Genomic DNA, 144,179 nt, shown 5'->3' with positions numbered 1-144,179 from the left:
ATTGATTTGGACGAAACACGAACATAATTTTAACTAGAATCGAAATAATTAGATAAGCCGAAATCCCACGAATATCACTATCCCATCCCAATAGTACGTATAAAGAGTTTATATGCATGTGAGTGACGCAGGTAGTGGCTCGTTGGAGCTGAGCGCAGCGCGTGGCAGATCGCTGACGCGCTCGTTATCAGCATTCATTAGGGGCAAATGTTCCGTAACTGGCAACACTGCAGTTGTATGCGCTACGTCAAACTACACTAATGGAGAATGTTTGCCTCGATTGCAGATTCATGCGCGTATGTTACGTAAAATTCATGGACGAGCATTTTATTATTGCTTTATTTGCATGCCATTTTAATATGAAAAACGTTTATTTGTATGGTGTTAGCACTACGTCAATCGAACGTTGTCTCTGATCACGTATTAATTACATTGTTTCCAGTTTTTTTGAGTTTGGCACGTAACGTACGACGCATGATGCTTATAGCGTGACCGCTGAAACATGTTATTTGTCGCGTCTTGTATGACGTGCTCGCTGCATAGTTTTTATAGCTCCTTAGTACATAGCTTTAATATTGCACACAAAGGAAATATTGCAAATCAGACCATCCCGCTACGTTGCGCCTTGCCGGTAGAAACTATGTTACGGAACATTTTACAATCAAGAGATACTCTGCGTTCACATTGCAATTTGTAGTAAGCTATTAAATTTAAAATATCAGATACCGTCTTTGTAAATATATACATCACCTCAATAGATATGTTCCATAAAAATACACCTTTCTCTGTTATCACAGCCCTTAATTTAGCAAGTTATCTTTTAGTACCATTAAATAACAAAATTTAAACTATAAATCAGATACAACTATAGACTTCGTAAGTACTTACTAAGTGCAGAACCGTGACTGTGACACGCGGCCATGCGCGCATCTGTCCACGGTCCCAAATATTAACAAAACAAAATATCTAATCAAATTAAGAAAATATCAAAGGTAACATCGCATATTTGAGCTTGGCTCTCTTCATCTACTTTTGCTACAATTTTGTTCATATATGTAAATTTAAAAAAACCTTTCCAAAACTCTTACTGTACTATGTATCAAATTGTGGATATAAACTGCCTAAAGTCTTCATGATTTGGTTACCGTTTTGATTACGAATGTGTGTTATTGAGCAATATCTTGTACAACAAATTCATATGAATGATTACAAAGTGGGCAAGTACAGTATACACAGGTTGGATTCACACATGTCAAACATTAATGCTGAGGCTCTCTGGGGGGCGAACTTGACCTTTTTACTTACAACTAGTTTTACCGTCTAAGCAGCCAGTCATCATGACAGCTGACACATAAAGTGATAGAACTGATCGAAGTTCACGGGCTCCAAGCCGCACTCATGCTCCGACTTGTCCAGGAGCTCTGGATTCCTCTTCAGGAAGTTCCTGACCCAGTCTTCGCCTGCCATCCTGGTGTTCACATCGAACGGATGATTCAGATGGTTGTCTTCTGCGTACTGGAAGGCTAGCTCCCGAATATCTCGCCTGGAAACTCCCATGAAATACTTCTCCATGCTTTTGATGTATCCAACCAAGTCTTTCTCTTGACTGTCCGTGAAGACCCTTCGGTAGTGGCCCATTAAAGGTTTGGGGTCATCAGGTTGCTGATACCTTATCTTGCTAGCACGTCTTTGGAGAGTTGAGCGAGGAATGTGGAAGGTCCTGGCGGCCAGCTTGTACCCCATCTTACCTGACACGACTGCTGCGACTGCCTTAGCCATGTCATCTTCGTTCCAGGACTGGCGTCCACTCATTCTTTCGTATCTTCTGACCATTGCACTCTGAAAAATAAATAAAAATACTATTACGAACGCTATATGATAACGCCGCTTATATCTTTATTATCAATAACTATTATGTTTTGACGCAAATTGTAGTCAAAATAAATTAATTATAACTTGGGCATTAGTATTAAGTTTAATTTTTGAGATAAAAACTAAGCCACAGGGTTGGGAATATGATTTTAATGTGTCATTATCATTACGATTAACGTGAGAATCTAAAAACAATTTAGGTAACCGTAAACAAACGAATGAGGTTGTATTTGAATATAAGGTAGTCGATGGTCGGGTGTTTAAACATTCGGCGAAGGGTAACCGCAGTGTTACCGGTTTTGTGGACCACGATCAATGCCAACTCGAGGTGAAAAAAATATAAAGACGTTCTAGAAGGTAATGTTGAATAAACATTATCATAGAAATCTCATGGTAACGCGAGAGTTGTTACGATGTTGCAAGTTGCAAGTTGATTTAGCCAATTATGATGAAGTACCTACATCATACGCGCATTTTGAGTATGCATAACAAATTGACAAAGGAGTACCATTTGTTTTGGTTAATGCATGTTATATTTTTTTTGAGATTTTTATTTTTAATCGTGTTTATATGCAAAGACGTTTATCTGATGGTAATTGAGCGTGGCCCCGGAAATCGGACAGGACGAGTTTTTAAGAAAAGTGGTTCACAAAACCTGTGCACTTTCAATTTCGTGATCACCTTTACTTTTAGTGTACAGTTACAACGCTTTATTTTTATATGGAGCAGTATGTTAAATGCAATATTACAAAGTCGTTAGTGATTTAATAGTTCTATAAGAGTAGAGCTAGTGAAACACGTGATGTTTATAAGCACTGAACCCCTTGAAGAGTATCGACTGTGTATTACAATACAGTTCGTAACTCCGCCGAGCTGATAGCGAACAGCACACGATAAAGTATGGCGTGTTTTTCCGAGGCGATAACTCGGGAACATTGAGGCCCCTCGCGAACGTGTGTTCCAACCGTAATATCACTAATAACCCATTTAATTTGTAGGTACCACTACGTTGGAATTACCTCATTTCTTTTACTTTTAATACTTTTATTTTTATTTATTTATTGCACTGCTACGTGTGACATTGACGGTTCAAAAACGGGAAATACCTCTCGTCAGTGGTCGACCGTCCTTGAATGACCGCGTCATATTTTTTATCTGTCAAAAAAAGAAACACGTCGTCAGCAGTCAGCTGTTTGTGTTAGTTCCATAGCGCGTCTATCAACATGTTGCGGCATCACGATAGTAAACACAATACGGTCTCAGAGCTTTGTTCCGTATCCATTGCTGGTTTCGTATGAGAATACCCATTGCTGCGTAAGTACGGCACAGTGCGCAATGGACGACGCTCCGCGCCGCGCGACAAGGTATTGCGATAGCGCCGAATCGGATCGTAGTAGTTGTGTGAGTACGGCGTGAGTCGAGGTTACTCTGACGCGTGACTTGCAAGGTCCCCGCTGCATTGCACGATGCGCCAAGGTTGACTCGCTTCTCTGTACCGATATAACCTAGGCCCCATTAATTAGTTAATTCAATAAAATAAAATTTAAATATTAAATAATACTGCTGTCAAAATACTAGTAAACACCCTAGCGCAGTAGGCCGAAGTGAAATCTGCATCGGATGTTATCGCGTTGCATCGGTGCAGTTAGACAATAGCTTTCAACACGTATGTAAGATAAATATAATAGGGTCGGCAGTAAGTACTTACAAGTGAGCGTGTGGTTCAGGATCGCGTAGGCAGCCGGGAGGGGGCCGGTGGAGGCGAGCAGGCGGCAGGGCAGCGCGCGGCGGGTGCTGGCTCAGGCTCGGCAGGTGGCGTGCGAGCGGGCTGACGGCGCGCGCGACACTGGCGCGGGGCCCGTCTTGCCCCGCCGCCGGCCCTGGCGCGCTGACGTCACCTGGACCAGGGCCCGACACCGACGACTATTTTTGTCCGCAACTAATTATCTAGATCCTGCCTTTGTCCGGCCGTGTAACACTGACGAGGAAACCTGGTTTTATCTTTAAAACCTGTTATGTACATAGCTTGTAGTTAATTATTGAATACGTCAGTCGAGTCAATCGGACATTTATTTATTTGTCAACGTGCCGACGTAGTGTACTGTGAGTCATTGTACTCGAAATTAATAAAAATGTTTTACTTCACATTATAATATACGTATTGACAAAAAAAACAAAACGTTCTATATAATTACGCGGTAAGTGCAGCTTTGACAGTTTATCGTTGAATTTATTACTAATATTTATTAGACAAGCAGCTAATGACAGTAGAAGCTAGAGAAGACCAATACATTGTCTAATTTATGTCACTAGCTCAAGATGCGGATAACTACTGTGAATAGTGTAGATAACTATCATTATAAATAGCAACAATACTCAATCACAGTATGCTATAAACTTTATTGTGTTTTGATTGTTGCAATTTACATAGACACTTATACATTTCACAAAACTTGGTTTCACTTTTCATACTAATTCAGTCGAGAGTGAATTTAGTAACATTCTTAGTTATATCCCAATCTTTTCCTTTTAAAGCACATACGGAGCACTTATTGTTTTTCGCCGGATAGTTGAATAGCAGCCAAAACGTTAGCGTGTGTAACAAAGGAGAAATTCCCCGGAGATAAAACTGCGGCCAACATTTTAATGAGTCATCCCGGTTTGTACCGCGTTGGAAGTCTCCCGGGTGTGGCTAAATAGGACAGACTGTGCACGACACCGTCATAACTGAATATACCAACTTTACGTTCACGTTTATGATACTGCTATACGTGTACGCTATTGTCTATAGTTTTGGCTTCACGTTACGTGCCCAGTTTCAGCCTAGATCTTTTTATAGTACTAAATGCAAGGCTGCATTATGAACACGTTTCATCTGGTCTAATAACCAGATGTTTATTGCGGCTGTCTCTTATAAAAACATCTATGAGATAGATTGTTAACAGTGCCCCTAAAGATGTCTATGATATGTAGCTTCAGATGTAAAAACTGTGAATGTTCACGCGAGAGAGAGTCATTCAGTTTGATGGATCATGCGAGGCAGCCATCTAAATTATATCAATGAGGTATCATGCTTGAAATGCTTACACCAGACAGACAGACTTTTACTTTGGCGTATCATACGTCCCAATGTCAACTCCATACATGTATATTATGTGTAGAACAGCTGTATCGTTACTTCTATTTATTGATAAAGGTTTCTGAAAATCATTATTCTTAAAAGAAAACAGACATTTTTTTGTAATCTTCTGAACTTGTAATTGATAATTACATACATCAATATCAATTATGATAGTTCATATTGATACCAAAAGATACTCCATTTTGTAGCATGATTCTTTTATTTTCTTGTAATTGTTGAACCGTTGGATTCGGCCTTAAATTACCATAATCTGTTCGAACGTCAAACCACCGATAAATCCAGTAATTTATTCGCAGAATGTCACTGTAACCATTTAACGTATATTTTTTATAGACTGAAACGGTTTCACTCAATACAATAGACCTTTTATATAGATATACCTACGATAGAGTTTGAAACAATGAGTATATCGAATCTAGGTGTATCGATAATTTTATACCAGTTACAAATATAGGCAAATCACGTACTTAAGCACCCGATTAGTTAATAGTATCATTACAATTAATTTAACATTACCTACCCATTTTTGGTCAACTGACATTTAAACTTTTAAGTAAGGAGACAGGATCGCCCTTGTTTCCGCTATATCGACAAAATCGCCTTGATCAGCCTTCACAAGGATTTCCACTTTACCGTAAAAGTATCTTCGGAATCGGTTAAACACTTTCGAATATTATATATCTCATAAGCAAGAAATCGAAGCAAATTCTTAATTGACATTACCATGGAGAAATGTGTGTTAGTAGCAGTCATCAGCCGTTTGCTTCAAGGAATCAATTTATCCATTTCTCTTGGAGCATTATTTTGTCATCAACACTGTATGACACATATAATTAGGTTTGTGTACCAGGATCCTGCTGTTGAGGTAGGTAATATGTATGTATATGGCCGATGGTGCAGTGTGCCGTGACGTCACCAGCCGGTTTTCCTTGTGCCAGGAATCAAATATGAAATGAATGTTTATATACTTTGAATTAGGTATAAATTGTATCCAATTTCATATACTAGAGATTAATGCCAGTAATTAAGGATACATATTTATTAAATATAACAATAATCTAATATAGAAAAATGTATGGTTTGGTATATACCCCACGTTTCATAATTCAACTCGTTCGAAAAGTATTGCCAATAAGAATTAAGCGGCAATTAAAAGCCTCAAACTAATTGCTTTATTAATTAATTCACTTACTAAATATGTTGTAATTTGCCTATAATTAAGACAGTAAATATTTGTGCCTACACATACCTACTAATGTGAAATAAATAATAATTGATCGAATCAAGAACTGGAACCATTGCTGTTATTCTCACCCAATGTTATAAAATCGAAAGTGATTCAGCATCTATTCTGCTGCTGTTATTGAACATCATTGGCAGTCATTACCAGTAGTCAGAAGCCAGTAAGTCTGACAGCCAGCCTTACTTAGGGATTGGGTTGCCCGGGTAACTGGGTTGAGGAGGTCAGATAGGCTGCATCCGGTGAGACGAGAAGCCGACCCCAACGTAGTTGGGAAAAGACTAGGCAGATGATGATTACAGCTAAGTAGAAGCTTAACCAATTTTGATGAAAGCTGAAGAATGACACCCATATTTTGAGTGAGGTTTTAGGGAGATCATTAAGTCTCACCCATTTCGTACCTAATAAGCACCCGTACTCGTGTAAAGCAGCGGGTCTACTTCATTGTTAGTGTAACTGGCAATTGGTAACCATGGAAAACAACTGTTCTTAATAAAATATAGCTAAATAACGCTCATCACGTCGCTAGTGCAGCATTTATATAGCGTTGTCTTCTTAATTAATTGTTTGATTGCATCTGTTGCGAGCGTCAACTGGTCACCAGTTCAGTCTGCTATTTATACCACTCAAATATATTTACTTCGTGAAACTCCAAGAATAGACCTTTGCTTATTGGTGTCAGTAGACCTGGCCAGTGACTTTTTAATCGATATCGGTCACTGGTGATCTCCCAGCGATGGGTTAAATTTTAAAAGTCTACGAATAATATAATTCGCTTCATCGTTTTCTCTATAAATCGGTTCTGAAAATCTTAAGTGTTTGAAAGTATAGCTATTCGCTTAACATCACCTCAAGTTAAAATGTGGCTTGAATAAATAATTCTTAAAAGCTGCCAAAACCTGAAACTATTGTCATAAATTGATCGCAATTTTGGGCAGTCCCAGATAACTTATCCAGGGTCTTTAAGAATATTTTTACTTATTGCAGTCTGATCTAACAGTGTTAACATCATTCTAGATATTCCTTTAGATAGATCTATAGATATTTAACGAAATCATCGATATTTACGTCTGCCATATTTGCATAAATATCCATCAAAACAATTAATACGTCTAGATAAACGGATATAACAGAGCTTTACCTTTATGTTTTTTCCCTAATCGTAATATTTGAATAAGTAATCAAAATCATCCTTCGTACAACAATCACACCGATACCTTTGTGCGCGATATAACTGGCTATATAAATAGGTGTAGATAGTGAGTCTACGTACGGACACGTTTTGGCGAGTGTGTTCAGATAAGATAAATATATCAGTCGCATTTCTTTATAGCGCTGTTATTGTCTCACTTGATAATATGAGTTGAGTGCCACAGGTGATAAATGGTAGGTAAAACAGACATCTTTTATACCTATCGGATAATGTTTACTTGTAGACGTTTGAGGTCACTTAATGATAAAGCGGTTTACTTGTACCTTACGGATCGCTGAGCTCTCGTTCAGGGGTCATTTTTTATTGGCAGTTTATTTTCGCTAAGAGACTGCCGATTGGCTTAAATTACTGAGAAATAAACTTTGTACAATTATGTAGAACTTTGAGATTCGGTAAAACCTTGAGCAGTGTTGAAGTTTTTTCAAGGTGGTATTAAGGGCTAGTAGTAACGTGTTGCTCGTGAAGACAGCAACAAGTCCGTGGTAACAGGTTGGCGGCCTTCCCTCGGCGTCCACTTTCATAGCGTGGGAAGATTAACGGCTGCTGCTCGCTGAGAAAAACAACCACTTTCGTTTCACAGACCATCGCCATTGTGGAAAATTATGCGATTCTATGTAGAAAATGTTGAAGATCATGCTCAAATAAACATTTAGGTACATTTTACTTACCCAAAAACATACCATAAAATATATTCTTAAAACTATTCCATTAAGACACCATTCCATTGCTGCGTAATTTAAAGAACACGACGTAACACGGGATCTGCGAATATAAAAAAATATTCTCTTTGCAAGTTCACTCCACTCTTGCGCGTGCGCGTTTTAGTTAGGAATCTGTAAATCTGCGCAGATGCACTGCGTGGGCTGAACATTCAAGTACATGCAAATAAGTTACGCGTGTTCTATTTACGTCATAGATTACACTTCCTGAATAACGGGATCGTGTATGTCACATTGGTATATTTGATACATACTAGCTGTTTCAATGGTGCCACCCACGTGCTGAAGAACTACAAGAATAACAATCAGAATTATTGATTTGTTAAACATCGGAAGATTGATAATTATCTGTGTCCAATATTTTTCTGAAACAGTTCAGGAATTTTTAAATTTACGATTTTATTTGTGTTATTATATTTCATAAGTAATGGTATAAACTCTATCGACAGTTGATATCTGTTGCAGTGGAATAGGATCTTTATCAAAAGTGATTAGCACACATTCAATGTCATGATATAAGCATTATTTAAATAAATGTGTCAGATTTAAACACACATAATTTAAAATTAGATGAATCGACATTGTTATCACAATTTAAACATAATAAGCATGAGTCATCGCTGATTGATATTGCTGTATTATTAGTTTTTAAAACTCTATAATCCTGTTATATACCGAAATGTCTGTCTGACCATACAAGGCAAACTTACGTTTTCGTTCTATGGATACATTAGTAAGTACATACATTTTCCTCGGAAAGACTTTTCCTTTCAACAAGTTTTTCCAATCTGCCGATCAACTTACAGTCGTCCCAATATGCTATCTATCTTTCGATTTGCTTACTGGGGATAGAACTTAGACTTTTTGTTGAGATACTTAAATAAATATTTTTTTGCAATAATTTAAGGCATTTTATTTAAAGTGAGAGTGTAAATTAATTTTCTGTGGTAATGTTTTTCCTTTTCCTTCCTGTTGGAACAAACGTCACCAGAAATCATGTTATTATAAAACTTAGGTTACACTAAACTCTGATGTTTATTTCTCCTAAAACCAAAATGTTTTCTCCGCTGAAAAAATCTCGCCTTTCAGAGAGGTCAATAGTTCATGTTTACTGTGAGTAAAAACTTGGTAACAGTCATAGTCTATTTACTTTGTATAATCTGCATTTGGGTTCATGATAAATATAATTCATGATATATATAGGATAAATATAGTGTAAACTTTGTTATTATTCTTGCGGTTTGGAGTTAGTTCATATGGTTAGAATAATAAATGATGTGACGTTTTGTATAATTCTCGTGAAACACCGTAGTAATGTTGTCATTAGTATTTTTTTCACACAACTCCTTTTTGATCACAGGATGTTTCCAAACAAATAAGTTCAAGATTCACGTAGATTTAATCAGTGTCGATGATTTTATTAAGGACATTTTAGGGATAGGATATAATTATTTCTATAAATACGATATGACATTTGTTTTGCGTGATAAGTACGCCATGGTCGTCCACACTCCATGCCGTTCAACTGTGGTTTTCCTCCATCCGTGAGTACTTCCTGGTTCCACGTTAATTACATACGAAAGCTAGTTAAAAATTGTAATATGCATTGCAATTTATTGTCTTGTTTTATTTATTTACGATATTGTTTAACTTACGTCATATTATTGTTAATACAGTTGGCGTAATTCAAGTAAAAAATAAAACATTAAATGCTGATAACGAATGAATACCTAGTATTACCTACATAATGTTTATATTGACGGTTTTGTTTTGGAATGTCCGAATGCATCATGATCTCTAGGAAAGCCCTGAAATATATGTAATTATCTAAAACAACATTAACTTCTTATTTCGTTTATTAAACAACTCCGGGAAAAAATATTCAAAGAAATTCATTTATCTTAATTCGAGATATTCACTTGGCATCTTTACGGTTATAAAGCCTAAAGGAGATTGGGCAAGAATGTATGAAGTTTGGTCCAAATGTCCACCACGAACGAGACCTATATAATTAAATAGTCCACTTAATTTAGAGTAACTTTTACTAAGAAAGTAAAAAGAAAAACAATGCCAAAAAAAAGTTATAGGCAAAAATGTATTCTTAATTTTCGGTAGTTTTTGTATGTTATCATTATTATTTTTTATTTTATTCCACTTCCATTTCCGCACTTTATCTAAAACTAAGATGAGTAAGACACATTTGCATATAAACAGCCCATATTTTTTTGCCCGATGCGATGGATGCACGAATCACTAACCAATTGAGGCGCCAGGAGTGCTTGAATATACTCAGCGGTTCCTGGATCTAAGAAAGTTCGATGTAACTGGTGGTGTCTTCTCTCTAATAATGAACAATTCTATTTTGTCAGAAGCTACAGAAAGTACGAAAATCTAAGACACGAAAAGTAATTGAATAAATGAAATTGAAAAAATCTATAAAATGTTTTATTTGATTTTGCTATAACTTTTTTCTGGCATTATATATTTTTTTACTTTCATAACAAAAAATGTTCTATATTTAACGGGCTATCTAGCCATATAGGTATCGTTCGTGGTGGACATTTGGACCGGAATCGCCCATTGTCCTTTCGTTCTTACCTTTGATTACATGAACTCGTCAAAATGCCACCTAGAATTCTGGTAATCACATCTTATATTATATTTGTTTATGTATAAGGTACATGACTCCATTGCACAATGTATTAAGATTAAAACTACTCCTGTGCAGACTTTGCCACCAATCACGTATTGAACGTGACTGCTGGCAACTGCAGTCATGATGAAAACAAATAAGAAGGAGATACCTTACCTTAATGTAGTTTTAGGTTACTGACAGGACAAAAAAATGTATACCTTTGGGCTTCCAAGTATAGTTAATGCTGTGCAAGAGGTGGTCAATAATTTACTGAGATTGATGCTACGATTAGGCTCCGTTCATTCTTTCTTTTCTTATTATTTAATTTTATATCCTCTTGTTATGATAATATTATTAATGAAACACCACCTAGGTACATCTTTTTGGTGGAATCGTTTAGTGATCTATGTGAATGAGCACTCACATTCACGCACCTACGTAAAATCTTGAGGATAACCGACACTTACTATCTGCTTGACATAACAGAACATACGTAGGTACTTCCAGGTACTTCCCACTTCAGACAAGTTTGATTTATTGTACACAGGTAATATTGCTACGAACTTTGTCTCGACAATAAAATTACAAATACATCGCAAACATGAGTCACTTATTGCCGGATGGCAGTTGATTTTATCTTAACAGTAAAGAAATAAAACACAGTGTAAAAAGCTTATGATTAATATTTTCATTTATTTTATTAAGTGCTCACTCAGAAAATCAAGAAAGAAATATATGTGTAGAATATAACGCGGAAGTATGTGTAGGTATTATTTAAATATAAATACAGATTTTACCTTGACTGGCATTGATTGATTGTTTAGCCAAAACGTTCAAATGGGGGTAATCATTAAAACCACTTTGTGGTATCTTCATTATCTTTACAACACTAAACCAGTTGTTCTAATGACTTGACTATCATTGTTGCCAGCTAAGTAAAGACAAATGATAGTGATAATTATCTTCTGGTATCTAATCATTGTTTCAAAATTGTTAGGATGGTTACTTGTTTACTTACGTGTATTAGGGTCTTATAACCCATCAAATTGGTACATACATAGGTATATCAAAGTTTCTATGTACATGCTATTACCTAATTGATCTACAAGCTACCCTCATATGTGTAGATAAAGGTAAGTAAATAAATTGTAGTACCTCATAAAAGTTATTATTCTTCTTCATAAAATAGTGTTAACAATAAAATAAAACAAATCCCATCAGTTTGATTCTCCTTTATTTCTATTTCCTAAGCGTGCCGCGTGAATTGGATACCAAGTTTCATAATGATTAATTCATATTGTTTCTTCATGCACGTGCAAGTTAACGTACTGGTGACAATAAGAACAGTTGGTAAGGACACAATGGCAGATTGTCTTACAACTGTGCTATCACTGTGCAACCTTGGAACACTCGAAATGCGTGGACGCATCTCTTGAGGACAGGCGTGAAGTATTTAGGTTAAGTGATTTAGGTAAGTGTACGTCATTTAGTCCCTAAAAGTGAGATAAAAGTAGTGCAAGGAATTACAAAAAATACCACAGTATCATAGATTTAACCTTAGAATAATTTTACTGCGTTCTTATTGATAAAGGTTTAATTAATCGATTACCCACGACTTCAATTTACCGACATAATTTTCTTTGATAATGGTCTTACTCAAGCAAGCCTTCGTCAGTTTAAACCTTAGACATGCATATAGGTCTTATAAATAATATACACAAATCTGGTAAACATTTAAACATTCAATCTGAGTTGGTCTGAAGTGATTTTCTGTTCGCTCACGAAAGGTCAAGTTACGGTCATTTAGGTACCTACCTTCTATTTTTTGCATCAACATGCATCGATTTTTGTTATTGACCTAAAACCGTTGCTATGTCGAATTGCATTAATTTCAAATTACAATGACATGATATCATAAAACCTAACAATCGACAAATTAGTCGATCACATATGCATCTCTGGTGAGTATTGGAAATCCTGATTATTCATTTTAAGGAAAGTGTTGTGGTGACCTATCCTATTCAAAACAGGATACGCAATTTATGCTCAGGTAAGTCCAAAGATGTAAAAAACAGACTTATATGAGTCATACTATCTGGTTCTGTCACTAGGGTCCAAAGATTCGAGCATTAAAAATATTAAGGATTTTCCTGGTGGAATTATGAAGCAGCATTTTTAAGGCATGTTAAATGGGTGCCGGCTATCACTTGTTTATCGATAGTCTGAAGTATACATCTATACTGATTTAGTTATTGTGCCTTAACATAAGTCGACGTCGGTCTGACGACCAGAATTTCCAAGGTGTGGTGTATTGGAGGGTTGGTATAATATAGACTATATAAGGTAGAGGGGTTCTCATAGGCACTTACTGGTTCTTGAGACATTCAATAAGGTCGTATTTTATTCCATGTACCTACCCAAAAAAGAATGCATAAAAATAAACTTGTATCTACATGGTCAGGACTACGAGGCGAGATTTTAGCTAACAAACATATAAATCGTAATTTATGAAGTAGTCTCTAAACTCGGGTTCCTCGGGTTGTTTTGCTGCTGTGGCGAAACCCGTTTCATGAGAACGCTTTTTTGTTCAATGGCGCTAAATACTCACAAGTAACATGATACAAATAACAAAATATTATGGTGTGTTTAACGTTAGAGCTTAGCTAATTTTGAAGTGAATTAATTATCAAAGTAACTAACTTAAAAATGTTCAATTTCATCTTTTTGGGTCCATAAATAACGTAGTGTCTATTCTTTAATATCTTATGATTTATTCGGTTTTCCGAATACGCTTAAAGTCTTAAATCCATCTTAGATCTTATTTTTCTTGTTTAGCTATCAGATACCAACTCTAGCTTCATCTTATCGATTCATCATTTAGAATTAAACCTTCACATATAACAAAATGAGACATTATCTTTTAACAAAAGAAGATACATGAGTGTACCTAATTAGAAACTAACTTTACATTCTAGTCTGTAGATTTTTATTTGTAGGTAATAATTTTAAGTTTGTAAATATAGTAATAGTTTCAATTTTTATTTTAAATATTACTAACTGAATTGCAATTAAACGCCTAGTGAGATTTCAACTTTACATTAGTCCCTAAAATAGCGTTAAAATCCTTCACCTTCACTTGTTTTTACTGGTGATTAGAATCCAATAGCCAGTTGTTATTGTACCAGTTCGTATTCAGGCGAATGCAAATTGAGTGGAATTGTGTAAATTATGCAATTCCGCATAAGTATCAAAACAATGAAACACTGACCCAGTTTAGTTGTCTTTGAAAATGTGAACGTATACAGATTTTACGTGCACTAATAAAACGCTTGATCGGATCTTTGTAAGCAGAATAATATTTGGTAATCGGTATGTGGAATTATATGCATATAGGCATGTATGTATTTTATTGTTGCAAGAATAAGGTGTACTTGCATATTAATAGTTTTAAGAGGCACGTTTTACATCCAACGTTATTGAAAATACGAAGAGGAAATATAGATCTGAAATTAGATAGTTGACTGAAAAACACATTTTTACAAACCTCAAAACATATCTAACAGGCTCAACTTATTTTAATAAATACGAGAAGACAGTAAATTCATCGTGATTAAAACACTTAGGTTCACCCTAGAGCAACAATTTCGTTTACATTATCTTAAACTGTGCTATAAGAGTAATAAGTTAAATATTCTTCTTAACTTCTTCACTCTTCTTCTGTTCTATTTCCATCTTGAGTAAGTTCGTTTGTTGAATGAGTCCTCTCTTGGCATTCACCGCGTGCCTTATGATTTGCAAATAACACATAATGGCAACGGCAGTGAACGCGAGGAGGAGGACTGCGGTCTTCATGTAAATCTTCTTTATTTTCCAGTTTTCTTTTAAAATTGCTTCTTTCTTGAAAACTTGCAGTTAGAATACAGGTCTAAAATTAAAGCACCTAGGGGTTTTTTGGAGACGGAGCGCTAGAGAGCGTTACTGCTATGATGTTTTGTGAAGGCGCTTAAAAATACTATAAGTCTGTAGGTACTTATTAGAATTTGATCTTTCTTATGTAACTTCTGAGTTATATACAGAAATTAATTCAATTATACAGATCAAATAAAATACTTACTACTGTATAACAACGATAAGTAAAATTAAAACTTTTACATAATGTTCCAATCAAGTCATCTCTTACCAACAAACAAGACTAGAATATCTAAGTATATGTCCTTGACCTTGGTTGCTAATGTAACTCCTAAAACATTCCAAAAAATCAATAAACATCTCTTAAAATTATCGACCTTGACTTCTGTTCCATCAAACAGTACAGAAAACGAAAATTAACAACAATATTAAACATGAATTAGTTTTCTATTAAACACACAGTAGTACAAAAAAACATTTTAAATTATAACTAAATCTTAAAATAACATGCGTACTTATATTCATATTTTCAAAGTCTATATATTTTATATAGCTCCCAAAACAGATACTTAGTAGTTGCATTCCGTGCGCAATCGCATCGCGCATAGATCGGGGGTGCATTGTGTACGCACAATAGTTGCGGGGACGCAGCTGGCGTCCTATTGTTACGTCGCGAGGGGTGCAACGCGCGTGCAACCCCACACCCCGGCAATTGCACTAAATGCAATATCTGTTAGTAGGCATTGTAGCCAGTTTCTAACTAGAACACTGTTATGTAGATACATCTTGGTTTTACAACTTTTTAATACCGTTCACATACGTTTTTAAATATGAACAGATTAAAAACACATATTGTAGGTACTTACTACAATAAATATTAAAGAATATTACACATAGAAAGTGAAAAAATGAGACATCAATAGCATTGCACATAAAGACATTCATTGCTAACAATAATCATGCAGGCGTTTAAAATCGCATAGAAATAATATACGAAACATTTCTTATTTATTAGATCTGTGTAGAGAAGCTAGTGTATTTTTAACCGACTTCCCAAAAAAGAGGAGGATCTCAATTTGGAAGTTTTCATTATTATTTATGCTTAGTTTAAATTTTATATTTTATACCAGTGACATTTAGAGCACCTATTCCAAAACGTTTATTTTTAAGTAAGTGGCGTTTGCAAAGAACCAAAAGCTATATCACTAAGAGCAGATAGTACCAACAAAAAATATCACGCACGTTGTATTGTGATAGCGTTCATTCGTGTCATGAATCACATATCGATCGTCTGATAACATCTGCCTGCAGGTCGTTCACTTTACTGCTGCGAAATAACCTTACAGACTACTGCAGTAAGAAAAACAAATGTTCTTACTTTTGTATTTACCTACTTACATAACATTGGCATTTGTATAACAGTAGTTGAAAAATGACGAGAATGTATTAAAGCAATTATTGACACGTGGTGCTAGTAATTACGATTCAAATAGAGTTTATAAAAGTTTTGAGTTAGACTTTTAAGTTGTGTGTTTTGAGGAAAAATAAATCATTCTTTGCATCTACATAACTAACTCGTCCCCAGTCTAGATATTTATCTGATTAATATTATATGACATTTAACTATTTTACTACTCTGAATACACACATAAATACAATACAAAACTAAAGCTTTAACCCAATTTTCCAGCGATATCTGACGACATCAGAAGAGTGACGTTCACGGATTGAAATCTGATCGAGTTTTTAGATTCATGAATATTGTATTACTTATTTCTAATCTAAATAGGTAATACTAGGCAAAATAACTGATAATGAGTTTTTCACAGTAATTTTTAGCTTAGTAAAAAGTAGAAAGTCTATTTTATGAAAATAATATGTCAAAGGAAACATTTCGAATACAAGTCTGCCTTTTTGGTACGAAAAGATGAGATACGAAATATTTTCGAAATAACACAAAAAAACTTCGGTGAAAATGTAATGTGACTATGGACTATTAGGCTAACTAATAAAAGAAGGGGGAGTTAAGTTGTTACGGGTGAGTACGGGCTCAGCTGGCACTGCCAACCGCGGCCCGGCTCACGCCTGGCCAGCGACGTCACTCCACGAATACGAGCTGGCACATCCATCACTAAGGCCTTGGACTGATTTGTTTCTACAAATAAGTACGTATATAAAAGGAGTTACAAAGTGTTTGATAGGAGTTATTAAAATATTTCACGAGCAACGCTTACTAAGTTTACTTTTCTAAGGTTCGGACAACATGATTGACTAATATGAAATGAAATGAATACATTGATAAAGTCATAAAAATGTAGAGGAATACATTCTAGCGTATCGGGTGCAAGATAGTACCTAAGATAATATTTGACTGATTACAGAAACCAGAAGTAACATTTCTGAAGAATTTCTGGATAGTCAATGACACAGGTTAAAAATTTCTTACATCACTTTAAAAAGCTCCTAATTTATATTTCGTCATACAACTGCGCCATTCAAACGGAAGGCGTAAAAAGTTGTGAAGGTAGGCGGTATCGCGCGTAACTGTACTAATAGAGGTTTTGATTGATCGGCGCTCCCCCACGCAGGTACCGGAGCCCTGAGTAATGGCACTGCACTCTCCATGGTGAAGGAATGTAAACATTGGACAACCCGCCCACAGGTCACCCCCGCGCTGACCGAGGAATTATTGTGAACGGTTTATTTTGTCGGATTTCGTGTTTGTTTTTTTCGTTGCATAAGCATCAAGCTTACTTTGTTGTATGATTGTGCGTAGGTCAGGTAAAAGGATGGCTTTAGTTAGCAAATACGCTGCAGATGGATAGAGTATGTTTGTGAACCGAAATTTTCATATCTAGATAGATACGCCTCAAATAAACGATTAATTTTATATGCTTTTCAGTCACTTTACCCCTCTCTACATTAATTACCAAAGCAGTAAAGGGAATTATTTACACTCCTCCCTTGCTTAAAAACTGTCTATCAAACAGAATTAAACATGGTGGTACAATGGCGTATCGCGGGCACTCAGTGACGTGAGCGGAAGCGTTCACGAGGGGCTTCCCTCTCGTCGGTGAGGAGTGAGGAGTACGGAGTGCCCGTAGTGCGAGGCGGCGTTAATCACCACTCGCGAGCGACGCCTGTTTGTGTGCAGCCGCTAATTGCCGGGGAAATAGCCTGTGAATTTTACCCCCTAATGCTGGGAAATGAATTTTCTTTTTTTACAGTTGTTTTTGGTAGAGAGAAAGTCTTGTCTGTGTTGCGTGAGGTAGTGTTATTATGTTACACAGCGTGATCATAATTTATCCTATATTTGGATGGGGGATCTACATTTCTACACTGTTTTATTATTTTACTTGTCACTAATCTATAAACTTAGTTCATGTAAATTAAAAAATATTCTCAAAATAGAACCAATACGTAAACTGTCACAATTAGGTACAGCGACATTGACCCACGGCACTTGAAAGGAAGGAAGCACTGAATGATAAATGAACTGTAAACGGGTGATCTCTAAACGATACCATTACGTATTCTATTACGCTACAATCGCATCGGGTCCTATCCTTGAACATCCATTAACCGATTAAAAAAAGTCTATTCTAAAATGGAAGGTAAAGTTCAACGTCCCCGGCGCCACGCGACTCACAACCCTTCGCTCCCAACATTATTATTACCATAAAAACTTGCTCTAAAGTGTGCTAAGGTCGTCCGGCTTTTAACAATAGAAGGGTTCTATACAATTTAGTATTAAAAATAGGTGGGAGCCATTTTATTGGGTGGCAATACGATACGAGGGTCCTATTCAATTGTGATATGAGGGTGTATGGACCTTTTTGGGGATGAAATAATTAATATTTGAAACTAATAGGAGGATAGCTGAATACGACAGATGACCGGTTTGGTAAATGACTTAAACCCATTTAAAGCAGTGGGTACATATTGGTATATTGTCAGTGCATTTGGTCGTAGTGTTGAAGCCAAATAAAGTCAATGTGAGGTGTGAACGCCCTTTGAAGTGTTAATAACCTTCGTCAATGTTGTGTAATAAAAAGCATTTTATTTTGAAGTAGAATGATAGTTAAAGTCCAATCTGTACAAACAGCTAATGCAGATCACAAGAAAGTAAACTTAATATATTATCGGACATTTAAAAGGTCTTTATAAAAGTATATCATCAAACTCTCGCGAACGTAACTTGACCTTTTTCAAATCACTTATTCTTTTAGCGATTTGAATATATATTTTACAAGATGAAGACACTTTCTCAAGCAAAACAATATTTAGTGATGAAGTGATGGGGTGGTAGTGACGCAGTATATAAAGTTAGCGTAGGTCGAAGGTATTACCACTAATTCCGTTAATTCAGTACGTCAATGTTTAACTACATATATAGGTTTACATAACTACAACTTGTACATAAAATGTGAGCCTTTAAAATAATATCAATAACCCTGTTGATTTCGTTGATAAGGAGACAATCGAGTCACTTTGCCGGTCGCTAGGAGACGCTATTTTCATAAACACATACGGGGAATTCCTTTGCCGTGTCCAAGGCGAGCCTACCCGTAAAGTACCACCAACCCTTCCAGTTTCGTGGTAATGCTTATAAATAAAAGTAATCATGATAACGACGCGAAGGTACTATTATAATATTCAGTTTAGTTAGAGGGTTTGTTGAATATTAGTCACGAGTTTATTTTATAGTTACGTTTAGACAACAAACATGCAATAAGACACACATAGCAATATTAAAGAAAGCTTGTGATTCGCAAGTAGCAGACATTGAGAACATATAAAAAGTGTTAGAAATAAGTAATGCAAAGCAATGAAATAACCATCGTCACGAAAGGCTAGTTAACATCGACATATGAGTAATTGACAATTAGGTGCTAAACACTAGTGAAGTCGCAATCAATGAGCCTTGGAACACTACGGCTAATTCTTATGCTCCGTTTACCAAAACCTATTCACTAAGTAGTGGCTGACATGACCCGCTATGGCTTCTCCATTGTCGGATATAAACTCGAACCAAGTCAACATTTTAGAACGTAACTTTGCACAAACGTCACCCTCAAAAATAGTGGTTCATTTTTCTATTCAAATATTATTTTAACTTTCTAAACTTTTGAGCTACGCCACAAAACAAGTTAGTGGGGCCATCAAACTTTCATAACCGGTCTCTGGACTATTCTAATGCAGCTCTATTCGTGAAATTTGTCCGTGGCCCGCAGGGGTACCGGGGTACCGTGGGAGATGGGGCCCTGTCATAATTTCCAGAGCGACCCTCCCCGCGCAGCTGTCGCGACAACTTTCGGATTCGATGGATTGATTGTTTGATTCACGACTTTCATTGTTCCTATTCGATTGTTTGTCGATCCGAGACTTTTTGTGACGGAGACTTGTGTGAGCGAGCATCGGCCATTATTATTAACTAGCAGGCGACAGAACCGTTAATGGGCGTAGTTTATGGCTCCCCATGTCGAGCTCAAGTGTGAAATTATAGCTTTGATTGAATTCGAAAAATAATTATGTGCGCGTATCGATTTACACCGGAATCAGACTATAGAAACCAAGTTGTATGTAAGTAAGAATTTTGTAAGTAATAATTTCCTTAAACACAAGCTAATTTATCCTTTTACTATGTTGCATCTATACATTGTAAAATATGACTTTGTAAATAATAATTACGAGTCATTTACATCTGAACCGGTTGCAGGATTATACGGTGCACGTCACTCGCATATGTCTAAACCCGCGCACAATGGTTATGTTTAATGCACTCTATTAAATATGCAGATAGGTTACGCGTGCGAATAATGCATGAGAGTTTTAATCCTAGACAAAGCGGGTCGGATAATGGATTAATCATCCAAAATATGGGGTGTTTTTTTGCCGTGCCTAGCGTTGTGTGCAGGGGTCGTTGATCGCAGCTGCGCGGGCGCGGATCAAATTGATAGGTGCGGACATATGTCGCGGCGGCATGCGCGTGCGGTGGTCGGCGGCACGCAATGTGTGCCGGCTGCATGACGTAGTGTTTTGGTTTACTAATCTTATGAATATTCATAATGTGATATATTTTTGTTAAATATTATTACTGATTTAATCTCCAGTTAGGCGGTACTTCTCTTAAATGTTTAATATTCAGAAAAAAATATTTTAGTTTTTTATTAGTCTTTCAGGAAACCCAAACAACTGAAAAAGTTGAGTAGTAATCCGTATATGGATTGAAACCCATAGGTGAGGGATGATAAAGAAAACCGATGTTACTAATATTGTACCTAAGCCATTATTAAAGATTGAGAAACTTGCATTGTTTTTTATCTATCTATTATCTATAAATTGCCTGCATGATCGCGTAAGATTTTTCAATAGGACAAAATTATTTCTAAAGTTTCCTACGTTTATTTTTTTTACAAAAATTGTAGCTTCCTAAAGAGCTTTGAAGTAAAGTTTCGATCTTAGTTGTTGTGTATCGAATTAACAGCAGTTCAAAGCTAACGGGTTGCTATCTAATCGAGTGTTCGTCGATGATAAGGCATGATAAGGTGATAAGGGGTGATAAGACGGCTCACCCCTTTGTTGATACTATCAAGTATTTTCCTATCGATCGATTTCTATCACCTGTACTGATCAGCTGTCTGTTTTCAATTTGATTTCCGAGAACATGTTTTTGAAAAAGTAAACAATGAAATGGACTAAAGGTGCGCGTACGCATACTTCAAATTCAATGTTTCAAATTTTTTGCTAATTTGATTTTGAAAAGATTGTTAAATAAAATATCTCTATTAAATATTGCAGGCTACGTAGGAATGGTTAATGGTTTTCAGTGTTTTATTTATTTATCTGAAAAAAAAAATGTTATCAAAAAGCGGTCTGACCCGACCAAATCTACAATACTAATAGGCACTGGAAAGTGCTGAATAAATGTCAAGTCTCAAAATTTAAAAAAAAATCTAGTCAATTTTATTGTGAGTTAATCAAAAGTTTCGTTCGATTCGATTAGTGTAATGTTTATGACTCGAGTTTTTTGTTTTAATTATTCAAATTGTATTTTATTTTATAGTGAACTATGTATTACTATATCACAGTAATTTTGAGTCTACATAAATGAATAGGCCGTTTATTAGTAAATATGACTAATACTAAAAGTTGTAGTAGCTGCTAACTTTTCGAACCATTATAAGTTTTTTTCTTTATTTTAAACCGAATGCAATAATGTAGGAAGGTAAAGTATTCAAACAAAGACCCTTTGTTGTGATGAACGAATTTTATTTTAAGTTATACGTACCTATTATTTTCTTTATTATGTCCAAACATTATTAACCAATTGAATATTTAGTGTTATTGCACAACTCACATTTAATGTTAACTTTAAAATATAATTTTATTGATATTTAAAAATTTAAAAATATTTAATTTAATTGATAATTATTTTTTATTATAATTACAGGATGTTATGATAATGAACTAGTTATAATGATTTAGTACCCCGTGAACAAATGCGATCGCGAGCTACGTAGCGAACGGGCGTCTACGCCGCGGTTATCGTAACGACTGCTACGCGCTACGGGCTACGAGCTACGCGCGAACATTATTTTTATCGATAATTTTACCTCGATTTATTGTCCTCTACGCAAGTATTAGGATTATCAATGGTAAGTGCAGGTATAGTGTCCTAGTTTATAATATCTAATGATCGTTCATTTTTAATTTCTTTGTTTGAATTACATTTTGTACCTACAGTAACAAGTGTACTTCGTATGACTCGAAAATATGACGACTATGTCAAAATACGTTTTTCCTAACTTCCGAATATGGATGTGATATTATTTATGACCAATTAAATTAATTTCATCAGATACGTTACTTTCAAAAGTACACATTCGGTAATGACAGTGGAATTAAAATGTAATTTCGTACACCCTTCGTACTACGAGCGACTGATGACATTTTTACGTAGATAGATAGATAGATAGATACCCTTATACGTTGTACATTACATCATAAAGTTGGCCTGCTATAATAAAATACAGCAGCGACGTAAAGTTTAGTATATAGTGCGTTGTTCGTCGTAAGTCGGATATGGTCGGGGAGGCTCGGGTTTGTGAGGGGTGAGGGGGCACGGAGGCTGGCACAACGCCAGCCGACAAGGTGAAGTGGCGGCGCCAGTGAAAGTCCTCGCCCTCAGAACATCTCGTACCCTCCCGGCATCTCACAGCCTTATATAGGCGTAGCTAACTATACTTCATAGCTACAGCCTTTAGACGAGAGCAGATTACTGCGACAATGACTCACGATGGAATATAGCATCGAGTATGATGAGATTGAAGGGGAATAACATATTCGAACTGTTTGTGAATGTTCCATTTACGAATGGAAGTATGGAAAATCTTCTTACGACTCTGAATAAATATCGAGCTTAATAGGTGGTGACGATTGGAATGTAATGAAATCTCTGGAAGTATTTCTTTTTCTGAAGTAAGTCCGAAGTAGGATAATTTCAAAATTTGATGAAAGGCTTAAAAAAGCGAAGAAAGTGTCCTATATATTATGAAGATGTAGTTGATTAAGATCTCGAAAGAATATTCTCCATTGAAAAGTTCATCTGTATCCTCCCATATGGCGGATGAAAGGCTACGTCATGATAACGTAACACGAAATGAGATGCAATCCTCCGATGAACTAACTCAGAAGACTTGTAGAACCGAAGAAAATCTTAATATTACAACATCAAGGATAAACGACATCAAATCTGAATTGTAATTACTTGCAATGGCATGTTATTTTAATAATTTGAATAAGGGTTAAATTTAAAATTCATGATGTGGATGGAATAAATTAGTAACCAATTCAGCCATTGTCTATTTTGTAATTAAAATTCAGATAAAGTAGAACATATAAAGCGAAGACAGTCTGCAGGACATGCGACACAAGAAGCGAAGTGACGGACAGTTACACTCAGTTCGATCACGGCTTACGATACAAGTTAGGCTTACTGAGCATAGTTGAAGAGTCCGGATGATGATGTTGGTAATTTGAATGAAGAGAAAATAATTTGGAAACTTTTTATTCTTGGGCCGAATTGTTGAAAGAACTTGAATTTAAATTTAATTTCTCTAAACTCCTATCACTTCTATCACGCCGGTAAATTTTCACTCTTAATTTATTCGCGTCACGGAAGCTAAGTGTCGGAGAAAGTTCGTTAGGAGCGCGCACATTTAATTTAAAATCCCGAAATATTGTGTGTAGCTGAGGCTTGAATGCGTGGCGGTGCTTCATGCGACCTACCTTGTGTGCAGCAGGCAGCAGTCGGCACGGGAGCGGCACGGTTCACTCACTGCACGACTGACACTCGCGGAGCGCGCGCGATAGGTACGTTACGTGCAAACACCAAAAGCAAAATGGACATACCTGAGGGTGGCGGCTGGCACGGGGCGCGCTTGCTACTTGAATGAGCTCCCGGGCCGAGCGGCGCGCGCAGGGGGCGCGGCCAGCCCGCGTGGCTCCGGCCGCCCCCCCGCCCGCGCGTCCCGCCGCCCGCGCCTGCACCGCTCAGCTGAGCCCTGATTAGCCCCCGGCCGGGCTATTCAATTAAGGGTTGTTCGGTGCATCGCCGATGTAGCCCGGCCGGCCGGGCTCGCGTCCGATGCCGCCTTTGAGTGCTCTTCATTACAGCCTCTCTATCACCGTTATTCTTATTGGGCCCCCGGGCACCGCTACCCTAGCCGTCGGCCATAGCTCAAAATTTGAATTTCCCTGACAAAGTTACGATGCTCTTTAGAAAAGCTGGTTGTATGCTAAATACTATACTCATATAGGTACCAATAATGGTAATACATGACACATAGGCAGCAAAGAGGAACGAAAGAGTCTGAAAACATTCTGAAATAAAGTATTGGGAGCAATATAGGTACATTGTCCTTTGTTCTCATTTAGCGTATGTTATACAATCGGTTGTTCTAACTGGAATTGAGAATGAAGCAACAATATACGCGGAGCGGCACCGAGGGGCGCCGGCGACTCGTTACAAGCTCCTCCGAGACTTGCCAACGACCATACCATCGCTTAATTACATATCCACGACAATTGAATAGAGTTGTGCGCTCCCGACGGAATACTCCGGACATATGTACGACAAACATAGATACAATATACACGATATTAATTGCCAATTATAACATAACCGAAACGATATAATTACTCAACTTTGTGCTGCAAACAAAATAGCTTAATCATCAAATAATTTTCAGAGCACCTAGAGCACCCACAAAAGTATTGTACTTGAATTTAGAAATGTGAGATTTTTACGTTGTCTTCCGTCGTAGTAATTGATTATTTTTTTTATTTTACCTTCGTACAAGGAAATTTCAGATATATACTCAGATGAGAATGAAAACTTGCAACGGTGTGGAAATGCTCGTTAAAAATTAGACAGCTTGACATTATGCATATTTATAATTAATATTATAAAGCTGAAGAGTTTTTTGCTTGAACGCGCTAATCTCGAGAATTGCTGGTCCGATTTGTAAAATCCTTCCAGTGTTAGATAGCCCATTTATCGACGAAGGCTACTTTTTATCCGGGGTCGTGCGTGGATGCGGGTGAATCCGCTGGTAGAAGCTAGTTATAATCAAAAGGATTCAAGACCCAAACTCTTGTTGTTGCTCTTTTTAAGCCAATAAACATCGTTTGCAAGTCTCAGGTTGGGTTTCCGTACCGAGTAGTAGTTACGTAGTGGAAACGTTACAGTTCTCACTAGCGGATTTTGTGGCGCTTGTCACGCGTATACCGCCGATTAAAAAAGTATATTCCGAGTGAAAAAATCTATCGCGTGGTTTCAGGCGGCATCTTTTGGACCCTTAGCTGTCTATTGTTTGCTGTCGCTGGTATACGCGTGACACGGTTCCTACAAACCGAGCATCATCGGCCGAAAAACTTTGCGGAAAGTCTGAAAACACTGTTAGGACAAAACATGTTAATTCGGTTGTTGGCAATAAGCTGGTCGCCACTCCAGATTAAAATTCGAGATAGGTTTATTCAAATATTTTGGTGTGACAAATTAAAAAGAAAGCAGTAAAGTTATACCAAAGTGTAGCAAGACGTAGTGTAGTTTCTTCTTCTTCTTTCTCCTGCCCTGTTCCCTTACTTGGGGTCGGCGCAATATGTCATTTTCTTCCATTTTCCCCTGTCACTCATCATACTGACACTCACTCCCTTCCTATTCATATCATCTTTCAGGCAATCCATCCATCTTTTCTTAGGTCTTCCTCTTCCTCTCCATCCATCTACATTCATACTTAGCACTCACTTTGTTGTATGCGTATCATCCCTCCTCATTACATGCCCATACCACGACAATCTTCATACGTACGTAGTGTAGTTTGATAAGTAAAATAATTTAAATTCTTTGAAGGTACTTGACTGCGAAATGTCTGTTTTACGGAAACGATTCAAGCTACCTACTTCAAAAAGGTTCATAAAAATTGTAGCATCAATTAAATAACATAAAACGTTATTTATGAAAAGGGACATTTTATTACGGTTCCTTAATACCTTTTTATTTCATCTCCTGTCTGTCGTGATTAATTCCGGCTGCCGGTCCAACGATTTAATATAAGGGTCATTTTATAAGAATAATTTCATTTCAAACGCTGTAATCAAAGCTTTTTTAAGATGGTATGAAAGCAAAAATTACGAGTAATTGAACCAGTTTATCCTAAATAGCCATTTCCCCGCGGCTTCACCCGCGTCTCCGGGGAACAACATCTCTTCCACGGATAAAAGGCCTATAACCGTCTCTTAGATGCTATCTCCATTCAATATTTCATTTTCATCGATAAATCTATTTTACTTTGAACGTATAATGAACCTGTTATTCAGTTTACCACCAATATTGTGGATACGAGTGACGAGTATATCTGTACAAATCTTAAAAAGTTTGTATCTAATCTTAGAATTACTGGACCAATTTAACAAAATATTTTAGGCGGGTGCGTTATGTCAATCTATAATGGTTTACTAAGCTTTAGCATGGGCATTAGGTTAGAAATTCGCATAAACTTTTACCTACGACTTCATTGCACCCACTTAATATAGTATATTTTGACTATAAGAAAAAAATATTCATAGAAAGTTCCTTTTATTACCCCTTTTTAGCTCTTAAGTATTGAATTTCGAATAAATCTGTCCTAGCGAACGCCTTTCCTTATAGAAGAAAACACATTAGTTGAAACTCCTTGCATTCTTGGAAATCGAACTATCAGTTCGGTTGGCCTAACAAAGATAGGAATCAAACTTTTGTACATATTTAGGTCAGTACTTCCAGAGTTTTTCAATTTTTTGTTACAATTCGCCATAGAATATCATAAAGTATAGGTGATAGGATTTAATGTCATTAGGTGCGACACACTCGATGTAAGTAGATCAGCCAGCTGTGTAGGACATATTATAGTGCCCAAGCATTTGCGCTCACAAGTGCACTCTTTACTCCTTCGTTCTCATAACCCGATGGGACGACCGGAGATAGATCAGGCACAGGTCCGACATTAACGTGTTTTTCGATGTACGTGTGTATTAATCACCAACTCTCAGACTTTGGGCAGTTTAGTGAAAGTTTCTGAAACCCATAAAGCGATATCGGCTCGTCCCGGGAATCGAACCCGAGACCTCGTCCACAGCAGTCGCACTATGCGACAGCTAGACCAACGAGGCAGCTGACTTATTATCTCTCGTATATTTTGGCGAATGCCTCAAAATGGCAACATCGTGAGTCTTTAAAGTGCCTGAGATTTAGTGATTACAATGCCTTATGGCAGCGGCAAAAAGAGAAAATAAGGTCCGTAAAGGAAATTCTTTGCCCTTGGACGTAAAATATTTTGTTCTTATTTTTAGTGCCATATTTGTTTGTTTCAAAATATAATTATAACTCGTGGGCAAATTATAAGTTGTATTTAATAAATGAATACGAACGAATGTAAAAAAAAATCGCTTCATTTCAAATTGAAGTACACACGTGAAGTAATTAATATGTTTTACTGTCGCTCGTAATGGCCTATGCTAATTATTATTTATGTATTTTTGTATTTTATGTATGTAACTAAATCTGAGCTTTTAATAGCTGACATAAAAGACGCAAACCCTGCTAAAAATGAAAAACAATCGTTAAAAATTGGATAACTCCTGTGCCAGTTACCTTAACTGCGAAAATATAGTCACCAATTGCCATTCCCAAATATATCTACGAGTCTACACTGAAAGAGCACTTCCCTATCTATCGAATATCGAATGCGAAGGCAATGATGCACCCCGCTACAGACTTAGATCTTAGCAATAATTTACGAGTGCGATGCGACCATGTCCCGTATCGATTCGTTCCGAAATATTTGCAGACGCGGCAGACTGTCGACCGACTATCTTTTAATACAGTTTCTATTCCGGCCTGTTTTACTTACTAAAACTATATGACTAAGCTGCTTAGAATTTTGTATTTTTATTTTTATCTACATTTCTTTGTTTGTGCTATCTCAGGCATCTCCCACGGTATATTTGTTACATATCAAAAGCGATATGTATGTTCTTCTGAAGCTTCATGTTATAATGTATGCATATTGAGATGAGACAGAAACTATTTGTCACTATTATTTACTACTAGCAAACCCGGCGAACTCCGTTCCGCCACCAGATGGCTTCGTTTTATGTAACATATTGTTTGGTGATATTTTTTTTTTGTTTTTCCTGAATTTTCTTTGCTATAAACCTCACGGAGCCCGAGACCTTTCCAACGAATGCAAAAGCGTGGAAATCGGTTCGTGCGTTCTGGAGTTATAGCGTCAGGGAGGAAAACCGGACTTATTTTTATATAGTAGATTACAAGGTATAAGATGTCTGAAACCACTGAACCAATTTGAAAAAATCTGTTTTTCTTCTCTTTTGTTATCTTCTACCCCTAAATTACATTTTAGAAGATTGGATACCTGTGAAAGCCTAAAATTTAATTTCAACAGTAATACGTAACACCGACATATATGCCGTGACCACATTATCATTCGTGGGCAAAACGCAAGAGAAGTGGAGCGCAGTAACGACTGCAGAAGTCAGTAAACAGACCATTAGGGTGCCTCGGCACTGTTCTTAATTGACACTATTCAGCTAGTGTAGAACAATGGTATTTGCACTTACACATAAAGTTTCAGGACAGTTTGGTTGGTAGTATACTATGAAATTAGTGTTGGCATCATTTGCCTTCAGGTTACCTTGATATAACTTTTGAGGAATAATGTTTATTGTATCAAAAAAGAAATGAAGATTAATTGACAATTCTCACGACGTGGTTCCCCGTGGTTTCACCTACAACTACTGTAGTTACCTTTGATACAACTGCTATAGTTATTATGATATATAATAAGTATGTGTAATCCGTATTGGTAGTAAATCTTGCGTGAAAGTACAAATTCATCCAACATGCACGTTTATAAATTGTAGAGCGATGACTAACCATTTTTGTCCTAAATAATTTAAATCCTTTTACTATACTGCTGAGTTAAGTGAGAATATGTAAACCGACGCCGGGTGGTGATAAATGGTTTCAGTACACTTTTCTTCTATCAGATTTAATTTATTCTCACCCCCGAAGATGGTAACACGTGCTTGAATTACATTACTCAGTATCTACGTGAGGTTATTACTCCTGGGAAGTCTGTTAATCTTTGCAGCCTACAAGCAAGTAAAATCGGAGTCTGGTTGCACATAATTTTGTTAATTAACGAAGTTTAATATTGTTTTTTTATTTTAACTCTAATCGTCAATTGTTTTTTTTTTTAAGTTAATGACCCTTTCCATTTAGAGAACGACTTATTTTTTACTTTTTAGTTATCTCTTATGAGTCCTTTCATTTGATACCCTTATTGCAGAAACTCAAGTGTATTAAAAATAACTATTCCACAATCTTGGAAGATCCGTATTGAATTTAGAATGACGTCACAATATTTCGAGTTACTCTCAATAAGCTCTTTTATTTGATACCCATATTGTAGAAATCCATTAAAAATAACTGTTCCACCATCTTGGGTGGTCCGCCATATTGGATTTAGAATGACGTCATACGAATATAACATATCATGCATTGTCATCTAAACTTAACGTATATAAAAATGTTTAGCTCAATCAGGTAAAGAGATCTATTTCAAAATTGAGTGCAAAGAGTACATACAGCGTGATGTCCTCCCAGCCGATTATCGGCTATGGCGGCTGTTCTCATATAAGGAGATTAATTAAAAGCTTTTAATAATAAAAACTAACATTCAAATTGAGAACTTTTGGAAAGTCGGCGCTATCGGTTTCCTTGTTTTACTAACAATTTCTAATTTCTATCCTACTTGATAGAATAACGATAGTATAACTAATCAGGTTTTAATAACAGTGCAGTGTTCTATTAAATTAATCGGAACATTATGTTCTGAATATTCTAGTTATCGATCACATACAGAAGATTTCTTGTAGCTTACTGAAAGAAATTAAAAAGAAATTGCTCGGATGCAAGAAGTAGCACCCTGGCAAAGAAAGTGGATTCGGAAGAAACAGCTAATAATAGTAAACTATGTAGCTCTACCCTTGGTTCCGCCCGCATCACGAAGGAACTATTTCCCGTACCTACATAGATAAGAAGTAGTTTAAATGTGATTCTAGTATATTAGTTATTTTTGCGTAAAAGAAGAAGAAACATCCATACACCGTTCAGGACATTATTAAAATGCACAAGCGTTTGCGCAGACACAGGCAAACGGCAAAAGCACATGACCAGAGAGTGATCAGGTGCAATACCTACTGACAGGCCTAACTATCCTAGAAGGCACGAGTGCTTAAAAGCCAACTTACGGGCTCCGGAAAAACTAACATATCAAAATTTTCTTAATAAAACTCATAAACCGATTTCGGCCCACATCGGGATACGAACCCGAGTCCAATTGCTCGATAATTAGTACTTAACAGTTTTCTGAACACAAATTGAATTTAGGTCTGTTCTCCTAGGTTTTGTAGCAAGCTGAATTCCTAAACCGAATAAAGAGATTTATTTATTTCCATTGTTACCGGATTTACCGGAGTTAATTTTTTGCACATAATTTTTTTTTTTTTGAAGGTGTGTTTGCAATTTTGGATTGCCATCTTAAACAATGTGCCTAAAAACAACCGTTGAGACTTGGAACATTTTAATTATATATCTATGATAATTTATTTATTTTATCTTTCTAAAAAGAAAAAAAATGCTTTTGGATTTAGAATGACGTCAAAATATTTTGAATTACTCTCAATCATCGCTTTCATTATTTCAAACCCATATTGTAGAAGTGCATTAAATATAACTGTTACGCCATCTTGGATGGGCCGCCATATTGGATTCAGAATAACTCTAACTTATTTTTCAAGTTACTTTTAATGAGCCCTTTCATTTGATACACCCATATTGTAGAAGTGCGTTAAAAGTACCTATACCACCATTTTATAATGGCCGCCATTTTGGATTTAGATTAACATCAAAATTATTATTCTTCAAAAGAACCTTCTATAAGCCCTTTCATTTGATACCCATATTGTAGTTTTGATTACCTTAAGATGTCCGACACTATTGAACGGACTTGAAAAATTCTTTCACTGTTGGGAAGCTACATAGAGGTACATACAGCTAGTTTGTAGCTTTGTATTTCGGAACATGTTGATCTACACCAATAAAAATTGCTAACTATATCTTATAGCCCTAAATAACTTATAAAAATATCTCAAAGTTGTTTAAATAAAATTGTAAGTAATAGTCGGCATTTTAAGTGTAAAAATAAAAAAGTGTATGTTATACAAAATAGGGCGACAGCTTTCCAATTCGTGATATTATTTGGTAAATTAGGAAATAAGTTAAACACAGTTGGAGTAACTTTATATTTTATTGATTTTCAAGTATTTAAAATCCATTCATGATACACATAACAGTAATATAATTATTCAACTATCATAAAAAAATATACATTCCCAGGAAATTTGTATTGTTCATCGTATTTACTCCAGCATGTCTACCATAAAATCATGGTCACATCTTGGATTTTTTCCTTCAATATCCGTGCAGTATCCATTCAAAACATTAACATACAAAAATCTTTTCCTCTTTTCCTCATAGTGAGATATAAATGCAGGAGAATTTCCGTATCTCGCCGACAATGCGATAAATTACGGCCCCCATCTTCCTAATGAGAAAAATTAGCGTCCAATTATATAATTATGTGCGAACAGCCCCCGGTGCAGCTCACTGGGTAGAAACACTAAAACGAACATTAACGACTACTTTTAATGTTAATGACTTTTACTTCCCCACGTTTTTACTGTGTCGTCTGCATTATTAAGAGACAAAACTTCTTTAAAAGCCGGTAAGTTAATTTTTCAAGCGGGTATAGTTATCTTAAAAATAGGCTTAAATATTCAGAGTACTTAATGTATTTGAAGAAATTATTTAAAAAAATGTATCCATCATAATAAAATGTTGTACTTAAATATTTCATTAATTAAAACTAAACTTATCCTAACTGAAACTATAACACAAAATTAAATTTATTTTTATTTTTTCTACAACTATAAACTAACTTAAAAAAACTCATCCTAAAACTATCTTAATTAAAAGCAATTAAACTATGAAGCATATTTCCACCAACTAAGTTAAATCACAAACACAATATTAAATATTAAGCTAAGTTTTAAATCGTATTTTGTGAGGCAGTGGGTCCAAGCGATCGTTGCACAAATACCCCGGCGATGTATTCTTAGGTAACAGTGGGTTGGAACAGTGCCAATGTTTGCCAACAACCGTCTTAACATTTCTCGATAACTACATTCATAGCAAGTCGAGCGAATAAAGGAAGTTTCCACCAACCTGCACAAGAAATTCCGGCGGCTGCTCTCAACACGAAGCGCGACGACTCGTAAACTCATTCGAATCGAATTTCCACATTGGAAAGCTTCTACCAAGGCCGGAAACTAGCGGCAAACGAAATGCCTAAAAGCGGCAGAAATCGCGAGCACCGGTCGCCGATGCAATCCCTGAGGTGACTGCTTCCGATGCAGTTACAGTTGGCTGCGGACGGGTTTAACGAGTGTTTCCCGGCCCGCTGCCCGGGCCGCCGCACCTCGCATCCTCGCTGTCACTCTACTATATTGTATGCCGAAATGAAAAGCTACGCCACTGACGTCGGCCGCTCGCTCAACATTGGACCTTCCGGCTGTGACAATAAGGTCGGATATGGTTGGTGGGACGCAGTTGCAAGGTTGTGCCGTGTGCATACAAGCGTGTAATGTTGTCGGTGTAGGGCGCTCCAGCCAGGTGAGGCTGCGGCGCAGTGTGCGTGCTGCGCGAGTGTGCGTGCGACAGGTGAATTAGTGGCACGGCCTGGCTTCCCGGGCGGCGGTCCCGGGCGAGCTGCGTCGCCATGGCGACAGCCGGAATCTAATATACAGATAGATGTGAGCAAATAAAACCAAAATATAGGATGCTCGCTACCGACGACATACACAACTTTTAATTATAATGTTCTACACAGTTCTGTTGGTGTTTTATTATATTTTCCAGCGAAACGTAGACCGTGTACGGGGTGGAGCATATTCTGACGTATTTTTTCATCCTTTTACATGAAGGATTTTGATGTTCTACATTTATGCGAATGTATTCCATTTTTAATAAGTTATGTATATTAGGATGAGCTCCTAGGCTAGGTAGGCTAGGTAGCCGTCGCATGGGTCGAATGATCAACATATGAACTACGCTTGACGCGGTCGGTCGTGGATGGGTTACCTTCTATATCATAACATAGTCAGAAGCCAGAAAGTCTGACAACTAGTCAACTAAGGTTTTAGGTTGCTAAGGTAGTGATCTCTATTCAGAGTGAATTACAAAATTAAAAATTCTGATTAACCCTGGCGGCTATAGCAGCACAGCTTCACGTAGTACATTTCCACATAAATCCGTAGAGAAACTAAAACATGGCGTAGGAGCTCTGAAGCAATAAATTAAACGTAATAAGCAACGTGCTGTATCTCGCGGCCGCGTCACTCGTAGCACGTAGCGCGTAGCTCGTAGCAGCCTCTGTACCCGCCGTAATTACATTTTATTTGCACTACTACATTAAAAAGGTTCGTCGAGACTGCCGTAGTAATATGAATATGGACCGAGGTTTACGTTAACGAACTTCTCAACTTAAAATTTCGTAGCCTTCGTAGCAATGGTGCTACGTTCGCTACGAATCGTAGCTACGACTTATTGGTCATGAAGCTAGAATAGTTGCAAAATTGAATAAAAAAACTTATCATTGTGTATAAGGAGACAAAACATTTTCAAACGGGGAAAACGTAGGTACAATGAGTTAGAGAGCAATAACAATGGCTCATGAAAGTTTTAAGCCTTTCAAAATCACATACAAGTGCAAACATTGTGTTTGGAAACATCGCAGACAGTCTAGTGTCAGATTATCTTCGCTGGAGTGTCTCGAGTGCTGTGTGAAGTATGCTTAATGTTCGGGGGTAGCATCCCCGTGCTCCCCAGTGCATCGCGCTCACGGGGGAAGAATATAAGCCGATTATTAACAGACGGCGGTCGTGTCCTTAATAAAGAGACGAGATTTTATAAATGAAGAGCACCATTTCAATAGCGGATCGTAATTCCATTTATATTTCAGTTATTTATTCATTGCAAGTACCCGGAAAAACGTGAAGAGCTTCGATCCAATTTGTGTTTATACTTAATGGTTAGAGGAAAATGGAAAATACTCGGCGGAGTTAAAAACTCCTTGGTCGTTATGGAGTCAAAGTAAATATAGAACTTTCAATGTAGGAACGAAGTGGAGTAGCTTGTTATGCTGCAAAAATTCTTTATTATTCAGTGATTCTTAAAAAGGCTCAGTTTTTATTGGGAACTTGGTTTTCTTTACTTCCTTGTTCAGTTTCTTTGTCGAAATTGTTCTCTCAGCAGTCTTCGATGTCACACAATTTTGCACTAAAAACAAAGGCTTTGTTTGACGGCCCCTATAAAGTAGTACTTATTTATTTATTTACTGCTACAATAGTATTTTAGATAGCACATGGGAAAACACTGTAGTTACAATAACTATAAAAAAGGCAATATAGTATATTTTCTAAGGATACTTCAACAAAAAGACCTCAGGGTCCTTGTCCTAAGCGCTGGCACTATTTATCTTCCGATACATCTATGTCTCGTCAGGAGTAATCCCATTAGGCCGGACCTCCAGCCCGTACGGTACCCTATTGATGGAGCTCTTCTTCATGCTTCAATAAATTACCAACAATGAGCTTACAATAAGTATTTACTTATAATGTTGTGTATTTTTAAAGAATGGATTTATTTTCCTTGGAATATATAACTGCAAGGTATGTTACCAACTTTAGAAGCACTTACCTTACAAGTTCCAAGGTACTATTTGAAGGTAACTGTAGTAGGATCATGTATAAGTAACTCGTTGTAACTGGTTGAGAGAGAACTACTGCAAACGCGTAAAAAGTAACCTTACTACTGTTTAGGTACAAGACTACCTGTACCAAATTTCATTTCAATGAATTCAGTACTTTTGGTGTGAAAGCCCGAAGAAAGACCAGGATTACTTTTGCATTTATAATATGAAAGTAAGTTATCATTTAACCACATTCACAGTCCGTTTCACAGACGCAATAGGTCAGACTAGGCTTGCTACTTACCTGATTCGTTGATCCAAATCTATACTTATAATAAACCTGTAGAGAGGTCAATTCTGTACATTGAATATATTTCCAAAAAAACTATCAGGGGATGATTAGTGATCGATACTGATGCCAAAAATGCAATCAGTAAAATTTTCGTCTGTCTGTCTGTCTGTATGTTCGTTATAGAAACAAAAACTACTCGACGGATTTTAACGAAACTTGATACAATTATTCTTCATACTCCTGGGCAGGTTAAAGGATACTTTTCATCACGCTAAGATCAATAGGAGCAGAGCAGTGAAGGAAAATGTTGGGAAAACGGGAGAAGTTTCTCTATTTTTTAAGCTTCCGTTGCATGTGTAGCCTTAAAGTTACATAGAAACCATGTATGACGGAAATGTTCTCCTTAAAATATTGTAAAAAATATTTCGCGACAGCATATGTCTATCTTTTATGGTTGACTCACAATAACACATATAAGTCTCGATAGCTTAGCAGTTCGGAGCTTTCTGATTATATTTGTCTACTCTTACGTTACGCTATAAGGATTATCAAGGAGTCGCGGCTCGCGGCGCGGCGACTGCGCGATCTTCCTACATTCGGCTGTTGATGCGAATAGACGTTCAGAGTGTTATTGACACGACCTTATTGACAATAATTGATTTGATGACTTTAAGTCTTTAAATATTATTTTTATATTTCTTTTGTCGTTATTTTATAAAATGTGTAAGTATTCGTTATTTTGGTATTGTTTAAATATTCGTTCAAATTACAAATTATTAATAGTTTACATTTTATTTATTTCTGGGTGAAATAGTAGTAGGTATGCATAAAAGATAATTTGATGGGCTGGTGTTTACTATTTCTTCCTCTCTTTGCACAAAGTCCGAATCTGACGCGGACGAAGTCGCTGGCAGAAGCTAGTCTATAATAAGACTACGATTTTGTTTCTAACAAAAATAGCCCATTAGATTGAAAATAATTCATTCAAGTTTTCTTTATGAAAAAGTTATGTATTTCTAATTGCTCATTACAATTATGTAGGTATCCTACTGAAAATAACTATCTCAATCTATTATTAGGCATATCGAGCAATTGTTCAATGTTATTAAATGAAATTACAACGCAGAAACGAAAAATACTACGCAGATCTTCGTTTTCTATAAAGTGTAGGTAGCTAAGTTCTGATGTGTCTTACATATTTATGAATGACTAGCTTTCACCAGCGGTATCACCTGCTTTTTGAGGGGGCAAATTCCTGCATTCGAATAAAATATTACCTATACATAACATCACAAACTTTCGTTTTCATAATATTAGTGTGATGTAATTCACAATGCGGCTTCAAACGTATTGAACAAAAAAAACTTTGCAGTCGGAGTGAGAAAAGGTCACGTTATCTAATACAACCTTTTCTCGCTCTCTGTCGTCGTCGTTTGAACTCTGAATATATTTTTGTGTTTTCCATAAATTCAATACAGAGCTCATCGCAAAAGTACTTGATCTACGGAGTAAGGCGCTCCACAAGCATCATTATCATCATCAGTCCCATAAGCCTCTCCAACAAAGGGCGCAGGCCGGAGAAATTTAATTTCCGTCACTTATCTATACAACCTCGCCGGCTGACGTACAGACTGGTTTTTCCTTTATTTTCGGATTACAATAGGATTTGCATATTGAAATGAAAGTGGTTGTTGTCTTTTTTTTCAAATTGCTTTTTAATGAAGGGTTTAAAACAAAGGTATGACGTTTCATGTTATCTAATAAAGGTTGTTTGGTCAGCTTCGGAGTGGTAGACCGTGAAATGCGTGTGTTCATCCGATAAACGCCAAAAGCTATCCGCCGCAGCGGTGTCGCAGCGTCACTGGCAACTAACCCCCCCGTCCCGCGCGCCCTGCACCCCCGCACTGACATCCGCCCGCCCTCCAACCTACGCGTTAAAAATAATAATTAGGTACGTCAAAAACCACTGGCAAAGTGTAAAAAGGACAAAGAATTTCGGGTCGGTCGGACCGTCTGCTCGGTAATTAGGGACCGACGTAACACAGTCTACAGAATTGTGCTGTTTTTAAATGGAAGCAGAATCTCGAATCTGGATTATCTAAAGTGCTGTTGTTGGCGAAAAATAAGCGCTCACGCCCCACATTTTCAATACGGATTTTAGGATTGGAGGGGTTGGGAGATGTTAAAATTCTGAATCCGCATTATTGGTGTTAAATTGACTCGAAATTTGCTTAAAAAGTTATGCAAAAGCAAACGATACGTACGAACGAACGATATCTAAATCTAAATATATCTTAGTTACCAAAATAGTATCGATATAGAACTACAGACGCTCCAGCACTCAAAATATCGTGAACCATTCACCGCATCCTAATCGGATTTGAGCAATTAACAGGGTAGGTTATCATCGTACCGTCTCCCGCCGGAGCGCGAGTAGGTAATAATAAATTCTGTCTGTGCTACAAATCAGACGCAATTGAATTCGTCTCGACTGAAGTATGTTTAATTTTACACCCCACGGGTTTTGACGTTTGTGTAAATATTGGAAAAGGATCGTAATTAAATTAAACGACTTATTCGTTGAGTTTTGTATGTAGCTTGAAAATAAGGAATGCACTTTTACGGAAAAGGACTTTATTTTGCTTTTAAAAGAACGACTCTTCAAAGGGAAGGGAATTTCTTTTCCATAAAGTACCTACTGTGTTATGTTTGCAGGCAAAATTTAAAGTATAGGCAAACTCTGAATGCGATATTCAACTACGTCTTCAATCAAGCTTTTATAATAAATCCCAATTATCACTAATTACGTGCACGCTAGTAATTACTGGCAGATTAATTACGTACATAATATATTGAATCTAGAGCCTGAGTACATAATGGCATATAACAACGCATTGCTCCTACTCCTGTAATCTGCTTAAATTAATGGAAATGCATTAGAGCTGTTCGCACAAATGTATCTGATCGCTATATAGTGTGGCAGTCAACTTCCAAATGGAATGGACTCATTGTTCAATTTATTACACATTCTCAAAAAAAGTTTTTCTTTTCTCTCTGTGAAATGCTATTTTTCTGAGCATTTTATTATATTTTGCAATATGTGATGAGGACGAGAAGCAAGAAACTTACTTAAAACTGTATTGAAGTGTTTTATAACCAATATTTTTTTCAATTATCAACAATAGTATGTATGTAATTGAGTAAAACATTGGATACTACATAATTCAAATTACCTAGCAAGAAATAAATACATTTATTTGCCGGAATATAATCCCAGCCATAGTACATTTGCAAAATAGAATGTTGCTGTATCTATATTGGTGTTTCGATAGGGCTTAGTGTAATGGGTTTTCTATTAATATTCGCAGAGCCGAGTTTGATGCTTCATGGTTTTGGTTTAAGGATTAGCGAGATACAAATGGAAACATCGTTCGTACTGCGGTCAGTTGTGTATATTGTTCGAGTATTCAAACAAAAGAATAACAAATAGCTCATTTTACAATAGTAAAATCACTGTCTTTCACTTGTGGTTATGATTAGGCACTTATGAAAGAGTGTAACTAAGCATTTCTCTCATATTTGACTACAAAATTATATAGTCAAGAAACTCATTCAAACAACATCTCCGTGTATTTAGTATTCCAATTAGCTACACATGTTCCATTTGCTCTCAAAGCGCCTACAGTTTACGGCCGCCATTACGTTGCAATACAGAGTCGTGTTTGAGGCAAAGCAATAAATAAACTGTTTGTGTAAAACTGGGATTGAAAATGTTCGGAGTTATTTGGTGTTTCGCAGCGTTGGAGGAGGCTTCACGCTGGTTACATTGATCGCGTCGCTCGCGGTGCTCCGAGCTGACTGGGCACGGTGTGGCCAGGGGGGCAGCGGAACTGAGAGAATATTTTTAATTGAGTTTTGAGAGCTGATAAATGGTTGGTTCAAAGATAACTGATAACGATTTATATTTATAGCTTAACTGTTATCTTTTAAACCTTAAATTAAGGTTGCAGCAACACGTTTTTAATAAAACGCAACAAACTAGCGGCAACCATATTTTGGTATAATTGCGAGAAATTCAATGTGTGTATGAACCAATGTTTGGTATGAAGATGATAAGATATTGTACAGACTACTGTGTATGTAAGTTAAATCACACTATAACTATGTAGTCTTCAGATATTCTGTTTATGCTTCCATGTGTTTCCTGTCATGTAACAAACAAAATCCAATACAATGTGTAAATCGTTTTCGTGGCCGCAGATTAATAGAGACGTTTTGCTTAATAATATAGCTGGTAGCGCAGCCGTCAGTCCGTTGCTGGTGCTGACACTACTGAAAATCACTGAAATGCTAAAATTGCTCTCGTGAAACCCTGCACACAAACATTTCACACATTTTTTTGGACGTGACAGCAAGTTTTTTGTAGCATAATATGAAAATTTACAGGTAGGTTCATAGAGTGAGTTGAAAGCATTAAGCTACAAAAACATGAAATGCTTCTAAATTCAAATTATATGATCAGCAATATCGTATTTATGTATTTTCTAAAGTAACTACCCTCAAAATGTCAATTGCAGGTAAATATAAAAGAACTTAGTACTTATTCTCCCAGACAAGTAGGTACTTACAGCATTTACATCCTCGTACAAGTATATAGGTAGCTAGAGTTACTTTAAGAATGCTAGGTACCCAGCGCGCGTCCCAGCTAGACGGAAGTTCTTTGTGTAAAGATCGCAGCGGTGTCAGGTGCCTCGGAACACGTTACATAATATAAAACGTGGAGTAAAGTTGTCGTGCAACGAGGCTTTACGTGGCCGTAACTCCCAACTCAGCTGGTTAAGCCCCGCTCCGGGTAACTTCACCGGCTCTCGTGTTATATACGCACGAAACTTGCCGTTCTACATGCACACTTGCTTTTTATTCGCAACTTTGTAAACAGACCCATTAAGGTGAAACGTGACCAGCAGATTGAAACAGATAAACTTTTTGGATGGCGATGCTAACGTATTGCATCGCTTTATGATGGAAACGTTAGGTGAATAATAATATTGGTTACATCGAGCTTGTTTCTGTAAAGAATTTAGAACATGCGTACATATTCCTCATTCCGTTGGTTACCACATATGAAAATGTACCAGAATATTGCTACAATGCTAGCATTTACTCAGACTGAATTAGTTCTGAGAATTACCTTATGAATGTTTCATTAATGTACAAATCATATCTCCCGAGTTGTATCATATTGAAGTTCTTTGAAAGCTAAATTAATTTTAGTTTAACAAAGGCGTCCCCTTTGCGCAATTACAGCAATAAAAAGTAATCTGGACGATATTAAATATCGCAAATTAGTCAAAGCGGGTACGCCGGGGGGTTACATGAGTAATATCGGAGCCGGGCGGTGGCCGGCGGCGTCCGGCGGCATACAAAAGTTGACGGACGTCCGGCGTGATTGAGTGGATCCCTCCTCGATACAGGCTCTAATGGGTCTCTCGGTGACCGGCGGGGGAAGGGGCGACGACGGGAGGCTGCCTGTAAACAGCGCCCGGGGACTGCTTCATTACGATATTAGTTATGGATTGATACAAATTACATGTCCGTTTAATGAGGTTTATTTACAACATAGCTGAACATATTGCATCATCATTCACACAGAACATCATACCATCTAACTATAATGTTTTATGACTGGTTGGATATTCTGCATAGTTTTGCTACTCGAGGCGTACATTTCCAACGTGAACAGTTTATATCACAATAAGCTCGTAATATACAAGGTTCAATATTCCGAGACTACAAATTGGATTGGGAGTTCATACTTGAGCGAGATTTAACAAAGGCATATTGAACGGCAAGGAGCTATGAACGCACACGTCTCACGAAATTGGATACAACGGGACGACAGCGACGGTGATATAAGATGTAAAAACGCGAGCTCGATGAGAGTATGTTTAGCAACGATGTCCTATTTGTTATCCTTTTTACTATCCTCTATAAATTGATTTAATCACATAATGTGGTGATTACAATAGGTATGGTTAATCTGCGCCCTAAAAACACAGAATAACTGAATGAATGACAATGAAAAGAACTTCCATTCTAAGAAAAATTTTGGCAAAGATAACTGAAAGTTTGAGACTTTTTTGCATATTTCGAATCATTTCAATGATACTCAAGCTGCTGTCTTATTGTGAGGACAATATTAGATAATTAAACTAACAAGGAGATCCGTCTCCCTTGTCTTCCATCAAAACACTCACGTTACAAAAGAGAAATTGTGCTCCTTTATTAAGCAACCCGTTATTCTGCGACTCACGTTGCAAATTTATGCAGGCTTTGTAAAATCTCAAGTCAGAACCAATATTCATGGCATACAATGCAGGCGTAACAGAGTAATATTTCGCTGCAGCGTGTAAGCGCGCCTGTTCCTCGCAGCGAGCGCTTTGAGCGCATCCACAATAAACCTTGCTCGTTTTGTTCCACGATGAAATTAAAATCAAGAGGACGGCCCGAGAGCTCTCTCCCCCAATTTTTAACAGTACATTGGCTGCTATGAAAGGCTTCGGCTTACTTTTTTATTTTGTACACGTCTGATTATATTTTTACAGCTTTTAAAAGTGTTGGCTGATTTATGTCAGTTATACAAATTGATAGTGAAAAAGGACCAACGCGTTGAAACAAGAGGTACAGCTAAACGGAAACCTAATCCTAGATCCTCAAGTATGAATTAGTTGTAGAAAATTCTGACACACATAGTAATGTATTAAAACTCTTAACAACATAAATGAAGGCTAAAAATAGGTGGGACGCAGGGGCTGCATAACAAGTACAGTTGCATGATATATGAGGGACATGATTCAAGCAGAGCTGGGTGTCGCGGTCAGCGGCTCTTTGCCTCAAAGGAAATCTCATTTCGCGAGCGCCCCCTCCCCCCGCGGCCACCCACTGCGCCACCCCCGGACATCTATTAAAATTATTTGAGAAAACCCAACACTTGGCCGGGAACATCCTCTGCCGCGCTCCAATTTATGCCATGTTTTATACTTCATAGCTCTTTTGTTGTTCGATATCGACGGCATAATTGGAAAAGGCCTTTGAAGTGGCCTGTTTTTTATGTAATTATTTTTCCTTTCACAGTTTTTTTTCGCGTTGCGCGTATAGCCGGTTGGAGTTATATTACATTAATTACCCGGCTTGCTATGTACAATGATTTAACTTGATTACGGAACAAAATTATCGAGTTTTGCATCGAGCTGTTTTTTAACCGAGGGAGTTGTGAAAGCTGCTGTATGCTTTCGACAGTTTTTAATTAGTATTTTAACAATGTTGCTGTTCGAATTTCAATTCAGAGACCTGTATGAAAGTAGTTCTAATGGAAGAAACTTTTTTAAATGAAACTTATTTCGATTAAATTCAGTATATTGTGTGTTCATACTATTTTCATTTTGTAATACAATGTAAGCTTAAATTCCTTAACTCACCTTTTCTTTTGTTTTCGAATTTTATTATAATCTGACAGTGTGCGCCAACTACAAAATATAAGGACCTAATTGACGATACTCGTTCATAAAACAATAAAAAATCACAATGTACATAGCAAGTTATTGTTTCCAAATAACAATCCAAAAAATTTAGTTATCATTTCGACTATTTATAGCCACCACCTACATTTCGCTTCGGAAATATTAAAATTAAATTAAATCGAAATTATTTTGGCGAGCTCTATAATAGTCTTGATAAAACTTTTCCATTTGTGTAATAACTGTAGCAACAACGTATGAGGTACGGGACTACGAAAATTATGTCGGCTTTCATTACGTTTGCTACGGACTTGCTACGGCGTAGCCTCGTAGCACTTGTAGATTCACGCTCGGTTGAACATTCAATTAGTTGAACTGAAATTAATTTCCATGGCGGAATATTGGTGTTTAATATAGTGCTATTACGTTTATGAGCTATGTGCTATGTATAAGGAATTTGGTTAATTACGTTTCGACAAAGGGCTTATTGTGTTGACATTTTGTCATGAGTAAATACATGATGGTTGAATTTATAGGAGATGGTCGTCTAAGAAGACGATTTCTATTTATCGAAAACCAAACTGTTTACTGATTTTAGTTTAATTAGAACTCGATGCATCTCACTAACAATGGGGTAGGTAAGTTTATTACAAATAAAGACACATGTCAGTCAGGATCGCTATTTATTACGAATTCCTTAACTTTTGTTCGATCGCTACAACCTAATATTCATTTTGTCAACGGTATATCACAGGACATAATCCCGGAGCGGCGAACGTTACATAATTTGATAAATTACAATTGTATCTAAGTGTGCCTATGTACTTTACGGTAATCCATCAATTTCGCACCGTTTCACGACCACCATTATTCGACGGCCGCGAAACAAATGATTACAAATGAATCGGGCTGCGGAGCGCGGGCGCGGGAGCGTTGCCATGGCGACGCGAGACGATCGATGCGCGCCCGCGTCCCGCGCGCCACCCACACCCCTCAATTAAACAATGATTCACACGTTAAGCGATGAGATGATGAACATCTATAGCACACTACCATCGAAACTTATTGCAAATCAAATCAAATCAAATCAAATCCATTTATTGTTTGTCACAGGTAAAAGGTAGTTCTTACAAGTTTCATAGTTGTATCACTGTAACATACCCATGGGGTGTACAATATTTGTTAATAATTATAAATGTAGGTAGTTATATAATTAGTTGTTTGTACATTTTACATTCAAATCTCATTACACATTCATAGTCATAATTATTACAATATTACAATTTTCATTAGCGAGTCAATTAAATGAATTCAATACAATCTCAATAATGTCATTCAATATTAAAGTCACAATAGCTAAATTCATTCTATTCAATGTTTTGGTCATTAAGAAATTCGTTAATTGAATAATATGTCTTACATAGCAGAAATTCTTTCAGTTTTAGTTTAAAAACATTTAATGAAGAGATACTCTTAATATAGTTTGGGAGTTTGTTATAAATTTTTACAGCCATACCAAATACACTTGATTGAAATTTTACTGTTCTACATTTGATGTTTCTAAGCTCAGTTCTGTGCCTCGTACTTCTCAATGTTTGATAATTATCAATATCACGTTTTATCATCATTGCCGCTTCTAGTATGTATATTGAAGGAAGAGTTAAGATTTTCAGCCTTTTAAAGACTTGCCTACATGAATCCATCTGTCCAAGTCCAGATATGCTTCTAATGCACTTTTTTTGTGCTTTTAGAGCTAATTCTCTGTTTGTTGAATTTCCCCAAAATAGAATACCGTATTTTAGTACAGAACCCACATATGCATGATAAACACTTAGTAGGGTACTCTCATTTGCAACTTTCCTTAACATATAGAGTGCATATGAAAACTGATTTAGCTTTTTACAAACGTGATCAACCTGTATTTTCCAGTTTAGATCAGAGTCAATATATATACCAAGAAATTTAGTGCTTTTTACTTCTTCAATGGTTTCACCTTTATATTGTATGTTTAGGGTTTTAGTTTTTTTGTTTATGTTAGCAAATGAAATATAACATGTTTTTTGTAGGTTAATTTTGAGATTATTGTTATTTAACCAATTAATTATAGATTCTACTGATTTATTTATATTAATTTCATAACTGTCTGTATCTTGGTCCTCATCGGTGAATATTGCTGTACTGTCATCTGCGAATAATATCATGTCTTGATTTATAACTTTTGGGAGATCGTTTATGTAAGCTACGAACAAAAGAGGACCAAGAATACTTCCTTGAGGCACCCCATACTTAACCGTTTTAGGCGTAGATTGATACGTTTGTTCATGTTTTGTTTCCTGTAAAACTCTTGCTATTTGTGTTAATTGAACCCTATTTTCGAGATATGATTTTATAAGATTTAGTGCAGTCCCTCTAACTCCGTATTGTTCTAATTTATTTAAGAGGATATAATGGTCGACGTAATCAAATGCTTTTGACATGTCCATAAATATTGCAGTTATACGTTGTTTGTTGTCCAGACCAGTCATTACTTTCTTCAAAAAATTGTAAAGTGCGTCAATGGTTGATTTGCCTTTACGAAATCCGAATTGTTCATGTGTGAATATGTTATTAGATTCAAGATAATTATTTAAATTATTATAAATTACTCTTTCAAAAATTTTTGCCATAACTGGTATTAAGGCTATTGGCCTATAACATTTCATATCTTCTCTATCCTCCTTTTTAAATAATGGGTTTATAACTGTAATTTTTAGTTTAGAGGGAAATATTCCGTGTTCTAGACACAAATTTATAATGGAGCTTAGTACTGGAGCTATGATGTGGGAAACTCGTTTAATTATTTTAGTATTTATATTGTCGTAACCGGTGCTATTTGTGTTTTTTAATGCTTTTATTATTTGGTCAACTTCATATGGATTTGTCGGTTTCATGAACATTGAGTTGCAATTTTTATATGTCAGTGTTTTTGGATAAGTATTATTTTCCTTAGTTGTAGGTTTTATGTCATTTATAAAATAATCGTTAAAATATTCAGCTATTTCTTCCGGCATCGTAATTATTTTGTCCTTTACTTTAATTTTCCTTATATCCTCCTTGGGAGTTACCGTTTTATAGTTATTTACTATCTGCCATGTTGCTTTGGATTTGTTGGGAGCTGAATTAATGTAGTAGTTGTTTTGAGCTTTTTGGGTTTTTTTAATTATAATTCTTAGTCTTTTTGTGTATTCTTTGAAGTATTTTTTATCTTTCGGATTTGATGTTAGCCTATACTTCCAAAGTAGTTGACGTTTACGTTTAGAACATACACGGATGCCGTTACTTATCCATTTAGGTTTCTTTGAAATGGGTATTTTAACTCGTACGATAGGGAAGCATAGATCATAAAATAGCCTAAATAGCTCATGGAAAGTCTCATAAGCCTTTTCAGGATCATTCGTGGTATAACATTCCCTAAAACTAAGGCTTTCAATGTAATTTATAAATTTCTTTACATTATCCTCACTATAGTCCCGCTTAGATTTGAACCAATGCGTGATGTGGTAACTTTTCTTTATCGGAAACGTTAAAATTTGTGCTTTATGATCAGATAATGACAGTTCAATCACTTGTATTTTTGAGCCCCTTATGTTATGGGCTATATTGTCAATACATGTCATGCTACTTAGTCTAGTCGGCTGATTTATAGTTAGTTTTAAATTGTAACACGCTAGTAATTGCTCAAATTCTCGGGATAGCTTGCTGTTCTCTAATCTGTTGATGTTAAAATCACCGCAAAGTATAATTTTTTTGTTTTTAAAACAAATTATATTTAACAAGTCCGTAAGTCTACTAAAAAATAAGTCTATATAGTCTTTGCCATTTTTTGGAGGTCGATAGACACATAATATTATGATTTTGTGTTCTATTAGTTCAATACCACTACATTCAAATATATTACAAATACTTAATCTTTTAGCTTCAGTTACTATTTTAAACTTATAATTCGATTTAATTATTATACAAGAACCTCCATGCCTATTTTTGCGCGAGAAGGAGTCTCCTAGTGTAAAATTAGGCATTTTAAGTAGTGCTGCGTCTTCTTCAGTCATATTATGTTCGGTGACGCAGAGAATGTCTACAGGATTACAGTTTATATTTTCCACATTTTCGCATAATGAGTACAGATGAACCAAAAGCTCGTCTAATTTAGTAAGGAGACCGTTAATGTTTTGATGCAGGATATTCATGTGTTGATATACGAAAAAAACTATTATTGCTCTGGGTAACATTTTCATTACTTAAATTTGAATTGACTTGTTCTGTTTGTATTGATGTCTGGGTACTTTTATCAATAGTTACGGGCTTTATATGATGTGTGTTAGGTTTATCTTTGACGTATCTTTCATAGCTTTGCCTATAACCAATTCTCAAAATTTCCTTAAGCAGCAATTGTGAAGCATGTAGAGATAGAAAGCGATACTTTGGAATATACATTGAGTATTTCATATCCACATATGTTGCATGTGTGTACTGAGAACAGATGAATTTCAGTCTATAATTCAACATTTTTTCATTTAAATAAGTGTTAAAAAGAATTTCAGAAAATAAAATGTTTGTGTTTTTAGTAGTATTTAAAAAGTTCATAATACCGAATTGAGTTTCTTCTGGGTTTTTTTCATTAACGCCGCCTAGAACGATCACGAAGTCATTTTTATTCAATAATTTTATTTCTGCTTTTTCTGTGTCCAATACCTCACGAAGAGATGCTCCTGGCTTCCAGAAGCATCGTACTAAAAATTCCTCACCTAGAAGTTTTTGTAGAGTTCTTTGTATAAATCGTCCCTGTTGATCCGCTATGATAATAACTTTCTTCATATTTATGTTCAATTTGTCAGTTTGTGTTATAGATGATAATTTTGATACTGTGATCGATTTCAGTTTATCTGCCTGAACGTTATTGTTGCCCGTTGATGTATTTATTAAATTATCTTTGTCACCTTTTTGAAGTGAGTCTTTGGACGTAATGCTTTGTTGACTGATATTTTGGTGGAAGGTCGAATTTGAATCTATTAAGTTAATTTCTAGATTCGTGTTTCTTTCACACAAGTTTGTATTTTTACTCATTTTTGTTGGAGTATCATTGTTTACTGCGGTCTGTTTGAAATATTTAGTTTTCTGTGCCGATGCGATTGTTTGCTTTTTATTTGTCACAGGCGTTACTTTATTTTGTCGATTACTCCGTTTACTCCGCGAACGTGGTGTAGAATTTTTTGTTTCATCAGTATTTATTTCCTTGAATGTTTCTATTATTTTAATATATTTTTGTACATCGGTTTTAAGTCGAAAATTTTCAGTATTTAAATTTTCTATTTCCTGATGAGCGCTTTGTAACTCCTCCAATAACTTTTGATTTTTTTCTTGTAGGTCAGTTATAGTTTGGCTTGCATTTAAGGAAGTATTTGGTAAACTCATCATAGTCGTGTCAAAAAGAGTTGAATTGTTGGCAGTAATGTCACATAATGAACTTGATCTGCATAATCTAATATTTCGGTAGGTAATGTTGTCATCCATATTTATTTACATCAGGTGATTAATTTTTCAGTTTACTCCCAAGATAGACCAAAAGAAGAGACAACAAAAAAAAAAATATATATATACAAAACATAAAAAGATCTGCGTGGCGTTGACTCGAACCTGCGCACTGTAGTATCGCAGGCGCACCTGTTATCCTCTGAGCCGCTGACCAACTCAACGGCGGGGTCGAAAATACCGGTGTTCTTTGTAGTTTTGAGTGCTAGCGTAATTAGCGTTTCACTGTTGTGACCAAATAAGGTAACACATCGCGCCGCACGCTCTCGCTGTCTGATGAGTCACTGGTTCACATTCACAACACCGTCTTTAGTTGGAATTTTTTTGCACTTTTTCTGTTGTTTCTCACTCACTGTTGGTTATTAGTTTATTTTGATTATTGTAACATGTGACCTGTATTATTAACTGTCAATTTAAGTATGTTTAAACTGAGGATTTGGCTTTTCTGATTTTAAAAAAATATATTGACACGGAGCTTCAACTCATTGCTTGCGCTTCGTACGCTAGCGCGCCGCGAGTCCTTGCACATGTATTTACTGATGATTCATATGTGTGAAACACGAAATCTTTTCCAACAAACTAAGAAATGAAATAGGTCACTCAATAATTGTACCCAAGTCGTCGTACTCTTATTTATGCTAAAAAGTAAACTCCAACATAATAATCAAAACTTTTTTATGGCTCTCAAAAGATACGACCTTCCTACTGGTCCCGTGAATAGGGGGCGAACTGCAAAAGAAGCTATTTACATACGCGCGGGGGTGGACTTACGACGTAATGGAATGATGCCAATGAGTACGAGTATTTGCTCTGTCTACACACAACGTTGTTTATCCTGCCAGGCCCTTACAATAACAACAGTTCAAACCCCATTAAAGCTTACAGTAGTTGTTTGGTAATGCTGCTTTAATCTCTTAAAGTAGTTTCAGTAGATACGGGAGAAGTGAACTTGTACATAATTTTTGATGATACATACGTGCTTTAGTTTTAAAGCTTTGTTTGTCGCAAGAAGAAGTTATCTTCATGTTATTTTATAAATGGATGAAAACCACTTATATTTAGATGAGCTAGTGACCTGATTTTAAAGGTAGGCAACAAACTGTCGTAATTTAAAACCAGTAACCGTAAAGTCTCCAGAGATCAGCAGAGCTATGAGGCTACATTTATACTCATAGATGTTTTTCACGATCCGCACTAATTAGGAGCGGTGTCGGACGCGCCAGTCTGTATAATTCTAGAGAAGTTTACTATGTGATGAGTTCGCAGTTGCCGACAGATCCGCCTTCAACTAATTGACGTACAAAGCGAACTATGAGCAAACTACCCGCTTCATATGAATTATTTCCGCTGGGAAATACGGAGTGAGGTTCACCACGCTGAAAATTATTATTAGAAATATTTCATCTCTTCATAAAAGATTTGAATATTTAAGTAGGTTTTTAATATGAACAAATATGTAGGTAATCAATTGTATATGTTTCTAATTTCACCAATTACTGTGAATGAGAAACATCAATGGTATTATGTCAATCCGCTGTAGCGTAAAAACGCTGTCAGATTATTTGAGGGGACTTTAATTTTAATTAAGCGCAGGGTGGACCGGTGTACAAAACAAAGATTCGATTGGTTCGCTTTGATTTCAATCAAACAACATAATTAAAACTTGTATTCGACCGTGCAAATACGGTTGCATTTCTATTATAATTTATGCGTAATTAATAACATGGCCGAAACCACATTTAAATCCAATTTTCGAACTGAACGAGCTTTTTAATTACAAAGGATCAACCACAACTCATGTTACACAGTTAAAAAGCAATATTTATTCGAAATTGGTTCGTGGAGCGGGTGTTTGAACTAGCAGCGGCGGCGGAGCGCACTGCGAATTAATTCGGTTCAGTTATATAACATTAAAATTGGAAGTCCGCCGGAGCGGCCGCAACCGCCCGAAAGGCTTTACTTCCAATCCCAATAAGCGATTGGCTGTGAGCTCTGTGCACCGCCACCGACCAACGTTACCGTTACTGCCCACCTAAAATAGCTCGTTTAAATACGGACTTGGAGCCGCCGGCTTTTATCGGATCAGACAGTCTAACTTCAGCAGTCATCTCCTCTTTGCACAAATTAAATCTGGCGTGGTAAAATTGTAACACGGTCCGGTATTCTGTTCCTGCAAAATCAACTTTAAAAAACGTAATTCTATTGAAAGCACTGAAAGAAGCACAACACTCAGGTGGGGTGTTGATCGTATAATTAGAGTGAAGGGCCGGTGAGGGCAGTTTGCTAACAAAGTAGGCAGAGCCGGGGCTCGAGGCGACGCGTGCGAGTGGTCAGTCAGAGAGCCGCGGGCAGACGTATGTACTGCATTTTAATTAAATCCTCATTGCCGAGAGATAGTGCGCCGAGGGATAAGCTTTTTTTCGTATTTTCCTGTCAGCTCGTTCGCGTCCTGTAAAATTGAATCTGTGTTTAAAATTCGCAGTTAGCTGACGCTCTTACCGTGATAATGCTCGCTACGCCTGCATTTTAATAAAACAGCCACTCATCCGCACTCTGCAGCTCAAGTGGACTGGATGGCGGAAATGTTCCTAATTTTCTGGAAAATATTGTCCAACATTCTGTTACTGTAAATAAAAACTGCTATACTGTCGTGGTACTTGTAAAAAGGCTACCAATTAAGCAGACGTTCAATAGCACTCTCATTAGATGAATATTGCTATCCGATGAAAAAGTATTGTTGGCCACGCTATTGTAATTCCCGCAACTGATTCAAGTGGCAAGACAGGAACTCTTCACATCGAGTTTGATGTAGCTACGTTTGATGATACGTGAAACATGAACAGTGTTTCAACGGAAAATCAGAGCATCGAAATATTTCCGTATTCGTCTCGTTAGGTAGTTGTTGTGAAGCAGCAGCAACAACTCAATAGAGCTCCCGCCGGGTCGGCGGTACTTGTGCCTACATCGTGTCTCTCGTCATAGCAACGTGGAAATTAGACAATGAACTGTGAGAGCGTTAACAGTCGGTACCTGTCTGCGGTGAGGCGAGGGGGAGGTGGTGGCGTGTCCCGGGAAACAAATGATAAGACGATTACAAAAAATATATGTACACATTTATGTACAAATAATATGTCCAGACTACGGGAGAGAACAAAAGTAAAAAACAGGGAGGTGGGAAGAGGGATTTAATTTGCGGAGAGTGTGGCGTGAGTCGGAATAAATGAATGATGGGATCTGTTAAATTTAGGTTGCGTGCGTTTTTTAAACATATTAAAGATAGTTCGTTATTTTTCGTTAGAAAACGTTTTAAGATTTCTCTGATTGAATTATCTAGGTATACGAACAATAAATACGAGTAGCATCTTAATATTACTAACATTGAAAGTATATTATGCAGCCATAAGGTTATGAACATGACTTTTGCACATTATGCGATCTGTTGCTATTTTGCATAAGGTATTTTTTTATACTTACATAGGTGTCTAAGTTTTATTTTTGGTAACATGGTGGTCAAACTTGAATATGGTGACGAGAAGATTAGAATTCCTGAATACGTACTAGAATTCGTGAATACGTTAATACTTATATCCACATCGCAAAATCTCTTCGAACATCAAAACATTCTACCAGTTTCAGACTGGCTTTTAAGCGAATTTTCCGCTCTGTGCGTATGTATGGTTGTACATTGTACCATATCCCGGAGTCAGGCATGCGTTAACCCAGTAATGCACGCCATGCAGCTCGCACATTGCTGCTTCAGCCACTTACGGCGGATTATGCGCTCTCTGACACATCGAATTAGCTGCATAGCTCGTGTGATCCGGATTGAGCTGACAGGATTCATCCATCTGTTTGAGCTATTTCAACGAACGCTGTGGTGTCCGTCGGTAACTTCTAAAGGAGCTCTTAAATAGTAAAATAGCATTTTTATTTTCAATTTCGGTATTTCCTTAGTATATATCTATGTATGTTGAAAAAGAGTCAACTTTTAAAATCACATTAGAATATGACAGGAAAATGTATAAAACAAAGAGCAAAATGTGATGATGTGTCGTTTTCATATACGCTGACAGGTTACGGAATATTGAGGTTAGCAGCTTTGGCATGATTATAAAGCATAAGCGAAATTTCTTCATCGGATTACGTGGAGAGTATGTAGTGCGAAATGTAATAAGTATTTGTAGGGGGGTGCGGTGTGGGCCGTGGTGGCGGTGGTCGAGCGGCAGAATCAAGGGCGCGCGGTGCGGGGGGCGCGCCCGGGAGGGATGCTGCGCGGGGATGGGGCGCGCAGATCGATATCTCGCGTCGCCCGGCAACGCCGCGCCAGACCGAGTGCCTCCCGTACTACACCCCCCTCGCCCGGGCCCCCCACCCTGCCCACTACTCGCTTATTTAATACATGCCGTATCTGGGATGCGAGCTTTTTCGTGCTAAATGACAGGGCAACGTAATACGGCGAATCGCAAAGTCACCGCTCTCGTAATGCTCGCGCCATAACTATGGGAGTTGTAGTCCCCTCAGCCGAACATAAAACCGCGCCACGATAACGATGACATTGACCTCGTTTCCCTAAGAAAACTTCAATTTTCGTCGGGGCCCAATTTATTGCGTGAATGTTCATGTAAGGAACTATTCAAGAAATTTCAAGCCTATTCGACAGAAGTATTATGAAGTTACCTTACATAACTGGTAGCGCTTATGAGTTTATACTTCCCAACAAAGATAATAGAACAAAGAGTTAAACTGAGTTACAGCGAATAGACAACTGTAGATGTATAAAATAGAACTATTAAAAATGTTGGCAATAAGATGTTGGGAAGGGTAAGGGTCCCCTAGAGTATTACCCAATATTATGAAGTCTTACCATCGTATTATATTACGCATTACGAATAATCTTTAGAGCATTGCTACCGAGTTCAGTTAAACAATGCTGTCTTTGTTTTAATAAGCGCACAACAATACCGCTGTTAGGCAAGTCTTATTTAGATTGCGAATGTTCAAAAGCTTTGACTTAACATTATTAAGATAACAAAAGATTTTTTTAAGCTTTCATTCTATAGCCAAACACCGAATAAAAGTTGACCTAATATTTTAAATTAGACTTAAAAACTTCGAATGAGCTTTTGCTTTCAAAATGTATCGGAGACCACGGCGAACAATTAAGGTGCAAAAATGAAACGACAAACTATCATAAAAATATTTAATAAGACTTTAAAATCAATTGCATTTCACGTAAAGAACAAACTAATGAATAATTAAACATAACTCAACATTATTTCTTAGGTGACTAGACCAAGTTACGACAAAAATAATTACTAACAATAAATACTTAAAACTTTACATTGAAAACAATTTCCATGATAACATTGCTTCTTCAAATAAATTCTCACAAACTATAAATATTAAATAAGTTAATTAAGAAGCCATATTGCAGAAAAATGGAGCACATCTGGCGTATAAAATGGTATCATCAAAACGTCGAGATCTTACATTTCATTGACAGAAAAGATTTATATAAATTCGAAGTGTAGAGGATTAGTAATGAAACATTATAAAACGCTGAACTGTTTTTAAAAACAATTTTATTCGCTGAATGGATAACGATTGTTTTGTGAATGTTAAATCGTACAAACTTAATCTGCCTACGCCCACTCAGCGTGCATTAATTATAACTTTATCTCTTTATGATCACGTTATCAGCATATCGTTAAATCTCTCGGGCGAGTTGGAACAGATTTTACGAGCTTTTTTATTTTCAAAAATTGAATAAAGACTGATTTTTGTGATATTATACTAATTAGCGACAAAAGTTATTAAAACGCTACTAAGTTATTGAAAATTCAGCGTGAAGAATGACTACAATATAATTTGGAATTTATCGTTTCCGAAGATCTGCAGGTAAATACGAGAAAAAAGTTAAAAAATGCATTAGTCAAATATTAGCGTTAATGAGGGTTTTCTAAAATGGCGTCCACCAGGTGGCAGCACCGAGTCGTCAGGTCCAGGTAACTGTCAAAGTGCTTATCTTTACTATGAATAGTGAACGATTTTAGTGTTTTTCTTTTTATTTTATAATTAAAGCACTGCATTATTGTTTTACTATTGAGGTTGAGTAAATAAAAAAAACTAAATCATATTGTGTTAACAAATTTTTCAACAAGCTTTTCCTTAGTACCAGTGACTTTTGCACCCTCTCTCTTAGCTCAATTTTTAGTTCGGAAACCTTATTCTGACCGTAGTCCATAATAAAATCAATAACACTTCCAATATAACAGAATTTCAATAAACAATAAGTTCGGACCCTACAATTCCATACTATTTGACAGCTGTTTGGACCTGACGCATACGAAGCGCCGCCTGGCGGCAGAAAAAGTATCGAGAACCCTCATTATCTCGTGAAGATCCGAATAGATCCAGAACGAAAACAAAAATATAAATGGAACATACTGGAACATTCTAGAAGGGCAGCTGCGTGAGGAGCGCCACGCCGCGCATGATCCAGTGGTCGGGCTCCAACTTGGTGGGCAGCAGCATGAACAGAATGTAGTTAGTGGAGTGCCCCGTGGTGGACAACACGCCACGTCGATCTCCGGTCTTATATAGTGGACAGTTGTAGAACACGTCTGTGGGCACGTCCTCGCGCTTCAAGGGGATCAGCCATACCTGTGAAGAAAAATGTTATGGAAAGCTGGCTCTACTTACTGAGTTATTGAATTTTAAATATACGATCACTGTAAGCAACATGGGTTATTTTTCTGTCACCGAGCTAACTGCTATAACCTATGCACTTTTATGTTATTCTTGAGAAGATTAAGTTAAGCCTATTGTGGCATTATATTCCTAAATTATCCGAACCTCTACCTACATTGAACCACACGAAAACCGATACATGATTTAGGAAAAATATGTGATACAAATAAACAATCTTTAAACCTCATCCACGAAATATTTTTTAACATTAACTTATTTAATTTGGACACCGAGGTCATGACGATATGACCTGACAGGTCTTTTCTGCCCCAATCTTCTGAAGAACACAACTCGTCTTCTAGGCGTAGTTTATTTAAATAACATAGTGTAATAGCATGCAAATGTAATAGCATGTACTAACCGGCGGGAAGTCGTCGTAGAGGATCTTCGGTATGGACTCGTCGACGCACATGGTGTCCATGTTCCACCGCGCTCCCTCCATGAACAGGCCGCGGATGTACACTCCCTCAGCCGGCGGCGTGTCTATCTCAAGCTGCTTCTGTACCTAATATTCATAAGTAAGATGTAGTAGATGTTCTTCTTTAAGCTGTGCCCTATGGGTTCATATTGTGACTAGATAGTAAAATGTACCACCTGTATAACATATGGAATGCTAATAAAGATTTGACTTATTGAGTAGATACATTTAAAAGGTCTTCGCCACACGTGTCAGTTTAAGGCTCAGTTCACAGATTAACGATAGTGTCAGTTAGTTATCTGATATCTATAACTAATGTTATCTGCCAGATACCTGTGAAACCAAGTTATGGTTTATCTATCGTATAAGTTATCCTGATAGGCTATCGGAGACTTCATTAGTACAAAAAAAACAATTCATTACAGTTTGGTAGTACAATTTTTTTTTATAACTGGTGAATCTGGCCACAAGTCCAATCATCTATTTGTGCGTAGCAAAAGAAAGGTGCTGTTTCTAGACTAGATATCGGTGGTCGTTATTTGAATTTGTACCATGTTTGATTCAGGTTTCGTATAAAGCTAAAGTTAGTTACTTCGTAATGGAAGGCGAGCTGGTCGATGGGTATCTTGTACTTGCGCGCGTAGCTCTGCTGCGCGGCCGTGAGGAACGCTTGCGGGAAGTAGAAGCCGGACAGCCAGAACACCGTCGGTGGGCCGTGCTCGTGCCAGTGCTGATAATACAAAGCTTATATTGAAAACTTTGCTTCAAAGCTCGCACATAAAGCGGCAAGACAAAGATTTACGTCCTGTCAGCGAAAACACAATATTTGTAATGAAAATATCTCCCGTCGAAATCCTTCCATTACTATAAACTCGAAAGTTTGTGAGTGAAAACGACTGGATGGATTTTGATGAAACTTGGTAGTAATATAACTTGTATATCAGAATAACATCACAACAGCCTTTTATCCATGTGCGGGAAAACAATGAAACAGCGGCTGGAAGCTAGTCAGGTATAAAGTCTTAATAATAATCTACATTCAAATTAAAACATAATCGTAAAGCCCTGTTTCATGACAAGAAGGGACGTAAAACATTTACATTCGCAGTCATAACGCGATACAGAAATGAAATTATCCTAACATTTTCTGAGGTCAGCCATGTGAATTGCTCACACGACTGACTTCGGAGTCAGATGTGTATGTGCGCGCGTGCATGAGTATTTCGCGGGCACGCTTCCAATTCCCGACAATATCGGAATGTGTTCTGAAAGGAAAACTACATTTTATACGAACCGCAGATTGAAGTCGAGCATTTCTTGAAACCTACAGTTGAATTTAAATCGGAATAGATTTTGTATTGTCACCTGTAAAAAGGCTAATCTTTCCAGCAGATCGTTGAAGTATGAAGCGAAGGGTTTGAGCGAGGGATAGCTCTTGCCAGCCCACAGCGCCGGGATGCGACCTCTCACCATGCTCGTCAGCACTTCTTCTGTTATGTCGTTTAGAACACTCACTCCTGCGTCATGAAAGTAGGTACACATTTAAAAGAGTTTAATTTATCGTTCAGTCATAGTTTCGAGTAGTCACGATGCAAACTCAGCAAAACTGTAATACTCTTTTCAATGAAAAAATAGGGGTTCTTGGTAAAATTACACGTCATTAGAAACGTTGGATTTTCCGTCTTCTTTTACATATTTGAAAAATATGATACATAACATAGCCATACATACAGAACATAATATAGCATGTAACATTCTATGAACTTACCCTGAACAGCTCCAATAACAGCCTTAGCACTAGACCTCACGACATTGACGAGTCGATCATATCTAGCCGCCTCCTGTATAACCACGATAGACATGGGCGTCATGTCCGAAGGCTTGATGTCGCCCTCGTGTGACGGCCCTGAGAGGATCTTGTCGGGAAGGCGAGCTAACACGTCTTCTGCTATGGCCATCGCTTGCATTTCTGGAGTCACATCTGTGTCACCGGTCGCCATGCTGTCCTGTGGGGACGTAATAAAAATACGTTATAGAAACGTCAATAGCGCATGTTTGCTTTTTTATTATGTTCAGATAAATAGAATATTATATATTCACATGGGTTAATGGCAATCTTATGTATTGTGCAATATAATAAATATTCTAATAAATATTTTTCATTTTTTTTTTTTTTTTTTTTCATAAGAACTTTAAAGGACTTACCTGATATTTTTTCTCGAGATCCTTTCAAGCATGAAAATGAGTAATGTAATATCAATGATTCATACATAAAATTACATCCAAATAGCTAGATTCAATCAAATGTCTTACCGTTCGGTCCTGCTCCGTTGCAACGAGGAAAAATGAAACATGAAAAAGTACTACATAATCTAAAGTTATTAGTGGTTACAGCTAATTAAATCTAACTCGAAGAACAAAATAACTACATATTACCATAAAATTACAAATGATTTACTTATACTTCGAGAAAAAACTTGGAACTCCCTTCATCATTCATGTTTTAGGTACGTTAATTAGTAACATAGCAAGGTAAATTATTATTGTAATTGGTGACCTGTGTAAGTATAGCTGTGTCGAGCAAATCCTCAGCCTCTCGGAAATGCTTCGTAATGTCTGCGTTGGTATGGAAGCCGAACACGGAGGGTGGCGTGGCCGCGGGAAGCGAACGAGCGAAGGTTATGAACTCGCTGTGTTCTTTCAGAGTCGGGATGTGGTATACACCTGAGGTAATCATAAGTCTTGTTGATTTTGGTGTTCGCTCACTATTTAACAGCTAGACTTTTATTAGTTCTGTTGTTCTTCGAACTGACTTTACAGTTTAAAAAAGCCACCAAAATAATCCTTCATCCATCAAAATCCTAGTTGGTGAACGAGTGCTTTTAATTTTCTTTTATTTTCCAGATCAACCACGAAGATTTACAGCCAGTTTCTTCATCAAAAGTAAAAGCCAAAGTAATGTTATAAAGTAATTGTAACGGTCAAATTCGTTTTTTCACGATTTAATGTATTAGCTTTGCTGTTACGTTAGCCTTGAAAAAACTAATTTGACCGTTCCTTTTACTTTATGACATAACTTTGGTTTTTAACTTTGATGAAGAAACTGGCTGTAAGTGGGCACGGTATGCTACGATATATGCTCATTTAAGTTGGAGATATTTTCTTATAGCAGTCCCACCAGAAAGTAGAGAAACATGTACAGGAATTTTACTTTTACATGCTTACCTGAAGGATCAAGCGCATAGTTATGTACTTCAATGGCCTTAGGGTTGTAGAACTTGTAGAGGATAGTATTGAGCGTGCGCCGGTCCCAGTCGTCCGTCACGCGCCCGCCGTAGTTGCACTCGCCGGTCAGGTAGCGCAGAGCTATGAATTGTACGTCCTGGGAAAATGTTATTACAATAGTAATTGTTGTAGATATCAATCACGACGACAAGGTACAAGAATAAAAAGTGGAAACAAATGTTTTATTAGTGTTCTCCCCTAGACGGAATGTGAGGATTGTTTTTTTCATTCCAGCCTTAACGTGTAATGTATCGTTAAACAGGTATTTAAAAGTTAACAGGTTACTGATTTTTTTTTTAATATAATAAGCAGTACAATAATGAAAACGAAGGAAAGTTTAAAAAATATGAAAAAATTCTCAAATGTAAAACTTTGTAAAAACTTTCTAGGAAAAATTCTAACTTGACAAGTTTGAAAAATATGTAAAAAAAATTGAAATAATCAGATATGCCGTCAATACACTCACATCATACTCATTGAGGAACATATAGAGTTGGGTGACGCTAATACGGAGGTCGGTCTCATTGAACTCGTAGCGGATGTTCCAGCCCAGGGGTCCGAACTGACGCCGCTCCTGCACCACCGCGTGGAAGAAGCACAGAGCAAACAGCAGCTTCTTGAAGACTTCTGTCTGCTTGTTGCCCTCGAACCACTCCAGGTCGTTGATGGGATCGCTGCTGTATGACCGGGCTATGTTCGCTCGCAGACCTGGGTTTAGTATCACAGACATTTATATTTATGTTAATGAGAGTACCTATGTCAACTTTGCCATATTTAAGGCTCGGCCAGGTCTAACCAAGTGATTTTGTTTCAAAATTAGGCTTTAAGTTTATTTCATTTTGAGATTGTATAAAAATAAACTAGGTAATTCAAACGTGTATACCAAGTAGAAACTGCTAAATTGAATAAGGCGACAGCGTAGTGCGTGGATGCGTTTTTTTCTGTTGCTTGTAAATATCTCCGTTTGTATGGAAAACACGCATAGTCCAACACACTGAAAATGCATCCACGTGCGTTCATGCGGATCACGCGCATACACGCGGAGAAACACGCACCCCCGCGCGTAGGTGCGGGGCGAGACGCAAGGTATGGCACACTGAATCCCGCAGTGCCGCGCGTGATTTCGAATGGGCGTGACGTGTATATTTGAAAATGGAACTCTATGAGAGCCGCCGTGCGTGAATCTACTAAACGCACCTACGCGCGTGAGTGCGCGAAAAACCCGCACGATGATGCAGATCTGCACTCCCGCAGGAACGCGCGTAGGTGCGTCGACACGCAAGATGCAGCGTGATGCGGGGCAGTGTGAAGATCACCTAAAACGTTACCTTGCGGTGGTTCATTGGTCATTTTGACACCATTCTGCAGCACATATACCGGAAAATGGTCGGCTGGGTAAGACGTCAACCAAAGCCTGAAGTCTGGATGCGTGGCATCTGGCGTCAATCCTTCGCAAATCTGAACCGGGATGAATGATTAGAACAACTAAATGTCTCGTGGAAGGGCTGAAGTAAATGCAGCTTATTTAAGTATACCTTTTCTAACGTGGGCATCCAACTCTTAGCCAAGTGACAGTTTTGCAGAACCACCCATGTGCCGCTTCGTACACCTTCCTCAATAAGCTTTACTGCAATTGGTCCTTGTCCCTGACCCAGAGATAGTGAAAACAAACGAGAGGAGCCGAAACCCTGAGAAAATATATAAGATACATACGCAAAATGAGAATTGGGTACACGACCTGTTGTCTTAAGTATGGAAATGGTGGTTGGCCCTTACCTGATCATCAGCAAACTTGAGTAGAGTCTCCATGGGATCAGAGCCTGGTGTCAACACGAATAGTAGAGGAATACAGCAATGAGAGTCCGCGTATGAAGATGCCAAGTCAAACAACGGAGGTTCCACAAATCTGCGGCCCATTTTCGCTGAAAACAAGGTTTCATGTTAAGGTAATATTAAAAAAACTTTGAAGACGCCTAGCAAGTGTTTAAAAGTTAAGGTTTACCTGCCACATAGTTTTGGACTGCTGGCACCATCATGTCTAACCGCATGCAACGCATGACCATCATTTTCTGTGAAAAATAGCGAGTCCAAGTTAGTTTAGTGCGTCATACTGCCGGGTTATTGAAGAGTTTTATGTAAATATTATGTTTACCTCAAACATATCAAGCTTTGTGTCCCACGGTGAAGGCAAGGGTTTGTCTTGTGGGTCAGGCGTGTCACAGTACGCCTCCCATACTGCCACGTTGGCTAAGAAGTGTTCCAAAATGCCATTGAATTTTGGTAATTCGTTCAACCTGAAGATAAGGATGAAGGACATTTTCAGAATTTTGATATATAACACTTAACAGGTACCCTACTAAACAAATTGCATAAATGAAGTTACATTCTTATAATATGAAATACTTTTGTAGGGCATAAGTATTTGTTTCAGAAAATCTGTCGAAACAAACTTATTTATTACTAGCCACTGGCTCTTGCACGTCGGCACAATGCTTCACGCTTCTATTCCTCTCCTCTCTATCTGAATATTCAATCCAAACGCAAGTAAAAAGATCCCTATTTAATGAATAAACATATAGATGAGTCTTACGCATTAAACTCTGCCCAGGCTTGTGGACTGAGGAACTGCACGGGGTTATGCACCACATGCCGGGGTTGCGCCCCTCCCACCAGGAACATCACATTATTCCTTGTTACTTCCTTCTCCGCTATCATTATCGTGATAACCAATAGTAAGGAAAACACCATTTTATCCTGCAATATGATATCTTTCTGTGTATTCAATTAATCGGTAATATGATTAGTATATCTACCTAGTTGGTATAAGGTACTGACGTACAGCTGAACATTAATTGATGAAGACGTCTCTTAATTATAGAATGGAATACTACTCAAGCAAATAGCTCAAGACAAGATCTTCTCTTGAGATATATCTGGAGCTATTTGATTGAGCGCATGATAATGAATGTATCTGTTAAAGTGGAAACCCATAAATTAATTTCAACTCTTAATTGATCGAAGTGTGATGGAAATAAAAGACTACTCAAGATTTACTATAGGTAGAAAGGCAATTAGAGTAACTTTTGCCTTTATATTATTAGTAAGGAAGTAAGGACGAACTACAGGCTACTTTATGTTTCAGTACCATTTTTTACCTTTTCAAACAAACTTCTGCAGATGTTGGCGTAAAGCGAATACGTAAAGTATTTCCTCAATATGGCCAGTCGTTCAGATATTTCTTCTACCTTCTCTGTATTGTCAATGGCGGCTACGAACAAGCCTTCAAACCAGCCCAGCGAATACTGGTACATCGGATCAATGTGCGCCAACGAAGCTTCGTGTGAAAACAAAGAATCTCAATTGAGTAGGGTGATACAAACTTATAGCAGTAGTAAAGGCTTAGATATATAATATACGCTATAAAATACAATCAAAAGACAATGATTGAACGCGTACATTGACAATTTACAACCAAAAACACGGATCGAAAATTTAATTTTGTAATAATTACCGAAAATAGAAGAATATAATTTATACTTAATATGAATATCGAATTTTTCTTTTGTAAATAAACTAAATTTCTGTCCGAGATTATGTTTGTAAGCAGTTTCTATTTTTTTTAACTTACCGATGAGGAAGAATAGATCAGTGGAGTGTACGGCAATAGGCACATAGTCGTCTCGGGCGACGTCGATAGCCGCTTCTGTAGTCATGGCCACCTCCTGCTTCTCTTTGATCTCGTTCGAAGTTTCTTTTGCAGAGTTCAGAATCTATACGTAAGCAACAGGTAATAATTTGGTTTATGTATGAGTCAACTGTACTAACTACACGTTGTCGCCCGAAAATCTGTATTGTACCTATAGGTACTTAAAGTTAATAAAAAATCCGCAACTTATTCCCTTAGTCGTTACTTCAACAAAAACCGGTTATGTATCGTTAACTGCGAATTAAAATATCAGATTCATCTATTGTGTTGCGATTGGAGATTGAATTTTGACAAATAAATTATGTCAAATTTATATGAAGCTAATGTCAAAGAAAAGCAAGGGCCGGATCGGTTATTATAACGCGATCTCTCATCTTCATCCTCACCTAACACCACAACTAATTTTATGAACCTCCTAAAAACGACCAACACTTACTTGCACAGCCTCCTCATCCTCTAACAAATGTTCGGAAGTGGACAAGACAGTCAATATCTTCCTCTCAATCTCCTGCAGCAGCCTGCGATGTTCAGCTCCTTGCGTCGTGAGGTCCGTCTTGGCTTGCTGTAAGTCCGGTCTCTCTCGCGCTACCACTCGAGCCAGGAGTTGAGCTTGTAAGCCGTCCATGGCTAACATGAAGTTCACGAGAGTAACCCGAACACCTACCTCGGGTAGGTAATGAGGGTTCGCTAGTTTTGTACTTATGTATAATCTGTGAAATATCATCATCTATAGTATAAACAAAGTCGCTTTTTCTGTCCCTATATCCCTGTCCCTTTGTACGCTTAAATCTTCAAAATTACGCAACCGATTTTCATGCGGTTTTGTATCAGATAGTGTTTCAAGAGGAAGGTGCATAATAACATCCATTAAAAAGTGGGGAAATACTGTTATCCCGTGCGAAGCCGGGCGGATCGCAAGCTAGAAATAAACTATTCATTTAAAGATTGAAATTGGTACATTTGTTGATGTATGATTACTTATTTAATAGTATGTTTCTACTCCAAAGCATACATTACATACATTGGGGCCAGAAATAATGCACAAAAGTACTGTAACAAAAATACTTACTTGAAGTCCTTGCTGTATTCAACAACAGTGTCACCAATTTTGATGCACAGCGCTCCGCCTTGTTTGAAAGTTTGTTGTTGAAGCAGAGGTTCCAACATCGGGTCTAATTCCTCTAGTACGTTTTCTAGCAAAACCTGAAAAGGAGCTCATATTTATTTCATTACAAATCTATATGTTTGCTTGAACTCGCTAATCTCAGGAACTGCTGGTATGATTCGAAAAAATATTTCAATGTTAGATAGCCCATTTATCGAAAAAGGCTATAGGCTTTTTATCCGGGTTCGTGGAGAGGATTCCACGGGATGCGGGTGAAACCGCTGACAGAAGCTAGTTTATATACCTACCAAGTTACAATGTAAGTAGATAAACAATTTCTTACCGGTTGTCCGAACTGCACGGCGTTTTCTAGCACGCGTCCTAAGTCAGCTTGCGTCATACGCACTATACAGATGTTGTTCGGTTTCTCCATGTTTTTGATCCAGCGATTAGCTTGGCCTTGAGGATCAATCATCAGAGGCCAGCGCCTTGCAGTCCTATTTTACAGAAAATATTTATTTTTTAAAATTAAAGGAATTTCTTTCACCAAGCACATGCTGCTTGGCCCCAAATTCACCAACCTTATTTTTCAGTACTATCTTCATATAATTTACTCACATGATGATGATAGCGCTCTCCACACTGAAGTCATCGGCGGGCAATCCGTCAATGTTCCACTGCTGAATGGTGACAGGCTCGCCTAACACCTTGATCAGACTGTAGTTCAATGTACACACTATACCACAGTCGGCACACGCCTGGGCCCAGGCTTTCATCTACAAAAACATTTCAATATTATCATATTCATCGGGCATACAACGTCAATGACTACTTCATGTCAGTATAATCGTACCTGTTTATTTCTAAACGTTGCTGTAAATGGTCCTAGATACGCTATGATACCGGCCGCAATCAAAATATCCCCTGAAATTGAAACCACTTTAAGGATACAAAAGTTAAGACTTAAGAGACCGAAATAGATAGGTAAACCTAATCAGATAGCAAGTTGGAATCCGCCTTAGTTATAGTTGCATTTAAGTATTATTATATATTATTTTAATAATGACTTGTCAAAAACACATTCGTTGTCTTTTTTACCAGTGAGTGTATTGTAAGTTTCCCGCAAAGTCTTAGCGATTTGCGTCCACCGAGTCTTCTCTCCCCCGAGACCGGAGATGAGCATCTCAGCGCGTTTCAATTTGTTACTGCAGTCCATCACCTCGTCGTCCAATACCTTTTGCTGGCGACTCTGTTCAGCTAGCGCCATTTCTAATGTCTTCAGTTTGTCTTGTACCTTGGGTAGGACAAATCTTGTTTTAAATCTTCAATCAAGTAAGTTAATGCAAGGAATGAAAAGTCAATTATACAATTAAACAAACTACAAATTAAACGTGACGATGAGTAACGGTGAGCCATTTAACTATAACCGAACCATTTTCACCTGTTAAATCAGTGATTTAACTAGTGGGCGGAAAGTATAAGGCTGGTTACGGTTTGGTTATCTATCGTTATAATTAAATGGTACAACTTACCTCTTTGAGCTGGGCTTGCTTGACAGCGAGCGCGGCGCTGGCCTTGTCATACACAGCCTGAGCAGCCGCCAAGCGCTGCTTCTTAGGCGCCACCACCTTGGCTACCTTGTCATACTTCGTCATCGCAATCACCCATTTGCACATACCTTAGAAAAGAAGCATCAAACGATATTTTCATGTTTTAATCAACTTTGCGATTACACACCTGAGATTTTAAATACAATTGCTTTCAACTGTTAAAGTGGCAACACTAGTTAATTATTTTATTAACTGCATCATCCTCCGAGCCTTTTTTCCCAATCATGTTGGGGTCGGCTTCCAGTCTAACCGGATTCAGCTGAGTACCAGTGCTTTACAAGAAGCGACTGCCTATCTGACCTCCTCAACCCAGTTACCCGGGCAACCCGATACCCCTTGGTTAGACTGGTGTCAGACTTACTGGCTTCTGACTACCCGTAACGACTGCCAAGGATGTTCAATGACAGCCGGGACCTACAGTTTAACGTGCCATCCGAAACACATGATACATGATATATAATTATTTTATTAACTGCGGTAATAGCCTATTCTGAGTAATAGCCATTCTGAACCTACCCTAAGGCCTAAAATGAATCGTACCTTCAGCCGCCACCGAGACAGCTCGAATCTTCTCGGGCACGAAACCTTCATCTTGCATGATAGTGGTCTGTAGTTTCTTCATCACAGCTGGCGGGATATTGTCCTTGTCATAGTTCTGCAGCGACTCCAGGAACTTTATATCGTTGAGGATCTTCTTTGAAGGCCCCCAATAGTCTTCTACGGTACCCACTCCAGATGGGTTTGGTATCTTGTCTGGTTTTATATCCTGTATTACTTTTATGAATTAGTTTTTGGATTATACATAGATATCAGAAAATTGTTTGAACGTAAGGGACATATTGTCGCATAAGTGAGTGAGCTATATTTATAACTGATTTCCGTTCATTTTCAAAATGTCCCGTACGATAATATCGATGTAAGAAAAAGTTACACCTTTTTTAGCTTTAATGAAGTACTTTAATACAATACCACATTTTTCGTGATAACAGAAATTTTGTATGTAAATAAAAATAATGAAACAAAAAGGCAATTTGACTACTTCCCTTTTTAGCAGTCAAGCGGTAAATATGGGCAAATATAAATATGGACTTGCCCATGTTGGAAAGCTAAAAGCATTGCATTTAAAATTTAGAAATGATTTCAAATTCACTTACCGGATCATCCTTTAGAAAAGCGTTAAAACAAATAAATATAAAAACATGTTTGGTCTGTATCACATGTTAATTCAACAAGTAAGTAGTAGATAATAACAATTTACAATATAAACAGAAACCAACTCAGTCTGATTGAGATTGGTTTGCAGGCGACGTTATTGATAAGCCTTTATTTTACACTGCAAGCACGCACACCGATGCTTTGTATAACAACAGTTTGCATCATAAAGCTCCGATATAATCGCAAGGTACGTTTATGCAGAATAGAATAGCCTTGGAAACTTTATAAGCCCTCCTTCCTTAAAAGTTGAAAAATGGGATCATTCAACATGAGACTCGACTGGTTAAAGAAATTACCTTCAAAATGCAGATAGCCTCCATGACGATACGAATACCTCTTGGAGGACTCTTCATGGTCTTGATGAAGGTGATGTCCTGAGGAGTGAGGGTATCCAGCGCAGCTAAGGCAGAGTTTAGAATCGGCATTGCCTCCGCTAAATCAGCGTCGCACTCGTCTTTTATGGCTTGAGCTTCTTGTGCCTACACATTTAAAAATCAAGTTTGATCAACCTTTACGTGTTTTAAGTACTTAGAAGTTAGATGGTTGAAGAATCAGTAATTATAAATACGTCGCCAGTGTCACACGAGGTGGTTTCCAAATTTTCCGAAATCATATGATATGCCGCACAGAACATTTGATTTATTGCTCAAATAACCAATGGCTTACTGTAATTTAGATCATCCAAAAAAATATTTTTCTAAATATATATTAATTAAATGTATTGGATTACCTGTTCTTCAGCAGCAGCCTGGTCCACAAGGACTTCAGCTTCGACCAGAGCAACTCCTTCCTTCTCCTTTTCTACAATAGCCGTAGTTTCAGCCACCGCGGCGGCGCCAGCAGCCAACTTGGGCTGCAATATCTCTAAAGCCTCTTGCAAGGCTCCTACTGACTTGGCCGCGATGGCAAGTTGGTCTAACCCAGTGAGATAACGTTTTTCTGCTGTTGTTAATTCCCTGTTAACGTTGAAATGTAGAATTAATTCAAATATGTTTACATAAATGATGTAGCTAGAAATAGGTAAACGAAGATCTTTGCCCAATGATTGAAAAAAACAAATGAAGCAATCTTTGACTCTGATCATACATAGTGTCTGTATCGACATTTATAATAACGAAAAAACTTACAATCTTTTCTTGTTTAACAAGGACTTAAACATGTTGATAAGTTCCAGGTAAGCGGTAGGTGTGACGTAGTTAAAACGCTTGAGGCGACGCAAAAACTGCCTGGTTAGCTCCTGAGTATCAGTGTGGAACACTTGGCATAATTTGATGGCCGTGTCTCGTTCTAAGTCCGTCAGCTCAATGTCTTTTAGAAACCGGGTTGCCACCGCAAGCAACGCATCTGGTGGCCACTCCTACAAATGGAAATAAGGAAATTGGTAATCTAGTAGACTTCTTACAATTTCGAGACGCAACATTTCTAGCGAAAAATTCGACGTACCAGGTCCATCCAGAACCATATACATTAATGAGCGACTCACTAAGGAGGACAGACAGTTATTTCGCGCGGCCAGATTACGCGCCAAAGAATGTGATTACAAGTTCTGCTGGATTAAGAATGGAACTGTTTACATCCGCAAAAAAGAAGGAAACCCCGCCATCACTGTTAAGACCATGGATGACTTGCTGCGGTACTGCCCCGCGACAACTGCACAAACAAGTGGCTGACGCTCAGATAAACCTGTTATCATTTCAAATTTTATGTAAGCATGTTTTGTTTTGTTATTTTATCCATTTTTACATTTTTTTAATTTCCTTGATTATCTTAGTTCTTAAGAAAATAATGTCATTTTTCACTAACGGGCTTAACTATACATACACACACATTTGTCAACAACACACCCCACAACATGCATATTACTTGACAAACTTAGGAGTCAAACATACACGAGTAATCAACACGCACGTATTCTCTCTTACACAAACACCAAAAAACATACTACAATTACATAAATACAAATACATAAAAACATACATTTTATGTAAGCATATCTTGTTATGTTATTATTTTAACTATTTTTATTACCTTTTAATTCCTTTGATTATATTAGTTCTTAAGAAAATTATGTTTTCACTCACTCAAGGGCCTATACATACACGCACACAAACACGCCAACAACTCTCCCTACCACATGCATATATCTCAACAAACTTAGGAATCCAACATACACTGGTAATCAACATGCACGGCTTCTCTCTTACACAAATACATAAATACATATTAAATACACAACACATACTCTACACGGCTACACAACACTATTTACCACAAACTCTTTCTTATGGAAACGTTGTCACTCTCACTCAGTTTAACCAAGACGCAACAAACATTTTAAATAAAAATCACGCACAAAAGCTTCTTTCATACATCATTATATTAAATAAAAATGGCTTCACTTGACATCGCCAATGATATAGACGAATCCTTTTCAATAGAATGTCACACAGTAGATTCCCCAGAAAGTTGCAAAATTATCCTAAATGTTTCCAAAGATAAATTCACAGTTCTTACATACAATATAAGAAGCTATCAAAAAAACTTCGATGACTTTAAAGTTGCTTTATATAGGTTGAACTCAAACATTGATGTAATTGTGCTAACAGAGTGCTGGCTGTCTGAAGGCACAATCTTAGAAGAAATTCCAGGGTACTACATATACAGAACCTGTTCCCAAGTTAACAAAAACGGAGGTATTGTTACCTACATCAGAACAGTTTGGAATAACGTTACTAGCACGGAAGCCAATCTAGCTGACGCTGACAGTTTGCTTTTAAACATCACATATGACATTACACTTCTAGCAATATACCGTTCCCCTTCTTTTACTAACGCAGACACCTTCTTCAGTTCCCTTGACGCTATACTTTCAGATCTAAAACATAAACAAACAACCATAGTAGCTGGTGACATTAATATTAACATTATAGACTTAAAAAATAACCAGGCTTCTAGCTATTCATGTCTCATGGCTTCACACGACCTGACTCCCGCGATTACTGCTCCTACGAGATGCGGTTCATGTATTGACCACATATTTGTTAAAACCAACGCAACTGCAGTCGGTCTCGTCTGCAACCTCTCCATCACGGACCATGACTTAGCGCTGTGCAGTGTACATCTTAAGCCGAACACGATACAAACCAAACGCTGGAAAACTAAAACTGACTGGGATGCTGTGGATGCCGACATCGCCCAATCCGACTGGGAACCCATTTACACTTCCTCCTGCGTCAATAACTCGATAAAATTATTTAACAATATTGTCACCGGCGCAATCAACAAGCACACAAAACAAATAAAGATCTCCAGGAAACTTGCTAACATCCAACCATGGGTCACACCCGGCTTAATAAGATGCATGAGGCAACGTGACAAACTACACCTAGAATGCAAAGCTAACCCTAGTGATGACACCAAACGCCTAATCTATACACGTTATAGAAACTACGTGCACATGTTGCTACGCAATCTTAAAAACACACACAACGAAAAGGAAATACACGTAAATAAGGACAACCCTAAAAGACTCTGGGCGGCTATAAAAAACATCTGCGGAAATAAGAGCACCCAAAACAGCGCTACACAACTAATTACATCTAGCACCTCCCCCACACAAGCACTTGATACCTGCAATCAGCACTTTGTCAACGTAGGAGAACAGCACGCAGCCAAAATCCTCAACAAACTCGGGATACCACACAACACACTAATAGACTCTTACCGGTCACAACAAAACAACTCACAATCATTCTTTATGAGTCCTACTGACGATGAAGAAATCACCAACATTATACGGAATCTAAAAATAGACAGTGCACCTGGTCCCGATCAACTCACAGTTTACTTACTCTCTAAATGCATCAATAGCTTTATCAAACCATTAACCCACATATTCAATTTAAGTCTAGAAACCGGTGTCTTTCCAGATTCCTGGAAGACGGCATCCGTGACCCCCATTTATAAAACTGGACCTAAAGACGACCCTAAAAATTACAGACCCATAGCTCTCTTAAGCATAGTCTCAAAAATATTAGAGAAAATAGTTAACAAAAGACTCACAGAATATCTCGATAAAAATAACATAATTTCAGATCGGCAATTCGGCTTCCGTCAAGGTAGATCCACCGAAGACGCAGTGTCACTTCTGACAGATCGAGTTTCCTTCTATATCGAAAACGGACAATACTGCATTGGTGTATTCCTCGATCTGGCAAAAGCTTTCGACACGGTGTCGACGGGACTGCTACTAAAAAAACTCGAGCTCATTGGCATTAGGGGCAACACACTGGAATGGTTCCGCAGCTACCTTACACACCGTAAGCAATACGTCAAAATAGGTGGACATAAAAGCAAACTCCTCCCAATTAATTATGGAGTACCTCAAGGCAGCACGCTGGGCCCCACCTTGTTCACACTTTACATAAACGACATAGTAAGCCTGCCCCTGAACGGTGCTGAAATTGTCACATACGCCGACGATACAGCCATTGTCTTTCATGGAAGGTCCTGGGACTGTGTACGGGAACTAGCTGAACGCGGACTTTCTGAGATAGCACAATCCCTAGACCATAATCTACTGACACTTAATGTAACCAAAAGCAAGTTCAGTACGTTCTGCAAGACAAACTCTACCTGTCCTCCACGCTCATTCACTCTAAAAATACACTCGTGCACACAACCGCAAAATAATGACTCCCAACAACACTGCGCCTGCGACACAATCGCACGTACTGACACCATTAAGTACCTCGGAGTCATCATAGACCAACACTTAAACTATAAGGCACACATCTACTCGCTGTCTGCTAGAGTCCGAAAACTAATTCAGGTTATGAAAAAACTTAGGGACTGCTCACCACTAGACGTACTGAAGACGGTATACTTCGCTCTCTGCCAATCCGTCATTCAGTACTGCATACGCATATGGGGGAGTGCTGGAAAAAGCACTTTTATAACTTTGGAAAGAGCACAAAGAGCTCTAATTAAGGTAGCCTTAAAACTACCGTTTAAATTTCCTACAGACACATTGTATGGAAAGTTCCGTGTACTAAGAGTTCGACAGCTATTTATACTCATGGCAACTCTTGCCACTCACGCCGTCATCAAAAAACGCGCCGACTACCAGGACTTACTTAGAAAACGGATCTTTAGAATACCTTTACCAAATGCCAACTCTGAATTAGCCAGACGTTGTACCCAATACTCAAATCCTAGCACGTACAACAAGATCAACAGAATTTGTGACCTTAGAGACTGTACTCACAATATATGTAAAAAGAAGATAACTGCAGCCCTACTAAAACTGTCTTACATCGAAACCGAAGCTCTGCTGTAGTACCTACAAAGCCACCAACACCATCAACATACCTACAAAGTCACCCACACCATCAACATTATCACTCTCACACTGACACTACACACCACACACTCTCTCACCTCACACATACACTCATTCACACATGCCCTCACATACACACCAAACTAGCATAAAAGCCCGATTAAAACACCTTGTTTTAAATTCATTTTCTTTATATTATGTACCTCAATTTAAGTTCCAACATCCTTAGCTCATAATTTCCTTTACTATTTCATCTCCAAAGATTTGGTACCTATGTAACTTTATAATATAAGCAATATTAAAGCACTCAGAGCCACAAGATACAAGCTGTGCTTAGTTTGTGGCTCAACGGTAACTACCACAATGTAAAGTTGCTTTTTTGACAATAAACATTATTATTATATCTTGTATGTCTCTAACCGACCACGGGACTACAGAGTCCCGGATTTTTGGAAGGCGAACGTGGGGCCGAAGCCAACACGCTGAAGCCCTTTTGAGACAACTTCAATGAAATGGCGACACAAAACCGACGATTATCCCTGTATACACTATAGAAACGTACCCAAGGACAATCCCCGGTTCTGTGCTAAACTATTGCTTAATATGGAATAAAACTACTAGGGCTATTGGGATGGGATGCTAATGGACTAGGAATGGGGAAACTACGGGAACTATGGCACCTGCCGATAACAATGTAATAAATACACGTAAAAATGGCAGGTGGAGACTCGCCAACTCACTTACTGGGCCCCCGGGAATTAGTCGCTAAATCGCAACAAGGGGGCAACAGGTACATGAGCGGCTGAGAAGGGTGAGGATACCTCGGCGGACTTTAAACGCAGATCACGCGCTCCCTGTGGGTCCAGCATCACCGGCCCACTCGCCACTTACCACGAGGCACCTACCCTCCGAGCAGGACTAACCTTGCTCTAGCGACTCCACTCTGACCGGCCGATGAAGGCAAGCCAAGAGGCGGGAGACCTATCCCCCATCATGCTTCACTCCGGCAAGCCGGAGGTGGGGAACAGTATACTCTCCCTGGAGCACTCGGATATATAGCCCCGCGGGGTCGCTACTCCCCGTCATCCGCCTCAGATGCCCTGCGGGGCTTATTATTATCTTGTATGTCTCTACCAGACCTCGGGACTATAGAGTCCCGGATTTTTGGGAGGCGAACGTGGGGCCGAAGCCAACACGCTGAAGCCCTTTTGAGACAACTTTAATGAAATGGTGACACAAAACCGACGATTATCCCTGTATACACTATAGAAATGTACCCAAGGACAATCCCCGGTTCTGTGCTAAACTATTGCTAACTATAGATGAAAACTACTTGGGCTATTGTGATGGGATGCTAGTGGACTAGGAATGGGGAAACTACGGGAACTATGGCACCTGCCGATAACAATGTAATAAATACACGTAAAAATGGCAGGTGGAGACTCGCCACCTCACTTACTGGGCCCCCGGGAATCAGTCGCTAAATCGCAACAAGAGGGCAACAGGTACATGAGCGGCTGAAGGGTGAGGATACCTCGGCGGACTTTAAACGCAGATCACGCGCTCCCTGTGGGTCCAGCATCACCGGCCCACTCGCCACTTACCACGAGGCACCTACCCTCCGAGTGGGCTGTTAACCCTGCTCTAGCGACTCCACTCTGACCGGCCGATGAAGGCAAGCCAAGAGGCGGGAGACCTATCCCCCGTCATGCTTCACTCCGGCAGGCCGGAGATGGGGGACAGTATACTCTCCCTGGAGCACTCGGATATATAGCCCCGCGGGGTCGCTACTCCCCGTCATCCGCCTCAGATGCCCTGCGGGGCTTTATTATTATTATTATTATAAATGTATGTCTCTTCTAGACCTCGGGACTACAGAGTCCCGGATTTTTGGGAGGCGAACGTGGGGCCGAAGTATTATTATAATTCAGTAAAACTTAAATGAAGTCATATAATTTGTATGTACATGACCAGTGGTTGTGCTGCAAAAGACTTACTTGGAACCAGTCAATAGTGCAGCAGTTGACCAGGGAGGGGAACTTCCTGATGCGCGTTCGTAGTGAGGTACCAGCAGGCGACATAGCTAGCACAATATGGAGCTGATCACGCACTATGGACACGAAGTATGCATACAGTGCTGTAGGACTACCATCCGTTTGTAGCGACTTGTCACGTTGCCGATCAATCTGAACAAGCACAATAAATCTAGAAACTGTTTAACAGATACAAGTTTCCTAAGGTATCAATAACGGTACTTACAACTCTCATTTTCTCACAGAGCTCTGCCTTTTCGTCAGTTGTAAAAATATTAGGTACTTCACCGGAGTTCAGCATATTGTTGACGTCTTCGAGAAACCCTTCTTCTTTGATCTACGGAATTTTGTTCATAAACATTTGTAAAACCAAAGATAGCAGAAGAAGTTTATTTGAATACTTTGCATACTCTACCTGTGACTCAATAAATAGGAAGACCATCATCAGATCGGGCGTGCTTGTCTTCCGCAGTAAGGTCTTCAAATCTTCTCGCCACTCGTTCTTACCATAAGTTCTGCTCATCTCAACCTGTCAAATCATTTTATTTCGCCCAATTAAAATAAATCCAACCAAGTTGAAAACTGGAAAATATTCATTTGGGTAATTTCGATAGTTTGATTCATCTGTGTAAGTAGTTGGCAATGAATTCACTAGATACTGTAATTATAAATACATAAATATTAATTTGATATGAACATAATCTGGGACCCTGAGTAAAGCATACTTTATAGTCAGATAACACTGAGAAAGCAAAGTTAAATAATGTTAGTGACCTGGAAGAGGTCGTACTCGTTGATGTGAGCAGCGAGCCTGGTGAGCGACTGGCGGCCGGAGCCGCCGAGCCCCACCAGCAGCGCGTGCGAGCGCGGCTGCGTCAGCACGCGGCAGATGCGGGACACGTGCTCGATCGCAAACCTAATCACCAAAAGTTATTTACTGCGGATTGTAATAACCGATCCATGCGTTGTTTCGCGATTGGAGTTACATTTTAACACTAGCTTTTTATAAATCTCAATTTTTATCTTCAAATTTTTATCAATCTCTATTGGAAGCTCAACTGATGGATAGTAACTTTAATCAACAAATTCTTGCAAAACCATACTATGCATTGCTTGCCACAGACTACAAGTGAAAAGTAGCCGGAATTTAGTTTTATTAAAAGTTCAGACGGGTGAAAATGATGGTGTGAAACTTCTGTCAGCGATCCCTCGATAAAAGGGCTATCTAAAACTGACAAAAATGTTTAAATCGATCCAATATTAAGTCTGAAGCATAATTAGTTAAACTTTAAGATCTTACGTGAAAAGTACAAGATTCATAGGTTTCTTGGTCATGTTATTGAACTCAACCAGGAAAGCGTCGACCGTAGAGTTCAAATGATCCATATTAGTCGTCTCCATGTAGAAGCGAGTATCCACTTTAGGATTTGCGAAATCACAGTAAATTAGTCTTCGGAGATGAAGATCAGTAATTTTCTGTAGACAAAAAAGATTTTGGTGAATGTCCCAAAATACATATTTTAACTACACCCTAAAAAAAATATCCAAAATACACTAACATCGCCAGACTTATCAAGTAGCCTGCCCAACATCTTATCGAAGTCATCTTGCAGGTTATTGGCCGTAGCGGTTCGCAGACAGCCCACAAACCACTGGCGATCGGCGTCCTCGATGAGACGGTCGCTGAACACACGCAGGCACTCGTGCACCCACAGACGCTTCATCGACTGCAAGTCTGGAGTCACTTCAGGTACTGACAGTAGGACTCCCTGGGAAAAGCAGAAAAGGTAATGCATGGTGGCATGTAAGGTAGGATATGCTTATTAACAAAGAGCTTTGTTTACACGGGACAATGATTCAGACTCACCAGTATCACTCGGGAGAAGTCTCGTAGATTGAATGTATAGTGAGACTTGGATGGCGTTGGTAGGAGGTTCAGCCTACATTGCTTGTATACTTCTAACGTACCAAGCACCAACTCCTCAATACATGGATCGAATTCTTTTGAAAATCCTCTGAAATTAACAAAAAAAGTTAAAGAAATAAGATTATCTTCAGGGTTCAAATAGAATAAAAATATAATACAGACCTAGTATCAAGATGCCATAACATAATCCTGCTGAAAATGACCTGAAGAGTTTCGTCATCAAACTCGTCGATGCAGAAGAATGAGAAGTGACGAGAAAACCTTGGCGTTATTATTTTAGCACCCGGCATTGGCTTGCCCATCGCGCACATGAACTGGAATACGTTAGTGAAAAGTTGTCAAATAAGAAAATAATGCCCATTTTCACTAACAAATACCTAAATTTAGGGATCCCCTAAGAGCATTTAGGGAACACTTAATACGAATTTAGTTTTCACCTAAGCGTACCTTATAACCTTTATTTATCGGGGAAGCCCTTATTCTAAGTGACACTTAGTTATGGAAACGTTAAGAGATTGTTGGTGAAAACGGGCATAAGACTTTTTATCGAATGCATAAACAAATCTGAATAGAACTTCGTACCTGCACATCAATAAGAAGCATGGCAAGGTTTGTCTTTCGGTCATACCAAAGACCTAAATCGATGCCTTGACGCAATACTTCGATGGGTGGTTGCGCACCATACGTCTCCGCTTGAGGCATGGAGACATCATCTACGAATATGACTGAGTAGCATCCGATCGGTGGCCCAAACACACCTGAAAAAAAGTAATTGTTTATTTTGCATGAAAAATGATATACGTTTTTTTCCGTTATTTCATAAAATTTCTATAACCACAATGTAAATTAATTTTGTCGTATCTCACTCACCTTTTCGCCTCTTATCTAACTTTCCCATGATAATGTCTTGAGTTTGATTGCAATTGGTTTGCGCTGAGAAAGCCATGATCAAAGCTTTGTAAATTTTCGTGTCCACTCTCTTTACTAAGAAGTCCTACAAACATGCACAGCGATACATTAATTAAAACGATGCACAGTCTTAAAATACTAGCGGAACATACAAGCCTATTTAATTCAAGTCACTGATTTTTTTCCAAACTTTTGCTAAATTTGCTTACGATAATGTATGAAGACTTTCCAGTCCCGGTAGGTCCAACCATCATGACAAGTTTATGATGGGTGACCATTAGTTTGAAGAGTGCCAAATACCGTACGCTGTCCAATGTCGTCACCAAGATCTGATTGGGAGGAGTATCTCGGCTGATGGGAGGTGCAGTTAACACATCATCAGCCCACGGCTTCCATTTTCCTTTACCCTAGCAATTCCCGAAGAAAATAACCATAAATCGATTAGTGCTTAGAATAACGGTATGAATTATAGGATAAAGATATTCATAGCAACTAACCTCTTTTATAAATCTGTAGTCGTATACCAATCCTTCTCTTGGAATTATGAAAATGTATTGTTTCTCCGGTTTGGAAATTTCTTTTGGCATGCCTAGTGAATTTTTAATCTAAAAAACATTTGTGAATAAATTTTATATTCAATAATGCTACATACAGAAGATCTATTTACTGAACAGTAAGAAGAAGTTATTTATTACCTTGTCTGGGAATTCCTTCTCGAGTAATCCTCGGAAAAGCATATCAAACTTTGGCCTGCTGTCGGCTTCTAGAGTTGCTCCAATAGACCAAATGCATGAGAAGAAGAAAACGCCCTACAATACAATCATGTTGTTGAATAACACAAAGATAACTTCATTTGTGATTATATCAAAAAACCGTTTACAATAAAAACATAATTTACTTAATCATTTTCAATTTTACCTCAAGCTGAGCTCTGATATCGAGATCGGAAATATTTTCCAAATACTTCTCGTCATGAAAATCATCCATGAAGCAATCGAACAGATGCATGCATGCCTGAACCATGTTACTTCTTGAAGTTATGTACATTTGCTACAATAAAAACTAATTATTATTAAGAAATATAAACATACGAATTGATAAACTCCTGTTTTTTTAGGAAGTCGGTTAAAAATCATAATTTTATCGATCAATAAATGACGTCTAAGGCGTCGTCCTAATTGGCAGCGATCGCACGATGGCGCGATGCGTTTTTCATCTAAGACGTCGTCCTAATTGACAGCGATTGTACGATGACACGATGCGTTCTCGTCGTTCGATGAGTTCAAACATACAGATTTCATCAGAGTGTCCTATTTGAACCTCGCAAGTGAGATAGTGAGATCGTGAGATGAAAAACGCATCGCGCCATCGTGCGATCGCTGCCAATTAGGACGACGCCTAAGAGTTAACAAACAAATGTGCAGCTCACGTGGTTTAAGACTTGTATGAAGTAAAGCTTTAGAAGATATGATGTTTTCGATGTTTAAGCTACATTTACAAGTTCTGCTACTTCAGTTAACTGCACTCACCCTAACCAATCCAGAATATTCGACGAGCCAAAGCAGTGGTGACATGAACCGGTTGAACAGATTACGTATAAGGTTTCTGTTGACCGTATGAAGAGTATGCGGCAGTTTGTTCAGCCAGGACTCCAGCAAGGCTTTCCATCCGAGCCCCTTCGGCTCCATGTAGATCATGCCGCAGCGAGACACCTTTGTAATAACATTTTCAACGTGTTATAGTATTTATTTTGAGCTATTTTTAGTTAATGAATTTTGACCATTTTTACCAGGACAAATTAAAACTTTAAATACAAGACAGTTCAAAATAAAACTGCACAAATTGTTAAATGAGAATAATTTCTATACTTAGTGTCAAAGAATTGTTGGAATTACCGAAATAAAATTTAATAAGTTTTTTTTTAATTCAACAACAATTTTTCATGCTACATTATTTTAGCTAAACATGTGATCAAATGGACTACTGTAACACCTTTTACACCATGTTTTTATGCAAATAAATATTCTTATTCTTGGTCTTTATGGCATCATCTCCCATATACTTTACGCTGTATTGTCGAAAGAGAATGCTCACCGTAGCTGGGGACGCCGCTTCCAGATCCATAGGCTCGAACATCAGATTGGTAGTTGGTGCCAACTGTATAATCTCACCACTCATAAGACAAAGCTTTTTGTTATCATCAAGTACAGTGTTCAAGTTTTCTATCCAAATCGCATCCACTGGGCCATCGAATACCAGCCATTTTCTATAATAGTAATCACATTGTTGGGTATTAACATTGATTATTGCAAGTCACCATAGCGTGAACGAATTGTTTGGAATGGATGCGCACTAGCTGCGGTCATATTTCGGATGGATGAAGGTCCTTTACAAAGCGAAGCGCTATAATTGGGCTGCGGTACGATCACTGATATAGTCGCTGAATTGTTGTTACATGTATAGTACGAAAACCATGTGTCACATTGAAAAACAAAAATTATGTTTCAATATGCGAAAATAATAAGATTCGGCATGAGTGTCCTGATAGTCTGAAATTGTGTGTTATAGGGAACTGTTACAACATAGATAAGGATTTCAGCATTCCCAATTACATGAATAGGATTAACTTTGTTATTGACATACCTATTGCTGTTAGTAGAGACGGCGAATGCCCTGTAGCTGACGGCCAGGATGCCGTCAGACCACTCGTGAGACACGGGGTCGAACTGCCCGTACAACTGACCCATAGTGATCGACTTTGGGTTTATCACAATCCACTCTACTGCGTTCTCGTCCATCCAGCCCTTGAACATAGTTATTACTATAATGAACCAAATAATTGGATACATGGATTAAATCAGTAAAACGTCTAAAGACTGCAGAACTCGAATTAATCAAGCTCAAGATAGGTATGGCACAATTTTTTTTGTACATCTAACAAAAAACCAATAAGTACAGTGGCGATGAACACTCATGAACGATGGTGAAGCAAGCTACCAAAGAAATGATGGAAGGCTTGTGTGAAAGTCAATATGGCTAGTAAGAAAGTTACTTGTGAGATGACTGCAGGTAAAAGTGTATCGAAAATTAGAGTAAAGGCAGGATAATGACGATGATGGTGAAATAAACAAGAAAAACGTTTATTAAAATTACACATATGTAAACCTTTTAATTCATTAAATAAAGAACATATTTTTTAACTTACTTTCTCTGAGACGTATTTCAATGCATGTCCGAGAGCGTGATAGGACTTTGTTTTCCCCGAGAATGGCATACCGACCAACATCAGGCCGTGTCGCACTAGAATCATCTCGTACAACTGCAGCACCTAGAGTTTCATATAAAATAGATTTTAAAAACCCTGTGTGCTATATAAGTTTACAAACAAAATATTGTAGGTATAGCCTTGATAACCTTTTCAATGAAGAATTCGTTACATTGCAGATTCAGCGTGACACATACTTCCTTTAGACCAACGACCAAGTCAGGAAGACCAGCCAATGGTAGCGGTAAACCAGGGAACAAGTCTCCGATGATACCCTACAACATCCACAAATATAATCATTCTAGCTTATTTTATCTTATTATAATTGAGGCATCTTTTTAATATTGGAGAGTTGAAATATCTAAAGGTGCCTTTACGAGTCAAATACTAACGACTTTACTATGTATAAGTAAAACATTAATCGACCCGCCAAAACCATATTGATACATAGATAGCGGTAAACAATATGGCTCGCAGCAACCCTAGTCGGGGAGGGGTTTGTTAGGCTGGACACCGCCCCGGGCGTCAAAAGCAGAGGGGGTTAGACATTGATTTTTGAAAATACAAAATTGAACATTCATTTGCAGACACGCTGCAAAAACAACATTCGCCGCGGGCGTCAATTTTCATAAAGCGAGCCCGGAATTATGTGCACTCTCGTTACACAGCCATCAGACGCGTATGTGAGCTGGTGTCAGACAGGATTATATCGAATGAGGGATTAAACAAAATCATTTTAATTGCTTTGTATAAAATGACAGTCGAGTTTCAACTTACCATAAACAATGGCACGTCATGTTCCAAGAACTTAGGAAGATTCACGTCCTTGATGGAACGCAGTAGAATCAAATCCTCGAGCTCATCGGGGTAACGCAATTTTAGAGCGCCAGCCGCACGCAACACTGATTTTACAGCCCGCATACCTAAATCGAGATAAATTAAATAGAAGATAAACTTTTTAACAAAGGCATCCGAGATCCTCTCTAGCTCGAGTGCCCAAATAACCCCCTTATATGGAATCTATTACGAAAAGTGTTATAACTCACTCACCGTAATCGTAATGGCACTGGGAGGACAGTTGTTCTGAACACAACTTATAGGTGGCCACGATTTTGACAGCAAGCGGCTTAGCATTAAGGTAACCAAAAGCGTAAAGCTCAATCTCGGAGATCAACACGTAGTCTGGTACCATCATAGCCACGGAACGGAACAACGCCTGGAGATGACCAAATACAATGTTCGTGTGATGAAAAGCAGAAGAAAAGTGGGTATTCCAAAAATCGCTGTTATTATTAGGAATACACTTAATTGATGTAGTATTCAACACTTAGAGCCAATTTTTCAATCGCCGGATAACTTTTATCTGAAAAATATGTTTGACGTGTTGCAGATTTTATATTGAAAATATGTCAAATCGCCATATGTATTCCTTGGATATAAAGTTAACTGGTGATTGAAAAATCGGCCCTAAGTAAACTTCCAAGAGCGAGATTAATATTTTTATTTTAATAATAAAACAAACAAAATCTGTTGTCACCTTCAGATTATCTGGCAACTCAGAACGTCCAGCATAACCGGGGTTCATAGTAATGAAGGTGGCACAGGTTTTGTCCAACTGCAGCAGGGTGCCTTCGAACAGCAGTTCCGTGGAGCCGGAGTTGATGCCGCGCTGGATGGACAGGATCTGCTGGGCCACCACTGATAGCACTTCCAGGTCGATGCGGTTGAACTCGTCGAAGCACGACCAGGCGCCGCAAGATGCTAAACCCTTTACGACATCAAGAATAATGTGGTTTAAAAGTCAGTTTGTGTTTTCTTTATTATCTTCAAACTTCAGCACAAAAGTATTACAGTGAACTCGATCCGATCACTTCACTTATTTTACCTTAAAGAATTTCCCGAGGGCGATGTAGTCAAGACCATCAGAGCAGTTGAACACGACACACTGCTTAGCCACAGCTTTGGCTAAATCTTTGACTGTTTCCGTCTTTCCAGTGCCGGCGGGACCTTCCGGTGCTCCACCTGGTTTTTAATTGCAATATGAGAGTTTGCTTAAGTAACGTGATAGATCTTCAGATGAATGCTTTGACTGGTAGCGTATTCAAAATTAAATACTTTTTTGATGTTTTACCTAAGTTAATATCGTATTTCGTTCACGGTTATAATATACCTCAATGTAATTTTTGGGTCGTTTGACTCCGAAAGTTCTTACAATTCAATTGTAATCCGCTAAATTTTTTACAGCGAAATATAATGGTATATTAGATTACATCTGAAGTGTAAGATCTTTTGAAGTAAAATAAGGACATCAAAAGTTACCATTTATATTTGAAATTCCCGTAAGAGTCGAAGAATTTACTTTAATTTATAAACATCATTGTATGTAAAGTCGTACCTAGATTTAGATGCAAAGCTCCGAACAAGGTCCTGAAGCATCGATCAGTGAGTGGAGTGACGACCAGTCTACCAGTGTTACCCAGATACTCATAGCCGTACGGCAGCTGCGAGTTGATCATGCGGGTCACGCATTGCCAAGACTTGATTTCTTCCTCTTGCATCTACACCAAAATAAGTAATTCAAAACAAGTTTGTAAGCAAGCATTTATATAGCTTTGTAATCTGAATTGGTTCTAGTCGTTTCAGATTTTTGAGTCGATCTTTATATTGAAATAATTGAAGAATTGTTCGAAAGTTAACTGGCCCTGGTACGAGTACACAAATGGCTCAAAAAGGAACTTTATAAGTAAGTATATAAAATAAGTATATGAACTTTATATAAGTTCTTATATAAGTATTTCACTGCCAAAATTAGCTTTTTAGTATACTTTTAATTTAAACAAAACAATTTAAAAAATTCAGGATCAAGAGGAATTTTACATTTTTAAACGGGGGTTAAGAAATGATCGACAAACAACTACAATATAAACTATTATGCATAATACATGCCTCCTCCCAGTAATATCGTATCTGTGACAGCCAGTTGAAGTCGTTGTCCTGCTGTACTTTGAGATCTATGAGCAGCATCAGCACATCTCTAGCGTGGACGTCTAACACCACCAATGCTCCTGAATATAGTCAAAATATAATGTTAAGTCAAGATATATTTTGAAACCCATATAGCGAATTAATGTACTTTTAACAAAATAGGATAGGAAAACCTGATAAAATGGAGTCCATGTCACTCGGGGATAGTATAGAATCCTTACCGTTACAAACAAACAAATACTTCCACTATTATATTAGTTAAGCTTACCGAGTGTAATTCTGTTCTGTAGATTAAGCTCGCCGCGCACCAGGTCGACGATCTTAGAGATTTGGAAGTTACACTTCTCCCAGTACGTCCTCATAGCGGGGATGCTGATGTGAATAGCTTCCGTTACTTCCAACGTCCAGAAAGTCATCGCTATACATTGTACCTAGAATGTAATAAATTGAATCGAACTTATCTTTGAACCAACAATTACGATTAATTCAATCGGTGGTCAAACCTACTATATAATATACAATACCAAAACATCCCCATTACCATGGAATGTTATTAGGATGCTATGCATTATAAAGATTTCATCGGTATATTGACAATAAGATAGTTAGACCAATAAATATAATTTCGATATTTACACTATCAATAGATGAATGTCTTTCAAGTACCGCCTCGCAATCTGTGGCCAGCGTTGGAAGCGCACCAAATTACGATACTAACCGTTTGTCCGGGCCAAACGAGCACCCACTGATCTCGCTGTCGGTTCAGATAGTCATCATAAGATAATGCCACTTCATTATGCACTGACGCCTTCATAGACTTCTCCAATTCCAGCAGCCATTTCTCAACCTACAAAAATAACTCGGTAATATTTACGCGCCATTTCTCAAGCGAGATAAGTTAGTAGTCATAGGGGATTCGTTTTAAGGAATGAACCTCAAATGCTTGTAACTTTCCTTCCTACCTACATTGAATTAAAAAAAGTAAGAATGCATAAATTGTAAGCCATTATTTGTTTGGAACATTAATATGAAACAACCAAGTCCTTCAATTAGGATTTGGAATTAGGGCACGTATATACATATACAAATATGGTGCATATACAAGTATGGCACGTATATACATATACATATACAAATTTGGGCACGTATGAACTTAGAAAAAGTAAAAAAGCCATAACATTTACCTGTCCTCTGGCAGCCACGGTATTTATAGTCATAGTGAGCGACACAATCTCTCCTTCCGAGGACCTCATCTGCGTGACCACCATGTCGTCCGTGAACGTCAACCGCGCGATACCCTCGAAGCACTTCTTGAGGTGAGGCTGTACACTGTTGCGATGGAAATAATAGAATTTAATTTATGAAATACCAATAATTATTATATAAGGTATTGTTACATTTGAATAAAAATTTTCAGAAATATCAGAAACTCTAGGTATTCACCACTTATAGGAATTACAGGCACGCGCATTCAATAAATAGTTAAAAACATGTTTGGCCACTTACCGTGTAGGGTCTTTCGTTTCAGACAAGATTTCAAGCAGTTCGTCGTTGGAGAGGAAGAAAAAGCGAGGGAAGTACAAACGCTTCTTCTCCAAGTATGCGTTCAGACCTCGCTGGACCATCTCCAGCAAATTGTTGGACTTCTTCAGACGATCTAACATCTTCTCTATCATAATGACATCGAGAACGCGCGGCTCTGAGAACGCAGCCTTCATTATTTCTCGCCACATCTGTAGAATTAGAATTATAATGTACTTTCCATCAAAAGCTATTTATTTACGTCATGTATTAATCCTAAAACAAGACATATCTAACTACAGCATTTTTGGTCCAAATGTAAACAACGCATCAGGTGTCGTTATTGGTAAAACAATTTATTTGCCTTATCGACAGCACTGAATCGTCGACCTTCTTCTGGGATCTGCTGCTGAATATCTGGAGACGAAAAGATGGGTTCCAAGTACATCCAGGTAGCTTGTACTTTCAGCCATTCATCCAAGATTTCTTGCAATAAAATGAGCTTGCCTTCCCAGTCACTAGAAATATCACAAATTAATTATTTTATTCTCTGCAAAAAAAAAATATTTTCTTTTTCAAAGATACTTACTAAATGACGTCCTCGAATGGCTTAATATACGGCGAGTTCTTCATAGTCTGAGTTTTAACAATATGATCGTCTAACAGCAGTTGAATTTCATCGACACTTGATAGAATGTAGGTCCCAGTATCCCTGAAAATTATGTGCTAGTGTAAAAGTATCCACAAATTCCTACAAAATTATCTTAAACTATCACTTTTCTTTAAATGTTAACTAAACAAAAATTTAATTGTTAACTTACTTGTAAACAAGGATTTCGAATTTGAGGTCTGCCCATTCTTTCATCATCTTGTCCAAAGCCCTTTCGAGGTTGTTTTCCTTAGTGGCGGCTTCAGAAATACTCTCAAACTTGTCGATGTAATCGCCCAGGTTGAAATCGATCACTTTTTCTAGCGACAACTCCTCATCGACAACGATAGGGAAACCAACGATTTCTGAGATCTTGTCCCAGTGACGTAATTTCATACCAGGATTTCCTAGTGTTTGAATGATTGGCAAGTGGGTCTTGAATTCATCCATTTGTTCTCTGAAATAGTATAACTCTATTGAAAATGGCATCACACACACTACACAGTCAAATAAAATAAAATGGTGTGTCTTACAACTGGTCTAAAATACGACTATTGTTTTATATGTATTTTCAAAAGTTATCCTTATTAAATAAAAAAAAAACGAATATTCAACTATGGGTTTAAGGAGGTTAACAAACGCCACCCTGTTGATATTTCCATATAGGATCTTTTATAAAAATTTTCTGCTGTCAGGAAAATAATCTACATAACAAATGCTACCTACCTCACAGAAGTAGCGAGGCGATGAGTCTCGGGAACTTCAGCGAATGACTTCTCCAATTTGTATACAATTTTATAATAATAACTGACGTCGCCTTCTATTTCTTCTGGATCAAAGCTTCCGACCTATATATTTTCAAAAGAGTACATTTTTTGTAGTTAATACCATGTACTTACTGTTAACTAAAACAAATCGGGTGAAGAGTAAGATGAAAAGGCTCACTTTAGTAGACATCCAAGTATTATGTTTCTCGAGGAAGTCATAGCCAGCGTCGAATAATTTCTTATACGGTACTAGTTTATCAAACACCGCCTTCCTCTTGGGGTACTGAGATAAATCCCATCCGAACGACGACTCTTCTTCATTGAATTGATCAATCTTTGTGAGGGCATTTGATAACCTGCACAAATTGGAGATTAGGGCCATTTTTTACCATGCCATATAAACAGTAGGTAATGGCTTTTCTTTTCCAAGTAAAAGTAATATAAATAGATAAATGTCATCAATAGCACATTTCATAAAGCTTACTTCTCATCCAAATGTCGTGCTCGCGACACGTATTTGGGTAACTCATTGATGTCTCCCCAATACTGCACTTCGTTGACTTGCAGTTCATAAATATCCAGATCATCAATAAACTTAGCAATGCGAACCTGTAAGGAAATATGTAATTGTGAAAATATTTATTTCATAAATATATAATTGCAGTAAATACGTAAATCCAGATTCGAGTTTTACCTTTAATAGTTCTTGGTATTCTAATTTCTTCTGATCACTTATTGCTTTTGCTTCTTCTATAATACCGGGCATGCGAGCATACCTGAAAATATTTAAAATGTACTACCTATATTAGAATTTTCACTACTCTTCATGCTCTAGTCAAAAACACTCTTTTTTTTAATATAGGTAGATCATTTGCGGTCTGTTACAATACCAATGATATGTCTGGTTATTAGATTTGAGCTCGAGTGGAGAGAATGTGGTGTAGTCTCCCAAGAAGACGATGTATCTCATAACGTTGCGCAGTTTGTCCTCCATCTCGGCGAGGATGACATCTTCGACCTTCTTGACGTAGGCCATCAGCTCCATAAGAGCCGCGGTGTCAGCCGGTGGAGTGAGCAATGTGTGGGCAATTGCTGCGTATTCGTCGTAAATTCTGCGAAAATAACAGAGATATGCGAGAACCATTATTATGAATCATGATGTAGCTGGAACTAGACCCCTTTATTTGATGTGCCTTAGGGCCCGGCAATTTGAAAGGGGGAAGAATAACGCTACACTCAATTGGAAATATGTGTCTTTTTTGGCTTAGAGATTGTGTCGCCGTTTACGCGGTAGATACCTAACGAGGTATTCATTAGTTAATTTCACAAGTCATCTATCAAAATGAAAATGGACTGAGCTGTTACATGAAGTAATATCAAAAACTAACGCTCTAATCATCAATTGGTAGTCCTCAGTCATCCTTCTCAATAAGGTATTGGCCAGCCTGGTAGCAGCAGAACGTAAGGAGTTAATGAGCTCCCCTCTCTGCATTTGAAACATGCCGATGACGATGGTCCCCTCTAGTTTGGAAGGTATTTCTCTAGCTAGCTCGACATATTTCACCGACTCCACACAATACTCTTCGAATGACTTCTCTGGGCTTGCGTTCAGAAAATTTTCCACTTCAGTTTGAGACTGCCAAAAAAGAATTACAAATATTAAAAATTCAATGAATACCCGTAACCATAGCACATATTACTAAAGAGTTACTACGGCTATAACTACGAGTTGTAAAATTAAATGAACAAACATTTTGATCAACTCAAAAATTACCTCGCCATTCAGTAAACAGATATAGTCATCGAAATCCTGAACTCTGAGTTCTGGTCCTATCCTTTGTTCCGCAATCAATTCCGCAATTTGTGTCTTATAAGAATCTACTAGATCATTGTCGATGATAGGCTAGAAAAACAACATTGCTGATTAATAGAAAGAAATAACATTTGCAGTTAATAATGTGAATTGCTACTCAAATATTAGATCCAATACCCTCAGTGTAGCTCGCGTAGCCCCTGTAAAATCTTGGTAAAGTATGGTCTCCAAACGAGGAGACTGCCGACATGCATCAATCAGATAGTCGTACAAAAGGCTCAACTGATCTTTGAACTGTCGAAATGTGGGATCGAATTCTATGGCTTCATTTTGAAATCCCAGATTTATAATGAAGCCCTGATTGTTGCCCTGAAATCATTCATTAGACCCTAAAGTTAATTTTGCCACCGACTTCTAGGTCGATGCACCTAAAATTAGTTTTTTTTTTGGCTTATTACTGTTTTTTGAAGTCGGTTTTATTTTTTTTGTAAAAAGTGTTTTTATTTTCAGCTTTTCAGTGATACGAATAGTTATCACTATACGCATAACTGGAAAGTTCTCATCAATACGAACAATATAAGCCCAAACACCAGGTAGTTTACATACTCAGTTGTCGAGTTCCCTCGACCTTCTCTGGTCTCCATCATCAGGTCAGCTCAAAACCTTCACTGTTGAATAGTGCTATCAAGCAAACACCTGAGTGTCAAGTTTTTACCCAATGTATTAATACAACTTTCGAAAGTTACCCTCGATTTCTCAGGGTTTCCATCATCAGATCCTGACCTGATGATAATGGGATCACCTCGGAAGTATACGCTATGAAACAAAAAAGAATCATCAAAATCGATCAATAATTGGCTGAGTAACCGCGTAACAAAAAAAAAATAAAAAACGGTGGAATTGAGAACCTCCGCTTTTCGGGAAGTCGGTTAGAAACACGCAATTTCGATCGGTCCTAAAGACAATTTGACTTGTGACAGGATACATTAATGTAATAAACAGGTGCAATATATTTACTTACGCCTACATCCATGACGTACTCCGTAAATTCCTGCATTGACTTCAAACATAAAGTTTGAAGATTGTAAGTCATGATGCACGCCAAACAGTTGTAGAAATGCTTCATTTTGAGAGCTTGTTTCGGTTCAGGTATTAACTTTTTCTTACTGCCCTAAAAAATATACACCCTCACATTAAAATAATTATAACTAAAGAGATTAATAAGCATCTACGACATTACGACTGTACCACACTAAAATTAAAAACGTTAAAGTTTCAATTTATGGATGTTCATTCAAGCAACATCTTCACTAGGCAGTAACTCCTACCTCCTACATCAGAGTAATATAATCTACTTTCCCCTAGGGACGCTGGTGAAACTGCGGAGAACAGCTACTTCTAGGCATAAGTACTTATAAATTAAAATTGTAGCCAACCTGAAGAAAAACCGCTTGTATCGTTGGAATCCACTGATGTGTGAGTACGTTACCCGCTGCTTCAATATGTCTCTTGCAAACGAAACAGAAGTCTTGCAGCTCGTATGCCTCATTCGTTGTCATTATATCTTTCATGCTTATTAACCTTAAATCACTGAAAGAAGGGGAAAATAATGCAAGTACAAAAAACCTCGTGGTGTCCTATTATAAATCCGACAGGAATACAGACTATTTCTCTTTTACGATTTATGACTAAACTGACATAGAAGAAGCTTGGTATAGATTCATAATCAAAAATAGAAGAATTCGGATAACGTATATTCTGAAAAATTGTGTAATTACTTGAACTGTTTCCACCAGATCTGCAACACCTGTGCGATGCAAGGGTTGACGCTGTGCAAGTTTTTCGTCAAATGCTTATGCGCTACCACATAGCGGTTCCTCCAGGCATCGTCTTTCATTTCCATCTCTTGCTTCAGCGGGGTATCTTCTTCTTCCAGCGATTCTTCCTGCGGAAATCATACTGTTTATTCAAACAATACCTGATACCATTAATTAATTACCTTAATTCGAACGCTGAAGAAAGCCTCTGTATTTACGCCATTTCAAACGTCATATACCTAAGTAATGTATTTAAATAAATAAAGCAACCTACCTCCTTATGTGTATATTAGTTATGATTTGAATCTATGACTAAGAAAGGATCAATCAACCTTACGGTATAAAAAACTGTATGGTCAGTCTAGCTACCGTATTGGGGTCTTTCAAGACGAAATCCACAATCGCTTTCTTCATACTCATCATGAAGTCTTCACGCATCTCATCTGTGCAAGTAAACAGAGTATCCTTCCATTTCTTCAATTTCGGAGATATGAGATTGTGTACTCTGTAAATAAGAGGTTTGTGTACATAATTGCGACAATGATTTTAATTAGACTTTATTTGCAGACTTAGAAGCAATCCTTGTTCCGATCACGATAGACTATAACACCACTGATTCCATTAAAAGATCAGACGTCCGCCTCAAAAATGGCATCGAACTCGTTATAAGATGTACCTACGGGTGCACTTGGATGCAGGTACCAGTAACTTACCTTAATATTATTTTGTTATCCAAAGGAGCAACGTGTATGGTATCGATACCGTATCGCAGATAGTAGTAATACCGCAGCACATTCTGCTCCTCGCCCGAAGGCATCGCCAAAGGCTCTTGGTCATCTTCTGTATCTATCTGACATATCAGATTAACTAGCTTAAGTCTGAACTCCTCTCGAGCTTTCCTCATAGCTGTGAAGCTTTGCATCACTGAAAGTAATGGGGTAATAAGTAGGTATCTACTTTGCCTACCGTATACGAATTCATCGTCATAAAGAAGCTATGTAAAATAACTGTTCTATATAATTTTCTTCTTGTCTGAATTAACTCGCAAGATAAGCTAGTTGCAAAGAACTATCTACAAAATATAAAGTAAGCGTGGAAAGTTTAAGCAATTAGATACCGCTGGACTTCTTCCTCGGCGCAAGTTTCGCTGCCTGCAGTTTTGCGGCTTTAGTAGCCGGCGCAGGTAATTTTAAAACTTCCTCAGGCAAAGAAAACAAAGGCCGCGTTCGTATTTTGAAGTCCTCCGGCATTGAAATCTTTGGTATTTTAGGTAGTTTCACATCAGAAGTGGAAGGAGAGGGCTGGCCTTTCTTTCGGGACGGCTTATTTTTCTGCATTTTGGCTCCCTAAAATATATATAAGTATTAGTATTAGTTCAAATAAATGAATACCTATTTCAAGAAATCTATCAATTCTAAGAACTTTCGGAGTATAAGAAAGACGTCAAACATTACATTTAGGAACATTTAATGAGAATGATAAGAACACGTTTTAAATGTAGATAACATTTGAATTCGACCGGGACTCGAACCCGAGATCCTGTGCACAGTAGCAGCAGACCAATGAGGCAGGTATGACGTAACTTTCTGACAAACGTTTTGTTGTTCCTATTTACCTAACATATTACTAATTACATTTTATATTAAATCACATAATTAATAAAACATTTTAAACACTTTCTTAAGACAAGAAAGCTTTTTTACATGATAAAATTACAAATCTTAATATTTCACAGTAGCAGTAACCGAACGTTTTTGACAGGCCGCACGGACTGGCTAGCCAAATTGTCAAATTGTTCTTGTTCTATTCAAATTACGACGATTTTCACTGAAAATTGCTTATTTTTCCACACTTTAGCATCGAGGTGTAATAAAAAAACAAGTTCCTTGTGTCAATTACCTTTTACTTGCTTGAATTAAGTCCAAAACGGTGAGTACTGAATTTAAATTTTTTGGTTATCTTTACACAATTTTCAATGATTTAACTCTTATTTAGTCTAGCAAAATGAATAAAGTAACTAAATTACAAATAAAATCATTTTTAAGGCTATCTCAGTATCATGAAAACTGTTATTGTCAAGTATTGATTTCTCCATGACAACAGACTATCTTCATTTGTTTGGTTGGTTTATTTTTTAAATACCAGCACTCTGTCTCGCAAAGGTTTAAATCCAAATCCAATAACTTTTTTATGTCATTGTATTTTTTTTTGTATGTCAATATTATTGCAATTTTTATAGGTTATAATAATATTTTGATAAATGAAGCTAAAGGCACAAGCATATACAAAGGTAAATCGCGCTATTGTGAAGCATTCAATTACTAATCCAACACACAATAACAGAAGCTGCCTCTGTCAGCCTCTGACCTTCATTGGATAAACATACTGTATCTGTCCTGCTCAGATGATGTCATAGTTATAGCTGCTCATGTAATAGTTACTTCCCATACTATGAACAGGCTATAGTGCTAAACTGTGCACCATAGAACACCAACTGTTTTTAATTAAACATTTCTTATCACAGTTCATCCACTGGGCTTAAATCTGCTTTGAAATTTGATTTCGTGTGAGTGGAACCATGTGATACAAATGCTAAAGTGTTGCTTTAGTTTGCCTGAATATGTATATATGTTGTATCTGCATTCAAGTGCTCTAAATGATGGCCCTTATAAGAAGCCTATATTTGCTGTTAACTTTCTGTTATTCTGTATGCCATGTTTGTTTGTAAATATACACTTGGTCTTTTTGTAACTCATGAGTTTATAAAATTTAAAAATATGTTTTCAGATGATCTTCCAATTGGTCCGTCGCTTCCACTCAGGACCAATCTGCAGGGCAGCAGAATCCTCACTCCTTGCCAAACTAAGGAAGAAAACAGGCTACACCATTGCCAACTGCAAAAAGGCACTAGAAATGCATAACAATGATGCTGAAAAGGTATGCATGAATAAAATATTTTATTTAGGTTCCTACTAAACACTGGTCCAGGTCACTGGTCAACTACAAGTTCTTTAAGTCATTACAATCCTTTTAATTGATCTTTATTTTATATTATTACAGGCTGAGGCATGGTTGAATGACCAAGCACAAGCCATGGGTTGGGCGAAGGCAACCAAGCTGGCCGGTCGTACAGCGTTACAAGGTCTTGTTGCTGTGAAGTTTGATAAAAACCACGGAGCCTTGGTGGAGCTCAACTGTGAAACTGACTTTGTCGCCAAGAATGAGAAGTTCCACAAAATGATTGAAGATGCAACAATCGCATGTTATAAGTTTGCTCATACTAATATGCAAGCCAAAGGACCTGTCACTAAGGTATCTTTCAATTAAAAAGCATAGTGTTTATAACACTTTGTGCTCAGACAACACAAGTTCAGATGACCATTATACTGTAACATGTTGCGTTGTATTCATTCAATACAAGAAAAGTGGATAGAACAGTTTACTCATTGAAAATGTTGTAATTTTCTTATTATGTGCAATTACAAAATCCTACATGATGATATCTGCTATATTTAGCCCCAATGCTTTACTATATGCATGTTGTGCATTTTTATATATTACTAGCTTCTGCCAGCGGTTTCACCCGCATCGCATGGGAACCTCTGCACAAACCCGGGTAAAAAGTAGCCTATATCCTTCCTCGATAAATGGGCTATCTAACACCGAAAGAATTGTTCAAATCGGACCAGTAGTTCCTGAGATTAGCGCGTTCAAACAAACAAACAAACTCTTCAGCTTTATAATATTAGTATAGATGACAGCGATGGGGACGAATTTTTTGACGCTTTTTAGTTGTTTGTTCTACTAGGATAGTTTTTGATATTTATTGTAAATATTATGTATTGTAAATATAAATAAAACAACTGAGGTATGTATAGATTCTTTCACATCTTAATTACTACAGAATTGTAATTGTACCTCTGCCAAGCGAAACTTCGCTTTTGAGTTTTTATCTTCGAACCCTCAAAACTTGGCTTTTGATTTAACTATTCTTTAATTCTTAAACATTTTCCTTTCATTTTCAGATGGAATTAGACAGTGAACAGTTAGCCAATCTGTCTACAGAAGGTGGAAAGAAACTGTCGGAGGAATTAGCTTTGTTCATTGGCACTGTTGGCGAAAACGCGGTGTTAAGGCGAGCTGAATGTTGGAAAGCAAACAACAGTGATGTTAAAATCGCTGGGTATACCCACCCTGCCCCGGCGACACCCGCAGAGTACTCTGCAGGGAAATATGGAGCTCTACTGGCATACAGGCAAGCTAGTGATACTGAAGACATTGGCAGACAGCTGTGCCAGCATATCGTTGGCATGGCCCCACGGAAAATCGGTGACAAGGAAAAGGACCATCCTGCCAAAGATTCTGATGATGAAACTTGTCTTATTTACCAAGAATACTTACTAGACCCGGCTTACACAGTTGAAGAAGTGTTGCAGCAACACAAAGTTGAAGTCATTGATTACATAAGGTTCTCGTGTGGTGAAGTTATTGAAGCCAATATGCCAGGCGTGGAGAAGCAGCCATTAGAAACAGTCCAAACCCTACAGTAAAGCATTATTGCAGCCATTTAATGGCATACTCACTCAGTTCATGTAGCTATATCTTTGGAGGTTTTGTTATGTGATAACCAAAAACCATAGCTTATATTTATTTTAATAGTTAAGAAATAAAAGCTTAAATATTAATACTCTTTAAATTTCATGTATTCAAATATAAAAACATGGTTGATAAAGTTTAATCACTACAAAAATATTCATAAGTATCTTTTATCATTTTCTGTACGAATCTGCGTGAATTACGTTTTTCATCTTGGCCTTTCCCTTCCAGAGGAACATTCTGCAGTCCTTTTTCCAAAACATAGCAATTTGGCAAGGCTCGAAACAATAGCCGTGGTAGCTCAGCACCTCCGGGGAGACGACATGCAGCGCCAGTGTGTTCTGTTCTCTCGTCCTGAAAGGGCCCGTCGTCGCCGGTCTCAAGAGGCATCCACATGGACATACCGTTGCTATCTTGGGTGCCGACATGACATTCATCCTGTTGCAAAGATTGATTCTTTGGAAGTTACCACATAACCGAAGCTCCTCGACAGCCCCGGTGAAGGACTGCGTCGCACGCAGCGCGAGTGGCCTCGCATTTTGGTTTTCCGGATTATTCCTAAATCCAACAGTGGATAAAGATTTTTTTGTAATATTTGGACTGTCTTCTGGGCTTCTGTCTTCAAACTCACTCTCTTTATCAGAATTATCATCTGTGTACATGATTGATAAAATTTACGTTTTTTACGAATTGAAAATGACAGTTTCCGTCATTTGTTTCCCGCCTCAGCTGAGGGACGTAAGTTTGTGACAAAAAAAAATGGGAAATTCAGCTAAAGAGTTTTGTATTGAGGAGTTCTTATACAAATACAGTTATTGCTGGCCTTTCATGTGTACCTACTCTTATAAAAATTATGATAGCTTTTCCCTCTAAAGTCAACACCTCCAGTCTTTTCTTCATGCATTTTTACTATCTTCAAGTTTGGTATTGTAGCTATAGTTTATCGATGAGAAAGAATAATAATTACCAGTTGATGATTTGATAATGTCATTCGTTTAGTCATGCAGTAAGCGTTGTGCAATAATGAGGATCAAAATAAATAACAAATGACAGAGATCGCTCAACAAAGACCGCACACTATTGTACCTACCTATTTACTTATGCTCACTACTGTTGAAAATATTAGATAGCCTGCCATTAATTGAGTTCTATATTTTCAGTACTTACCTACACAATATCAAGATGCATGATGAATAACTAGATAATTCTCAATCTTCATTTCTATTCATAATAGGTATCCCAGAGAATAACAATTAATTAGACAGACATAATGATAAGAAGCGCATCTTCCGACAAAATCTCGGCCAGTCACGCAACACAGCGAGCTACGCTGCGATGCTTGGCGCGGGTTTGATTTCCGTAAGTATTTTTTTGGAATAAACATTAACACAGGGTTCGAAAAGATCTGAGTATAAAATAGAAGAGATGTGAGTAAGTACCTCGAGCTCCTACGCCTACAGACATCAATTTATAACTATTGAACATTTGTTGTTAATTTTTTGCAGTAATTACAATAATCGAAGTAGATAAATAAATAGCACAATATGGGCCACTTTACACCCATTCGACCGCGTCAAATCGATTTATGATCGCATCATGACTCGCTCGTGCTGTTGTAGGTCTAATACACAGACATAACGGTAACGGAATCTAGGGCAACTGCTTCCAGTGCTGCAAAAGCAAGCAATTTCAGCCAGCTTGAACACATGTCTACCTAAGTATGTACCTGCCTCAGTACATAAGGTAGGTACCTAGATAAGTGAATGAGTGACTTTCCCTGTTGTAGGTATTTGCTATCCTGACATATTTCAGAATCGGGATGAAAGAAGATAGAAATTGTTTGATAATACCTCCTTAAGGAGCATTTGTTCATGCAATCTGCCCAGCGGGAGTGTTTGGCTAGCATGCTAACCATATAATCAGATGGGCAGGCTAATTGAAAATTGAAACCAAGGACTGTGCACTGAACGCCAAAATTGACGTGACCTACTGTAGTACCTACAGAACAAGGTGTTTACGTGGCCGTAGCAAATGTCAATTTTATGTTTACCAACATTATTCAAATGACAAATGAAAGTGAATGTGGAATTAATGTCCAAATGAACAAAGTGCGCGTCCGAGCGTGGATCCTGTCCTGTGTGGCAGAATACTCATGGCGAATCATCCCAGTTGTACTCGTGGTATGTGCGAGTAATATGATCTGTGCCAGTACACATCTCCTCTCTGGCATGGCTTGACGGACAGCATAATTGATAGTGATCAGTCCGTTCCATACTCATAGTCATTTTAAATGAGAAAGTGAGATAAACTCGCTTAATTACACCGTTAATGGACGAATATCAGGTGGTGCATTTAAATTCTTTTACTATTTAATTGTTGTCTCGTGCCTCAATGATCAGATTTCTATAATAATACGTTTATGTTTATACATTATTTTAAATAATAATACCTGACAGTTATTTTAAACATAATTCATAGACGCAGCGCTAGAAATCGCAAAAGTAACTTCAGATTAAAGTTTTATCACTGTTTCCAAAACTAAAACCGACTCAAAAATATACATATCCCCAAAGTGCACTTTAATTCTATCGGTAATATGCTAAACAAACAATGTTGGTTCCGCTACGTCAATTTGTCGATGTTCTAATTGAGTTGTTAAGAGCTGCCGATAACTAGCGATGAAAACGCGATAGTCACCACCGCCACATATCAATCTGTACGGGTTGCCGCCCAGACTTTCGCGGGAATTAATTCATTGCTCTCCGAGTTTTATTAAAATATGTAAGTGCAAGAAGCGTGAAACAATTTTCTTTTTGTGGTTCGCTCGACCGTCGTCCGAGAGCGGTTAGTCTGTGAGGAGTGCATGGGCGCCGCGGTCGTCCGGTCGTGTCTTGTAGTACCGAGCCGCGGGTGCTAGCTGTCAAAGCCGGTGTTGTTATGGAACCAGTCAGCTGCTGAACAGCGACACGAAAATGCACATCCTGGAGATCGGTGCCGATCAAGTAATTACGTGTTATTTGTATACAAACAGTGAAAGAAACTGAAAGTGTTTCGAGTGTGTTCACCCTTGAATGCGATGTAGTGATTAACCGTCATAACGCAGCTAATTGTCATAATGCATACCTTTTAGTTGAAGCATCAATTCAAAGATTACCTGTTGTATGTGACTTCCTATTGCGGTTATTTTCACACGGATTACCACCTTTCTGTATGTGTAGATAGATACCTACTGTGCTAACATATCTGTAACTTAAATAACATAAAGTGGGCAGATACCCAAATGTGCAATTTATTTATCAGATAAAATATTCCCTATCGACATAATCACACACTCAGCGCGTTTCTAATTAAGCACTTTATATATCTTTACGGTCTATTTCCCGGTGGAGAGAGCAGAACTTCATACTGTACCGATGTTTTGGAATTAGCAGTGCTTAAAACTTGAATCCCTACGAAAACTGTGGGTAGACGTGCAAGGTAAAAATAGTATTTAGTATGGGATACTTTTGTTTTGAGGTGGTTCTAAACTCATTAGCATTTAATGGGTATTGTAACGTGGTTCAACCGTAGGATGTACCTACCGTATATTTACCATTGTAGAGGTAAGAAGCTAACTTGAGGTGTAGGTAAGCTGTGTATCAGAGAGATCAAGCTAGAATTCCTGTTTATCATGAACTGGCAAAATCTCGTTGTGATCAGGTAGGGTGATAAATTTTGTCATAATAATCCTCAATATCTTTAATCTATGTAGGCTATCTGTCATACTTATGGCATGGACAATAATGGGTAGGAGCAGCAACTGAATGTACCAATGACAACGTAGTCAAATAAGCACCTAACTGTGATGACAATAACAACAAAATAGCATATTGTTATTTTCCTTTGTCCTGTCCAGTCACCTGTCAACGGACACTACTTATAACAAAACTCCAATAGACATTATCATGAAAATCACACGGTTAAAGCCTTTTATAAGTAGGTTACACAAACCCAGCAACGTTACGTGTAGCGACCGCACCCGAAGATCTATTGTCGACGACCTACTATCCATAGCATGGTCATTTGTCCAACTTTATCCGTCCTTGAGACGCTCCTACTCCAATCTGCCCTACCCTTTATTATTGCCTACGAAAATAAAGGGGTTCCGTAATTTCAGCCGTTCGACCCGCCTTCATATTGCAAAACAATAGGCTAGACTAGATTGTTTGGTCTCGGTTCTGGACTTCACATCTGAACAATACAATAATGGTTTATTCTCAGACGATTTTTAGACCTAGGTATGCTTACGTAGTAGGTAACTATTAGGTAATCTATGCCTATGCGGTCATTCGTTTATAAATATTCAGGTACCTACCTAATGCACCCTAGAGGTAAGGTAAACCTACCACCCATAGATTATATTTAATACTGCTCATCACTAAATGTGCAGAATTAGGTACCTAATTATACTAAGACGTGCATTATTTGTCTGCTAATTTGTTGTTTTTATTCTGGTGACTACAGGAAGGAGATGAGAGCGGCAGCGCACGCACCGCTGAAGCAGCATTTCGCACAGTGCCCAAAGATCACACCACTTTCCTCGTTTGGAGAATCACGGTAAGACAATTATAACTAACGGACTTAAGGCTATGACATAATTTGCTATGTTTCTCTCACAAACAAATGTGACTGAAATATTATTTTCAAAATAGTCTATTGAAAAGAAACCCTAATAACAACAATAGTATCTCAAACCGGCCTTGAACGCTCACGAAGTGACTGTCACGTTTTTCACCAAGCCATCGAACTTTAAAATGACCTATCACGCGAAACGAGAACATTCAATTATATTTGATAGATCTACATGCGTAGGTATAGGTATACCGACATACACGCCACAGTTTTTGCTCATACATAACAAACGCTTTCACTGCTGAAGACAAAAGTTGTGACTTGAGTCATCATATCGTGCGGTATGTGAGTTCGTTGTCACTCTGAATATCGCAACTATGATTTGTCATAATTACAACTGTATAACGAACTTTAATTAACTGAGTATTCGCATCTAACGTGCTCGCACGACATGCAGATGTAGAAAAAACGTGCGTAGGTAGGTATGTATAGGTACTTATGAATGAATGGTGTTGAACATTCAATTTAAAAATAAATAATAAATAAATCAGTGTAAACAGACCAGTCAAATTAAAAATAAATAGGTATAGAAAGGTTGACAATGGTGTAGCTCTCAAAATGGGGGTTTGGGCACAAACCGTGACTACAACAGCAAATCCACAATAACCAAAACCATTGGAGTCAAATTTCCAACCGTTCTCATTTTTTGTCTCAATAGTAAATAACTTTGTGGTGAGAACTTTAAATTATCGAAATAAATAAAGAAGAAGATACCGTGACATTTCTTATAACAATGTGAGAAACGTTTATGGTGTTTATCTAAGCAATCTCTGTGAATTATTTCCTTAATTTAGTAGGACGTGCGAAAGGTCATTACGGAGCGCTATGTTTTCTCACCACCAAACAAACGCATACAATAACAGCTATTGCAGCGAACTGTAAAATGTCGAAATTGTGATCTCAGTCTGTGATCATTTCATGAGAACTAAGTACCTACTCTTCATACATTTCTTCATCACAGGATTATTGACGTAACAACAACAAACATAGGTATTTCTCTTCCAGACTTCTTCTGGTCTTTAATTAAACTTAGGTATATTTCTAATCATTTCATAGCGTGCCAGTGATGTTACAGTAATAAATAATTAACAGTGAACAACTCGGAGATAATATATATGTTATGGACCAAGTGATAAATTGAGCAGTATACATAATGCCCGGTCATTATGAAAAATGCCCAATATGAGAGTGCAATTTGATAATAATTATTCAAATAATCAAATTGACCGGGCACTATACATATTGCCCATGACCTTTTGGGCAAAGTAATACAAGCAACGTAATAACATATTTATATTCAATTTTTTATTGTTATTGCCATTTAATTTAAAATTAACTAAATATTAAACCACTTAAATAATCAGCCTCATGATTTGGATTAATTATGAAGGACTTCTGCCTTAAAAATCCACTAGTTTTTGCATTTAAAAGTTAAGGAAAGTCATATTTAAAGGGTGCTTATTAAACAGGCTCCTTTTTAATATAATTATTCGCCCCGAATAATGTATGTTGCCTTCTTAATTACTAAGTCAGCCACAATTAACGAGCATCTAAATAATACTATCTCAGCCACTCGTTATCTTCTAAGTAAACCACTCTAAATACAACTCCGCATGATGGTTATTTTTTAGCATCTAAATTTGTAGCATGCATTCTAACAGTAAACTTCTAAAATATGTACTATTAAATGACATCATAAAATTTATTTATTTAGCTTCTAATTTTTTAACTCAGTACGTTTAAAATGTAAGCAAGCAACATGCAGCAAGCATGGCTTCTGTCACGGCTCCGGTGCTGCGGGGCTCCGGCGGTCCCATGCGAGCTTATCGTCGCAGATGGTTTTCACGCTCACCGCCGCAGCTTCGGCTTGCTGGCCGGCTCAGCCGGCCAGCCTCAGCCGCGTCGGCGAGCGTTAAAACTACCTGCGCCTCAGCTCGCAGGCCGCCTCGCCCCTCCACACTTACGCGGTTTTGAATTGCACTCTAGGGGTAGGACAGACAAGACTACGTGGAGTCGGTTTTGCAGCGATACGTTTTCGTCACATCATCCTCCGAGCCTTTTTCCCAAACTATGTTGGGGTCGGCTTCCAGTCTAACCGGATGTAGCTGAGTACCAGTGCTTTACAAGGAGCGACTGCCCTATCTGACCTCCTCAACCCAGTTACCCGGGCAACCGTTACGTGGGATACGTTTTCGTCACTAACTTCAATTTTTTGCTTTATTATCAAATTGCCCAACTGTCATGTAGCAATATAATAATGCCCGTGCAATGTGATAAATAATGAAGTTAAGATAGTTATTAATCATTTGGCCCGATAAAGCTAGACATTATTCATAATGCTCGGGCATTATTTATAATGCCCGAATTAATCACATGGTCCATAACATAACATATATATGTTATTATGTTAATCATTTGGCCCGATAAAGCTAGACATTATTCATAATGCTCGGGCATTATTTAATTAATCACATGGTCCATAACATAACATATATATGTTATGGACCATGTGATTAATTCGGGCATTATTTATAATGCCCGAGCATTATGAATAATGTCTAGCTTTATCGGGCCAAGTGATTAATAACTATCTTAACTTCATTATTTATCACATTGCACGGGCATTATTATATTGCTACATGATAGTTGGGCAAATTGATAATAAAGCTATATTTTATGCGGTGCGAGGGTGGCAGTTGTTCTAATAAATAAATCCTGATACTTGCTACATATGTTATGATTATTGTTTTAAATTATATGTTCTATTTTAATGGGAAATTATAAGTCTAGCCACAAAATTATTAATTGGACAATTGTCATCTAATTTACTAACTCGGCCTCGTTTTTCTTGATCTCATTATTCTTGGCTGCTTTTTTCTTATGGTAGAATTTAATTTGGATTCAAAACATTGTATTAAAATCTGAACTTAGTGACGAAAACGAATCGCTGCAAAACCGACTCCACGTAGTCTTGTCTGCCCTACCCCTAGAGTGCAATTCAAAACCGCGTAGGCGTGGAGGGGCGAGGCGGCCTGCGAGCTGAGGCGCAGATAGTTGAAGCGCTCGCCGCCACGGCTGAGGCTGGCCGGCTGAGCCGGCCAGCAAGCCGAAGCTGCGGTGGTGAGCGTGAAAACCATCTGCGACGATAAGCTCGCATGGGACCGCCGGAGCCCCGCAGCGCCGGAGCCGTGACAGAAGCCATGCTTGCTGCATGTTGCATGCTTACTTCCATGCTCTGTTAATTGATATGGGATGTGTTATATTTTAAACGTACTGAGTAAAAAAAATATTGTCATTTTATATTTTATGATGTCATTTAATAGTATTTCAGAAGTTTACTTTAGTTTAGCATGCTACAAATTTAATTGTGGCTGACTTAGTATTTTAGAAGGCAACATACATTTTTGGGGGCGATTAATGATATTAAAAAGAAGCCTGTTTAAATAGCACCCTATTTTAATTATATTTTCTATGTGACTTTTATTTAGAGAAGCTAAATAATAAAAGTTAATTATGCCAAATAATGAGTCCAATCGCTTAAACTTTAGTTTATTTTGTTTTATAATAATAAGTCATTTGTATAAAACAAAGATACGTTGTAAATTTTTGGTTTTAAATTTAATTATATTTTATGTTATATTTTTAATATGACTTTCCTTAACTTTTAAATGCAAAAACTAGTGGATTTTTAAGGCAGAAGTCCTTCATTATTAATCCAAATCATGAGGCTGATTATTTAAGTGGTTTAATGTTTAGTTTATTTTAAGTTAAATGGCAAAAACAAAAAAAAATGAAATTAAATATGTTTGTATTACTTTGCCCAAAATGTCACGGACAATATGTATAGTGCCCGGTCAATTTGATTATTTGAATAATTATTATCAAATTGCGCTCTCATATTGGGCATTATTCATAATGACCGGGCATTATGTATACTGCCCAATTTATCACTTGGTCCATAACATATATAATTAATGTGCATGAAAGTGTGTCTCTTAAAGAGTATTAATTAAACATGACTAGGACAATTATGTGTTATCTCTTTCGTTTAAAAATATCCGTAGGTTGATGTTAAGGCGAGGAATAGGCATGATGACAGTAATCAAAAATCATTAAAATAATATATTTATTAAATTAAACTTGGAATATAAAACGCGCATTGTTTTCTTTATTAATAATGTGATTAATATGTATTTTGATAAAATAAAATTACGAAATAAGGCAATCCGCCATGATATCTTGAACACCAATCAGAGCTCGTGACGTCATTTCTCAAAACAACTCGCGCGAAAGCGCGCGAACGTCACATTTCGTTATTGTGAACTTCCACTGCGATCTTTGTTTTTAATTAATTAATTGTTTATAACACGAGTTATGGAGCCCGGATTTATCAAGGCAAACAGCGCTAATTTGCCTAGAATTGATATCATAATGCTGGGAAAGTTTTTGGCATCAAATAAAGATTTTTGTTCAGCTGAATTTAGAAATGTTAAAACTTCCACGTAAGTATACTAGTTTAATTAAAAAACAATGAGAGATGAAACCTAACCTCGAAATAGTTATTTACATTATAAACTATGCTAGAATCTAGAGAACTATGTAATAACATCAAAGTGATCTTCACAAAAATAAAGTTGTACCCTGGGCAATATTGCTTTTGAATCTCGCCTTGCAAGTTTAAGCCACTTGTTTCGTATTTTTTTATTGTGAGGAACGTACACAAATAACTCATCAGGAGTTGTTTTGGATGTGTTCTTACACTGGGGGACCCCACAACACCTATGCCCTTTCGAATTCATTATTTAATAACACAAAAAACTTAATTATTGCACGAGCGTTGTTTACTTGCGTCTTGTAATTTCAGTCGTGACGTCACAAGTGACGACATGACACTGACAAGCGTTTTCGCGCCGGATTCAAAGTGGACAGAGAAAAATGCAATTATTTGATAAAAAAACTTCGCATTTTCTTAAAATTAATAATTTTTCATATAAAATAGAGGTATACCTACATCATACAAAGGAATTTAAAAATTTGTCATCATGCCTATTGGTCAACAATAATTCCATAACCGGCACGCGCATCTAAGGCGCCAAAAGGGGTCGGAGCGTCTGAGCGGGGCGAGGATAACAATACGCGCTCTAGCTTATAACTAAAAGTCGTAAGCGACAAAATGGTTTTGTAATTTTATTATTTAGAAATGATAATTTGATAAAAATTCCTTCTACAATTTTAAAGAGTATGTACATACTCAACTACGAAAAAAGTTAAGAGGCTTAAATCGGTCCCGTATGCCCATAATATGTGAATCTCTTTTTAAAAAGAGGTATGTTTGATATATTTTTCTCTGTTATAAAAGTTACCTAATCATGTTTCTACGTCTAACAAAATAAGGTTTATATCATGAACTTTCAGGTAACCAAGTTGTATTTTGATCCGTTTTGTATTTACTGAGAAAAATTGAAATCCTTGGCGCCAAAAATTCCAATTCGTCCTCTTAACTTATCTGGATTAGTTTTTTCGTGCGCAATGATCGCAAAAAGTCAATGATCGTGGATAACCTATTGACGCACCCTGGGTAGTGCCTGCTGGTTAGAAAGAAAAATGTACATTCTATGCCTACATTTCTTTGTGGTTTACCGATTTACGCAACTAACGAATCCTAGAAATGAAAGCCTTCGAAAATAATACAATCAAGATAAATGCAGTTTTGTAAGCAAATTACAGAAGTTTATGTATGATAATAATTTTCTTGAATACAAAGTGACAAGAGAAAGTACACAATTCAACATAAAGATAAATTGCAACGAGATGCATGCTAACCGGCGTGGACGAGCACGCTTGTTAGTCGCGCGCAATGCGACGCAAACACTCGTACAGCCATCATCTGCAACCATACACAAGTACTCACATATTACCATTTATCGCGTATTACCCACTTTCTGTTGCATTTCATATCTATAACATAATTGAGTTTCTAGTAATCCGACACTTTAACCACAGACTCAGTACAATTGCTGTCTTGATTACACCAGACTTTCTACTATTATATAGTTAAAAAACAAAAGTAGGTTATGTCCGTGTAATTCACGCTTAATCTCAATACGACAAAAGCAATAACACTCATTGTCAAAAGCGTCTTGCATATTGTTGTTTGAACAAGAGTGATCATTAGGTAAGTTAAGAACCACAGTAAGAAAAACTGTAGGATGGACGTGTAAATAGGCAGCAGGTACATAGATACCATTATTAAAGAATTTAATGTTTTAAAAGCAAAAGACATTACAGTACAAAGTTTTCTAAAACTAGCAGTAAATCTTAATCGTACCCGTCAAGACTCTCAAAATAAAACGATAAATATTTCGTGCCGATTAGATCATAAACACAGAGATGATAAAAACAAGCACTTCGTAACTATCATTTAAGATTCCTATCAGTTTCTGCCAGATTTCTCGCGCTGTCATATAAATCCTTAGAGTCAGGCACTCCACAGTTTGTTCGTTCGTAGACACTCTTTTCGTGTAAACAATTTCATAAAATTTCTCCAATAAATTAATGAGCTGGTGTGCTCTTTAAAGATAAATAATGGCCGAGTACGAGACTTGCATCGTAACGGAAGACCACTGGCGGCACAGATATTGTTGTGCCGTAGGGTTAACAAAGCTATCCTTCACATTGTTCAAATGTAACGTCTAGCTGCTAAATTACCCTGTTAAGTATTTGATCGCTGCTGCAGTGTAATTTTTCACTAGAATAAAAACATATCAGCTTCCTTTGTAAGTCCTAACTTTCTATTATACCTATGTTACGATTCAACTCTGAGCCTTGCCTGGCTTCATTTTTATTAACAATATATTTTTGTTATACATATTCTGCTGGATACTGTGGGACCCTCGCGATGTGATAAATTAATTCTGACAGAACACAGTTGACAGTTGGTATCTGGTGGCCCTTTTATGCCCTTTTGAGACTCCCCAAAAAGTAGATTTATGATGTGTGTTCCAAAAACAAAACAAATAGAGGCAGCCCTGAATGGTGCCAGCCAGCATTCGAGTGAGTCAACACCACATCTCAGTCCCGCTACGTGGACGGAGGAACTGGGCCCGCCAGACCGCGACTGAACGATTCTCAACTTAACATTACTATACAAACAAAGATGGCTATCAGTCACGGACATTGTCGGCGGTAAACAACTACTTGGAATATAGACCTGGGTTTCTTGCAACGTGGAAATAGTCTAATTTATTGTTATTGTGTTTTTTTGCTGAATCTAATGATAGCATTGGTTTATTTTATGTAGCAGTAGCTCGTTCGCGAAATACTTGTGTTACCTTTTATGATGCTTTGTCTGAGAAAAACATATCCTACTTCAGCTGTTTTATTTTAATGCATGATTTTGAAAGCGTTGCTGTCATAATAAGTAGGCAAACCCAAATAACTTATTACCTACAGAAATTGCGCTTTGCCACACTCACGACCCACGATTCACGGACATTGCCGAATCATGAAAGAAAAGAATATGAAATCTTTGTTTATGTAATTCGGGTAGGTACTGTTGAGTCAAACCGAGATGACTGGGTGGTCTGAAATATCTGAGTACGAAGCTTGCATGCTTGCTCGACTGAACTAATTATTATCGTCCAATTCCGTCAGAATAAAATTACCATATGCATGGAATTAATAACCATAATATGCGGATAAATACTCGAAAGCGTATTCACAAAAAGCAGATCGCGTGTAATTAAAACACGTGGATTATCCAGTGTTTGGTGCCGTGATATAACGCCGCTGGGAGATACGCACATGCCGCCGTAATTGTACATCAGTATGCACGAGTGACCAGTGACGGTCCATTCCGCAGACCCATTATCACCAACGGCGAGCACACACAACAGTTTTTCAATAAGTATTTAAAACAGTAATCAAAACATTAGAAATATCGTAATTCGCTTCAAAGAGCATGACACATTTTGATTATGACATCCATTATTAGATTATTACAGACTACGGTCAATTTAAACAATCTTCAACGTATATGCGTTTAATAACTATTGATTAACTTAATAATAGCTCTCAACAATAACAGTTACGAAATATTGATGGCAATCATTCATTGTTTTTTTGTGCGATAACGGTCGATGCGCCCGCGCAGACACCCGCAGCTATTCGGATTGAGATTAATACCCAGAACTCATTGTATTGATTTCTATTTATTTTGTAAGCTACTGGCACCAGGTCAAGAGTCGAGGTCATTGACATTAATTAATTATGAATATATTAATTAATTATTAAGATATCTGGAGACTTGGATTAGATTAGCCATTTTGGAAATTGCATTATTGATTTATTTGCAGGAATCGAACACGGAACTATTGCCACGCACTCACTACGGCACATTTTACGACGCGGAAGCTTACTTGGTCTACTCTTGCTCTTTGCCGGGACAGCCGGCAGGGCCTGATGTTATTGTAAGTAACGCAGCAAAAACTACCTTAAGACTTTCCAGCAGTAAATTCACCATTTTTGATCCGACATGACTAATGTGCCCCTGCCAATCTTTACCAGAGACGAGAAATAAAAGAGAACGGCAATGGAGAGGTGCTGGAGCGACACATCCACGCTTGGGGCGGGGAGCGCAGCGCCGGCCTCGCGGGGCTCGCGTTGCGTCGCGGGGTGCAACTTGCAGCCTACCTCGCGGCCCCGACTGTGGTACACCGCGAGGCCTCCACCAAGGAGACCCCTCGTCTGCTTTCTTACTTCAGAGATGGAATTAGGTGGGTATTTCTTTGTTGCTGTGAGTGGTATTTTTTTTCAATCAGGCTTTAAGTTTTAATAATTCGGTAATCATCTATACCTATGCCAATTTCAATACTACACCACCTAAAACACCTTACTTACTACCTATAGTTCATTTCCACAAAATCCTTAAAAACTGAACAAATGTACCATTCGTAACCCAGGATCCTCCGAAGTGGCTCTGGCAACCTGAATGGCGGCGCTCGCCTGTACCGCGTGCGCGGGCGCCGGCCGGTGCTGGTGCAGCTGGAGCCGGTCTCGTGGGCGCAGCTCGCCACCGACGGCGTGTTCGTGCTCGACACCTCGTCGCTACTCGTGCTGTGGCTCGGCCGCACCGCTAACCTTGTGGAAAAAATATTTGGCGCCAAGGTTTGTTGTGTTCAGTGGCTGATTTACAGTAGCGCAGAACAACCTAAAACCCTAATTTACTTGTGGCGTAACTTAATCTATATACTTCCCTATTTAATTACCCACTTATGTACTCTCCCTTCGTGCTCTCTTAAGTAACTATCTACTCGCCTCTATATACTCCTTCACGTAGGTACTTGTATTTAATAATTATGAATGTAATATGTTATGGTTATGGATTCAACAACCTTTATTGAGGGCCCTGATCCTGGTTGTGTTACGGATGAGAGGCTTGTATCAGCATCCGTAGATGAGAGGCTTGTATGAACGCGGATAGGATACCCATAATATTTTCAAGGTTTATCTACTTGTTAAAAATTATAATACTTGAGCAATCGAGAAATAAATCAAAGCAACAATGCATGAAAATCCTGGCTCAAATAATAAACCGGCTCACTGCAGATCGCATACCGGATGGCTCGCGGTGCGGACAAGGGCATGATGGCGCGTCGCATCGCGATCGCTCACGACGGCTACGAGCAGACGCTGCCGGCCAGCGACCGCGCGCTGCTGGACGCGCTGCTCGAGCTGCGAGCGCGAGCACTGCGCCCCGCCGCGCCGCCCGCCGACCCGCCCCGCCCCGCGCGCCTCTACCGCGCCACGCCGCCGCCGCGCCCCGCGCCCCTCGCCGTGCCCGCGCAGAGACCTGCAGCCAGGCTCGAGGAGATAAAGCGAGCACCCCTGTTCAGAGAAGACCTGGCTGATGACGTGAGTTCCCTCCTCCCATAAAGATTATAGAACATTGCCCTCTTGCACAGGAAACGATCGACGTACAATGTTTATCATCAACGTACAATGACTTCGGAAAATCCAGCAACCACAATTTTTATTAGTTTTAGAAACGGTTGACTGGGTCCAAGACGTAATTTAAATATAAAATACTTTACTGAATGATTTCAGGGCGTCTACATAGTAGACAGTGGCAGCCGAGGAGTATGGGCGTGGGTGGGCCCGTCAGCGACTGGTGCCGCAGCTCGGGGCGCCCTGGCGGCTGCGCGAGGGCTGGCGCGAGCGCGTCGCATGATAGTGCCGGTGTCGGCCGCTCCGGCTGGCCGGGAGCCGCTGGAGTTCGCGGCGTTGTTCCACAACTGGCGCTGGTGCGACGCCCGACGTGACGGTAGACTGCGCGCCGCACGCTCCGCTACAACCAGGCTGGATGCCGTCAGTCTAGCTACTAATGCATGGCTCGCAGCCGAGGTACATCTTTGGTGCAATTGAATATTTCTCTTTTTATCTAGGTAACAAAACGCCATGCTAAATAATGAGGTTAATCCTTCACTAGGTCACATACTGTAGTTAGCGTGTTTATAAAAGTATTAATGGATGTCTGTGTGTTCAGGCGCAGCTGCCGGACGACGGTTCGGGCGCGCTGCGCGTGTGGCGCGTGCGGCGGCGCGGCGCGGACGCGGAGGACGTCAACAAGGAGGCGCTGGCCGAGGTGGAGCGCCCACAAGCCGCGGTCTTCTACGACAGAGACTGCTACATTGTGCTCTACACGTACCACGCGCCCACCGGAGACCAGACCCTGCTCTACTACTGGATGGTGAACCGATATTAGCCAAATCATTCTATATCAGATAATATAACATAAAATTAACGATCACTTAACTTGATATCAATATTACAGGGTGGCTCTTCGCCCAATGATCTGAGGAACTTGGGCGCGAAAGAAGCCAAAGACCTCTACACCAAGCTGGGGCGTTCTCCAGTACAGGTGTGAACCAATGATTCTCTAGCTTATAAACCAACTAGCTTTCCGCCCGCGGCTTCGCCCGCGTGGAATTCGGTTATATTGCGATATAAATCACAACTATAAGAAAACTTCTCATTCCCACGGAAAAATCTAAGAAGCGCGATGTAACGCTGGATACGATGAGCTACAGGTTAAAGCGCGAGATATCATTGCACTTCTTACGTATCTTAAAAAAAACAACGTCACCACGTTTTAAAAAGCTATCATTCCACTTCTTACGTATTTAAAAACACATCGTTACCACGTTTTAAAAACACCCAGCGCCATCTATCGCATACCTCAAGAACTAAATAACTTAACTAATACTTATACCAATTAGTAATTCGTTGAATTATAGTTATTTCAGGATAAGTAGATGTAAAAAAAACAGTTAAGACGATAAAACAAATTGTACGTCATCCCTCGGGAATTCCTCATTTTCGAGGATTCATTATCGTATCATTTAGCTTCTAAATTTATATGTTCATATTCGTTTGCAATATATAAGTAGATGTAAAAAAAAACAGTTTAGACGATTAAACAAATTGTACATCATCCCTCGGGAATTCCTCATTTTCGGGGATTCATTATCGTATCATTTAGCTTCTAAATTTACATGTTTATATTCGTTTGCAATATATTACCTTGTTTTAAACGACACACAGCGCCATCTACAATCCATCCATCAAGCAAACAATATTTTTGTTTTCCCTCGGGAATATCTATTTTTTTCGGGATAAAAAGTACCCTATTATTTAATCCGGACTTCTAACTTTACGTCTGCAAAATTTCAAAGCAATCGGTTCAGTAGTTACGGCGTGAAAGTGGAACAAACAAACAAACAAACAAACAAACTCACTTTCCGATTTATAATATTAGTAAGGATGTTGAAAATAAACCAATAGTATTTATCAAAACTTATTTTTAGGCATGGGTGTACCAAGGGAAAGAACCTGCGCATTTCCTTCAGATCTTCAAGGGTCGTATGATCACTTATGTGGGCAGTGCCACAGATTATGACCGTATGTATCAGTAGAATTTAAAACAGACATTTCTTCATTTCTAATTTAATCATCAAATGAAATAAAATGACATATGACTGATTGATATTGTCCTCAGCAACTGGTCGCCGCTTGCTAGCTCCGGCTCGAGTACTCATCCGCGTGTCGGGGCAATACGCACGCGAGGCCCGGGGCGCCGAGGTGCGGGAGGGCGCCAGCGCGGAGGGCGCCGGGCCGGGCGCCTGCTACGTGCTGCGAGACGCCGCAAGAGTGTGGGTGTGGTGCGGCGCCAGCGCCACGGGCGACGAGAGGGAGGTCGCCAAGAATATGGCCGCCTCTGAACATACTCTTGTTATGCAAGGTAAACTTAAGATATTAGGTAAATAATATAGGTACCTAAGTACCTACATATGGTTGTTATAAATTATTTACATTTCCATATAAATCTGCAAAGGTAAAGAGAAGCCGGACTTCTGGACTGCGCTAGGCAACCGCCGTCACCTGCTAGTCCCGTCCCCTCTGAAGGAGGTGCAACGCCCTCTGCCGCCGCGTCTCTTCTACGTGTCTCTTGGGGTGCCTGCCCAGTATTCATGTAAGTTATGGAAGTTGTTAGCTATACGTTCCTAATTTTTTGCATTTATAACTTCCTCTTATACCCACACACACCACATAATACACCACATTGGTTCACCATCAAAACTGAATTCTCAGAAAGAAGACTACCTATACTAGATTCTTTACTATACCCCTAGCACAGAGGTTCCCAAACTCTTTTGACTCGTGGACCCAGGGCTTGACCACTTTGGGAATCACTGCTCTAGCATATACATAAAGTGAACGATCCCTCTCACTTATCTATATTTATTCAATGTCCCCAGTTGAAGAGATAGTATCGTTCAGTCAGTACGACCTAGCGCCGGAGATGGTGGGCGTGGTGGACGCGCACGACGCCGTGTTCGTGTGGCTCGGCCAGCACTGCTGCCCGCGAGCTAAGGACGACCCTCGGGCCATAGCGCTCGCCTATCTCGCGCAAGGTAACATACGAGCATTTGTACTATACTCTATACTTCTACATTATTATAATAAAGAGGATTTCTATTTGTTGATTCCTTAAACGAAACCACGCCAAAACTTCTGAACGGATTTAAAGAAACATTTTAGTGTCGGTTCCCCGAGTAACATAGGCTATATTTTGTCCAGATATGGGACGAAGTTCCACTGGGATGCGAGTGAAACCGCGGGGAAACAGCTAGATATTTTAACATTTCATTCAAACCGATTAACAATATATTTCGATCTTTAGACCCCGCAGCAAGAGATGCCGGAACACCTATCTTAGCACTGAGCCAGGGACGTGAACCACCGCATTTCACGGGTTTCTTCCCTCATTGGAAGCAATCCATGTGGAAGGTATATATTTTTACTACTAGCTGTTTATGTTATACTTATTATTTCACAAAAAGAAACTATAGTGAGGCGTCCACCATTAATTTCACAGGGTCACAAAACGTTCAGTGCAATCATCAGTGCTTTAGAAGGCAAGGCAATCGTTCAAAGCGGCAACAGTGCACTGCAGAGTGGCAACAGTGCCAACCGCTTTGACCAGTATGAAAAATATCCTTTGGCAGTCCTGAAGGGGCCTAAAGAACATCTTCCACCGGACGTCGATCCCCTCACTAAAGAGGTAAATAAAAACTCCCATGCTAGACACATTTTATAAATGCACTAGGTAACAAGGCTAAGAATCTAATGAAAATTAATAGCCGTAACTAACTGTTTTTTATATCCATAAAATGCCCGCACATTCTCTGATTGATGATTGCCCAAATCACCCAACCATTGCAAGAGACTGGCAGAAATGTTAATACACGCACTAATAATAGTGCGTGTGCCTATCAAAAATTCTATCGAGAAATCTTGATTGAGGAAACCGCTTCTCTCAACGGGCACTATGTCTTATATTTGTTTCGGAAAATCACAGCAATTACAGTTACTCTCTCTCGACTATATTGTATTGATTAATATTTTGTGATATTATGATTCCAGTTGTACCTGACTCACGACGACTTCGTGTCGACATTCAGCATGCCCTACAGTGAGTTCCGTTCGTTGCCCGGGTGGAAGCAAAAGGATCTCAAGAAAACAGTCGGCTTATTCTAAATAAGACTACAGAAGTCTTAGATATAATGTTCTCATACGAGGCATCTGTAATTCTCTATCACAACTCTGTCGAATGTTGCCGTTAATTTTTGGCAATGGCAATCAATTGCGTGGGAGTTGCGAACTCGTTATAACTGCCTCGCGTGGGAACAAGCTATTAGATCGATTAAGTGTTTTAAATATATGGATTTATTACACAGTAAAAAGAAAACTTATATTTAGCAATAGATTCAACTTTAACTATAGATTGTTTTAAAATACTTGCTATAAGACCAAAAAAATATGATATAAAAAGTTAACAAGTGGTAAAGATTGCACTTACATGTTATTAAAATATCACTTATTCGTTTGCTCATCATCATCCATCATCATCCATCGTTTGCTATTTAACTATAAATTTATAGAAATAGTGTTGCGACTGCATAGCATTTTAGTAGGTATTTTGTAACTCATATTTGTTGTCACATGCATAACTATATTATAGATTAATATTGATTATTATGAATGAATAAAACTGATTTTGTTAAAATATTATTAGTTTATTTAAGAAATAAAACAATACATTTTAAAATGTTATTTTTATTTTAAAAATAGTACTTATTACCTATTGGGCATTAATTACCTTAAAATTAATAATCTTTACAATTTACAAGTGTTTCAAAATCCATAAAATATCGGTTGAATTGAAAGCGTATTTACAGTATAATAATGACAGGTATGACAATATATAAGCCTACATGATATGGGGTGAGCCGTAGCTAAGGCACGTCGTGTTGTGGCCAGCCGCCCGGACGCCGGCGGCTCGCTCCTACTTACAGCGATTATTCAAACCATATTCCAAATATTATATCCAATATCATAATAATAGTTTATAAAACATATGATGGATTATACGAAATGTCCTCTATCAGCAAAAAGCTATTTGAAAAAAAAAAAAAAACTTTACAAAATAATGAAAAGCTAGTTAGGAACTTACAATTTTAGTAGATAAATAAAACATTACAATAAATGATTTAATTCGATAATAAATAATTTACATAATGATTTTACATTATATCAGTTATTGTTATTAAGACAATTTGGGAGTATTTCTATAACCACATCGGTTTATAAGGCTGCGGTTGTCGAGAAAAATACTCCCGAAAAATGTCATCTAGAATAGTAAAATCAGGTTATCAGAATTATGCATAGTAAATAACAATATTATTATTATTATATGGAATTAATATTAATGACGAGACATGGAACGAAAAACGAAGGCTTAGAATCCAAAATAAACAGCTCTTTTTTGTCATTTTTTACTTCTTTGGTAATAATAAAACCGAACACATGAAATATAAAATACATCTCATGCAATAATATGGAATGAAGTGCACGAACAATACAATGCATAAGCTGCCATAATAAAAATAAAATGCATCTCAAAAATAAGCGTAACCACTACGACAAAATTGCAATTTTTTATTATTAAGTACGTAAAATTTTAAATTCGCATGTCAACATGAATGAAGAGATTGTTCCAAACTTACATCTAAAAGAAAAACAAAGCAATAACTGGATATGCGACAGAACAGAGAACTTGAGTCAATATAAAACTAAAGAAAACAAAACTCAACATAGTTTTCGTTGCAGGAATGTAAACAATGTGTAGAGCAATATTAAACAGGGTATTTCATAATATTTAACAAGAACTAATAGTAACAACAATGCGTCGGAGGCCTGTTTCCTTCTAGCACCACGAGTGTTCACAGTCCAGTCAAACTGTACGTACAGGGCGTGAGCTGGTCTCACACAGGCGCTACGCTAATTCCCAAGAATATATTACATACAACCTTTATTATTTATAGTATAAATATAATTATTATAATGAAAACATGTCTTTTTTGTCCCCTGTAAAAGACGTTAATCTTAAACGAGCCCTTGCGGAGACCAGCTACTATTTGGCTGAACTACAAACATAGACACGATTATTTATCACAGCTATCCAAAGCCTTCACACATTATTATCGGTCGCCTCTCCCTCTACGTCGCTAATGTATGCAGATGCAGAAACTCGAGATTGCCTAGCCCATTTATATTCGTAAAAAGTTAGTGTTTTTAAATGTTTCTTGTCAAAATGAAAGTAATTCTCAGCACTCACGGAATGGACGCATGAGCACAAATGCGAGTAAAGGGTTCGCGAAACATGTTACATAATTTAATACAGCAAAAGTTAAACATTCAAATATGTATAGTTGTGAACAGTTTCAACTACCTTTGTACTTTATACTCACAACTAAACGAGATTTATTGTACACGAGATTATACAAGGCCTATATAAAATTGGTGTTTCCAAATTTGTTATACATTACATACATTAAACATCTAATAATAAAGATATATTAGGCCTAATGATGTATTGTAAAAGATACAAAAGTTAAATAGAAGGCTTTCACACAAGAGCCGTCTTGGGGTTTCAACAAATGAGAAAGTTTGGCACTCTCAATAAGTCGTACCATAACGAGAATTAAGACACGGTGAATTATTGCTTCGAAATTACATTTCTCACCTCACATTGCAAAAGAAATCTTAGTGCAATTCGTGACACAAGTTTACAGAAAAATGTGTAACAAATTTTGTAGTGTTAATTGATTTATCTAATTATTTAATAAGCTCAGCAGCTCACTACTACATAGTCTAGAATAAATTGATCTTGTGATTCAAGGAAGCCCGTTCAGAGTCTTACTTAATTAAGTAACGTCGCGGATTTTTGAAGAACTAGGTATTTCACTTGAGCAAATATAATTATGAGACGATTCACTAAAAACAAAAACACCTATGGCACGGTTTCTTCGTTAATTGCAACACTTACGCGTTGTGAAATGTCTTACTTGTGTACTTAGTCTAATATACAGGGTCCCTGAATCATTTAGTATAATTTTCTATATTTCAATTAATATGATATATGTTTAACTAAATTCTTCTAACCATACATAAAAAAATGGTAAGTCAATTCCTGCAAGGCTCAATTCCCGTATTTCTATCTAAAAGTGCAACCGCAGCGTATATAATGTTCGCTTGTTGTGACAAAGCCACTCACTACTGTTCTCTTTTACAACAGGATAACGCAAAAGGCCCGGCGCGTAAGTGGCGCAGTGCAGCGACATCACTGTCAAACTATTTTCGACATTGTTCACATTAAAATAATACCAAAAATAAAATTGACACAACTATTCACGTGGTGCATTATGGCGCTCTTCATGGCCCAGTTTTGGTAACTGATTTTAAACATTATTTAATGGAAACAATGTCAATAATATTATGATAGTGTAAAATCTCTGCGCTATATGTGCGACGGCCGTCATAATTCTAAATTCTCAGACGGATCCAATAACAGGTTCTCGAGCGATATTCATTCAACAATAGTATATGATATACAACATACTGAGGGATAAACATTATGTGCTGTTAAAAATAAAAACGTAACAAAATACATTATAATAAAAATGCTCTACTGGTTCAATAAATTGTACAAAAATATTATTGAAAAATAGCCAGTTTCATCTATGTCCCTTTAAATCAATGAATTGACTACAGGCCGTTGACAATGTTACGAACAATAGTGTAAATTAGTTTATGTATTCCATTATTTCATGATAAAAAGCTTCACAAGCTTGTAACACCTCCTAGTTCCCACATGGTTGTCGTACGCAACGTAAAGCCGCATCCGAAACCGTAATATAAGTATACAAAACATAATAATATCAACACGCTTACTGATATTCACTTGACTCACTTGTAATGAGCCAAGAAAATATTAGTGTTGTTCTATACAACACACTCGCTTGAGCTGATGCCATATAAACTGTGAACAACTTGCAAGTGCTGCACGAGATAGCACCATTGCATCCGTCTCTGAGATTTCGCCATGACAATCAGCTTCTAAAATAATATTAAGAAAAACTACTTGGTGTTGGTAAATTTTGATAAGTACAAAATAGTTATATTTTCAATATCTATCACAGCAGTCATGCCGAAATCTTATAAAAATTTGGACAAAAATACTTAAACTTATTTAAGACTAGTTAATTTACAATTGTTATTGAATTTTGGATATAAAATATCTGAAAGATTCAAATAGCAAATATTGTCAAATGCCAGATCAAATGCTAGCGATCGAGCCACGCGTCGCGTCGCTTACACTTCATGTCTTAACAATACTCGATGAATGATTTACTATAAGATATCCAGAATACTTATTTAAAAGTATCTCGATTGATAGAACGATATAATGATTTCAATTAGTTTCCAAAATAAACAGATTATATTCTAGATCCCATAGAATAAAATGTTTGAAAAAAGTGTTAGTAAAAAAACCAACGCGCGATGAACAAAGCGACTCACGACTATAACCTTTAAAATCAAGAAACGCGTAATAAGAAAGTATATGTAGCTCGGGGTGTCCGCGCTGGCGTGTATGTGTCAAGTACCGTAGAGGGGAGCTCACTGCCGCGGCAGCGACGCGTTGGCCGGCAACGTCGAGCTGCGCTGTGACGCGTTCATGTACGCCGACTTCAGGTTGGAGCGCATCGAGTCCCTGTGGGCACGAGGTAGACTTGTACTACAGACGAACAATCGGCGCAATACAATATTTCAATAGTTAGTAGTAGGTGGCATCACAAAGACTTAGGCCCTGAATGGCAGCGGCCAGCAGCGATTTCAGGCAGGCACTTTCAGTGTGAAATAATTTTCCACCTTAACTCCATTCTTAAAAGACCAGTATCGCTTAAAATGCTTGACAAGGCCGCCGCTGGCGCCTGGCGCTGGCAGATGCATCAAGAAGAAACGCGAGGCGCGCGGCCGCTCGCGGCGTCGCTGCCATTCCGGTGTGACTCGGGCCTTATAGATGCACGGCGCAGGGGCGTCTTAACCTATGGTGCAGGGTTTGCGAGGCGACCCGGGGGCCGCGGTCTCGGACACGCCACCCAGCGGCGCTGCAGTAGTACAGAGTGTTACACGCACCTGGGCGAGAGCTTGGTGTGGTCGTGGTGCGGGTGGTGCGCGGCGCGGTAGCCGTAGCGCTGCACGCGGCGGGCGAGGCGCGCCACCCAGCGGCGCTGCAGTAGTACAGAGTGTTACACGCACCTGGGCGAGAGCTTGGTGTGGTCGTGGTGCGGGTGGTGCGCGGCGCGGTAGCCGTAGCGCTGCACGCGGCGGGCGAGGCGCGCCACCCAGCGGCGCTGCAGTAGTACAGAGTGTTACACGCACCTGGGCGAGAGCTTGGTGTGGTCGTGGTGCGGGTGGTGCGCGGCGCGGTAGCCGTAGCGCTGCACGCGGCGGGCGAGGCGCGCCACCCAGCGGCGCTGGTCGGGCGCGCCGGGCGCCAGCAGCAGCAGCTCGCGCGCGCGGTCCGCGTGCAGCTTGCACGCCGCCACGCCCTCGCCCTCCGACACGTGCTCCGCGTGGATCTTCATGCGGCACCCTGCACGACATCATCACTCATCACAACCCTTCTAGCAATCAAACCCTATTTACCCTAAAGCCTGGCAAATTTCAGCGTAACAATCCTAAAGACGACGTGGCATGACCGGGGACGACAGCGACGATAGTGTCGTCATTTTGAAGCGTACGTAACATACACAGGTCAAAAATTCATTGGTCCACGAGAGCTCTAGAGCGTCGACTAGAGAGACGCGCCGATAAGGGTACGTTTTGAATTCTTGCTGCCGACCGCTCATGCCGCGACTGCAAGAAGTCGGCCGCAGCTGCACTACATGAAACTGTTTTGGATCGAAGAGGCAACAGCACGTGCACATGATTCAGAACGTACCTTAACGATACTTCGATCTAAGCGATCTAGGTATGTGTATGTCGTCCCCGTAAAGCGAAAAGTCACGAAGATCAATGTCATCTTGAGACATTGATAAAATCTTCGTGACTCATTGATAACTAATTTTCAACTTCGATAAAAAAAAAAACATTCAATACTCCTAACTTTTTCTCTGCTTTACACATGATGTTGTAAATTACGAAAACGAAAAATGACTCCTGTGACCAAACCACTGAATGGATTAGGTTATTTTTTTACAATTCGCCTTAGAATATCATAAAGTATATGCGATAGGATTTAATGTAATTGTGAACGACACACCCTGTATATGTTTAATTATGAAAGTTAAGGTATTGTTATTTTATTCTCCATATTTTAGATTTTTTCGTCCATATTTTAGATTATCTAATACTTATCTATCCGGGTCCTAGTTATGTATTACTATAGTAGGTATCTACAAACGGATTAATCGGATTTACGTAAGTACCGAAGAAAAACTTTTTTACAAAAAAATTAAACAGACTTCCAAAAACACTAAAAAGCAAAAAAAAACAGACTAATTTTAGGTGCATCGGCCTAGAAGTCCTAAATAAAGAAAAGCACAATATAGTTCAAAGATCAGAACGAGAATGTCATTTTTAGCTCCTGATTATAAGATGAATGAAGATGATTTGTAGCAAATTTACCTGAAAATTAGGAGGAATAATTTTAAGATGAAAATTAGGAGTTTTCCAAAAATGAACACATGCAATACTCACGTCGGCACTCGTAGGCCTGCGGCGGGCGGAACATGTGCCACAGCGGGCGCGTGCACACCTCGCAGGCGGTGGGGATGTGGTACGTGATGCTCACCAGGTCGTGCCCCTTGTGCTGCACCGTGTTGCCTGCGAATACGGACTTACATTACTTTACTATAAAATAATATCACCCGTCGACACATTCAAAGCACCAGTGATGCTAACAATGCCTAAATATCCAGTCCGATTCTTCCATCTCTCTATCTATATATACCCTATTCACGGACCCATGAGCCAAAAGGTTAACAAACCATAAAAAGGGTTTTTTATAAATCAGTATTGAAGTAGCGAACATATTTTGTAAAAATAACTACGCAAGTAATACACTGACAACATTAGAAATGATATTTTAGAACGATGTCTGTAGAACTTAAGTAGTCCTTTCAGACTTATTTGAAATCAATTTTCTTAATTTTAATTAAATATGTATTAAATCTTTTACATGGAAAATAACCTAAAAGACTCGACTGTCAAACATAGAACTACAACCTCAACATAGAAAACATGTAATACCCGCCATCTTGAAAAAGTGTCATTCTTTGTTTACATTTTGGCTCACAATTCGGTGAATAAGGTATAATATTATAAAGAGGTAATCTTCGGAAGTAAGTGGCTAAGTTTGTATGTAGGGGGCAATCTTCGGAACCGCTGGTCGGATTTCCAAAATTCTTTCACTGATAGATAGCTACAATGTTCCTGAGTGCCATATAGGCCATATTTTATCCCGATACGGGCAGTAGCTCCTACGGGACGCGGGTGGAACCGCGGACAACCGGCTGGTCACGAATAAAGAAGACATTAAAGAACACTAAGTTCCTATCAGAATTTCTCAGTTCGTGTTAAATCAATGCTAATAAGTTTAATAACGAATAAAGCGCAGTTTAGTTGGCATTGAACCTTCTTCGTGAACAAGTGCACCACATGCGTGATTTAACTGGAGTAGCCCATGTTGTGTGCTTCCCCTTACACCTCATAATGGTGTGTTGTGTAAGCACAGATGTACAGGTATTGTGCTGAAGTGCAATAAACTAGGCTTGTTGTCTGCACTAACTTCACGTCACTCGCAGCGACAGCAAACCCTATAAGAAACCCGCAGCGCTGCGCTCTCCGGTGACAGGCACCTCTTACATCGTCCGAGTTTCATACTAGAGTGAAATAATCGTTTTAGATCTATTTTTTTTATAAAGGTTATTTTTTGTTGCCATATTTTTTTCTTGGTTCTAAAAAACCAGCTTACTGTAGTCCAACTTCTACTACACGCCATAATATGAAAGAAGCGGGAGAAATATTCACGGCACAAAAGCGCATCATGCCATTTTTTCGACCCGGCGTTGCTTTTCCAGACTAAATTATACCTATATCGTTTTACACCAAACAGTTTCTGCTTAGTTTAGACTCCAGTTACTGTAGTCAGTAGTAGTTTGTACCAAATTTTTGCTAACCGATCTTTGGTCATTTGGTATGTAATTTGTGGCAATGAATAAATCGCATTGTTTTTAAGGAACATATCAGACCAGTATGGTCGCCGCCCTCGGCAGGCAGGTCGGCGAGGTCGCCGGGCCGCCTGGCCTCGCCCTCGCCGGCGTACAGCAGCTGGAAGATGCGCGGGATGTCCTTCGCGTCCGCGCGGATCACGTCGCCTTGCGTCACTGAACGCACGTGGAACACTTTGCTGTAATCATAGGAAAAGTTTTCTATAAGGAAGCGATATTTTTAAAGTATTTTTTGAGATGTAAGAAGTACTTCAATGACACTTCTCCCTTTATGTAGAGAAAGCGAAAACCATCCATATTTTCAAAGTATTTTTTGGGATATAAAAAATATTTCAATGACGCTACCCCCTTTGTGCGAAAACCATCTGTGTTCGTTCTGTGACCCTTTGTATTTTAGGGGCGTGATAACATTTAAAAACATTAAGAAGACACTAGAGACCCATTTTTTGCATAAAATAAGGTCAAATTCAATATGTGTTTTAGTGTGCTTTAGTCAAAATGATGTTTTATTTTTATGGACCAAAAAAAAAACACTAACCTCAGATCCAAAATCATGACAGGATCCGTAGTATTCTGCTTGTCGTTCTCGGTGTTATAGAATATGATCTTCTTGGAGGACACGACAACGTATTGTTTCTTCCATCCGTGTCGGCGAATGTTCTGCTTGAAGGGCACGGAGAGCCAGCCCTCGAGGGTCTGTTCCGTCTCGCCGTCTTCTGCATCAGCTGATGATTGTGAAGCAGTCTCGCTTGTTAGAGCCGCCAGTTTCTCTTTCAGCTGTTCGATTTCCACGTCTTTGCTGTCAACCTAGAAATTGGTGATTGTTTATTTATCAGGTTGTGTTTGGTAAAGTTCTCGAGTTTTGAATTAGGAATCCTATGTGGTCAGATGCACTTGAACATTTTTCTTTTTAACTCCTCAAAGGGATTCTCACTATGCTCATGCATAATGAGAAAAAAATAATATTAGAACTCATTGTTTAGTCTGTCACTTGGAAAAGACGTTTTTATAACAGACTTACACACAAGTATACAAAACTGTCTTGTGTCAGATTCTTCAATGTACATTGGGCGAACTGTAAGAATAGTGTACCTCCATGGCGAGTCGCAGCCTCGTGGACTGTTCATCCAACAGCTGCTGCTGACAGTCCTGCAGGTCGCGCTGCAGCTTGGAGATGTGCTGGTCGAACTTCTCCTTCTCGCGAGTCAGTTCCTGCTGCAGCTTGCGGTAGTCCTTGTCCTTGCGCACCGACATCTTGCTCTTGTTCTTCGTCGTCGCGGGGTTCATGTCTTTTCTGTAAGTTTAGAATTTATTTGTGTAGATCATATTACCATTTGGGTCAAAATGTTTCAGAAATTTATTTTCCGACTTAAAATTACATTAATGAGTGCTAACTTATAGACCACCCCCTTATTAAAATAACGCTTCCCAGATTGCATGACTCATTTATTCATTTAGAGTCACTCATACACCCCTTACTCTCTAAAACCTATTGGTATCTAAAAATATCTATTTTCTCAAGACAATTTCGAACAATTCCGAAACCATAGCAGTATACTGGGATATAGTGGCATGTTAAATATACCATCGACGATGAAGAGTGAAGACTAACACATATAATTAAACAAATTATGTGTATACCTGTTCATGATCTCAGCAAGTTTGTTGACAGCTTGCTGCTTCAGCATGATCTCGGAGTTAAGCTTCTTGTTGAGCCGGTCCACTTCCTCCTGCAAGCGCTGCAGTGACGCCACGCGCTCGGCCAGAGCAGTACCACTGCGGCGGAGCTCGTCCACCTCCTGTCAATAACAGTCGTGTAATACTACTAAGCTTAACGACTATTTATTAACAAATGAATTAAAAAGTGATATAAGGAAGAACAGAAGACTATTGCTTTTAGAAGTCACGTCACAAGAAAGTTGAATAATATTGATAAAGAACGTCTATATGAAAAGTTTCAGTTAAGTTTTAGTTCAACTGTATGACGACCTCGAAGGTGCAATGGTCACCATGCCGGGATTCGATTCCCGGTTCGGTCGACATTTGTGTGATGAGCATGCTTGTTGACCTTGGTCTGGGTGTTACATTATTTATTTATAAATAGGTATATATGTATCTATATGCAGTTTATCAGCTATGTTAGCATAACACAAGTTAATAAATAACTTAACATGGGGCTAACTGACCGTGTGAAAACGTGTTCCGAAATTATTAACTGTACATAGAAGTTTCGCTACATTACCTTCCTCTGCAGATCAATGGTAGCCCTGTTCTCGTGGTCCCGGTCCCGCAGCCCCTGCACGAGTGCGTCTCTCGCCGCCAGCTCGCTGCGATGCTGAGACAGCGCATCGCGCATCTCCAACTCTTTCATCGTCTTCTCCTTCTCTAGCTCGCCTACTGTCTCTTCTGCTATCGATCTGAAGTACAAAATATATTTTTTAACACGCTTATATTAGATAAAAGGTATCCGGAAGACGCTGGATGCAGGTCGCTTCCAACCGTTACCTGTGGAGTTCTAAGGGGGAGGAGGCCTATTTTCAGCAGTGGACGTCTTATGGCTGAGATGATGATATTAGCTTCACTTGTAACTATATGTTAAGAAAATCTTGGAATCTTAATTTGACCCACTTCCCGTTCTTCGATTAGAATGAAATTTTGCATACTGAGTTCTGATGAGAATACATGAGCTAAGAAACATCATTACAAATCCAATTAATCCAAAAAAAATGTGCTTGCTAAAAGTGTGTTTTTCAGTTTTTTAAACTTTTCATTTTTTATAAACAGATATCACAAAAGGTATATTAGAAAATAAATTGTAACAAAAAACAGTCGATAGAAGCGACCCTTAACAAAGGCACTTCATTTCTTTTCAACATTACTTTTGAAGGGATTTCGTAAATTATTCACTGTTACAACTAACTTAACGACACATTTTTTAACACTTGGCAGTACACTTAACAGTCGAGTAGTATGAAAAGATTGGAAGGTACATAATATTTTTTCTTATATTTACCCAGTCGCATTTGAATTTCGAACTGTTTTACGAATTATCTTAAACGAGAACATTACTTCTATACAAAAATCGTACGAGCAAGGTGTACTTCTGACCAAATCACTACGATTACTACTTCTGATCTATTGTTATCAATGAAGCATTAATTATCATGAAAGGAAAAAGACAATTGTGTGTAAGTGCGTGCACAAAGCTACTTCACAATCATGATAGTACACAGTTGATTGATCGTAACAAGGTGACACATCTGTATTTAGTATTGTTAGAATTTAACTTAAAATTCACTGTAGCAATACTTGACTTATTTTGACTCCTGCTCGCAGTCTCGGAGTACTGCTGGCTGTAATGACCTGGCGATGGCCTCGGAGTCGGCGCGCGCGATGGCGAGCTGCAGCTGGTGCAGCAGGCTGGAGCGTTCCTGCTCGGAGTCGCGTGTTCTCCTCCAGCATCAGGCGCATGCAGTAGCGCTGCCTACTGCTGGCTGTACTGACCTGGCGATGGCCTCGGAGTCGGCGCGCGCGATGGCGAGCTGCAGCTGGTGCAGCAGGCTGGAGCGCTCCTGCTCGGAGTCTCGCGCCGCCCGCGTGTTCTCCTCCAGCATCAGACGCATGTCGTTCGCCTGGCTCTTGTACACGAAGCAGTAGTGCTGTTCCGTCTCTAGCTGCTGGCGTAGCTCCTCGCTCTGATACAAACATAAAACGTCTATTTAACACTCTAGTTAACACAGCACCAACCCCCAAATAAGTATTCTTTATTCAACAGGGTTTAAGCTATCTCGTAAAAAGTACCGAAATTGTTCAAAATTTCAAACTCGAATCTCATCGTAAACAGTGCACACTAGAAGTATGCAAGGAGGTTAGAGTTCATTGCCAGTGTGTAAAATTACTTCTTTTAAATTAAAAGTGGCTTCTGCTTGCGATTTCCTCTGCGTAAAATTCGGCTATCGTCATAAAAATTTATATTTTAAGCATAATAAAAAGTATATATTCCGTGACAACTGTATGTCATATTTCATGTAAGAGTGTCTAATATATCGCTATGCCAAATTGCATCAAAATCCGTACAGTGATTAAGGCGCGAAATCGTAACAGCCTCATTCACAAGATTATAATATTGAATAATAACATAGTAAGGAAGTAAAGATTTAGTAACAGCTGCAAATGATTGCACTGTATGATAGAACATGATGACGTCATCTAAGGCACCGCCTCACCTAACGCCTTTACATCATAATATTTTTATTGACATTCGTAAGAACTATATTTTATGAAAGCTGCCGTATTCTATAGCAGACGACTTATAATTAATGTAGGTATAGAACACAGGGCGTTCTCTCTATAATTGATTACGCCATATGAGTCACATTTTTATTGTAAGTCTGACATAATCGTGCAGCAGAAGGGTCATAAAGCTCTTAGTTTAAATAATATCTGAGTTTTACCTTTACTTTTGACAATATGTTACACTTTTTAGCTAAGCCACCAAAATATTTACCCACTCACAAGTATTCATGATAAACGTATTTAAAAAACAGTGATAAACCATCACATATATCAATGCTTTCTTTTTTATTGCACATTTAGCAACACAGTATAATGTTAATTGGCTGCCAGTTCAGTTGAAGTATTTCAAGTTTGATATTTATAAGCGCCTACATAGTTTTCATATCATAAAGGATCTACATACAAAGTACGTATTTAGCTACAGCATTCACAAGAAGACATAATGTACAATTTATTGTCTAACGATACATGTCCCAGTTGAAGATGACCAGGAAATTAACACGACAATAACACATTCCTGTATATTAATGCGTGTCATCATCATAATGGAAGTGTTTTATAGGCATGTCTTCATTGCCAAGGCTCTGTCTGTTCAGCACTTTGTTCTACAAATTCATTAGTTCACACTGATTCAGCTCAGTCTCAACTTCGTGTTATTCGCATGGAGTTGTAAAATCATCATTTAACTCCTACGTGTATCGCCACAATTCTATTTAAACTTAGGTAATAGTGTCGCAGAAATTGTTTATATTTTAGATACACTCAAAATCCGACACACACCGTGGAATTCTGTTCTATTCTGAGAACAGTTATGCAACTCATTGAGCAAGCATTCTATCTAGATGCTTGGTTTACATTTTAATTCTAGGAAGCCCTTGGCCTTTAGATAAATATAGGCTTATATGGGTTTTCTTTTCCCTCTATAATATAAAATAAATGTGCAAATAGATTATCTACGTGCAGTATACATTGGTTACAAACATTTTTAAAATACAAAAGTTTTAATCTTTAGAGCCAATCTTAAATGTTGGTGTCATAAATATCAAGGTCAAGAAGAATACCTACTTTTCATACTCGGGTAATTCGTGCGACTAGCGGTATACGACTGCATATTCATATTCTATCTCGAAATACTATTGTAGCTACTCACTAACAATGTACATTTGGTTTTGTGAGCGTACTTTGAAATAGATAGGAGTGCTGTTACAATTTGATAAAGTATTAATGTTCTCAACGGTCACTCCGGTTGTTGTGAAATTAATTAATCTCCGCGACTTGTGAACTAATTTTACAACAATAGCGAGTCGAGTTCCTTACTGAGGAATGATTTATTTTCATCAGCACCACTATTAATATTTAATTGTCAACAATTACATTCCTTGAACTTTAATGAATAAATGTTCTATTAATTGGCAAATCACATCATAATCTATGAGTAAGGCATTCAACTCTAGAAAAACCACCGTCTACGTAATCATGTGTTTATTTATTTGGAGACGAGCGCACGCGCAGGTCTGTGTCGTATTATCGTATAAGGCAAAACCTGTGTGTGTGTGCATGTTTGCCGTCCACAATGACTCACTATGTTGTAATGCTGGAGGACAGTCTATTTCGGCGCGATGAGATTATGATTAATTCACAAGAAACACTCAAAGTTCGTTAAGTTCGGCAATCAATATATCCTTATTATTCATTGAATTAATAATTAAGAACTCAAAGGCATTCTTAGGTGCATTCAATAATATTTACTTAATAACCACGGTGTAAAAAACCTACAGTCATCAAATATTTCCTAAATATTAGCAAACATGGTCCTGACTGATATAATTTATTTTCCTTAAATGAAACAAACAGACTTCATACCTATTAAGAATTTGCTGCAAGGAATTTGTTGTTTTTATTAAGTGAAACGATTTCATCAACAAGGGCAACCTAGTACTCATGCTACATAATCTATCAAGCCATATTATATACTAGGATGTTAGACTATATTATATCACAGAGAAAGTCAACTTTTTGGAAGTATGTAATTTCATTCAAAACAATGTAACCATAAATTAAAATGAATGAGTGCAATGACTTACCCTCGCGCAGTGCATGTCGCGCTCCGCAGAGGCAGCGGCGAGTTTCTCGGAGGCGTCGTGCAGCGCCGCCCTGACGGCGAGCAGGTCGCGGGCGCGCGCGTCCCGCTCGGCCGCCGCCGCGCGCGCCGCCGCCTCGGCCGCCGCCACCTCGCCGCCCGCCGCCAGCCGAGCCGCGCGCTCCTGTTCCAGCGAAGCCGCTAACCCCATCGCCTGATACATTCAATCACATTACGATGCCAACCTTTTAAAATATTCTAAGAAAAGTCACCAAGTATCGAATCAATCAAAGCTCAAGTAACATCAGTGGTGAGTAAATTGTTATACAATAGTGACCTTCTCAGTTTCCTGTCGATGTTCTCCCTCTAGCTTCTGCAGGCGCTGCTGCATCTGCCGGTAGTCGACGCTGAGCATGGACATCTGGCGATCTTTCTCCTGGCACACGGACTCGGAGCGCTGCCTCGCCGTCTTCTCCTCGTTCAGTTTGGATTGAAGAGCTGTTGTACCATATTGCGACCAATACATAAATAATTGATTTAAAAAAAATGGTTTGGCAAGAGAAGATATTTGACATCGAATTTCGAATGAAACTTTCAGCTAAATAATAACTCTGTCCAGCCTAAAACGAAAGGAATATGTATTTTGTACAACCCGTGCCGATAAAGAATGGGATTATAAATCGCGACAGCTGTATTCAACTCTCGCTCATGTGCTATAGTGTATGAGCGAGAGGTAAATACAGCTGTCGCGATTTCTAATCCCATTCTTTATCGGCACGGGTAGTAGTAAAATTTTGATAGTAGTAGATAGCAATTAGGAAGGTATTCTGTTAGGGCTGAATTTGGAAGATGTAGTGACACAAGGGAAATATTTAGGTACTAGAAACTGAGGCTACGCTGGACCTACAAGTATCAAAGGAGGTATATTAGCAAACTGAACAATACCTTTAAATATCATTTCCAATGTTCCTGAGGCATGCAAAAAGTGAAGGTATGAAATATATTTTCGGGAGCTTACACATTTTAGCTCAATTGAACATGAGAGGATTGTAGCATAGGCTAGTGGCAAAAAATTAAAATGTTGGAATACTAACACTCACCCTTGACAAGCTCCAAGTTGGCTTCTTGTTTAGAGAGCAACTGCGAGCGCTGCGTGTCCTGGTGCGCGCGCAGCTCCTGCTGGTACATGTGCTGGGCGGCGCGCAGCTCGTGCGCCAGCGACGCGCATTCCTTTTCCAGCGACGACACGCGTTCTGAAAGCTGCCTGTTATCCGCCATGATTTGATTAAGCCTGCCCGAAGATCGTTCGAGATCAGCATGAGCTGCGTTCAATCTGCTAGTGGCTTCTGTGACAGCTGCGTCTGAACGCTGTTTAGCTGCCTTTACAGCAGCAAGTTCCTCCGATAGAGTACTCCGTTCCCTCTCCAGGCTGTCTCGCTGAGCTCGCAAACTCGCCACTGTGCCATCATTAACAGCAGCGGCTGCGGCCTGCGCAGCTGTCAGCTCGGCCGCTTGTTTCCTCGACTTGGCAGCGGACTCAGATTCTTGCTTTAATTTTTCACGCAACTCTGTCAATTGCATTTCCAGAGCATTTATTTTGTCGTTGTATGTTTGTAGATTGTTTATTTCTTTCGCTCGTTTGCTTTGCTCCTCATCAAGCCGCCGCTTTGCTTCGTTGAAATTAAATTCCGCTTTTCTTCTTGTCTCTGCTTCAATGTCAGCTTTCCTTTGTATCTCTTTCAGATCGTGTCGTAATAAAGCTAATTCTTTATCTGTATCAGCAATAATTTTTTTATTTCTAGATTCCCTCTGAGACAATTCTTCTAACTGAGCACATAAACTTACTTGGGTGTCCTCCAATTTTCGTCTACCATCTCTTTCTCGTTCAAGTAATTTCTCTAGCTGCAATATAGCTTCAGATCCAACATTATTAATATGATTATTAGAAATAGTGTCTACTACATCTGCTGCCTTTAGTCCTCTGGAGCATAACTGATAATCACCATTGTATGTAAAGCCAACAAATGGCAAATGATTACCTACAAAAGCTTTGGGCACAGGAAAAGATTCATCCAAGGCATCAGACTTTTCCATATCATCAAAATTCCTTGTATCATCATCACTAGATAATTCAGGCACAACTGGTGGTACAGAATCTCTCAAATTTTCAAAACTCCACTGGTCATTGATAAAGAATGGATGTTGCTTGATTTCATTAACACTATTTTTACCTAATCTTTTTATTCGGTCTGTTAGAAGACCTCTGATCAGGGATTTGGCATCCTTTGAGATTTCAACATCATCGGGAAACTGTAGTGAATTCCGATGGTCCATGATTTTACCATATGTACCGACCAAACTGTCTGCATAAAATGGAGGATCACCAATTAACATTTCATACAAAAATATTCCCACAGCCCACCAGTCACATTCCCGACCATACACCCCCTCACCATTCTGTGACTGTAAAACTTCAGGTGAGATATAATCAGGAGTGCCAACAGCATTATTCGCCCTCACAAGTCCATCAGGTCCCATTCTCATACAGGTACCAAAATCAGCTAGTTTTAGATGGCCATATTTGTCGATTAGCATATTATCTGGTTTTACATCTCGGTGTACAAAACCCATACCATGAATTACGTCTAATGCTAGGACAATTTCCATTGTATAGAATTTTGCCCATTTTTCAGGTATGTCATAGTTTGACATAAGGCTTACAAGGTCACCGCCAGGCATATAGTCCATGACCATGTAAAGATACTTGTGATCTTGAAAAGCAAAATGAAGTTTTAATATCCACTCAGAGTTAGCATGTGCCATTATGTGCCGTTCTTCCCAAAAGAATGTGGAATCAGATCTTTTGATCATTTCAACCTTACTGAGTAACTTCATAGCATACACTTGACGTGTAGACTTGTGTCTGACTAGTTGCACTTCACCAAATGCCCCACGGCCAATCACTTTTATCAAATCAAAATCTGCTGCTTTCATACGCAGGTCTACTATGTCTGAAGCAAAAGTCTCATCTATAACAAAAGAAAACAAAGCATTAAATTAATACATAGGAAACAAAAGGATTGGAAGGAGGAAAGAAAAAAGGATTATACACATGTCAAACATTGTATGTCACAAGTTGATATTCATCTAATCTCAAATGTTGCCTACCCAGCCTACTCTAGTACTGCAATCTACCAAGGTAATTATACAAATTGATCATTTGATTATACTATGCAAGTTAATGTAAACAGACAATTGTTATGGTTCAAAGGTTTATTAAATTAAAGGCTGATTCTTTTTACCAGCATCATCAAAAAATGACTAACTTAATGACCATTTAGAATATATAAGGAGACTGCATGTATTTAAAATCTTTAATCAAATGTCTACCTAAAACATTATTAAGTCCATTTGGATGATGTTTGGGTACCACAATGTTTTACTAAGAGTGTAATGGAGAATTAACTATGGTTGTATATAACAGAAACCTGAATCAAGAAGTAAACCTGAATATGTACCAAGTAAATTAGAGTAACATACAAGTATAACTGTTATCAATCCTTAATTGATTACGACATGTAAAACATTCAAAACAAACATTATATCAATTAAAGTCTCTTGCATTTGAAATTACATTAATTACATGTGTGATATATATAAATAACATTAGATAAGAATTCTTAGTTGATATTTGACAGCATTCAGCAGAATCATATACTGCAAAGTTTCAATAAAACATAATACATTATATAGCTAGATACTGTACAAAAATATTGAGTATTTTGTTTAGGTAAGAAAACCTCTTCAACATTATCTACAATTAAATATATCTATAACAAGTAACTTATAGTAACACACTGGGTGATAAGTCATTCACAAAACCATACAATGCTCAACAAAACAGAACTTGTATATGAAGTAATGACATCATTCTTTATTAAAATTTATTTTTTGCTTAGTATTATGTAAATGTAAAAGGTGTTTCCATAATTCGAGAAACTCAAGTAAACTATTGGAAAAAATAGAGCAGTGACACATGTATCCAATAAGGGTGTCAGCATAGACAGAAGCTCCTATGAAAGCACCAACTAAAACACTGAATTAGTTAAATGCTGAGTATAAATGTAGAGTTATTTCTGGTTTCTAAATATATTCAACATAATACAAATTGAATAAAGTTTGAGAGAATAAAGATCCATTTTGCTAACTTCTGAACTGATCCTGTATTGATAGGATCCTGTTTGATTTAGGTTTGATTATTTAATGAATTTATGTAAGCATATTAATAATAGTAGTGCAAACTGTTTATCTTTACTTACATCTACTTGTATATGCTTCAACGTTCTTCATGCGACGGATAGCCGGGTGGTCGCAGTCGGAGACGAGCGCCGTCACGGTGTCCAGCAAGCAGTCCACGTTGCCGGTGGAGCGAGGGTCACACAACCGCTCCTCCAGGGCGCGCAGCCGCCGCAAACGTTCTTCGTCCTTCAGCGATTCCATGCTGGATCCTATTTCTGACGTCCTCTGCCACTAAGGCTAAACGCCACCGCACATTCTCCCGATGACTGCTCCGTGTAAGAACACCACTCTCATCACGACACATCAACAACTGGATACTGATTTGTTATTCTTGTACTCTAGTTCAGTCGATAACCTACCATTCAAAGGATAACTTATGTTTCATTATCGAAAAATTCAGTTGCTACAACTCAGAATGACAGCAGATAAAGGTGGTGGTTGGTTCTCACAACAAAGCATATGCACGTTTGCAAACACAACACGATGATTATTTACATTTATAAACATCCACTGACTTTGAACGAATTATGGACACTAAATTAATGTAACGATTGGCACAAATATGGAAAAATTAAGTAAAATTACGAATTATTCGACCGCTTGATTGATGAACGATGGATGATCGAACAATAAAGTGAAGTTAGATACATAATTTTAGGAGATGTGTACAAACGCGTTTTGTAAATGACTTAGGCCAATGATACACCATACTTACTAAAAGTTAGTTCTAAAACATTACTATGGCAAACTAAACTTGTTATTTTCCTTACTACATTATTTTATTTGTACAAAAGAATAAAAAAATGTATCAATTTTTGTACAAATATTTTTTTGATGCCACGGTTATCGGTATATCACATCGATATTTACTAAATATTGTCCTTACAAGCCATTATTCTAACATTAATTCTCTTATATAATGTAAACTTCTTTCTGTTTTGTAAATTATACAAAAGCTGAAAAAAATATCCCTTCAAGCGTTTAGTAAGCGACCATAATTAGGTATGTACGTACGTGCCATATGAGCTCAAACATATTTTAGAGCACAGGTATTTTTATGGATGCATTCGAACATAATCTAAACATTCTTGGTACATAGTACGACTACCTTGTCGGAAGCTAGAAAGTCAACCATCCGGCAAGGGGTTCGGGTTGTCCAGTTAACTGGGGTGAGGAAATCAGATAGGAAGGCCCTCCTAGGCTAGTACACTACACTACAACTGGTACAGTCGATAAGAACATAATTAGTGCTGGAAGTCGACCCCAATGGACAATTTGATATAATTTGGAATAGACTACACATGATGTTTCGTACGCTACGGAACGTTGGTGGAGTTTAGTAATCTCAGTAATACTTCATATGCGGTGCGGAAACAAAAGTTTTATTTTTAAATTCTTTATTTTAGTAAGCAGCCAACTGAAAAACTCAGATCTACGATGGCATAGACAAAAGTAGGCGATGATTCTGCAAAGGATAATAAGTCATTCGTGTTCTTTTTCATTCATTCAATTTTGTTCATCGAATGGAACATGGCGGTGCTAGGCAGGATGTGCATAAGTTTTTGATTTTTGCATTTATTAATGAGTTGCTTGTATCAGTTAGCTTTCTAAGTAATTTCTGTCATATTTCGTGTGTTGTAATATTTGTTAATGTGTATAAGCTAATTCATCCCCGGAACCTCCTGTCTGGATTTTCTTAGTTCTGCAATGAAAATTATTATTCGTTGGTAGTGTAAAAATAATTGTGACAAATATATCACTTTACCTCAGGTAAATTGTTGTTTTATGTAATTATCTTACATCAATGGTAAACACAGGTTTATTTAAGAGCCCTAAATCTCGAGTATCATCCTACAATTAGTCAATAAAAAGTTACGAGCCTGCCCCATTTTGGTTCAAGTTCATTCTCGTGTTATTTTGTTCATCTTTAATTTTATATTTTGTAGTGAAATTTTTGACTATTGTTCTCATTATGTTGATGAGCAACTATCGGAACCATAAAATAATAATAAGGATCAGTTTTTACTTGGATAACTTTTCTTTGTGGTCCATAATCACGTGTGGTTCAGGTCGTTATGGGGTCAATAACTGCTGACTACGAATTATTTTCATTTTAATCATATAACGGGGATTGTAAATACTTAAAAATTATAGATTTAGCAGGCTTTTTGCTCACATGTCTAACTTCGTCTTTAAGTTACAAAGGAAGCTCTGGTATGTAAATTTGCATCAGGTAAAGCACACTTGTGCGCAATTGACATCTGGGGGTGATCGATGTATTAATCGGCATTATGCATGTGCAGTATAAACTAGGCGCAGGGCGCAGGACGTAGACAGGGCGTACGGGAGGTGGGGGGCGGGGGTGACGCGGGGCGGGGGTCTGTCCGCCAGTCAGCTGTGCAAAGTGTCATGTTGTCGCGTCGCGCCGTACCGTGCCGTGGGAAGTGGCCTAAATTGTGCCCCTCCATTGAATCTTGAAATTTGATTCTGCAATCTCTTTTGGAAAAATTTTACTGTGAATTAAACACAAATATTTTGTCTGATGTAGTTTATTATATGAGTATTGTAGACTGAATAATTCCTTTGTGACAAGCAAGATTTTTTAGTATTTCTATTTAGCTTCAACCCTGCAATTTCATTGTCTAGGTATGTGAAGGTGTATCTAATCTATTGAAATCTTACAGAATAATGTCAACAGACAATGTCAATAATCTAGATTAATCACTTTGTAGGTTTTTTAAATTATAATAAACATCAGTGACCAACTGACTCAACTTTATGAATTAAATGTAATACAATTAAGCCTTTTTTGCTCTAATGTATATGAAGTATATCCTTTATAAATACAAAAAAAAATCAGTAGCATTCTCCAATAACATAAGATCTTGCAGAATTTTAGCTGAAAGTGTGCTTTGTGCAAATGTTTTCATTGTTTCATGTGTGTTTGGCATTTGCCATTGTTGTGCAATCAACAATTTTCAATAAAGTCCTCTTTATGGTTTACTGTTGAATGCTGACGATAACAGCTATAATCACAGTTTTCTTGCTCTCAATGTACAAACTTAATCAGTGTTTCATTACAATTGTTGATTCATATCCTGTAATAAAAAAATATTATTTTATGAATGAATACCTTTCCTACTTTATATAAATTGATTTCCAACATGTTTTTATTAATTCCTAATATAATTTTATAATGCTTTAATTGCTGTAATGAAAATAATGTGGGTTGTTTGGGGGTCAAATATCTAATTACATGCCGTTGCACGATCTATTTTTAGCAATGTCGGCATTAAGGTATACTTAAACTTAACATACAAGATAGTTAACATTAAATTTTAATAGTCATAACATCAGCCAGATATCAACGAATTTTAAAGAAGCACATCTATACAACATTAGTGAAATATTTCATGCTTCTTTCCTATTTATTTATTTTGATGTACTAACTTATATAGTTTGGACAACAATGAACTTTTAATTATTTTATTTCAGTGTGCCGTGGTCGTCATGGCTACGCTCATCCAGGAGAATGGTATTAAAGAGCTGAGCAAGGGCACACATGGGGTTGTGGCCAACCGTGGCATATCCTCTCATAGTGTAACAAATCATATGGTGCCTGACCATGAATACTGCGAGGCAGGCACGGCCAACGCGGCCCAGATGCAGTGCGCCGACACCACCGAGCAGGTGGCACCGCCCACCCCCATCGAAGAGGAGGAAGATACACCTGAAATAGATATAATGATAAACAATGTTGTGTGCAGTTTTAGTGTTAAGTGCCACCTGAACCTTAGACAGATAGCATTAAACGGTGTTAACGTAGAGTTCCGCCGCGAGAACGGCATGGTAACCATGAAGCTACGGCGCCCGTACACGACGGCGTCGATCTGGTCGTCGGGGCGCGTGACGTGCACCGGCGCCACCAGCGAGGACCAGGCCAAGGTGGCGGCGCGCCGCTACGCGCGTGCACTGCAGAAGCTCGGCTTCCAAGTGCGCTTCCGCAATTTCCGTGTAGTCAATGTATTAGGCACCTGTCGGATGCCCTTTGGTATAAGGATCATATCTTTTTCCAAGAAATACAAAGAAGCCGAGTAAGTATAACTTTTGAGATTTAAATTGTTCTATCCTTATTTCTATATTTTGTGGCTTTTAAAAGTGACTTCTCAAATATAAAATATTCTTTGTTTACTATTTACACTGACAGCATTGCCCGCTTAGTGTTCGCCTAAGATTCTCTTAAGACCTAAACAATGAAATTTTTCTGTATGTTCAACAAACATGCGCACTAAGAAGTCATTGCAATATTATCAGAGAATACCATAACTCAGGGAAGCTTGAAACTTCATTGGGCCTTAGGCCAATTAAAATCTGATGTTGAAGTGAACAATACTTTTCATAAGCACTTCTCAATTACTGAAGATATATTTATCTTGATTTTGTTATTTTCTTTTTGAATATAGAAGTATGTTCTGCTAGAAATAACTAAAAATATACCTAGAAAGTATAAATCTTATCAGCAAACGCAAAGAAGAGTCAGGGTTCAGATGAAATTGTTTTATGTCTGTGATAACTAGCAGACTATCCCTATATGTATGAACAATTCTACTTTTGACTTTATACTGATAATTTTAAGATTTGAGGTGGTTCAACTTTCTAATTCTTAAACACTTCTGAGATACATCGTAATCATATTGATATATCTCGTTCAAAATATTTGGAAATCCTTTGTTCGTTTTCTGAGGTTCTTTGTTCAAAATTACTATGTTAAACCATGTTAGTACCATTTAGCAAGTGTAAATAAAAATTATAATATGGGAACAAGTTTGAGGTCATGCCAGTTTTAAATAGAAGATGGTTGCAAATATTGTAAAGTAACCCAAAATTTGGTACTTTCATTTTGTAGTCAGTCATCCTAAACATGACCTTGCTGATTATTAGGGGTATATATTATTATAATTGGACAATCTTTGGTTTTAATGGAAAATCTTAGGATTTACCAAATTTCTAGGTTTTACAGTAATATATGTCACATTGTTTGTTTATGTCTTAACATTCCTTCGCCATACCTAAACAACTGAAATGTTATGTACTTTATTTCAGTTATGAACCAGAGCTTCATCCAGGAGTAACCTATAAGTTATATAATCCTAAAGCCACACTCAAGATATTCTCTACGGGAGGTGTGACTATCACAGGTACATTAATTACTATATTACTGTAACACAATATCAGTTCAAAATAAAGAAAAATATACTCAGGCTCAGCAGAATATTCCAGGGCTAACTCTAGGGTAAGTTCAGTCCGGCAACTATTCAATTAATTATAATAACATGGGCACTTGTAGTACTAAGCATCTGCTGAGTTAATTGATGGCAACTTGGAGTTACCTCAGAAGCTCTAAGAAAAAAACAAATAGCCATGAGCCAATGAGCCAAAGCAGCATGCTAGTGGTATTTGAAAAGTATCATCTGGATTACCAAGTGACAATGTGCCACCTTTGGCCATTTATTTAACAAAATTGGAATATCTTCATAGTTTGAATAAGGAGAAGATCAAATTCCCTCCTACTATTATTATTGTAAGTAAAAGCAATAGTTTTATATGCACACGAATACATTTCTCATGACTTTTTTTGGTAATGAGGATGGATGGATGGACAGTCTGTAAGTGTAGCCAGCCACTTAAATAGTAACAAAATAGTTGTTTTGTATTTTTTAAAACTACAAAAAATACAAAACAACTATTTTACATGCCTTCGTAACACGCTTTATTTTTCTCATCTTATTCTATACTCGATAGGATAACAACAACGGAAAACCATAAATAGCCTTTGACGATAACAAAACTTATCAATGTAATTATAAAACTCGGGTCTCCATATCACTGTGCCAATTAAAAGGCGCTATACCCTAACATTCATATCACAAAACAATATGTAAGCTCAAGGACTAATTTTAAGTACAAAACCGATTTACGAATGCCTGTTTATTGAATTGGTCAATGAGTGCTTGTAAATAATGAAACATAGTAATAGAGTGATGGTTGTCCTTAGCCCGGAGCGTGAGCGACGTGCAGTCGGCGGTGGAGCGCATCTTCCCGCTGGTGTACGAGTTCCGCAAGCCGCTGACGCCGGCGGACGAGGAGCTGCTGCGGCAGAAGCGCGCGGCGCGTGCCGGCGTGGCCGCGCCCGCGCCGCCGCCCGACGACGAGCGCATGCACCTGGTGACGCTGTCCGACGACGACAACGACGCCTGGGAATGACGCGGTGGGGCCGCGCGCGCCTCCGCCGCCCACTGAAGCTCCCGACGCGACGCCCCGTGCGGGAACGAAACGAACTCTATATTGGCATCGAAGCAATAACTGTCGGTTGTTAGTGCGATCGCGTGTGACTCGTCGGCGAGCTGTTCGGTTCATGCCAAAGATATTTATTAGGGGAGGTGCTTCGCGGCCGGTCCGGCTCGCGCGCGGCCGCGACCGCTCGGCTGAACGTTCTGCGAAGCGCCCGCGCTTCTTTACCCTTCGTATGTACGATTGTATCGTTTTTGTGATGACCTGTGACCTCTTTAGTATGCGTAGATGAAGTCGAATCGTTTACGTTGAAACCAAAATTGTCATAAAATAAATAAAAATATGTTCAAAATAAATCTCGATAACGATACTCAGTCTCGTTTTTCATTTGCCGTTATGATTGTAGAATTTGTAGTGATAATAGTGTTCAATAAGATTTGTTCTAAGAATGAGATGACTGAACGTTAGAAATTAGTGATTGTAAATATGGAAGCTTCGACATTATACGTTTCAATAAAAATCATGTTCGTTTTATTTTGTAAAACTTTAATTCAAATTCATAACACAACCAATATGTCCTTCTAGCCACAACAACTGTGGTCTAAGAATCAGACTCATGAGTGTCGTACTCGTCACTGGTGAACCTGGGCTGCGACGGGCGAGGTGGCCTGCACAGTCGCTGTTGAGACTTCTCAATTCGCTGATTGACAAAGCTCTTCGGTGTCCGAATATATGCGCTCATGTCTACCACAGCGAGCCGGGGAGTTTTCACAGCTTTACCTAAATAAAGATTTGTGCGTAAAGATTATTAGAGGCATAGGGATCTGCCCACGTCCGGTAATATAATCCATAAACCGAATTTTTATGGGGGGAAAATAAAACACTGTTTTACCTACTGATGGCAATAGTGTAACGCAAACAGTCAGAAAATTCATCCTCTTACAAAAAATCGGCCCGATTATCTATCCTACACAAAGTCCGACGTAGGCTGCCGTAAAAAAGGGAGGTTTTGTAGAATTCATGAAAATAATGACGTACCTACTTACTCTATAAATTCTGCTGCAAATATGTAGTAGATGTACTTCCGATGCACTCTCTTATTCTCAGACATATCGAATGAATGTGCCCACAACCTTCCTTAAAGGTCAGGGGCCCGATTCTCCTAAGTTAATAATGTCAAAATCGAATAGAAATTGAATCGCAATAGCAGTTTTAACCATATCGGGCATGCTGCTACTAATGTAAGACCAATCGTATTCCAACGACATTCGATTGGTTTGCGATTGGTCTGCCATTTTGGTCTATACGGTAGTTTGCTCTACAATCATATTGCAATCGTAGGTAAATCATTTGCAGACAAAATGATTGACAGGAAAGGATAAAACGTTTATTTCAAAGAAAAATAGCGGAATGCCACATACCTACGCTTCAATCGTAATTGAGTCGGGATTGGATCTCAGTCGAACGTGAATCGTATGTCGCTTAAGTAAAATTAGGAGAATCGGGCCCCGATCCAATCCTGCAACAATCTGTATTACCTACCTGTTATTACGGGTAGCATAAGGTCCACATCTGGCATGGTTTTAGGGCGCGACTTAAGCATGTGGCGACGGGAGAGCCTCCCTGGCAGCGCTTGCATCGCTGGCGGAGATACCTTGGGCAGGGGTGGTGATAACACTCGACCAGCTAGAACTCGCCGCTCTGGAGATGAGCTGGGTGACCTAAATAATAGAATAAACAAAGAAAGTAGATCTAATAATCCAATCCCTTAATTCAATGGCATTATTTAATAATTTGTGATTTTGAGACCAACTGAAAGCTAATCTAATAGATAAAATACCCATGAGGATATTTTTTAACTGACTTAAATGGGGCGTAGTCAGATCAGTACCTAAGTCCCACACGTTGAACTCTAATAAACAAAGCATATTGTTTCAGAAACTTTCTCGAAGCATTTAGGTATGTAGTTTGCTGGCTTCTGTTTCAGAGTTAATTTCCAAGGCTTCCTTTTCAAAACACGTAAAAGTATTTTCAAGATTGAACATTTTGTTAGCTGCTACTTCATTGTATACTGCATATTGTAGGAGGTAAAATGTGTTCAAATGAGAAAAAGGTAAGGTTCATATGTATGTATTACATAAGAAAATTACATAAACGCTATATGTAGACATAGCTAACCTGTCGCGTTCAATAACAGGCCGTCTCCGCCGACGTCTACCCCTTTGATCTTTCTTCTTACTGCGACCTACTCGCGGAGGAATGACCCCGATATGTCGATAATAGTCACAAAGAGATTTTGCTAAAGATTTGCCTATTTTCGTATCTGAGTGCCTTGTTAAGTTAAACATTTTTATTTACTTCCCTACTAATATTATAAATGCTAAAGTAACTCTGTCTGTCTGTCTGTTACGCTTTCACGTCTTAACCACTGAACCGATTTGAATAAAATTTGGTACAGAGATAGAGTTGACCGTGAGAAAGAAAATAGGATAGTTTTTATCCCGGACTTTTGAAGAATTCTCTTGGAAACGCGATATAACCGAACTCTACGCGGGCGGAAGCTAGTATCAAATATGTAGTTAATTAGAAAGGATACATGCATCTTCAGTATAATGTATATAAGGTCCCCTGGGAGATAATCTTCGTCCTCCTAGGGAAACTAATAAAGTGTAGGCGTCGATTAACCCCGCCGGCAGGGCTCTCCGAGCTGTGCCAGCTAGCAATGAGTCCGCGTTGTAGAAACAAGCTTCTGGCCTCCATGCTTCAATTCGGGCACCCAGGAACTTCGGGAGAACTGCCTGACGTTCAAACCTAACAAGTTGAAGTTGTACCCAATTAAAACAAAAAAATACATGATACTTATTTCATAAACAAAAGTAAAGCAAAACCTCGTAATAGCACCAGTTATTGCCAGACGTTATGACGCACAGTCAGAGAACAAAACGAAAAGTTTTTCGATGATTGCACAAGAATTGTTGATAATTGCTCACGCGGCGCTTGCAATCACTTAACGAAGGTAATGATTGTGCAATCGGTTTCTTATTACTAAATTGTGATTATTTCTGAACTTCGTTGAAAACTTGTATGGAAGTTTTCAGCGTCGTTCAGGCCCTTGGGCGTAAAGTCTTGACAATATTGGTAGCCGCACATATGCGCAATTCAATAAAACACATAAATATAATTATATATAACACAGAATTATGTTAAGATTTAATTTGTGCCCACCTGTACACGTCGTCGTAGGAGTTCCCTCGAACAAATACACCCTCGTGGCTTATGTCAGCGTGAATGTCGATGATGAAATCTAACTGCACGGTCTGAGAACAGTAACTTCAATTACTAAGAGATTAATTAAGTGAGAGTTCCGAACAATAATAAATTGGTTGGTAAGCTTTTCGTTTGTACCCAAATACCCCGACACCCCGTTACCTATAGGGTTAATACTTGATAGATTAATTATCTACCTTTGTTAACAATCCAAGTAAGTTAACTAAGTATCAAAGCATTATCACATTTAAATACTTACGTGGAACCTTTTACGAGTAATAAGTTATTCATAATTTCATAGTTTACCTTCTCCGAGGCAAGTTTCTTGAGGAGATCGTTAACGGCCACTAGGGCGGGGTGCGCGTAGCTGGTGGCTCGATTCCAACATCGATTGAGGTCGCCGCCGAGTAAGTCTGACCGTTGGTTGCCGAGGAACACCCCGTCTGGGTTCAGCATCGGGATGACCTGATAAAATTAGAAAAAAAAATGGAGACAGGGAGTTGTGCTTTAACAAAAAATTGGCTTGACGACTGTTTGCAAATTCAGAAAAGACTTTTACATTGGCGAATGAAGAACCCAAGGAGTACTCAGTTATTCAGAAGTAAAATAATAGACGAGATTCAATAAAAATGAAATTGGAAGCTGTGTCTGTGGTATATAATAGGAAAATAATAGATTTTCTTACCTCCAGCACGATGTTATTTCTCAAAGCCACCGCCTTTTCCGATGATCCCAGCAAGTAGTCTAGGAACCCTATTCCGGTTTAAGATATAATTAATGTGTTGAAATCCAAATATTTACACACGTAAGTTGATATGAATGAATGTAAAATTGTGTCATTTCAATTATTTTACTGAAAAAAATAATATACCTTGACAAACAAATGATGACGGCGGTTCACCTCCATGTGTTCTGGCGATGATGAGGACGACTCTTTTCTTCTGCTCTGCAGGCTTTATCGCTGGTTTAGTCATCGGAGGCTCTTCTTTAGTCTCCTCTTTATCTTTTTTCGTTTTATAGTCTCCAATCGTTACTAGGTCTATTCGACGTTTTTGCTAAAATTGTGGCGTTATTAAGTTATTGGTACTATTTATGAACAATAATTTAAACGTATATAAGATTAATAAGATAAAGAATGCTAGACATAAAAACTCACAGTAGTCTGAGCAATAGACTGCCTGGTGGCAAAGGCCTGGGCTCTCTTCTCCCACGTCGCGAGGTGCTTCTGAAGTCTCGAGTATGAGTAGGACGCTCCTGCAGAGAACTGATAAACGTCCTCTTCTCGATCAAAAGCGAACGCTATGCTCAAGATTTTCCGCCCCCTATGAGGCACCGAGCGGTGGTAGAATACCAGGCGCCTGGGAATCCGTTGCCTGTGCGAACGAGAATGTCTGAGGAGATATAGTTAGTGACACTCATGCATTTACGACGACATGTTACACTGTTTGCATATGTTAACTCGAAGTTTAGAATAGTTCTACTAGTTTACAACATTGGATCCTTGCTTGTATAGATATTTTATTTCAATGCGTGTATTGTCTTCCTCCTGCAACTAAATATATTCAAACTTACCATTTCGGTCTTGAGGTGGAACGCACAAGGGGAGTCATATCTCCATCGAACAGTGTGGTTTCTTTGGCCAAATTAATAATATTTAGTATCACTCTCTGGAATAGAACACAATTATCATTTTTTAAATATTGGACTGTTTTTGTTCACAAGAACCCCTCCTTCAACCCTCATTAAAATCAGTACTGAAATTCACCTGGTCCTGCTTAACATTTTCGATTGTAAAGTTGAACCAAAATCGCGCCCTTGGTCTGCAAGTGTCGGGTCTGACATACAGGTCGTATTCAATGTCAGTGATGTGGTCTGCTCGGCCCAGGTTCCCGCACTCGAAAGCCGCGTCAAAGCACAACTGTCCTCGTTTGGCTTTCCCACTCTGGCCAGGAGGCCGAACGATCAGTCTGCTCAAATTACCCAAACCACCCTCTCCGTCACTTTCCTCACTATCTGTAATAGCAAACGTGTTCGTCACACTAGTTTTCGTGATTGCTCATGCTGTCGCCTAGAATAACACCCATCATAAAACTGATTCGATAGAACACCTACACGCTTTAGATATTCCTAAAATCATTATTATTTCGAAACTACAACTAGAAATTGATTTTATAACTTAATTTTCAGCTAAACTGATGCCTAACGTGCTGATGCAACGACTGCAAACTGCCATTTGGACTGAATGAAGCTGTATGATTTCCATATTCTAATAGAATTTGGAAAACCTTCATGTATAACGTTGTTCAATCACGAGCAACATGACTGACTGTTGATTTATTCACGAACACATTCCATTTGGTAATAGTACATTATTTTTATTTTTGAATTTCGATGATCGAAAAATCGGTGATATTTGGCAGGACCTAAGTATTATGTTTTAGTACCACAAGCGGCGCGACGATATATGGAGGTGTGATCCAGAGCGTCGGTATACGCCGCCATCGCCACTCAGCTAGTGTTCCCGACTCGCCGCCTTACTCAACTAACTTTAACAATGTAGGTGAACAGATTGCCTACAAGATTGACGGCAATGCCTAGGCGATAAATGCACGAATATGTAAGGAAAACAGTTAAGCGGGACACGCCAACCGTATATTGAAAGTTTTTTTTCTTCAGCCGATTGAAATTTAAACGATAAGGATTCTTTGTTTGGACTCTCGATGGTGTTTTATGTGAAAAGTATTGCTTTCGAAAGTTATAGCTGGTAGAAAGAGCTTTATAGTCTTTCAACAGTTTGTTGAAATTTCGGCAAATATGCCATTCCT

At 38.2% G+C, this 144,179-nt stretch overlaps 8 protein-coding genes across 17 annotated transcripts in view; 3 read left to right on the top strand and 5 right to left on the bottom strand.

The window, feature by feature from the left end:
• The window catches only part of LOC124646161, a 4,529-nt gene extending 318 nt beyond the window's left edge, over positions 1 to 4,211 (bottom strand). Inside the window, exons 1-2 of one of the 2 annotated variants that reach the window (XM_047186243.1) lie at positions 3,581 to 4,211; positions 1 to 1,839 (exon numbers count right to left, since the gene is read on the bottom strand). The exon at positions 1 to 1,839 is cut by the window's left edge and continues 318 nt beyond it. In XM_047186243.1, coding sequence (XP_047042199.1) covers positions 1,336 to 1,833 — 498 coding nt within the window. In that variant the 5' untranslated portion in view covers positions 1,834 to 1,839; positions 3,581 to 4,211 and the 3' untranslated portion in view covers positions 1 to 1,335. Of the gene's footprint in view, positions 1,840 to 2,891; positions 2,911 to 3,580 lie in introns of those variants that run through there. The other variant, XM_047186244.1, reaches the window with a different exon arrangement.
• Positions 4,212 to 54,818: 50,607 nt separating this feature from the next.
• LOC124646278 (dynein axonemal heavy chain 7) lies at positions 54,819 to 90,995 on the bottom strand. The gene is made up of 75 exons (XM_047186395.1): positions 90,776 to 90,995; positions 90,372 to 90,582; positions 90,028 to 90,163; positions 89,620 to 89,786; positions 89,278 to 89,431; positions 88,863 to 89,012; positions 88,019 to 88,210; positions 87,803 to 87,931; positions 87,417 to 87,664; positions 86,919 to 87,140; positions 86,723 to 86,804; positions 86,513 to 86,637; positions 86,207 to 86,384; positions 85,988 to 86,109; positions 85,434 to 85,718; positions 85,202 to 85,324; positions 84,977 to 85,130; positions 84,598 to 84,824; positions 84,276 to 84,420; positions 83,810 to 83,938; positions 83,360 to 83,522; positions 83,053 to 83,171; positions 82,502 to 82,655; positions 81,992 to 82,128; positions 81,644 to 81,874; positions 81,157 to 81,322; positions 80,884 to 81,029; positions 80,256 to 80,381; positions 80,047 to 80,169; positions 79,485 to 79,645; positions 78,936 to 79,107; positions 78,371 to 78,553; positions 77,760 to 77,891; positions 77,537 to 77,650; positions 77,339 to 77,446; positions 77,051 to 77,248; positions 76,803 to 76,926; positions 76,515 to 76,690; positions 76,095 to 76,246; positions 75,873 to 76,020; positions 75,565 to 75,774; positions 75,306 to 75,481; positions 74,780 to 74,921; positions 74,421 to 74,534; positions 74,232 to 74,342; positions 73,970 to 74,158; positions 67,759 to 67,988; positions 67,362 to 67,587; positions 66,928 to 67,110; positions 65,957 to 66,182; positions 65,339 to 65,484; positions 64,905 to 65,100; positions 64,660 to 64,730; positions 64,425 to 64,582; positions 64,150 to 64,303; positions 63,771 to 63,904; positions 63,138 to 63,411; positions 62,624 to 62,765; positions 62,151 to 62,329; positions 61,586 to 61,749; positions 61,148 to 61,289; positions 60,998 to 61,064; positions 60,772 to 60,917; positions 60,531 to 60,683; positions 60,324 to 60,453; positions 59,462 to 59,703; positions 58,936 to 59,092; positions 58,268 to 58,434; positions 58,024 to 58,032; positions 57,916 to 57,936; positions 57,479 to 57,716; positions 57,076 to 57,227; positions 56,303 to 56,440; positions 55,654 to 55,797; positions 54,819 to 55,205 (listed from the first exon to the last, which is right to left on the bottom strand). The coding sequence occupies exons 1-75, from the start codon at positions 90,993 to 90,995 to the stop codon at positions 54,999 to 55,001; spliced, it is 11,970 nt and encodes a 3,989-aa protein (XP_047042351.1). The 3' UTR covers positions 54,819 to 54,998.
• Positions 90,996 to 91,414: 419 nt separating this feature from the next.
• LOC124646366 (elongation factor Ts, mitochondrial) lies at positions 91,415 to 94,343 on the top strand. Of its 3 annotated transcripts, none has more exons than XM_047186498.1 (5): positions 91,415 to 91,587; positions 91,898 to 91,948; positions 92,446 to 92,595; positions 92,719 to 92,970; positions 93,684 to 94,343. In XM_047186498.1, exons 2-5 carry the CDS (start codon positions 91,919 to 91,921, stop codon positions 94,206 to 94,208), a joined length of 957 nt encoding a protein of 318 aa, XP_047042454.1. In that variant the 5' UTR covers positions 91,415 to 91,587; positions 91,898 to 91,918; the 3' UTR covers positions 94,209 to 94,343. The 3 variants fall into 3 exon arrangements, with proteins under 3 accessions (XP_047042454.1, XP_047042456.1, XP_047042455.1); XM_047186500.1 differs by lacking the exon at positions 91,898 to 91,948 and adding an exon at positions 92,183 to 92,224 and having other exon boundaries at positions 91,416 to 91,587; XM_047186499.1 differs by lacking the exon at positions 91,898 to 91,948 and having other exon boundaries at positions 91,416 to 91,587.
• Positions 94,344 to 94,427: 84 nt separating this feature from the next.
• Positions 94,428 to 94,945, bottom strand: LOC124646367. The gene has a single exon (XM_047186501.1). It carries the CDS (start codon positions 94,914 to 94,916, stop codon positions 94,428 to 94,430), a length of 489 nt encoding a protein of 162 aa, XP_047042457.1. The 5' UTR covers positions 94,917 to 94,945.
• A 1,856-nt stretch (positions 94,946 to 96,801) lies between these two features.
• On the top strand, positions 96,802 to 113,593 carry LOC124646365 (villin-like protein quail). Of its 2 annotated transcripts, XR_006986326.1 has the most exons (17): positions 96,802 to 97,256; positions 98,758 to 98,850; positions 107,280 to 107,393; positions 107,491 to 107,699; positions 107,886 to 108,090; positions 108,532 to 108,837; positions 109,030 to 109,326; positions 109,469 to 109,672; positions 109,757 to 109,843; positions 110,790 to 110,883; positions 110,981 to 111,223; positions 111,317 to 111,454; positions 111,741 to 111,896; positions 112,166 to 112,272; positions 112,361 to 112,546; positions 112,909 to 113,366; positions 113,398 to 113,593. XR_006986326.1 is itself a non-coding variant. In XM_047186497.1 (16 exons), the coding sequence occupies exons 1-16, from the start codon at positions 97,227 to 97,229 to the stop codon at positions 113,020 to 113,022; spliced, it is 2,583 nt and encodes an 860-aa protein (XP_047042453.1). In that variant the 5' UTR covers positions 96,802 to 97,226; the 3' UTR covers positions 113,023 to 113,390. The 2 variants fall into 2 exon arrangements, 1 of the variants encoding a protein (XP_047042453.1); XM_047186497.1 differs by lacking the exon at positions 113,398 to 113,593 and having other exon boundaries at positions 112,909 to 113,390.
• Positions 107,793 to 132,414, bottom strand: LOC124646364 (rho-associated protein kinase 2). 3 transcript variants are annotated; one of them, XR_006986325.1, is made up of 14 exons: positions 131,817 to 132,414; positions 128,592 to 130,526; positions 127,835 to 127,995; positions 127,502 to 127,711; positions 124,626 to 124,816; positions 123,364 to 123,538; positions 122,763 to 122,920; positions 122,214 to 122,415; positions 121,660 to 121,928; positions 121,143 to 121,300; positions 119,590 to 119,715; positions 118,270 to 118,483; positions 116,699 to 117,598; positions 107,793 to 107,805 (listed from the first exon to the last, which is right to left on the bottom strand). XR_006986325.1 is itself a non-coding variant. In XM_047186494.1 (13 exons), the coding sequence occupies exons 1-13, from the start codon at positions 131,995 to 131,997 to the stop codon at positions 117,505 to 117,507; spliced, it is 4,074 nt and encodes a 1,357-aa protein (XP_047042450.1). In that variant the 5' UTR covers positions 131,998 to 132,414; the 3' UTR covers positions 113,586 to 117,504. The 3 variants fall into 3 exon arrangements, 2 of the variants coding, with proteins under 2 accessions (XP_047042450.1, XP_047042451.1); XM_047186494.1 differs by lacking the exon at positions 107,793 to 107,805 and having other exon boundaries at positions 113,586 to 117,598; XM_047186495.1 differs by lacking the exon at positions 107,793 to 107,805 and having other exon boundaries at positions 113,586 to 117,598; positions 128,598 to 130,526.
• Positions 132,415 to 133,285: 871 nt separating this feature from the next.
• LOC124645945 (TATA box-binding protein-like 1) lies at positions 133,286 to 138,607 on the top strand. 3 transcript variants are annotated; one of them, XM_047185930.1, is made up of 4 exons: positions 133,286 to 133,346; positions 135,292 to 135,890; positions 136,900 to 136,994; positions 137,852 to 138,607. In XM_047185930.1, the coding sequence occupies exons 1-4, from the start codon at positions 133,320 to 133,322 to the stop codon at positions 138,058 to 138,060; spliced, it is 930 nt and encodes a 309-aa protein (XP_047041886.1). In that variant the 5' UTR covers positions 133,286 to 133,319; the 3' UTR covers positions 138,061 to 138,607. The 3 variants fall into 3 exon arrangements, with proteins under 3 accessions (XP_047041886.1, XP_047041887.1, XP_047041888.1); XM_047185931.1 differs by having other exon boundaries at positions 133,291 to 133,566; XM_047185932.1 differs by lacking the exon at positions 133,286 to 133,346 and adding an exon at positions 134,183 to 134,442.
• A 5-nt stretch (positions 138,608 to 138,612) lies between these two features.
• On the bottom strand, positions 138,613 to 143,898 carry LOC124645944 (cytosolic carboxypeptidase 6). Of its 2 annotated transcripts, XM_047185929.1 has the most exons (12): positions 143,799 to 143,884; positions 143,120 to 143,367; positions 142,927 to 143,021; positions 142,511 to 142,727; positions 142,226 to 142,409; positions 142,040 to 142,107; positions 141,661 to 141,819; positions 141,313 to 141,404; positions 140,684 to 140,898; positions 140,266 to 140,410; positions 139,630 to 139,808; positions 138,613 to 138,867 (listed from the first exon to the last, which is right to left on the bottom strand). In XM_047185929.1, the coding sequence occupies exons 1-12, from the start codon at positions 143,854 to 143,856 to the stop codon at positions 138,689 to 138,691; spliced, it is 1,839 nt and encodes a 612-aa protein (XP_047041885.1). In that variant the 5' UTR covers positions 143,857 to 143,884; the 3' UTR covers positions 138,613 to 138,688. The 2 variants fall into 2 exon arrangements, 1 of the variants encoding a protein (XP_047041885.1); XR_006986289.1 differs by lacking the exon at positions 140,266 to 140,410 and having other exon boundaries at positions 138,778 to 138,867; positions 140,688 to 140,898; positions 143,799 to 143,898.
• Between the last annotated feature and the right edge of the window lie 281 nt (positions 143,899 to 144,179).

The sequence above is a fragment of the Helicoverpa zea genome, chromosome 3 (assembly GCF_022581195.2).
Source record: "Helicoverpa zea isolate HzStark_Cry1AcR chromosome 3, ilHelZeax1.1, whole genome shotgun sequence".
Lineage (NCBI taxonomy): Eukaryota > Metazoa > Arthropoda > Insecta > Lepidoptera > Noctuidae > Helicoverpa > Helicoverpa zea.
This window is presented reverse-complemented; position numbering and strand designations above follow the sequence as displayed.

What these genes read in the sequence shown, in the direction of transcription:
- LOC124646367 (XM_047186501.1), bottom strand. Translation starts at nt 94,916, where the DNA reads ATGTACACAGATGATAATTCTGATAAAGAGAGTGAGTTTGAAGACAGA.
- LOC124646366 (XM_047186498.1), top strand. Translation starts at nt 91,919, where the DNA reads ATGAAGCTAAAGGCACAAGCATATACAAAG. An exon ending in AGGCACAAGCATATACAAAG is followed by an intron (nt 91,949 to 92,445) that starts GTAAATCGCGCT and finishes ATATGTTTTCAG; the next exon opens with ATGATCTTCCAATTGGTCCG. An exon ending in ATAACAATGATGCTGAAAAG is followed by an intron (nt 92,596 to 92,718) that starts GTATGCATGAAT and finishes ATATTATTACAG; the next exon opens with GCTGAGGCATGGTTGAATGA.
- LOC124646278 (XM_047186395.1), bottom strand. Translation starts at nt 90,995, where the DNA reads ATGCAGAAAAATAAGCCGTCCCGAAAGAAAGGCCAGCCCTCTCCTTCC. An exon ending in GCCGAGGAAGAAGTCCAGCG is followed by an intron (nt 90,583 to 90,775) that starts GTATCTAATTGC and finishes CATTACTTTCAG; the next exon opens with TGATGCAAAGCTTCACAGCT. An exon ending in TGATCTATTCTTCCTCATCG is followed by an intron (nt 62,330 to 62,623) that starts GTAAGTTAAAAA and finishes TTTCACACGAAG; the next exon opens with CTTCGTTGGCGCACATTGAT.
- LOC124646365 (XM_047186497.1), top strand. Translation starts at nt 97,227, where the DNA reads ATGCACATCCTGGAGATCGGTGCCGATCAA. An exon ending in GAGAAGACCTGGCTGATGAC is followed by an intron (nt 108,838 to 109,029) that starts GTGAGTTCCCTC and finishes GAATGATTTCAG; the next exon opens with GGCGTCTACATAGTAGACAG. An exon ending in GGTGCCTGCCCAGTATTCAT is followed by an intron (nt 111,455 to 111,740) that starts GTAAGTTATGGA and finishes CAATGTCCCCAG; the next exon opens with TTGAAGAGATAGTATCGTTC.
- LOC124645945 (XM_047185930.1), top strand. Translation starts at nt 133,320, where the DNA reads ATGGAACATGGCGGTGCTAGGCAGGAT. An exon ending in ATGGCGGTGCTAGGCAGGAT is followed by an intron (nt 133,347 to 135,291) that starts GTGCATAAGTTT and finishes ATTTTATTTCAG; the next exon opens with TGTGCCGTGGTCGTCATGGC. An exon ending in AAGAAATACAAAGAAGCCGA is followed by an intron (nt 135,891 to 136,899) that starts GTAAGTATAACT and finishes ACTTTATTTCAG; the next exon opens with TTATGAACCAGAGCTTCATC.
- LOC124646364 (XM_047186494.1), bottom strand. Translation starts at nt 131,997, where the DNA reads ATGGAATCGCTGAAGGACGAAGAACGTTTGCGGCGGCTGCGCGCCCTG. An exon ending in CTTGCTGAGATCATGAACAG is followed by an intron (nt 122,416 to 122,762) that starts GTATACACATAA and finishes CTAAACTTACAG; the next exon opens with AAAAGACATGAACCCCGCGA. An exon ending in GCAGGCCTACGAGTGCCGAC is followed by an intron (nt 118,484 to 119,589) that starts GTGAGTATTGCA and finishes GATGTCGTGCAG; the next exon opens with GGTGCCGCATGAAGATCCAC.
- LOC124645944 (XM_047185929.1), bottom strand. Translation starts at nt 143,856, where the DNA reads ATGGCGGCGTATACCGACGCTCTGGATCACACCTCCATATATCGTCGC. An exon ending in ACATTATACTGAAGATGCAT is followed by an intron (nt 140,411 to 140,683) that starts GTATCCTTTCTA and finishes CAAGGCACTCAG; the next exon opens with ATACGAAAATAGGCAAATCT. An exon ending in TATGCTACCCGTAATAACAG is followed by an intron (nt 138,868 to 139,629) that starts GTAGGTAATACA and finishes ATCTTTATTTAG; the next exon opens with GTAAAGCTGTGAAAACTCCC.